Below are 144179 nucleotides of genomic sequence, written 5' to 3' on the forward strand. Positions count from 1 at the left end.
ATTCACCATTATTTCCAGAATCCCCCCACCCCCCTACATTCTCCTCTACTACAAAAACCTTTCCCTACATGCAATTCTCAAGTTGATATAATTTACTATATTTTTCATTAACCCATATTTGTTTTATCTAATTATTGGAGAGAACCACTCATTTGTCGACACGTTGTAAAAATAATTCTTTTCCTTGAATCCTGCAATTCGGGACAAAAGAGCCATAATGTGAAGCAGATCCTCGCCGATTTCTCCACACGCGGAACACGAGTAACAGAAACTGCTTAATCAGACGGTTGCCTATGTCGTTATGGTAAAATAACACATATAGTCCAAACACATTAGATGAAAGTATAAAATGTTCATTTCCTGTTCTGGGGTTTAAGTCCTTTTAAAAGGACTTGAAGAATTTGACCTCAGTACCGAAACGAACCACTCGTTGCAAAAAAAGCCTTTCCTTAAATCCTGCAATTCGGGATAAAGGGCCACAAAGTGAAGCAGATACTGCCCAGATTCTCTACACACGGGACATGAGCAAGACCCAACATCATTCTCACCCTCCCTAATTATTTCCTCCTTCTTCCAAGTGCTACAAAATCACCCCTCCATACGCCACTTAATTTCTTCAGTGTTTAGATGCGCTCTAAAACAAATAAGATATTCAAAGACCTCCTTCCATTACCGTTAAACTCCAAGAAACGTCGAAGATCCGACTTCACGTTATCATTTGTGAATGCAATATTTATAGAATCAATCGTAGAAATGTGTAATTAAACGCTTTGTTTTTAGATGGGTAACAAAGATAGGCTGGGAAATTCAAATTTACATAATATCTTCTAATAAAACGACCAATTCTGTCTAAATAAACTAACCAGAGTGCTTCTTGTTTATTCTTATTTATTGTTTATTCTTATTTATTGCTCTTTCACTGAGCCTGGCAACGCAAAATTGTTCTTTAATCCATCGAAAAACGAATCTAAAATCTCTGGAGGATATTTAGGCATTTTTATGTTCACTTTGAAGGATAAAGTAGGTTTCACATCGGATAAAAAAAATAATAATAACGTTTTTATAAAAATGTAATATTTCAAAGATGCAGCTAGATCAGAAGAAATGATCACCGAAAGAATAGTTTCTTTTAAGTTATCACTCATTCCTGGACACTAACGGATAGTATGGAATCCCCCTCACCCCTAAGCAAGTCAAACGGTCTCCAATGGCATTATTAAAGAATTCGTTGTAATTCTTAAGATTGAAATCACCAATATTTTGACGAAAAAAACACCATTCAATGTTGTAAACAAGGTGCATAGACACTTTTTTTTTAAATTCTATTGCCTTTGTGTAGTTGTTACTGTGAATGTCGAAATTCTCCTGTGAATTACCGAAATACCTTTTTTTCTCCTTGGATTTAGTCAGCATTGCCAGTCAGCTTTTTCAGTTTAATAAAAGGTTTGATGATGAAAGGTTAGGTTTTAGGTTAGCTTAGGTTTTTAACCCATTTCTGATATTTATAACCAAATTTAACCTAACATAATCTAACCTAACCATAGCTTTTGCTATCATAGCTTAAATAAGACGAAAACAGCTGACCCGCAAAGCTAATCGAACCAAGCAGAGAAAAAGGAATTTCGGACGTTCACCAATGAATGTTGACATTAACCAGATCTCGGACATTCACGGTAACATAGTGAATCAAGCCACTCAAATTGTCCTTAAATCCTTGGAAATAGAACTGATATTCCTGACTCTATGTAATATTTCAGCAGATTTCTCTGATCCGTTTAACCCTTTCAGACAAGCTTTTTGGCAATCTAGACTGAGCCCAAGCAAAAAGCAGGTTGTCCTGAGACAGGATGGGAAGATGTCAAAGATCTACAGAGAGTGGGGGGAGCTTGATGATAGGGAGGACGGAGTAAACCTCTGAATAGAGCAGGGCAAAGGAGGGACCTGCGTGACTATGTTGGTCTCAGGTGGCTTGGTGCTGGGTTGAGCTATCAAATACATTCCCAAAAAGTATTGAATTAATCTCTGATATTGTCTAAAACTTGTTTATTTCGAAAAGTAGCCTAAACGGGCTAAAAATGCTTTTCCTAATCACATAACCAATAGACAATGACGATAGGAAACTACATTATACTCGCCTATTTAAGAATGGTTGTTATTTATGGTCAATACGTTTAGTTACCTATTGTCTTTAAATCACAGGTTGGTCGAAAATAAAGTTGTTATGCATTATTATCTTTGTGTCAACTGGAACCAATCATTTCAATACAAATTAAATAAAAAAAACAGTTGTTTTTAACTGAAAGTAAGGAGCGACATTAACAATTAGAACGTACAGAACTTATTCCGTATATGAAAGGGGCTGCACCCTCCTCAATGTCCCGCTCTTTACGCTAAAGTTTTTTATTGCTTTAAATAATGACGAAGACCACACTGCCTTTCCATAATACAAATACAGAAGAGAGAATATTGAGAGAAAATAATAAACAATAACACACTTACAATCAAATTCTCTGTTAAAAATCCATTTTTTTCGTTAGCTGAACTCAGAAACTTTCTTTTCAGAAAATTTTTTTTCTGAACTGTTCGTTAAGAAGTAATGATGCCAAGTTGCTGAAGACGGCTCTTAGATATAGGACCGAAATATTCAAATATGTTTTGTTGGTTCACTGTCTTGGAAAAAAAGTCCTCATTATTCTCTCTTCTGTATTTGTATTATTGTTTTAAAAAGTAGAGTTGTGAGAAAGAGTCAAACTTTAGCGCAAAGAGCGGGGCATTGAGGAGGGGACAGCCCCTTTCATATACGGAATAATTTCTTTTCGTTCGAAGTGTTAATGTCGCTCCTTACTTTCAGGTAAGAAAAAAAACTTGTAAAAAACTTGAATCCTGTTAGTATATATATATATATATATATATATATATATATATATATATATATATACTTACATGATTCACTGGTAAAAACTTTGACAGTTTTCGCGTGAAACATTTTCTCACTTTGTCTTAAGCTTAGATTCTTCAATAAAAGTGTTCTGTCGTTTTTCAGAAACATTTTGAATATTCTCCAATAATCGTTTAATTCTACACCAACAAGACTGACCAGAATCATTCTCGTTTATTCTTATCTTTACCAACATGCTTTTTACGGAGCCAGGCAAGTCAAGATCATCCTTTGATCCTTAGAAAATACAGCCGAAATCCCTGACTCTAGCCTGCACTCTAATAAATTTCCCTTTCCAATTTTCTAACTTTCAAATCCAATAGGGGCCAAATATAAACCAAGATATCCTCAAATGGGGTAGGGAGATATCAAAGTCTAATTTGAGTCATCAGGGAGTACAAAGAGTTAAGATCTAAATAAAGTGGAGTATAAGAGGAGGATACACCTTGGAGGGTTTGGTATTGCCGCGTGGAGTAATAAGTAACCGTAGTAGTGTGAAACTATTGAAACTAGGTTTAAAGAGTTGTATTTTTTTTTCTGACACAATGCATTTCCACACGACAGACACTACGAAAATGCAGAATTTTTTTTTTTATCAAGTTGGTCAGTTGCACCCAATAAAGGTACCTGTTAAAAGCAAGTTTCTCTCAGAATTCAGAAAATTTCTCCCATTCCAGAAACTTTCTTCAGACGACACAAGCGATAACACAGGAAAAAAAAAGAAAAAAAAATGCCAGAAAGGAAAATTAACTCTAAAAAAATAAAAATATATCATTCAAAAACTTTTATTTTTATTCACCCAATGCTTTTTTTTCAATACTTAGATGGACACGTTTTTAACAGTTCAATTAAAGTTTTGCACTTCAGATGTGGGCTGCAAATGTCGGACTAAATATGAGTGAGTCTAACAAACTTCCGTCTTCCCGAGGAAATGCTACATGTTAACCAGTGGCGAAATTTCTTCAAAATCCTCGGGGGGGGGGGGGCGGGGGCAAATTTGGAGCCATTTTCCTAAATCAAGTGAAAATGACAGTAAAAACTGAAAAATGAGCCATTTGATACCGTCAAAGTACTATATAGTACCATAAAAGTACTATAAAGATACGTTTTAGCACTATAAAAGTAAATATAAATACTCAAGAAAACTGATCCGTTCCTGTTGATCCTTTAATTATGCGGGCTTGTGTTATTTTTCACAAGATGTTTGAAGAAATTAAATTTCAGCTGGGGGCAAATTGGGGAGGGGGGTCTGGGATGGGGCCAACTGAGGCCTGGGAGGGGCAGTTGACACCCCCCACCTGCCCCAAAGCAAAGTACGCCCCCAGTGTTAATCAAATTTATAGGTTTCAAGACATCAGTGATCTAAAAAACAAATGACTGAATCAAAAAAAGTTTATTCTTCAAAATCGCTTCCACTATCAGCTTTTTCCATCACCTTATCTGTTGGTTTACGAACATTTTCCTCTTCATCATCGCGATTTTCTTCAAAATCGCTTCCGCTATCACCTTGTTCCATTATATCTTCTATTGGTTTATTTACACCATCATCGCGACTTCCTTCAAAATAGTCTTCAAATTCACCCCCCTTCGACCATCGAGCTTCGAGTACGACCCGAAACTCAGCCAGCTTTTGTCCAAGATGTTTCTAAAAAATAATGACAAAAATAAAAAACGGTTTCTTAAAATTCTTATTTTACTTAATCCTATCCATTTTTTTTCTTCCTTAAATCCTGTTGGTTTTTGCACAGATATATTACCAAAATAGATGCCAGACAGTATGCGCAAAAACGTAAACAGCCACATCTAGGAGGAATAATAGAATCAATCAGTTTAGATAATCCGACCTAATAAAAAGGTTCGACCTTTTTAAACAGAGATACAGGTGAATTTGGATTGAACTCAATTTATGATAATTTACTGAGGTCAAATAAAGTAAATATCACCTCACCTAAGAGCTATGACCTCTGTCCACGTAATATGTCAGATAATTCTAATGAACCGGAACCGAAAAGGTCAAAGAGATTTGCCTCCGCTGTTGCATTGAAAAAAAATAAGAGCAATAAAATATATGTAATTAGTTTATTAGGTATAAATGTTGTTTATTTCTATTCATGTCTTTTAGTTTTACTGCTGATGATGAACATTGTATATGTGTTCGAAATATCCAGTTAAATAATTTTATATTTATTCACTGTCAATAAAAAAGGTTTCATCCCTATTTTGAACTGTTTTACTTTCGTCATGGAAAAGCAGTGTGGTCTTCGAAGTTATCTACGTGAAGAAAGTCGGGTCAGACTGCTGCTTTGCTACTGCATTTTCGACTATATATCTGAGAAGTGCAGACTTTTTGATATGACCTTGTAATTAAGGAAAAAATTAAAAATACTTACAGAAGTTTATTTTTTATCGAAAAAATAAGTTTTGTGCAAACTTATTCTAACTGTTCCTTAGTCTAACGATCTCGAGTTAAATTAGGACTGTAGTTCCTAGTTTTAAACTGGGAGGTGGGCTTCAAACTTGGGTACTCTCTCCTCCATCTTTTCACTGTAATCTCTTTTTCCTCTGCTGCTGTTCATAGCTGTCCCGTTACGTCATCTGGTTTTTCAATAAAATTTACCGGGTTTTTCAATTGGTTTTTCAATTCAATAAAATTTATTTTATTTCAATAAAATAAAATAATTCCATATTTGCTAAACACTTTGAGAAATGCTAATAGCCTACCAGAGTTCAAAAGTAAGATTAAAAGCTTCTTATTGGAAAATATTGAATTAGACCCTAATTTCGTGTGCCGATAGTTCTCTACCGGACCGAAAATATGGAATTATTTGCTAAATACATTGAGAAATGCTAATAGCCTACCAGAGTTCACAAGTAAGATTAAAAGCTTCTTATTGGAAAATATTGAATTAGATCCTAATTTCTTGTACCGATAGTTCTCTATGTTCTGTTTTATTAATTTACGTTTGTTTTCTTATCTTTTCCTTCTTCTTCTTTTCTTTTCTTACCTTATATTTCTTTTCTTGATGATTGAATGAATACTGCCACCCGTTACGGGCAGTGCTCTCTTAAGGTGTAGTTAGTTTACAGTGTGTGATTTTTTTTTGTTAATAAACAAATTGAATTGAAAGAAAAGCACAACAATCACAAGATCGAGACTGGTCTGGTCAAATTGATAAATTTGGGCGAAAGTGATAAATTCCATTTGGTCAGATTCTACCTTGCTTGTTTTGGGATCAATAATTTTTTTTTATAATTTAGAAAACCCCTGAACATTTTGTCGCTTGGACAAGCTAAATAAGCCAAGACTAGCCAAAAAGAAGCAGAAAAGACATGCAAGCATGATTTAAGCACAGCTAAACTGCGTGTCTCTATGATGTACTTACTTGTACTTGTGGCGGGAATCAGGCGTTTCCACCTCGCCCGGCATCGATGATCTTAGAGACCTTCTTGGACCATGTTGATCGATCTTGTGCCAGCTGCTCTGCAAAGGCGAGCCACTGTGTTGACCATCTGTGACCAAATTTTCTGAAACCCCCTATTGGTTCAAGGTCTGACTTGGCCAGGTTCCACCAGTTCTTCCTCTGTCCTCCTTGGCGTTTCTTCCAGTAGCTAATAGGCTCAACTAGAAGTATTTGGCGAGGCAGGTACTCTGGCGGTTTCCGCAATACATGGCCCAACCATTTCAAACGGCGTTCTTTAATAGTGAGCACAACATCTCTCTGAATATTGCACATTCGACGTATATTCACGTTGGAGATACGGTCACGTAGCTGTACTCTGAGAATTCTTCGTAGACAAGTATGCTCAAACACCTTAAGTGCATTCTCTTGTTGTAGTCTTGCCGACCATGTTTCGCACCCGTAAAGGAGAACGGTGCGGACTAGTGCCATGTAAATTCGAACTTTCGTTTGGACACTGATTTCACGGCGATTCCATAAGGGTTTCCGAAGAGAGGCAAAGACTGTCTGCGCTTTCTGTATTCTCTGTTGGATATCAGTGTCGGAAGATCCGTCAGTACAAAGCTGGGAGCCTAGGTATGTGAAACGGTTGACTTTTTCCAGCTGAACTTGGTTGATAGTTAGTGGGAATGGTCCTGTGTCGTGGTTAATAGCCATGAATTTCGTTTTAATTTGGCTTAAATTATTTTCACTATAAAGAGTTATATCGATCTTATCTTTGATATGTTCTTTTTTTCTAGAGGGGAGGGGGGCATGATACTAAAAAGGTTGTGAAATAACGACTTGGGCAAATAAGCACAAACAAAAAATAAATTATCTTTTTGCCAGACAAAAATGATGAATATTCTTCGAGATTCTCGCACGGAAGCTTTTTTATTTGAACATTCAGCTTTATTCAAAATGAGAATATATTATAAGCATTTTCAGACACGGAAAGGTAATCAAGAGACAGCCGTTGAAAAATCTCCCTCATTTTTCTCCCGACTATAGTAAATCAATTTGGACACACTGACTATTTATTTCCGATAAGCACGTAAATAATTACCGTCTCTATGGCAAGTTTCAGACACTGTGAGGGAGTAGACCAGATCTATATCACACCTGAACGGCCCTGGGAAGATCGATTAGGGCTTCCATCAGGAAAAAATGAGTGTTTTGTAGATCGAATACTTTAACTGAAGAGGAGCAGAATGGCCCTGGGGCCATTCATGGGTCACGTCTTGTCGGCCCTGGGGGTAAAGTGTGAAGACTATTCATAAAGTAAAGACAGTTGGTTTTGTATACATACTGAAACTAATTTTAACTTCGCAGCGGTATGTGGATAATTACCACAGGGAGTATGTTTTAAACAGGAAGAGGGAACAGAAAGGCTAAGACCTACTTCTTGACATCCGTGTTTGGGAAGTGTGAAGGATTTTCAACTGACAGTTATTCCCAGGCGTGCCACCCCTAGTGATTTTTATATTATCTAAAGAAAAGAAAATCCCTAAATCAGCACATAAATCACTAGATTATTGAAGAAAATCACTAAATCAATCAAAAAATCATTAAAATCTAGTGATTTTTTTTTCACCGGGCGGCAGCTTGGGTTATTCCGCAGTAATACGTGGATAGGTACCCTATCTAAATTATATTTCAGGCAAGGAGAGGGAGTTGCTCCACCTCTTGACGGCCCTGAGTTGAAAGTAGTTTCATAAGTACAGAGAAAGTGTTTTATGCATCAAATACTGATAGTTTCGTCACAGTAGTACATTGTTAAATTTTTCAGACAAGGAAAGGGGGGGGGGGCTCCAACTTTTGACGGCACTGAGTAGAAAGGATCTTCATGAGTAAAGAGGAAGGATTTTATACATCAAATACTAACAGTTTTGACACAGTAGTATATGTTCAAAGTATGTTTCAGATAGGGAGTGGGAATATAATATCGCAGCTCCACCTCTTGAAATGCCTGAGAGGAGAACTTGAAGGGTTTCGACGCAGTAGAAAAGGAGCACTTTGCATGCCAAATAATGACTGGTTATTTCCCAGCCAAGGATATGTACCATGTCTAGGGCATGTTTCAGTGTTAGAAAAGGGACAAGGCTTATTAAGGAATTAATCTTAAGCGAGGGGTATTCTTGCCAAAGAATACCTCTTGTTCTTCCCGAAAACGATGCTAGAAAGCCATGTTTCTTTGTATTTTGAAAATTAAAGAGGTATAAAATTTTTTTTTATACAAACACTAGTAAAAGAAAAAAACATTCAAGCTTTTTTTGCCTGTGTGTGCTGTGTGTGTTTCACACAACAGGAACAAAGAAATAACTAAGTAATTTATAACTAGGTAACAACTAGTTATTTAATAGGGATATTTCGACAACTGGCAACAATAGTCTTCTTTTATCAATTTTTTTAATTTTTATTTCCCATCGAGATACAACAAAAAACCTATCATGTAGTCTAGAGGCTTAAACTGAGCAACCCTTGACATCTTAATACATCTGACAGCTGCTAAATTGACAATAATGATATTAACAATAAGGCTGAGAAAATGAGAAGATTGAGGAAAATAGGAAAGAATAGGTGATGCAATAAAACACAAAAAAATTGAAAGGATTAAAAAATATAGATTGGTGTTTATTTTTATGTCTTTTAATTCTTTGCTTCAATAAGCCTCGAGAGAGACTCTATCAACATCTTGATGTATGTTCTATCAAGGCAGGAATAAAATCTCCAAACATATGATTACCGAACACCAGTGATGAAACAAGGATGGAATATTGAAAAAGAGGGAGAGGGCATAATACATAAAGAAAAAAAAACATAGAAAGAAGACACCATATGAAAAAAGCAATAGTAAAAATATAAACATATGTTACAAATAGGGTAGAAAATAAAGAACTTACCAATATTCTAGCTTGTTCACAATTTATGACCTTTCCTTTTTTACAGACGACAAAATCCTTGATTAAATGTATTACCCCTGTAAAAAAGAGGCTGCATTAGAAAGTATGAAAGCAAGGAACTAAAAGAGAGAAGGGTAAGAGACAATAAGCAAGACACTAAAGAAAATTGAGATGGTATAAGAAAGGGAGGTGTGCAATACCGCCTGCTACTATTTCCTATGTTTTCTATTTTCATTTAAAAAAGCAAAAAAAAGGTCTTATTTCTGTTTTCGATGTTTTTCTTTGCTGAATTTTTTCTCTAGGGTAATTATTTTGCTCCGTCTTACTTTTTTTTCTTTTGTATTAGTTTTCAACAAATTGACATTTTTTTAAGGTTTATTTTGCCAATAATCGTTATTATTATGTTCTGATTGAAGCTGGAGTTGAATCTAGTCGAATCTGCAGTCAGGTTTCATGTTGCCTGAAGAAGAAATATATCTTTATATGGGCAATTATTCGGTTCGCTTCTTTTCCTCATCAGATTTGATACATTCGCTTCTCCAGCCGGCAAAACGATTTCTTAGATCAAAAACATAAAATAGTTTAAAACAAAAAAATATTCATTTAATTTTGGTAAGGAACACATTGACACATATAACAGAATAAATAATAATTCATTGAATTATTGAAAAAAATTATTGTTTAAAATGATGCACCAAAAAGAAGAAAGAAATCTTTAATCGCAACAGGTCAAAAAGATTAAAAACAAGCAAAACTTGTAGAATTTACAAAAAAAACTAAAAACGCCAATTAAAACACGATGAGATAAAGATGGGAATTACCATAGATAAGAAAGAAGAGAGAAACTATTAGAATGGTTTACTAATTTTTCCACTGTTGTAGGGGACTGTAGTTTTTTTCACATTTTGAAGGCAGCCTTGGAGGGAGGAGGGGGACAAGAAAAGTGCACATCGAGAGATAGCATAGGTTGGGCAGGATCTGGATGCGGGGTGTCTTTTGCGAAAAAAGTTTTTCCTTGCAAAGGTTAAGCAGTACACCTTTTTATGGCACTTGGTATTAACCAAGTGACATATAGCAATCGCCAATTCTGTCGGTCTGTCTGTCGGTCTGTCTGTCTGTCGGTCCCGGTTTTGCTACTTTAGGCACTTCCAGGTAAGCTAGGACGATGAAATTTGGCAAGCGTATCAGGGACCGGACCAGATTAAATTAGAAATAGTCGTTTTTCCGATTTGACCATCTGGGGGGGTGGGGGGGGGGGGGCCGGTTAATTCGCAAAAAATAGAAAAAAATGAAGTATTTTTAACTTATGAGCGGGTGATAGGATCTTAATGAAATTTAATGTTTGGAATGATTTTGTGTCTCAGAGCTCTTATTTAAAATCCCGACCGGATCTGATGACATTGGGGGGAGTTGGAGGGGGGATACCTAAAGTCCCGGTTTTGCTACTTAAGGCACTTCCAGGTAAGCTAGGACGATGAAATTTGGCAAGCGTATCAGGGACGGGACCAGCTTAAATTAGAAATAGTCATTTTCCCAATTTGACCATCTGGGGGGGGGGGAGTGGGGGCCGGTTAATTCGGAAAAATGGAAAAAATGAGGTATTTTTAACTTATGAATGGGTGATGGGATCTTAATGAAATTTGCTGTTTGGAATGATATTGTGTCTCAGAGCTCTTATTTTAAATCCCGACCGGATCTGATGACATTGGGGGGAGTTGGAGGGGGATACCTAAAGTCCCGGTTTTGCTACTTAAGGCACTTCCAGGTAAGCTAGGACGATGAAATTTGGCAAGCGTATCAGGGACGGGACCAGCTTAAATTAGAAATAGTCATTTTCCCAATTTGACCATCTGGGGGGGGGAGTGGGGGCCGGTTAATTCGGAAAAATGGAAAAAATGAGGTATTTTTAACTTATGAATGGGTGATGGGATCTTAATGAAATTTGCTGTTTGGAATGATATTGTGTCTCAGAGCTCTTATTTTAAATCCCGACCGGATCTGATGACATTGGGGGGAGTTGGAGGGGGATACCTAAAGTCCCGGTTTTGCTACTTAAGGCACTTCCAGGTAAGCTAGGACGATGAAATTTGGCAAGCGTATCAGGGACGGGACCAGCTTAAATTAGAAATAGTCATTTTCCCAATTTGACCATCTGGGGGGGGGGGGGAGTGGGGGCCGGTTAATTCGGAAAAATGGAAAAAATGAGGTATTTTTAACTTATGAATGGGTGATGGGATCTTAATGAAATTTGCTGTTTGGAATGATATTGTGTCTCAAAGCTCTTATTTTAAATCCCGACTAGTAATTCTTAAAAAATAGAAAAATGAGGTATTTTCAACTTACGAACGGGTGATCGGATCTCAATGAAATTTGACGTTTAGGAGGATATCGTGTCTTAGAGCTCTTATTTTAAATCCCAACCGGATCTGGTGACGGGGGCAGGGAGTTGGGAGGGGGAAACCTAAAACTTGGAAAACACTTAGAGTGGAGGGATCGGGATGAAACTTGGTGGGAAAAATAAGCACAAGTCCTAGATACATAATTGACATAACCGGAACGGATCTTCTCTGTTTTGGGGAGTTTGGGGGGGGACTAGGGTTAATTCTGAAAAAATAGAAAAAATGAGGTATTTGTAACTTACGAAGGAGTGATCGGATCTTAATGAAATTTGAAGTTTGGAACTATATAGTGTCTCAGAGCTCTTATTTTTAATCCTGACTGGATCCAGTGACATTGGGGGGAATTGGGGGGGGGGACCTAAAATTTTGGAAACACTTAGAGTGGAGGGATCGGGATGAAAGTTGGTGGGGAAAATAAGAACAAGTCCTAGATACGTGATCGACATAACCGGGACGGATCCGTTCTCTTTGGGGGAGTTGGGGAGGGTTAATTCTGCACAAATTAGAAAAGTGAGGTATTTTTAACTTACGAAGGAGTGATCGGATCTTAATGAAATTTGAAGTTTGGAAGTATATCGTGTCTCAGAGCTCTTATTTTTAATCCTGACTGGATCCGGTGACATTGGGGGGAATCGGGGGGGGGACCTAAAATTTTGAAAACGCTTAGAGTGGAGGGATCGGGATGAAAGTTGGTAGGGAAAATAAGCACAAGTCCTAGATACGTGATTGACATAACCGGGACGGATCCGCTCTCTTTGGGGGAGTGGGGGCGAGGGTTAATTCTGAAAGATTAGAAAAATGATGTATTTTTAACTTACGAGTTAAGAAGGAAACATGTTTGAGAAGGAAGCATGATAAGAAAACAATTTACAATATGCATAACAATTGTAGCAAACAGATTTTGCATGAAACCCCCTATATTTACCCCCCCCTTAATGTGTAAATATACAGTCGAAATTATATATTTCCCCTCTATTCCCCCAATGCGTCTCTCTTGTTTCATACCTTGTACTTATTAATTGAATTAACTGTTTAAAAGAAGAACCGGAAAACAAGTGATGGGTGACAGAATGCATTGGTTTTATATAATTTGGACTAAATATTTGCTTTTTAGGGGAAGGGGGGTTGGCGGTAAAGTATAGGGGGGATCCATGCAAAAGGTGTTAGCTACAGCTATTGTGCGTATTATGAAATGTTTTCTTAACATGTTTCCTTCTCTAGGCTTATACCCCTAAGCTGTAACTATTGCTGACGAAATTGGAATTCCCTAATCCAGCGGATGTAACTGTTCCAGTCATCTATGCAGTCAGCACAGTAAAGGGAAAATATTTTTACACTGTGACAGTCATCAATGATGATTTCACATTCATGAACTTAGCTATTGACTTTTAATTAGTTCCCATGTCCTTTGGGCACAGACAACGCGGACCCCAGTTATTGCTTACATGTTCAAAGGCCGCCTTTTCAAATGCGCAATTTAAATACGTATTTAAAACGTTTTCCATGAATTTGATGAGCAGAAATGGAAGTCATTCAAGAATCTATGTCAAAAGATAAGGATAAAATTGTAACTGAAGTGTATGAAAAAATTCCTACCTATAAAGAACGGTGTCGATAATTCAAAAGGGTAAGGTAATCATTTTTGATATTATTCTAAAGTCTGGTGTTGAATATTTCGATAGCCTTGCAGACTCAAAGGACTGCAGGTACATACACAGGCTCTTGGTTCGTTTTTTAGGGGGGGGGGGTGATTAACATGTTCGAAATGATAAATCGTAGACTAAAACAAATCATGGGGACTCAACAAGACTTTGGAGGAGTATCAATTCTCTTCTTTGGAGACCTGTACCAGTTGCGACCTGTACCAGACCGTTATGTATTCCAACCTCCTACTAGCCCATACGAAGCTCTCCTCCCTAATTTCTGGCAAGATAACGTAATTATGTTTGAACTTGACGAAATAATGAGACAAAAAGAGGACAAAAAATTCGCCGAAGCTTTGAATTCAAACTAGTAAAGTCGTTAAAGCACCATTGACAGTTCAACATCTTTTCATGTCCAATACTTCGGTAGACAAGTTTAATGCAGTAGTGCATCAAAACTTGACAACAGAGAAGAAACACTATACCGCGAAAGATTCCGTAAAAGGTGATGTCGTCCAATCCGTTAAACAATATCTTCTCGAAAAGGTCAAACATCTACCAATTAGTGAGACACAAGGCTTACCATTTGATTTAAGACTCGCTATTAAGGAACGCGTAGAATTGACCGTCAACATAGAAGCTATTGATCATCTTGCTAATGGATCAGGAGGAACTGTACAAGCTCTCAGCGACAATATTATCTGGATCCTGTTTAACGATAAAAATGCTGGTAAAATTACTAGAAACAACTTCAAAAGTAGATTCCCAAATGAAGTACTCAGAGACTGGACTCCAATGTTCCGCACAGTAAGGATGTTCAGAATAATGAAAAAAGAAGGGACTGAAATTGAAAGATTCCAATTCCCTTTATGACCATCATCTGCCAAAACCGTACACAAAGCACAGGGAGACACCTCAGAAGAAGTAGCAATAGACCTAGCAGGTTCTAGAGCATTTCCTCACATTCATTATGTCTCCTTAACCAGAGCCAAATCGCTCCAAGGTTTGAAGATAGTTCAACTTAATGAAACAAAGATATCAGTATCTCCAGATGTACAAGAAGAGATGAAAAGACTACGACAGGTACCATTCACTGACCAAACACACAAATTCGACCATAGAAACTTTAAAGTCATTTATCAAAATGTTCGATCGCTTCGAAGGTACATCAAAGACTTAAAAGTACACCCCAGACTTGTTGAAGCAGACGTACTATTCTTGTCGGAAACACGACTTGTACCTTCAATAAACAGCGAAACGCTTATAATGCCCGGTTTCAAACTATTTAGAAACGATAACCCAGGCAACAACCTGTATGGCTCGGCTGCGTACGTATCTGAAACCCTTAGCTCAGAGCTTTATAAAGTCGAAAACTACAGGTGTAACAGCATTGAGTTAATAAAAGTTACAATAGAGCATCCACAACAGACAAATTTCATATTCTGTATTTACAAGCCAAACCACGTGCGCATTAATACACTCATTAACTGCATTAGCGACTTACTAACCCCATGTATTGACAACGGTCATACAATATTGTTAGGTGACTTTAATATAAACAGTAAAGAAACAACAAATACTGAATACAATACTTTACAACATGCCCTTAGTAATCTTCGACTTCTACAGCTCATACAAGAGCCCGCTACAATTAACGCCTCAACAATAGATCTGATTTTTACAAACATACTTTCTGATCAACAACATTCCGGAGTCCTAGAACAATATTACAGCGACCATTATCCCATTTTCATCACTTTTCCAAAATGTGCTAAAAAAGATAAAACACCAAAAAGAAAAATTCGACAAGAATAAAACAATGAAACAATAAAAACAAGAAGAATACAATAGAATTCACGAAGAAGAAAAAAAAAAAAAACGCCGAATGTAACTAATTTATCTTCTTTACAGGTAGAATACCGAACAAGAAGAGACTACAGAAACATTGTATTTTCAAATTTATCTTTATAATAATTGCCAATAAACAAAGTAAAGCAAATTCGATAACTCGAGTACCGAGTCTAATTTTAGGTTCTGACCTTCTCACAAGTGCCAAATGAGCTCTTGGCTCTTCCGACCTCGTCACAAGTGCCATATATGCTCTTAGCTCTTGTTTGAAAAATAGAGGCACACTAAATTCTCCTGCACTGAAGTTTTTTTTTTTTTAACAAGACCTTCTTCTGAAGCACACATCATGGGACTTCACTCTCTACAAAGTAACCGTTACCGTTACGGTTAACATGTAACCGTTGTAACAAAGTAACAGTAAACATGAAATCTGATCGATTAGATTCGTTTAGTTGGACGAGGAAACTTACACAACTATATCTATCCTTAAAAAACTAGAAGAAACTGGGAATTCTAAACCTATATGAACAAGACTTTCACATGTAATTACGCAGGTGTTGGTATACGTAACAGCCAAATTATAAAAAAAGAAACTGGTGGAAAAAAAGAGGAAAAAATCAGCTATAAACATAGGGCACCATAGGTTTCCCTTTGAAGGTGAAGTTGCCTTTGGGAATTAGCAGATTGTTAATGTTTGGATTTTTACGGACATAAAAGCGTTGCCAAATTTAACAAAAATAATTGTACCTACTTGTTTTCACGAATTTATGTGGCAACACTGACGAAAATGTAGTAGTGTCCTAAAACTTCTAAAGTTTGAAACAACCAAAAGAAAATCTTGGAAAATCACAGTTCTCAGGCACGAATAGACCTAAGATGGATCCTGGGGGAAAAGGATATTTTTATTCTGATGTCCTTGGTATTTCAAAAATTGCACGAAGGGATTTTTTTTTGGATGGATACAATTTTCTCTAACTCCTCCTGTGAAATGCCAGAAAACTTCTACTGCTCCAATCTAGATTTACATAACCACAACGAAAACTGGCGTTTTATAGCCACCTTATTCAAGTTCTTCATCTGAGTGAAGTTAGGTTAATTCCAATGAAATATACCCAAGTATGATGAAAATAAAACTCTTTAGTAACAAAATTATGGAAACTACAAAAGAAAATTATGGAATTCAACCCCCAAACGCCTTATATTAAATAGTTTCTAATCTAACCTAGCCAAAATACCAACTAAAATATTTAATTAAAATACAGCTTCATTGTAGTGTAGTGTATATACAATCTCTCACGCTAAAGTTGATTATTACCAAGTACATACAGAAATACAGAAAGAAACTGGTTCTATCAAATCAAGAAATTGAGTGGGGTGGCTATAAGACATAACCCAAAACTTATAAACCAAATCGTAAGTTTTCCTCTGTTCGAAGCACCCATGTTTCAGATCCATACTTGACCTCTGTAGCTTCAATATTCTTATCTTGGTTCGCAGACTTATCTTCCTTTCCTTCCAATTTTTTGCAACAATGCAAAAAAAACCCAGGACCTTGGCTATTCTACTTTTAACATCTTCACTGCAACCACCGTCTATACTAACAATGCTACCAAATTAAATGAGACTGTTCACCTGACCGTAAATCCAGCAAAATCTCCGCTCCTTTTTCGTTATATCGAACCATTTACTCATTGAAGAAAGCACAAACCAATAAAAAGTGGGTATAAAAAATAAGAAGATTGAAGAGAAGAAGCGATTTTGAAGTATTCTACACCCATTCCAAAAATAGATAGAATATATCATGCAATTTTCCTGTTTTGAGGGGTTGAGTTATCATAGCAGGGTAAGATAAAGATTAAAGAAAATAATGTGGAAATAAATGAAAGTAGTAGCAACTGTGGAAGGGTCACCCTGCGATGGGAGTACACGGAAAAACAGAATGGGACTAGGATGTACCAGTAATTACTTTATGTGGATTTGGTCTGGCAGCAATATCTATAGCACACGATAGCAGTTCACCCCCTGCGATTGGGAAGCGTCCACTAGGCGTATATTAGAGGATTTTCCCGTCTAAAATTCCTTGGGTGTTTTTTTAACTTAATTTAAATAACACTGAGTCAAACTCCAAGTCGGAACCAAGCAAATCTAAAATCAACAGCAATCTTTTTTGAAAACAAAAACAAAAAAATAAATAATTTCCTTTCACCTTTAATTCACTTTGCCAATATTACCCTTTCCATGTAGGGGAGTTCCCCAAGGATAAATGCATAGGTGGGGGGGGGGGAGAATTGCCTGCAGGCGGAAACTTTCTGATGGCAATGGAATCTGCCGGATATCAAAGATTTTATTCAATACGAAACACGCATACGAGGATGGTTCAAATTTCAACTAGCCTTGATTTCTTATTCTCAGAAAAGGATGTTAAGGCAAGTGAAGGGATCAATAATGCTTAGTATATATTTTTGGTCGCACCTCATAGCCTCCTGATCCGCTCTTCACCCACATTTTATAAGAAACGAATATGAGAGAGCAGCGTTGTGACATAACGAATATTTACCAACTTTGCCCAATTGCTTTACGCCTGTGGACATATAGTATAAATAAGTTCCAAATACGGAAATTCTTAAATATAAACAAATCTAAAATATATGCTGAAGCAAAATTCTCGCCCTCTTCTAGCAAAATTATGCGGATTCTAGCAAATTCTAAAAGAATTCTGCGAAGCGTTAAGCTAGTTGTGACACTCAAACGCTCAGCAAAACTCGAGAAATCATTATAGTTATTAAAGAGAAACTGTGGCATATATATATATATATATATATATATATATATATATATATATATATATATATATATATATATATATATGTGTGTGTTTTTGTGCGTGTACAGTATATATGTGAAGAAATAAATTTTTTTTTTGTTACTTTCACCCGAATTTCCTACTTCGAATGCCATAAATATATAATCTCTAAAGAAACAAAATTAAAACAGAAAATTTAGTTTTCACCTCAATTTTATAGTGTATATTGCTTGTGTAATGGGATCTCAAAAAAGTTTGCTTCGTCGTTGAAATAACGGAACCATTTGGGATTCAACTAAGTTAAGATATCTAATCTAAACGTTTTAGAATTTATCCAATATAAATCGAAAATGAGAATGAAATGAACGAAAATCCTCTTGGAAATAAATTTTATCGGAATTCATTCTTTCAGTTAAAGAGTTTTTACAATGGAATTTAATTTAAAAGTTTAAAATTTCTGAAAGTCATAATATATATATATATATATATATATATATATATATATATCTATTTAACCCAATTATACATAAAAACAAATAGTGGAGTTAAACACAAACGAAAATCAAACATTACACAAACGAAAATTACACAAAAAAAAAACAATAAATCACCAAAAACAATCAAACAACAATAACACTAAATAAATAAAATTAATGAAGCAACGGAACTAAACAATGATGATGCGACAAGCGCCGATACGCTGTTTCCGAAATCCTTTTGTGTAAACCAGTCAGTTTTTCAGTAATAATAAGTTGTTTGCTATAAATTCTCGCTCTATAAAATTTTTTTTTTGGAGTTTCACCCCATTTTGCACTGTATATTGTTTGTGTGATCGGATTTTAAAAAGCTTGATTTGTTTAAGAAATTGTGGCACCATTTGGGATTCCATTGAATTCCCTTTGGCATTCATTTATCCATTTCCGCAAAATTTGAATTTTCGCAGAATTTGGGATATCTAAACATCCGAGTGTTTATCCAATATATACAGTAACTGAAATGAATAAATTCTGTTGGAAACAAAATTTGGTCATGATTCTTTCTTTTCAGTTAAAAATTTATTTTAATGAAATTCGAATATTCATTAGGTGCCTCTTAGTATTCTACGAAAGGTTCGATCAGTAAGTTACCCGAAATATTAGATGTAACCGTTCCAGAGATCAATACAAATAGCGGCACCATTTGGGATTCCAACGAATTCCTGTTCGCATTCATTTATCCATTTCCGCAAAATTTGAATTTTCGCAGAATTTAGGATATCTAAACATCCGTATGTTTATCCAATAAATACAGAAACTGAAATGAACAAATTCTGCTGGAAACAAAATTTGGTCCTGATTCTTTCTTTTCAGTTAGAAAATTATTTTAATGAAATTCAAATATCAAAATGCTGAGAGTCAAAGTGAGTTTTACTAGGTAGATTGATAGTGCTCTGATTCTTTTTTCATTACTTGTTACATTTTGTATTGTGCGTTTTTTGTATGATGGATTTTTAAAATCTTAGTTGTTTTTAAGATAGAGGCACCATCTGGGGGTTCTGAATCGATTTTGGCGTTGATTTTCCTTTCAGACAAAATTTGAGTTTTTAGAACGCATTCTGAAAATTCATTTGATAATTTGGTAGTGATGTAAAACTATCAATTAGAAAAACAAAGTAGAATGTGATTGTAGGACTTCCAATAAAATCGTATTTCAAAAATATTCCAAAAAATTGAGACTCAGCAATGAGCTGAATTCCCATTGTAAGACACAGATTCAATTAAAAAACAAATTTATTCAACTGAAAGCAAGGAAAAACATTAAAACTTAAAGGCAAGTACATATGTATATGATATGCACTTGCATATGCTCATGCAAATACTGTGTTCTCTGCCTCTTAGGGAGGCGAGGGTTGCAGTTTCAGGATGAAGGAATTTCGCAAGTTTCGTGTTGTCTTAAATTATCCGTTCTGTTCTGTTATTAGCTACTAATTAATCCCTCGTTATATTACTAAGTCAAATTAAAATGAGCATTACGAAATTATGTGTTGCACGGATTTAAAGAAGCTGTTAATGAGCAATGAGATATTTTTTTTTTAATTTGCTTGATTAAGCATTTATTAAAGTAATATAAGGATTAAAGTAATAGCTATAATTTATATCAACTACACTAGATACACTAGGCGGTTGTTTTAACAAACCGCCTAATGTCCCTTGAATATAGATCTAATGACAGCAACCTAATTGTGTGGAATGTTCCGTGTGAAAGCCAAAATGAAGCTAAAGTTATTTTTGAAAAAATTTGTGAGGACGGTCTGCAGATGTCTGAAGTACCGAAGTTCTCTATTGTGATGGTAAAGAAGGAGAAAAATTTTTTTAAAGTGAATGTTCGGTCATCTGATGTTAAGGTAGATATATTAAAAAGAGGTAAACGGCTGAAAGGCAAGTCAGTAGCTAATCACATTAACATTCATTTGAGCACCTATTTCTATTCGTGTTGCTAGGAAAAAGTTATTTGCAATGAAGGATAAATTGACTGCACTGGGTATATCGTCTTGGGTTTCAAATTCCGTTCCGCCAGTTATTCGTGTCGAAAGAGCAAATGGAGTGAAAGCTGTTTATCAATGTGACCAATTAATTCCCGAAATAAGCCAACCAATGTGTTTAGGAGGTGTTCCACAGTGAAATTATAATTATGTTGTATGTCCATGTAAATGTTTTTTTTTGTTTTTGTTTTGTGTTTTTTTTTTCTTTTTCCCTTTGCTTATATTTTTTTCTTTTAAATGTATGTTTGTAGATGTTGTTTTTGTTGTCAAGATTAATTTATGTCAAAGAGAAAAGTAAATAATTTCCCTTTTTTCCCCCCTTTTAGTGTGAGTGTGTGGTGCATTTGTGTGTGTATATTGTGTAGGTATCCGGTAAATAAATATTGAGAATTATGTTAGTTTGCAACTCATTCCTTCCTTGGCCGATATTGGAAAGGAAAAGTATTGCTTGTATCTTTTTTCTGTTTGTATATTTTCTTAATCTATTTTCTTTTAATTCACTTATTGCTTGTGTTAAGGATAGTTATTTCAGTCATATTATTGTTGGTTATATTTATTTCCGTTTTTTAAAGGAAGTTATTAAGGGCTCTTTTAACTTTCATTCGTCCCGGGATTTACTGAGAAGAATAATATTGGATAGTTATGATGATTTTTTCTCACTTGACCAGTACCGTTTAAATGATTTTGAAAATGGTTGTAGATTTTGATAGATTGCGTCCACTTGAGAATAGTCCACTTAATTTGGCCCATTTGGAGATAATAGATGAAAGTAGAGGGATTGATGATTTTGTTGTAGAGGAAAGTAAAATAGCAGTACGCTATATTAGCCCGGTTGATATTTCTGAATCGATGCCTAATGATTCTCTTACGGTTTTCCACTTGAATTGTCGGGGACTGCAAAGCAGTGTAACATATTTAAATGAACTATGTATGTTTTCTGGAATTCAAATATTAGCTCTAACTGAAACTTGGTTACAGAATCATAATTCTAGTTTATTAGAAATAGGTAATTATCGATTGTGTCTTAAGAATAGGGAGACTCGTCAGCATGGTGGACTGGGTGCTTACATTAGAAAAGACTTGCTAGCTATAGAAAGAGATGATTTAAGGGTTAATAGAGAAATGGTATTTGAGAGCTTGGTATTAGAGGTTAGCAAGAAATCCAAGGTGTTTTATTTGGTTGTTGTTTATAGACCTCCATCGAGCAACATTAATGAATTTTTTATGTTACTAGAAGAACAGTTGGACATGATTAGGAGTAGAAACTTACCTATATTTGTGTGTGGTGATTTCAATATTGACCTAATGAATCTGTTTATTAATACAGAAGTTAGCCAGTTTTTAAATATTATGCTGAGTTATGGGTTGAAGCCTACGATTACAGTCCCAACTAGGGTTACTATGAATTCAGCATCGTTGATTGATAATATTTTTGCTAATGTCAGTTACTATAATGCAAGTGTGATAATAAATGAAGTATCTGACCATTTTGGGATATTTTTGAGTGTTCAAAATTTTTTTAGTAAAGGTACTAGGCTTAACTCAAATTCACAAAATAGATATAAAAAAGTGATCATTGATAATAATGTGCTCATTCTTTATAAAGTAAAGTTAGAGAAATGTAATTTTGAATTTTTAAATAGTAATGAACTAGATATTAATGCTAAGTTTCAAAACTGGTATTCAATTATAAATAGTTTATTGATTGATTGTAGTATTTGTAAAAATGCAACTCGTCGTAGAGAAACTCCAAAGAAACCCTGGATCACCCAAGCTCTTTTAAAGGCTATTATTAGAAGAAGATATTTGTTCAAAATGTGTGCGGCTAGTAATAGCGTAAGTGATAAAACAGAATACAAGATTTATAGTAACCAGTTAAATGCACTACTTCGTAAAGCCAAAGCTGATTACTATCGTAATAAATTTAAATCTTGTGAAGGTAACCCTAGAAAAACATGGCAAATTATAAAATCCGTCGTAAGTCCTAATAATGATGGTATATTTCCTGACGGTATACATAATGATAGTACAACTGCTGATAGAATGTGCCGTCATTTTGCTAATGTGGGAAAGGATTTGGTCCAAAGTATAGTTATTTCTGAGCATGAAGGTAGTTTTAAGAAATATTTATCGAATGCAAGTGATGTTTCGGCGTATTTGAAGCCAATCAACGCTTCTGAGCTTTCTGAAACATTGAAAAATTTAAAAATTGGAGCTTCAGGCTCTGATTTTGTAACAGTTAAAACTTTAAAGTATATTTACCCTGTTATTTCCGGTCATTTAGTGTATTTATTTAATGAATGTTTAAGGACTGGGGTGTTTCCAAGTTGTTTTAAAATTGCAAAAGTTATTCCTGTCTATAAAGGTGGAGATAAAAATGTACTAGGAAATTATAGGCCCATTTCTTTATTACCAGTAGTATCTAGATTGTTTGAGAAATTGATAGTTAAGAGAATGGTTGAATTTTTGGAGAGTAAATCATTTTTTAATCCAAATCAATTTGGTTTTCGGAAGGGTTTATCTACTGAGCATGCTGTTTTATTTTTGACAACTTTTGTGAATGATGCGTTGGATAATGGTATGAAAGTCGCTTCTGTTTTTCTTGATATTGTAAAAGCTTTTGACTGCGTTGACAATTTTATACTCATTGCCAAATTAGAAAATTACGGTTTTAGAGGACCATTTCTTGAATTTCTGTCCTAGCTTTTAAAAGAAAGAACTCAATATGTACAACTAGGAGATAATGTTTCTTCAGTCAGTAGTGTTAAATTTGGAGTACCTCAAGGATCTGTTCTTGGTCCCCTGTTATTTTTAATTTTTATAAATGATTTATGTAGAGCTTTTAATATGATTTCGTATGATCTTGACATTGGATGTGACGGGGAAAAAGTAATTGTCCCCAGCTTTGCGGATGATACTCATATAACTGTGGCTGCACGAACAGGAATTCAGCTGTTGAGTCGTATTAGTTCTTGTCTGGAGTTTGTACACAATTGGATGAAGCTTAATAAGTTAAATTTGAATTATAGTAAATCTTGCTTTTTATTGTATGGTAGGAGCTCAAATTATTACCCTTGGATAGACAGACTTAATATTGCTGATATGGGTATTCTAAGAATGAATTGTACAAAATATCTAGGAGTTTTAATTGATGAATGTCTCAGCTTTAGAGAACATATAGATTATATTAGTCTTAAACTCGCTAGGAATGTTGGCATTTTAAGAAAGTTGCAGTATATTTTCCCAAGAGATATTTTAAGAACAATGTATTATTCCTTAATTCATCCTTATCTGCTATATTGTTGCAATGTTTGGGGAAGTACATTTCCTTCTCATCTCGATCGTGTTCGAGTTTTGCAGAATAAAGCGCTTCGAGTGTTATGTGGTGTAGGTTTTAAAGACTCGGTACAAAAGAGGTATATAGATTGCAAAATCTTGCCTTTAGCAGGACTTATTATTTTTTATCGAAGCCTGTTTATATATAAATATTTTCAAAATTGTTTACCAATATGTTTTAAAAGTATGTTTGAATTAGGAAGTGATATTCATACACATTCTACGAGACAGTCCGATATAATTCGTCGTCCGCTTACTATTACTCGTAGATCTCAATTCTCTATTCGGCATCTAGGACCCCATGCATGGAATTGTTTACCTACGACTTTGAGAAACTTGAATAGCTTTCTTGAATTTCGGCGGGAATTAAAGCTATTTTGCCTTGATATTTATGGTTTTGATAGTTGAGTGGACCTCAAGTGGAGCCAAGATGTTGGTTTTGATTTTGGCGATACTGGTTAAGTGGTTTTAGTTTCTTTTTGTTTTGTCTCTTTTGAAGTGTAAATCCGTTTCGATTTAAATGCAGGGTAATTGATTTTTTCTTCTTCTTCTTTCTTTCTTTTTTCTTTTTCTTTTCTTTTCTTTTTATTTTTTCTTCTTTTTCGTATTGTTTTATATGTATGTGTATTGGGGTTGTAAGCCCAAACAAGCTTTGCTTCGGGCCATTTGCTTGTTTTGTTGTGTTATTTATATTAATAAACCCATCTTTCTCTCTCTAAAAAAATAAATATAAGTAAGAGCAACATCAAAGACTTATAAAAATTCAGTATGCACTTCTTTTATTGCTTGTTTTTAATTGCTATATTTTGAATGTATTTAACATTTCCTCTTCGGTGTTAATAAGCTATAGGGTTTCTTTTTTTGCCCATTAGCCATATTTGAACTGTAATTTCAATACCAATGTTCAATTACGAAAGAACAGTTTATTTAAAAGACGGCTGAAGGGAATCTTAACACAATAAATGATATTCCGACAAGTACCGTCCAGTGGATAGGGGGATATTCCACCCTTCAGGATTTTTGTAAGCGCCTCCCAAAAAATGAAAAACGACTTCTTCTGGTGTTTCATAGAAAAAATTTGAAATACAGCAAAATTACCCCTTTCCTAAATTCCCATGAATTATCACTGCTGATCCGATTTATCACTTATATTTATATCTCGTATGCTTTTTACAACTCGAAAATGACAGAGCTATTAAACTTGAACAAAATTAGTTCAATTTTAGCTCCACAGGCAGCGCCGTTTCAAAACTATTGAACAGAGTGGCTTTCAGAAGGACAGTGGCGACGTTGAGGCGGGGGCAAGGGGGGCAATTGCCACCCAATAATTTGGAAAAAAAAACAATAGCTTATTAAGTAAATTTAAAAGTCTTGCTCGTTTTAAGAGCCAAAATTGCTCTTTACTTTGAGCAGATATTTTTTTAAATTAATTCATGCTCGTTTTTAACATAAAGAAAACGAGAAAGATAGGGGTCCATTATACTTCATAATATGTTCCACATTAATATTTTCTCATGTATACTGCCTTTGAAACCTTCTCAGTAAGTAAAGATTTGAGCCTGTTTTGCCACATTTGCCCGTATCAATTGTTTCCCCTGATATTTAAGGTTTTTTACTTTCTAAAATCTATCAGTTCAAGATTAGATTTTCTTGTTGTAAAACTTTAAAAAGTGGAAATGTATACAACCTCTACATCTGCAAATAGGATAGAAATGGAATCATCGAAGAATAATAAGGTAGATATACAGTGAATATAATTTCCTGAATGACAATGAAATTATTGAAAAAGAAAACAAAACAAGCGCTGATAACGTCCTATTCCTTACGTTTTGGATTCACATAACAACCCATAAATGTAGAACTACTACTACTACTACTAATAACTCACTGCAGCACCAAGCCGCCTGAGCCCAACACAGCTACGCACGCTCCTCCTCCAACATAACCTTTTCAAGGCCTCCCTCTTTACACCCTCCCACGAAGTTCCTAGTTCCTTTAAATCTTTATTTATGAAATCCTCCAACCCGGACGAGGACGACCTGCTTTCTGTGTAGCCCAAGACGGTTGGCCAAAAAGGACAATTTTCGGCAATCTGTCATCTTTCATCCGCAGAACGTGGCCTAGCCATCTCAACCTTTCAAGCAGTACCTTTCTATTGTTATCAACCTTTCTATTGTTATCAGTTTTATCAAGCAGCACTAGGAGACTGAGCTTTGCTTGTGAAGGGAATTATAGACATAAAAACGATATCAAGTTTAACCCCCGTCCGTAAATGTATACCCCCCTACCCTGATTCACACAAGAAAAACTTCTGTGTAATTTTTATATAATTCGTTTTTAACAAAGATACAAATGGGAAGGTAATTTTCAAACTCTAGGAGTCAATTTTCCCTTCCGGTTGAAATCCCTGGCATTTTAATCAATTTAAGGTTTCTGGCGCAATGATGCCTAGATTTGCTCAGATCTTTCAGATATTAAATATAAAAAAAAAGTTTTTTAACTGCAAGTAAGGAGCGACATTAAAACTTAAAACGAACAGAAATTATTCCGTATATGAAAGGGGTTGTCCCCTACGCAACGCCCCGCTCTTTACGCTAAAGTTTGATTCTGTCACAACTCTACTTTTTAAAACAATAAGAAAAAATTAGCGTAAAGAGCGAAGCGTTGCAGAGGGGACAGCCCCTTTCATATACGGAATAATTTTTGTTCGTTTAATTCTTAATGTCGCTCCATACTTGCAGTCAAAAAACTTGTTTTTTTTTATCTAATTTCTGAACGTTTTTGAATTAATACATGTTTAGATTTTGGCTCACCGCACATGAATAATTAAAACGAAATTTGCATGTAATTTCTTTTTTGCTAAATGACTCATAGTTTTGATCGGACGATTTTGATTAAAAAAGGGGTGGGGAAGGAGGCCTAGTTGACATCCGATTTTTGGTTACTTTAAAATGCAACTAGATTTTTTTTGTGAGCGTTTTTGTTAGTAATAAACATACATACCTTACGAATTAACTTACGTAACGAACTTCTACATTTCTGTAATTTTATTACCTATTTTAGGGGGGCTTGGTACCTCGTCAATACCTCGCTCCCTACACTAAAGCTTGAATTTTATCCTAAATCTTTAAGAATGACCCCTGAATAACAAATGCCGTAGAATAAATAGTTGAAATTAGTAAAAATACTTTAGCGTAAAGAGCAAGGTATTGTGGAGGAGATGAACTCCCTTGTACACATAATATTTTATGTTCGTTTTAAGTTTTAATGCTAATCATCACTTCCAGCAGAAAAAAATTATTTATTTTCTCATTGTTTTGTTTTAAATAATGCTAGAAAATCCTGCGCCATAATTCATAAAAATTATCTTCCCTCATGATAAATTCCTCCATGGAAAGATCCTCCCACGTAACCCCTTCCCCCGACTCCCCCACTCGAACGCGAAAAAGTCCCCCTGAAAACGTCTGTACACTTCATAATAACCATTACTATATGTAAACAATAGTCTAAGTTTGTAACTTGCAAGCCCTCCCCCAGGGACTGTGGGGGGTTAAGTCGTCCCCAAGGACATAGTTATTATTTTTCGACAAATATGAACAGAATGGCTATTTCAAAATTTTGATCTGGTGACTTTGGGGAAAACAGTTCTTGGGAGGGGGCCTAGGTGCCCTCCAATTTTTTTGGTCACTTAAAAAGGGCACTAGAAATTTTAATTTCCATTAGAATGAGCCGTTCCGCGACATTCTAGAACCAATGGGTCGATATTATCACCCCTGGGGGAAAAAGATAAAAAAAAAATATTCTATGACTTTAAGGGGTGTTTCCCTCTATTTTCTATAACAAGGCGAATTTTCTCAGGCTCGTAAGTTTTGATGGACAAGACTAAGCTTTATGAAACTTACATATTTAAAATCAGTATTAAAATTCGATTCTTCTGATGTAACTATTGGCATCAAAATTCCGTTTTTTAGAGTTTCGGTTACTATTGAGCCGGGGCGCTCCTTACTTCAGTTCGTTACCACGAACTGTTTGATTCTTTGTCAAACAATGCCCAATGAATAAGTTAGTAATTTTAACTTCATTTTTCAAATACTTTCAAATTTGAAATAGGGTCACTATTTAAATGTGAAGAAAATGTCACAATATAATGTTACACAATCTGTGGTAATACTTTGACTTATCGTGTAACTTTACACAGGCAGAGCTACTGCACTTCCTATGATTTTTGTGTCAGCTTTATATGACCCCTTGATATTACTGCTATTTATTAATAAATTGAAGAACACACAAGAAAATCAATTAAATAACAAGTTGTAAATAATATTTCAATAGATCACGTATATCAAAAGTTTAGTACAACCAATTAAATATTACCGAGTCAAAATCCATTCAAAATTATGAGCAAATGAATAGCGCGATACTCGGGCTATTAAAATAGAACTTGGTTCAATTATTAGATTGAGCATTCTATACTGGGCGTAACATTCATACAAAATGATATGTGTAAAAGCACGAAACTCATATAAAAAATGTAAATCTCTTAGTTTGGAGAAAATCCTTTACTTACTTACTCTGGCGAAACGTGGATGCTAAAAAAATAACAAAAAAAGAAAAAAAAGAAAAAGCAATACTTCGGTGAAAAGTGATTTTAAAAAAACCAAAATACATTAGAAAATATGTCCCTTTTGTGCGCCCTTTTACGTCCAAAATTTCTAACATGAGTCACCCTTTTATGCCATTGCCTCCCGGCAAATGTAAATGTGTCCTTTTGACATAAAACGTGTCCAGTTGGCAACCCTGTCTAGTAACCGAAGTTTTATAACAATAGCTATCAAAGCAGAAGGAGAGGACCCCGGGGCTTGCTTTGATTGGTTCGATCTTCTTTTGTAAAATCCTTCGTAGCCGCCATGTTTCTAAAGTAACAATCTAAATTTCTAAGCATACATCTTTAGTGCAGTAAATCCTAAAATACTTTTTGTAGAAATGTGAAAAGAAATACAAATTTTTGCTTTGTTTTGCTATGAATACAAAATAAATTTGTAATGTAGTATTACAATAAAAATATATATTAAAATAAAAACAAGATGCAAAAACAAAACAAAAACAAACAAGATGTAAAAAACAAAAACAAAAACAAGATGCAAGAAGCAAAAACAAATCCGATGGACGTAGAGTTGATACAAAAAAAAACTTAAAAAAGATTCAAAACACATAAAAATTGTTAATATGCATTTTTTTTTTACATTTTTACAAGTTGGATAAATATTTAGGAGGAGAGTCAAACCTTCTAAACCCCCAGGATACGGCCTTGAATTTTACATTAATCGAAGATAGTTCAATTATTATGGAAGTTTTATGAAAGAAAGTAAAACTAATGACCAAGTCACGCTGAGGTTACGCATATGTATAAAAACAAGATTATGCACAACTACGGTCCCATTTCACTATAGCCATTTCAACTTTCCATTTCCGTAGCTCATGTAGGATAAAAAAACAAAACAAAAAAAAAACAAACAAACATACTGTTTATAAATCCAAACTTTTAGATCGATAAACGTGATTATGAGCTGGTTCGGGCGTAGTTCCCGCAACGGTAGGATTCAATTCCGTAAATTCTTAATACATTTTTTATTCAGCCTTTTTTTTGGGCTCAGTTGCTGAAAATACTTTTTTTCGGAATGAAGCCAATTTTTCAGATTACCATATATTATACCTTTTGGCCATCCATCTAGGGGCAAACGAAATCAGGTCTTCCCCGAATATTTGGGAGAATCGGGATGGAGGAGGAGAATTCAGAGCTGTGTAGGCCTCAGGTGATTTATTGCTGCTTTGAGTAGTTAGTATTAGTAGTTTGTTGATTCTGTTCAGCAGCAAACTGCTTTCGAACTATGCTTTTGTGTGTGGCTGCTTGATCATTAATATTTATTTATTATAAATCTCTATACTGCCATTAGTAAATCTTGTCATGACTAGACAAGGTCGCATGCAGGATTTTTGTTTAGGGGGAGGGGTTTGGGAGCGGGGAATACAAAAAACTTTAAAACATATAAAAAATTTGTTTATATGCAATTCTTTACCTTTTTACGGTCGGACTAAAATTTTTTTTTTTGGGAGGGGGGGGGGGGGTTCAAACCCATAGCCCCTCCAATGGATACGGCTTTATGACTAGAGTAAGTAGCAATTTTAAGTGGAACAGATCTCCCAAAAATTATTTTCTGTAACTGGAGAAGACGTTGACCTTCAAGAAGCAGCAAAATATGAAGAAACCATTTTAATGCCAAAATTTGATATCGCGGTCCCGGCGTAAATAACTCGTATGTGACAATTTTCAGCGAAATATAATTCAGGGGCTCTTTAAGAGTCGGTTTTTTAAGCTGCGTCAAATGGTACACCCCAAGAATTTTTTCAAAAAAAAAAAAAAAAAAAAAAATTAAATATTAGATAAAGAAAGCCACTAAAATTACTACTAAAAAGAATATCTTAAATATTTTGTTTTATTGTATTTGTAAAGATTCTAAATAAACAAAGTTTGAAAATTGCATGGTAAGTAGAAAGATTCTACGAAGTTAGAAAAAAAAAGAATTCCAGTATGTAGACCTCGAGACGGAGAAGAAAAATCCCATTAGAGTCTGCACAATTTCCAGTTATTTTCCAGAAAAAAGAAATCATTCTTTTTCCAGCCTACAGAAGAAACAGAACAAAAATGTCAAAGCTCCACACCATCCAACAACACCCTCGTGTAGAGCATACCTTACGAGACATTTAGCAGGGGAGGATGTTGAGTTCCGATAATACTTGGCGGATACTAAGAATAAGTGCCCTAGTTGCACTTTTTGTGTTTCCAGACACAGTAAATCCGCTACAGTGGGAAAGAGATTCCTAGGTTCATTTTATCAAGACATGTACCAAATACATGGTCGAAAATAGTCGAAAATATGGTTGGACCTCAACCAAACTTTGTTGGAAGCTAAAGGTACTCTTTATGCATTTTGTGAATCCGCACCCAATGTGACAATTGTGGGGTATGGATCAACGAAAATTCTTGTTATCAATACACATGCGTGTTATTTAATATTTTTTTTTTTTGCTTTTCGCAGGGCCGATCGTATCCGACCAACGGTCCTAGAAGATTGGAAAGGGGCGTTTTCGAACGCCAATCAAAAGCTCTTATGCCCCTTTTAAGTCACCAAAAAGATTGGAGAGCAACTAACCCTCGTCGCCACCTTTTCCCCAAAAACCATCTGATCAAAACTGTTAGATAGCCATTTGATTAAGCATTGTCGAAAGGCTCAAATAACTATGCCTTTGGGGATGACAAGACCTCCATAGTCCCTGAGGAAAGGGCTGTAAGTTACACAATTTGTCTCATTGTTTATATATAGTATTTGTAATTGGGAAATACACGGATTTTTTTGGGAGGGAGGGAGGATTCTCCACAGAAAATTTTACAGGGTGAGAAGATTTCATAGCATGATTTGAAAAACGGTTAGAAATTAAATAAAATAAAACAAGTTTGCTCAGCTGAAAGTAAGGAGCAATACTAAAACTTAAAACGAATATAAATTATTCCGTATGAGGGGAGTTGTCCCTTCCTCAACCCTCACTCTTTACACTAAAGTTCGACCTTTTGTAACAAGTCTTTAAGAATGACTGCTCGTACACAGGGGCCGTTAAATTCGAATAAGTAAAGTACGTAAGTACGTTTGACGGCACTAGACCCAAAAGGTACAAACCGGCGGTGCCGGTCTCCGTTTCGTGGCCCTTCAGCCTGGAAGTGCAATGGGAAGTCGAGGGCCAGCCATCCTATGGTTTTCGCACAACCTTCCTGCTTACCTTGCCCAGATTTCTCCAGGTACCCATTTAGAGCTAGGTCGACTCAAGCTTAGCTCACAGAGTCACGTCACTGACCCCCGTCCCAAACCAAATAGCTGGCTACGCCTGAAATCGAACCCGTGCCCCTCTGACAAAGGATTCCCAACCCAGCGTGCCAACAGAATTTCTGTCCGTGTTAAGTTTTAATGTTGCTCCTACTTTCAGTTATTTTTTTAAAATTTATTTAATAAACAATCTGCAATTAACAATGAATAACGGAATAGAGCTCGTTTGCTTGAACAGAGTCGTTTTAAGGCCGGGGCCATACGTCTCCTCCAAGATCTCGTGAAGATTATTGTTATTTTTATTGCTTACTCCTTTATTTCTTTAATTTGATTTCGAAAAACTGATCTTTACCTACTTAGTGTAACTATCATATTTTGAGGATTAAAGTATCAGATCTTCCACATGCTTGCCACCTTCTTCTTTTCATTTAACATTCATAAATTAACTAGCAGACAAAATATAGAACATATCTATGAAATTAGCAACTGGAATTAGTTCTTTTTTTTTCTCCTGAAAAATCAGTGTTTTTCTTCCTACAACGTGTCTACGTGAGGACTGTAATGGAAGATGGAAAATTATGCTAATGTGAATCCTTACGTAAAGCCAACCTTACACAAAGATAATAAATAGAACTAGTATGCTTGTTTTTTTTTTGGTTTTGTTAAATTTCATTGGAATGGCTGATTCTGAGTTCTAATATTATTCACTTTTTCTGAAAATACCGGAGGGGGTGGACTTAGGCTTTATTCACAAAAATCAAACATTTCCTGGTAACGAACAGTAAGTAAGGAGAGCCTGGGGCCAACAGTAACCAAAACTTAAAAGAAAATGGAATTTTGATCACAATTAATAGCCCCACATCAAAAGAATCGGCTTTTTATGATGATTCCAAATACATAAAATTCATCTCGGGGAAGGGGATGAGGGGAGCAAGATATGCTTAAAGCTGTAAATCTTAGAGGTTTTATACTGTTGGAAAAAGATTCCTTTCTTCCGGAACTACTCAATTCTAAAAGATAGAGCACTGAAAACAACCTTCTCTGAAAATCTTTAGAGAATAGCCCATTGCACCAGTATAGTTCAAGCACAAAGCGGTCACATAGCCTACCTCTATAACCAAAAATTATGCTCAATAAACATGTAAGATTTTACGAGTTAGATCCGCTGAATATGGTTTTCATCCCTGTTGTATCAATTGGTGACGTCTATGGAATCGGGTAAATGAAAGATTTGCCGTTTTGAATATATGAACTAAGTTTGTATTTCTAGGTTCGTACGCGAGCGTTCGTTTCTAAGCATTTCTTTACAATGAAAGACATCCTGCTTTTGAAACATCATTAAATAAGATTTAAGGCATAAATTTAAATGTAATTAATATAATTTTATATGATGTAATTTTAACATATTAAAATATGGTTTTGATATAAAAGTAAAATAGGAATTTAACAATAAATGTTGAACATACTTGAAAAGTAAATAAGAAATTCACCATGTTGAGGCCACAAGCAGATTGTATGTCTTTACTGTTAAAAATATTCCGCATTGAAAATGTTATTCCACTTTATTGATTTGTTTGTCGGTGAAATCACTAAATTTCTCCGCTTTATTATATCTTTGTTCAAAATAGCTGTTACTATCCTTTCCCTGCAATCTAGTAAATTGAAGTCTAATTGCTTAAAACTTGTTCTTTACAGGGAATGTCTTTTGATCATGAAAAAGCGACAAATCTAGTGATTGTAACAGTTTCAGTTGCAAATGCCACAACAACAATTACTATTAACAATTCATTGCAGCACCAAACCGCCTGAGACCAACCCAGCTTCGCACACTCCTCTTCAACTCAAGCATGTTCAAAGCTTTGCTCTTTCCCATGCAGTCCCAATTTCCTTTAAACCCTTCCTTATCACCTCTTCGTAATCCATTGGGATGGCCCTGATTCAGGAGTGACCTGATTTTCGCCTGGTCCAGGATGGATGGCCAAAATGAACAGGCTATTTTGACCTTTCTTTCACTGTCGCCCCCAAACATTGAGATTTGAACCTAATTTCAGGTAGGACTGTTTTTTCACATATATAGTGGGACTAAGCTTTGGAATAAGCTTAGCCCTAGTGTTAAGGAATTCCACGTTAACCAATTTAAATCCCAATTCGGTCGAAACAGATTGAAACTGACTAGGAATAAAATCTATAACAATATACTGAAAAAAATTTATTAAGTTGCTTGTTTTTATTATTGATTTGTTCTTATTATTTTTTGGGGAGGGGTTATTGTTGCTTCAGGATAATGATACTATGTAGCTTAACACATCTGTCTTATTCATGTTTTCATTTCTTGGTATATGGTTTCACCCCCAAACCCTTTGTACCTTATATTGGTTGTTGTTATAATTTTCTTACAAGCAAAGCTTTGTGTGCTACTGATTGATTTTGTTTGTTAGTGTTTTTTTTTTTTTAATCATAACCACTAACCACATTTTTTGTATAGCTTATTGTTGGGATTATTTATTATTTTTATAGTATAGGATCATTATTAGTATAGGGTCTATTATGATCATTATTGGTCTAGGATCTATTATTATACACGATACTATTATAGTATAGGATAGTACATGATTATAGCATAGTATCGGATCCATATCTGGATCGTGTGGGATCCCATACGATCAGTGAAAATATTGCCTAAAACTATCCCCAGTCAATTCATCAAGAAAAAATTTAGCATACGAATACTACAACACCATCTATTTAATAAAGTTCACAGACTTTTTATGTCTACAGACCTGATAAGATCCCGCCCCTCCTTTAGCATAAATTAAAAAAAAAAAAACAAACAAGTTTTTTTAAATGAAAGTAAGGAGCGACGTTAAAACTTAAAACGAACAGAAATTACTCCGTATATGAAATGGGCTTTCCCCTCCGCTATCCCTCGCTCTTTACGCTAAAGTTTGACTCTTGGCCACAATTCTAATTTTTAAAACAATTAAAAACTTTAGCGTAAAGAGCGAGGGATTGCGGAGGGGAAAGCCCATTTCATATACGGAGTAATTTCTGTTCGTTTTAAGTTTTAACGTCGCTCCTTACTTTCATTTCAAAAAACTTGTTTTTTTTGTTTAATTTCTGGACGTTTTTGAATTAATGCATTTTTTGATCTTGGCTCTCCGCACATAAATAATTAAAGGCAACTATAACTTTTACGAACGTTTTCATAAGTAAAAAATATACGTAACTTACAAATTAACTTACGTAGCGAACTTCTATATTCGTATGTTTTTATTGCGTATATGAGGAGGCTCACCCCTCGTCGATACCTCGTTCTTTGCACTAAAGCTTAAATTTTGTCCCAATTCCTTAAGGACCCCTGAATCACAAAGGCCGTAGAATAAATAGTTGAAATTACTAAAAATACTTTAGCGTAAAGAGGGAGGAGCTAAACCCCTCATATGCGTAATAATTTCTGTTCGTTTTAAGTTTTAATGCTGCTCCTCACTTTCAGTAGAAAAAACTTTTCATATTTATTTTTTTATTGTTTTTTAAATAATGCTAAAAAATCCTGCACCCCCTCCATTGAAAGTCTCTTACCCCATGAGAAGTTCCTCAATGGAAAGATCCTCCCACGTATACCCCCACTAAATTCTCCTCCAAACCAAAAAATCCCCTTGAAAACGTCAGTACACTTCCCAGTAACCATTACTAGATGTAAACACAGGTCAAAGTTTGTAACTTGCAGCCGCTCCCACGGGGACTGCGGGGGAGTAAGTCGTCCTTAAAGACATAGTTATTAGGTTTTTCGACTATGATGAATAAAATAGCTATCTCAGAATTTTGATCCGGTGACTTTGGGGAAAAATGAGCGTGGGAGGGGGCCTAGGTGCCCTCCAATTTTTTTATCACTTAAAAAGGGCACTAGAACTTTTAATTTCCGTTAGAATGAGCCCTTTCGCGACATTCTAGGACCACTGAGTCGATACGATCACCAATAAAAAAAAAAAAAAAAACAAAAAAAAAACAAATAAACACGCATCCGTAATTTGTCTTCTGGCAAAAAAATGCGAAATTCCACATTTTTGTAGATAGGGGCTTGAAACTTCTACAAAAAGGTTCTCTGATACACTGAATCTGATGGTGTGATTTTTGTTATCACTTAATTTTTTTTTATCACTTAAAAAGGGCATTAGAACTTTTAATTTCCGTTAGAATGAGCCCTTTCGCGACATTCTAGGACCACTGAGTCGATACGATCACCAATAAAAAACAAACAAATAAACACGCATCCGTAATTTGTCTTCTGGCAAAAAATGCAAAATTCCACATTTTTGTAGATAGGGGCTTGAAACTTCTACAAAAAGGTTCTCTGATACACTGAATCTGATGGTGTGATTTTTGTTATCACTTAATTTTTTTTTATCACTTAAAAAGGGCACTAGAACTTTTAATTTCCGTTAGAATGAGCCCTTTCGCGACATTCTAGGACCACTTAGTCGATACGATCACCAAAAAAAAAAAAAAACAAAAAAAAAACAAATAAACACGCATCCGTAATTTGTCTTCTGGCAAAAAATGCGAAATTCCACATTTTTGTAGATAGGGGCTTGAAACTTCTACAAAAAGGTTCTCTGATACACTGAATCTGATGGTGTGATTTTTGTTAAGATCGTATGACCTTTAGGGGGTATTTCCCCATATTTTCTAAAATGAGGCAGATTTTCTCAGGCTCGTAACTTTTGACGGGTAAGACTAATCTTGATGAAACTTATATATTTAAAATCGGCATTAAAATGCGATTCTTTTGATGCAACTATTGGCATTAAATTTCCATTATTTAGAGTTTTGGTTAATATTGAGCCGGGTCGCTCCTTACTACAGTTCGTTACCACGAACTGTTTGACTACAAGATTTGCTAAAATACTACTGTATGTACCAAAGAATGCAATTTTTTGGAACTCGTCTTGCATTCCAAAAAGCTCTAAGTCCAATCTTCGTTTGGAGAGGCCTTTTAATATATATATATATATATATATATATATATATATATATATATATATATATATATATATATATATATATATATATATATATATATATATATATATATATATATATATATATATATATATATATATATATATATAGATATAAAATCGAATGTATGTCCTGTATAAACTACTAAATTATTCATCCGATAGCCAAGAAGTTTTAAGAAGTTTTTGAGTACATTTTTGCGAAGGTTTAAAGTATAAAATTCCCCACCCCTCGAGGACCTCTCAATCTTAATACATCTCGTGTTGACTGAAATTATAAACTCCTGAATACAAATACTTGACAGGTGCTTTCGTCCGCCCTATTTGCATTTTCTGGATATTAATTATCCACCAACGCCCAACGGGTAAGTTAATTATCATTATCTACGATCGTTCTTTATAGTGGGAAAAAATCCAAGAAGAAATTTTTCGCGGGGGGGGGGATTCTCCACGGGGAGGGATTTATTTCAGGGAGACTTTCTTTTCTTTTAAAATTACAGCAAAGCGTGACGAGTGAGCTAGATATATATATAAAAAAAAGTGTGTTGATACACAACACTTAATTGGTATATAATTTATTTTAAGTAAGAGACACTGAATAAAATCAAGGCCAAATAAGCGTTATCTCTTATATTGCTTAGTGCGTCCACACTGTTGTATTTAGTCTTCTCAGCATTTGCAAGATGATGTCAGTGACGAGGAGGGAGCATCAGAACTTTTCCTTTGAAGGGGGGGGGGATAAAACATACAAAAGAGTATTTTTACAGCACAATTTCTCAATTTTTTTCGGGGGTTTCCCCCCCTGGAGGGGTGGGTGAAGGGCTTTGAACCAACCTCAGGAAGGTAATCCATCTGCGTCCAGATATGAATCTGTTTTAACTTGCATGGATTTTGTGCGTTTTCTTTTTCGAACAACAAGATAATAACTAACCCAAATAATAACATCAATACCTGTGTTTAATGAAGCTGGAAGTCCAAATTGTCGCAAAAAGAACAATGTTTGCAATTTTTGTGGGAAGTGTTCTTTCCACACATTATTAGGATTGGTTATCCTAGTGGGGTGGTATTTTCCTAAACGCATTCTGAAGACTGAAGCGAGTTTTGAGTCCTATCAGTTATCACAGCTCTTAAGATTCAGACCTGAATCTGGAGTATCACTAGCCCCGAGGGACCGAATCCAATTTTGGAGTAAAGAAAAAATAAGAAATGGAAAACTGGCAAGGAATACCAAACTGACAACGAGAAAACAGAAATCATAATGAATAATCATTCATCAGTCAATAAGTTAACTGGAATTTAACTCTTATATGGCCTTGAGTCTGCGTTGGGAGAAGAAAAGTGGGACCTCAAATTTTCTGCTTGGAGGGAGACGGGCTATATATCTTCTGTCTCCAATCAACCAAATAACTTTTGTGCAATAAGCCCCCATGCAACTTGGAATCTATTCATGGTCAATTCAAAGTTACTAAATGTTACCAACCTATCAAAATACTGTTACTGGTATATTTCTGGAATAGTTAGAGGGATCGTGTCGAAATTTCCACGGATTGTTGTTCGAGCAAGGGCAAATTTCAAAGAGGATTCCGCTTGATCAAAGAGAAAAAAGTGGGGAGTGGAAAGGTATAGAAAACTTTTATCATGTTAAAAACTATCAAATTTAAATAGTAATAGAGCTACCTCTCTTTAATGAGGTTGGAAGTCCTAACTGTCGCAGTTGTGGTTCCAAATTAAATGGAAACTGTTCTAAAGGGCCTTCTGATAACTGTACTGTGATTGGTGCTACAGTGCCAGAACGGGCATAGTCTGACTCCACGTAATCTTCAAAGAATCTGAAAAAAGACGAAAAAAATAAAACTCCCCTATTATATATTCCTCTTCTATCCAGAACTATACATGGTAAATTCAATTTGGTAGCATAAAGTGAATTGCATAACGTCTATTACCAATAGCAGCGTATAATAGATTTTATTATGAGTCACGAGTTGACTTCATTACTCCAAGATTGTTGTAGTCAGAACTATACATGGTAAATTCAATTTGATCGCATAACGTGAAGGAATCTATTACCAATAGCTGCGCATAATAGATTTTATTATGACTCCGAGTTGACTTCATTACTCCAAGATCGTGGTAGTCATAGCTAGTAGCCAACAAATTAAAAATATAACAAAAACAAGACATTCCTTGAGTTGCTAAATACATAGCAAACAAGAATCAATAACTTTGGCTGAAAAGAATCAGTAAAAAGAAAAGAGTAAAAAGAATCAGTAAAAAGAAAAGAGTAAAAAGAATCGGTATAAAGAAAAGAACATAGCAAACAAGAATCAAAAACTTTGGCTGAAACATGTTTCAGGTTCATGAGGAACAGAATTCAATAATGTTATTTACTGTTACCCCCCCCCCCAAAAAAAAAGAAATTTGAACACAAGTAAACAATATTGTCACTAAAACCCTTATTTTAGCTAACATTGTTGCGGATACTCCATCTTTCAATATGAACAAAAACCGTCTTTGAACAAAAAAAAAGTTTATCCCATATAATGTCCTATTACAGCTATTCCAACTGACTGCTACAACAAAGACGAATGCGCATCACAAGAACGATCTGTCAATAATGACGCATCTGGAGGTCTGGGCAAGCTTTAAATATTTTTAAGGATACGCATAATACAGTTGGCAGTTATGTAATGAATTAGTTTACTTGGAAAGTAATATAATTAATGATGGAAAACGTAAAAAGTAGAATAGCAAAAGCAAAAAGGAACATGCTTAACTTCAAAGCATCTGAGAGATCAAGAGAAAAGCATGCAAGGCCGACATGTAATCTTTTTGAATATTAGTTAGTAAAAACAGGGAAATTTCAAGAGACAAAATTAGTACAGCCAAAATATCATCATAATAAAAGGTTTAGATTGTTATTTCATGCACAAAACCAACATTTTTTGTGAGGGGAGGTAAAAAAAAAATGTAAAGAATATGGCATTAGACTTTACAGTCCCTACCGGCGGTGCTGATCTCCGTTTCTTGGCCCTTCAGCCAGGAAGTGCAATGGGGGGTTGGGGGCCAACCATCCTGTGCTTTCGCACACCCTTCCTGTTTACCTTCCCCAGATTTCTCCAGGTACCCATTTAGAGCTGGGTCGACTCTGGCTAAGCTCACAGAGTCACGCCACTGACCCCCGTCCCAAACTAAAGAATTGGGTACACAACAAAAGAAAATATTTTCCAGTATAATTGTCAGCTAAATTGTAAAAGAAATAGAAGATAATTGTGCAACAAAGCGGCCAAGTGACGTTGTCATTGAAAGCAAAATTCTCTTGAGGTCTCCCAAGAAAATTTCGCAAAAAGACTTATTTAGATGCCCATTAGATTATTAAATAGCAAAGAAAAGAAGTAGTTTTAAACTGAAATTTACTGGGCGGAAAACTAACCTATCTGAGTCTGATTCAACACGGAAGAAAACAGAATGTTCACCCATATGAACATTTTTGCAAACCGGGAAAGATGAAGTCTATTTAACGAAGCAAAATTCGACTTCGAGAGAACCTAGCTCCCGACATTCTTTTTTTTTTTCATTCACTATAAACGCCAAAACTACTTAAAAAAAGCTTCACGATTATTCTCAAAAAAACTTTTCTAAAGATTAAGACTTTATTTTACGAAAAAGAAACTTCACTTGTTATGCTCAAGGCTTCCAAATTTACTGAAAAAAAAGCTTTGCTGATTACTGTCAAATTGATTTTCAACTGATTAACCTTAAGCTCATATTAAGAAAACTACAACTTTCAATTCTAAAGAAAGTAAGTATCAACAATTGCCTTCAAACTGATTTTCTACTCATTTTTATCCGATTTTCTCAACATTAAAATCTACAGTTTTACTAAAAAGAAGCTTCACTAATTGCTCTCACACTGATTTTCTATTAATTATCACCTGACTGATTTTCCGAACATCGAAATTTTCAAATTTACACAAAATAAACTTCCCCTATTACCCTCAAACTGACTAATTTTTTGAAGATTGATAATTACATTTTACTGAAACAAGTCTTAATTGTTACCTGCTAATTTATCTTTAACTGATTATGCTAAAAACTAATTTTCAAAGGTAAGATTCAAAATTTAGTGAAATGAACCTGTTAGATCAATTAGGAAGTAATAAGTGAGGTTTATTTCAGTAAAATGAAAATTCTGAATCTTCACAAAATTAATCCATTTGAGGGCAAATGAACCAGTAAGGGATGATTGCCTTAACTGATCCTCTGACAATCAGAATTTTCAGTTTTAGCAAATAGAATCTTTGCTGATTATCTTAAACTGATTTTTGTATATTTTCAATTCACTTTGAATTGACTACAAACTTCCCAATCAAGAAGAACTAACATACTTTGATACTTCTTCTTTACTTCTATTTGTGAACAGCAATCCACACTGTCCTTTTAATAACTTGGAAACTTTGTGTAGATTTTCTTGCACTTCATCCTCAGAATGTCTGCCTAAGGCTAAAGCCATTACTCTGTTTTTTCCAAGGAAGAACCTAGAAAAAAAGAAAGAAATTAAGAAAGATAGAGCTTATGTTTTTCTACCACCCTCTGAAAATTTGAATATGCCACCTTGAACATAAAATAGAGAGAGAAAGAAAGAGGGAGAGAGAGAGGAGAGAGGGAGAGAGAGAGAGGGAGAGAGAGAGAGAGAGAGAGAGAGAGAGAGAGAGAGAGAGAGAGAATTTTCAAACGAAAACATAATGGGAAGGTCATTTCTTGCTTGCTTCTGATTGGCTTTAGTAGTGAACAGAACTCACTGTTCCAATGCAAGTAGTATCTGCGTTTTTGCACACATACAACCAAAAAGTATTTCTGTGGAGCAGAATTTCTTGGATTTGTTCGGCATTGTATATCATTCAATTAAATGACTGGTAGGAAATACCTGTGACACATACTACTTCTTATGTATTTACTGTTTCTTGATTAAAATGTGCAAATATTATTCCAAGGAAGTGACAAGAACTTTTTGACTGATGGCAGGCCTGTTTCACGTTTACCAGTTATTTCCAAGATATTGGAGAAGCATATAAATATTAGAATTGTCCAAGTTTCTGGAAGATGGAATTTTTTAGTTCATCTCAGAGGGTTGTTCAAGCGGGTAGGCTGCTTTACTACTTACTTCATTTGTTTAAAAAGGTCTCGATAAGAGGATATGGGTTCCTCCTAGGTTTCCGGACATAAATAAAGCGTCTGGTTGATTCAAATTTCACATTTCAATTAAAAATCTTTTAAATTTGGAAATCAAGTTTTTTTCAAGATTTGATTAAATTAAATCAATTTTCAACTAACTATACACACTGTGTGATATTGAATGGCATCCCCTCGCATTTTTTGCATGCACAGAAAGGTGCCACCAAAGAGGCAGTTAGGTTCTGTTGTTGTTTCTGGTATATATACACAATCTTAGTAGTACAGGTAGTATTTTATCATTGAACTTATTAATTTTAGTAGTAGTTTAAAAACAACTTTGCCATGTTTTGTGGATAGCTTTCACTACCAGCACTAGCGCCAAAATATTAAGAGCATTGAAAATGGGTTGCAGTTTAACTAATTGAATCTGAAGCATAATAATCGACCTTATCTTGCTTATCTCGCTCAGTCCATCTTATCTCACTGTAAATGCGATTTAAGGCAAGAAACAAAAATTATAAGTCAAGGATAAATATAGACAATACTATTAAAATAAGTAAAAAATCACTGCATGTGAAATACATATTAAAACATATAGAAATAAATATACATGTTGGGAGCCACATAATTAAACATAGTGTTAATACTTATTATCTGAGAGTGATTATAGTTGATTAACTGAGTTTTTAAAATCATATCTTATATGTAAACAGTAAATTAGTTAACAATGTTGGCATTTGTCTTGGCCAAAAAATTTTGCGAGTCACCTCACCCCTCCTTAGACAATATAGAATATTACTGCAAAAGTTAACAGATAATAGTTGGAATGGTTCAGAAAAGCATTTTTGCAATTAACTTTGTATATTACCTTTTGCAAGAATTTGTAAATTCTATAATGCTAAGTCTAGATATAATCCTCAGAGCAAATTATTGCCTCTGTTTTTATTTCCTTTTCACATGTGCATTATCTCCATAGTCATGAAATTCGAATTTGATGCTTAGATACATAGACCTAAAATAAGTATCAATATAGTTTGTGGTTGCAGTGGTAGCTGTAACCTAGTAAAGGACAAACCTCAGCCAATAGTAGCCGAAAATTATGTATCTTAAAATCAAATTGAATTCAAATCAAAACTAAAAAGAAATACGAGAAAATAAAAATGAAGGGATACTATATTATTTCCCACTATCCACTTGTACTGTAACTCTCAATAAATATAGGTACAAAAGATTTCCAATATCTGTTATGGGTAACCTTAAGCCCAAACTTAGTCAAAGCATCACTATTCCAAGCCAATGTGTTTTAGTTTACCTTACCTGCATATTATTCTTAAAGCCCTTTTTTTGTATTAACTCCATTTTTTTGGTTGTACTTCGATGAGTGTAGCACCAGACTAGGCAAACTTATTCTAAACTAGACCTACGTTGCCTGGGCAACGTGAAGTGTTGCGGCAACCTTTGTCCGGCTTCACCGATTAAAATGTTGCGAGAGCAACACTGCTTTGTTTCTTTGCTATCGGTTAAATGCTGAAGTTGTCAAAACTATCAAAGCATTCAAAACGGCATATTCAAAGCAGAACACAATCAGTAATCACATGATCAAATTCTTCAGCGTTGAAAAAACAACAGCAAAAGAATATCGGAAGAAGGGACTAAATTGAGTTTGCAACCAGTTGAACTTTATCCTTTTCAATCGTAGACATCGTGACCGATGGAAACTTGGAACATTATCTTATATAATCTTGGTATTATAAAGCTATCTGTAATTTTTCAGGATCAAAAGACCATAGATGTGTACCAATTTGCACAAATTTTTAGCCCTTCATGAGCCTCCTCTAGCAACCGATTCTTACTTACAAGTCCCTCTCCCGTGATATACATCAAGTTTACCGGAAACAAATAATGGGTACACCAACTAGCAAAAGTTGCAAACCCTCGTCACTGAAGATCATTGTAGCGTAACAGCTGATTATTACTTACAACTCCCCTACATGTCTTACAATCGGGAACCAAGTTGTTCTTACCATCAATTACACCAGAAACAGATAATAGGTACACCAATCAGCAAAAGTTGCAAACCCCTCATTGCCAAAGATGATTATAAGCTAACTAGCTGTTGGGGTGGCGCTTCGCACCCTCCCAAGCCCCCCCACGCGCGTAAGTCGTTACGCGCCATATTAGTTACGCGCCACTGTAGTTGTGTCCCTGTGTCCCACCTGTGAATAGAGATTGATATATATATATATATATATATATATATATATATATATATATATATATATATATATATATATATATATATATATGTTTTTAACTTCGTAAAATATGCGAATATACAACATTCTTCGCTGTCCCATTGTCTACGCATATAAGTAGATTGTCAGGTTTACTGACTCTTGAACATGCAACATATAATTGTCCATGGGAAAAACAATCCGTATTCAGATCTATACCTCACTATTCTAATGATGTGTCCCTGTGTCCCGTATTCCCTGTGTCCTGGTCGTCATTTGTGTCCCGGTGTCCCAGTTTGTAATTTCTCTTTGAGTGTCCCGGTCGTCATTTGTGTCCTGGTGTCCCGGTCTGTAATTTCTATTCGAACAATCCCTTTGCCCCGGTTGTCATTTATATATCCCGCCTGTGCCCCCGGCGTCCCCGTTGTAGTTGTGTCCCTGTGTCCCGGTCGTCATTTATATTCCCTGTGTCCCGGTCGTGATTTGTGTCCGGGTGTCCCAGTCTGTAATTTCTCTTTGAGGTTCCCGTCGTCATTTATATTCCCTGTGTCCCGGTTGTCATTTGTGTCCCGGGGTCCCGGTATGTAATTTCATCAGTTGACAAACATGACGTCAGTCGACAAACAACTTCATGACGCATACAGCTCAATCCTTAAAATGACGTCAGTCAACAAACATGACGTCAGTCGACACACAAACATGACGTCACTCGACACACACACACAGACAACTTATTTATATATATATATATATATATATATATATATATATAGATAGTCGACTGTTGCTTGAAAGTCCCCTACATATCTCACAATTGGTATCGGCCTATTTTTGGTTTTAGTGTGAACCTTACCACTGAAGTTGTCAACCCCTTGAAACTTTCAAACTGATGTATCTCATGAAGGAATTTTTGTACCCAAGAATGGATGACATATACTTTGATCAGCTCATTAAGGTCTATCGATTGCCGTTGAAAAAAAATTCTATCTGTCTTAGTTCAAAAGTTGACTTTTTGCCTGAGGCCAACTTTCTAACACCACCACTTAAAAAGGAGCAAAGGATAAGCTCTAATTTCATTAGCAATGAGAGAGCTTTTAAATTTTAAGAGGCATATCTGATACCATTTCTCTATTGCAATCCCAAGTAGAAAAAAAAGAATGGTAAAGTCAGCTGAAACCACGAACAGAACTGGGTAGAAACAATAGATGGCAGCACTTTCGGACCCATGGGAAAATCGTACTTTTTTGTTTCTGTAAATTTTTCTATTTATCACTCAAAGAATATATATTGGCTGTGGGGCCGGGGAACTGCCACACATATTTAACACTTATAGTCCATCTTCTATTGAAATTCCATCATGAAATAATATCCATCATCTTTAACACTTATTATCCATCTTCAATTTGAAATTGGTGCCTGCCTGCTTGCCTGCTAGAACGGAGCTTTCCACTCGAAAGCAGAAACATGATTTGATGAAACAAAAACTTGGCTGCACAACTTCAGATACTCCTTTCTGACATAGGCTATACAACTCCACTTCACTTCGCACACCATAGGCTCTGGCTCGAGGACAAGCTGAGCTTTCCAAAATGTAATGTCATATTCATCAATCCGGCCTGAGGTCCACACTTTCCGTAAAAACCGCACAGGTTAGACCCTTACCAGTTTCAAGGAATAAGCTGAGATAGACGGCATAGAAAAAAAAAAAAAAAAAAAAAAAAAAAACGGGACAAAACCAAAGTGTTGCTCTTGCAACCCAATAAGGTTGAACAACATGAGAAGTCTTAGAAGATGTTTTTGTGTGTCTGTGTTGGGTTAAAATATACCCATCTCAAAAGAATTATATTATCCTAACATTTTTTTCTAACAAGAACTTTTTTGCAGTTCTTTGGTGGTAAGAAGTGCAGTTCTTTGCAACCCATTCTGAAGTGTTTGTTGTGCAGCAGTGGTAGTAATGCATCTATTGTCCCCAGGGTGATGCTTGATTAGCACCCCTCCCCCTTTCTATCACAAAATTGTCAGGCCAAATTAAAAAAAAATCATTTATGATGAAATTATTTTCAATCTATTAATTAGTTAATTACTTTAAATTATTTTAACTAAATTATTATTATTTAATAGATAAATTATTATTTTTACTTTATTAATTAATAATTTATTAATCATTTTTATTTGTTAACTACATCCTCTACTTATCAAAATTATAACCATTAGATTATTCATTCGAAATTTTGTACCCCCTAAAATTCCATGTCCAGGACAAGTGCCCCCTTTGACCCCCTACAGCTACCTCTGTTGCAAAGGAAGCAAACTGCCTCTCCTTGCTCCTCATATACTTAAAGTTACTTAAAGCTGTTCAGCACCATCTGGCAGTTGCCCTGCCTGTTCAATGCCCTCTGTCTGCTTGTTGGGTTTGTAGTCGGTCGATCTTAAGTTATGTTGACCACTCAGCAAATGTGTTGAATTTGTTGCTATGTTTCTCCCAGGACATGTCAAATTTGTTTTTGAAGCTATTGATTTTTGGTGCTTGGATAGCATGTTCAGACAGGTTGTTCCATGTGTCGACTGATTGCACTGAGAAAAAGTTTGCAAGGGCATGCTTTCTGGCTTGTACACCTTTTCTGAGTGGCCTCTGGTTTGGTTTATGGCTGTTTTCCTGAAGAGCTTTTTGAAGGGCAGATTTTCTATTTTGGCTTGCATCTTGAACATGTGGGTGGTGTCTCCTCGCTTACGTTTGAACAACGGACTTGGCAGCTCGAGAGGTTTTAGGTGGTCTTTGTATGGCTTCCCTTTTAGGCCTGGCATCATTCTGGTTGCTCATGTTGAACCTTTTCCACGGCTGTGCAGTCCCTGATGTAAGATGGCCCCTAGGCTATGTTTCTGTACTCGATGATCGGCTGGACTAGAATTTTGTATAGCTGAGTGAGCATCTTCCTGCTTAAGTACTTGAAGGATCAGTGGATCAAGGACAGTACCCCATTAGCTTTGGTGGCTGCTGTGTTGGTTTGGAGGTGAGATTTGAGCTCATCGGCCAAGGTCTTTTCCCTTATCTTTTACTGGCATAATGTGTGTTTTGCCCAGCTTGTCTCGAATCGTTAGATGAGGGGGGCAGCTGTCTTTTGGTCTTTCAATCCACATTACTTTGCTCTTCATGATGTTGAGTTTGAGGCCAAGATTTGAAAGGTTTGAAGTGAAAATGTTGATGTCTCTTTGCAGGACGTCTACATTGTCTTGGCTGTTGTACATATGGTAGATCTTTGTGTCGTCTGCATAGATTTTGTGGGGGCTGCTTAGTCCTGTGGTGGCAGAGTTTATGTGGAGTAGGAACAGTGTGGGCCCAAGGGTGCTGCCCTGGATTACACTGCTTTCTACATGACTTCACTTAGAGAAAATTCCATTGATTCTTGTTTGCTGGGATCGGCTTTGGAGGAAATCCTCTATCCAGGTGGTAATGGAAGGTGCCAGGTTGAAGATTTTGAGCTAGTTTAGTAATTCAGAGTGGGGGATTGAGTCAAAGGCCTTTTCAACATCAAAGAATACTGCAAGAATAGACTTTCCACTGGCAATGGCTTCTGTCCTGTCATTCAAGGCTTCAAGAAGTGCAGTTGTGGTGCCCTTTCTTGGTAGAAAGCCAAATTGGTTTGGGTTGATCAGCTTATTTTCCAGCAAATGTTCAATGACGCCATCTCTAAGGATTCCCTCCATGAGTTTAAAGACATCCATCAAAATTACAGCCAATACTATTTATGGCAAAAAAAATCTCTATTAAAATCAGAAAATAAGATCAACCCACCTGCTATCCTTCCATTTGTTTCTAAGCTGTTTTAGCTGAGAATTTCTTGTATTCCTGAGAGAAAAAATGAAAATATTCTTATAAGACTCAACAGAGGATCTAATATTGTCAACCATTTCTTGTTTCCATTCTAAGTTCTTCTTCTTTGTTTGAGTGAGGGAAACTAAAAAAAATAGAACTTGAAAAATGAGGAAAAGAGTAGGGAGGTTCTTCTTCTCTCAGAAGAACCCCCTCCCTACAAGAGTAGGGAGGGGGTGAAACTAAGTTCAGCATGTGACACAACTAAATTATAAGAAAAGAGAAAGCAATGGTTATTCTAAGTTATTGTAAAACTATTTCATGTTTATAACTTTAACACCTTAAGAGAAAAAGATTAATTTCATGTAAATCATAATATAAGATAAAATGGCGTGTTCATTTAATGTGGCAAGCTAATGATGTGATTAGCTTGCCAGGGGGGATAAAACAACAGTTTCAACTTAAATAGCAAATGAACTTAACAAATCTTTAACTTACTTTTGTAAGGAAGACACCAATGGGAAACTTCCAAACCTACTGCCTGAGCATATCATTACTCCTATGTCTGAGATTTCATTTGCTACTGCAGAGTTCCTCATGGGCACACATAAGAGGGAGGGGGGCAGCCCCACCCTGGCTGAATGATGCTGCCTTATATACTTGTTTTGAGATTTCTATTATACAGAATTGTAAGGGCCAATTAGACCAGGTAAGCTCCCTCCCTAAAATTTAGCTTATGGGCACCCATGGAGGACCACAAACAGTTATATAGAGTCTAGGACATTTAGGGTTTGGCTTAGGGTTAGGACAGTCATGTAGAGCAGCTTAGTTTCAGTAAAAATAGTACAGCTACCTTGAATCTCAGCTCTCCATGACATGAAAATTTTCCACTTTTGATACAGCAACAGGAATCCCAAGAGCTTATCATTCATGAACACCCATTATTGAATTAAAATGGAATAGTTGTGGGTATCAAGTTAAGGCTAATTGTAGAAAAGCCAAGACAGAGAGTCCAACTGAGAGAGAAGAAAAACCTGGCATTAATTCCCCCTTATTAGGATTGTATAAAAAGGAGGTTAGTTCATTTGTTAATAAATATGTCTTTCTCTTATCCATCCATGCATCATTGCTAGGGCAGTAGAACCAAGGTATATAGTCATAGAGCTAATATAGTGATAGAACCTATAGTTTTCCAAGTGTTTGATTAATTTGGCTTGGGTAGATGGCAGAAGTATTCAGGCACCTCTCTTATTGGACCAATGAACAGATTGGTATTCACAAGGCAAACATAACTCTTTAAATGAATTCTGAACCATTGAAATGGCATACCATCTCAAAAACCGTCTCTAAAATCAAGCTGAAAAACTAGATGTTGCTGTTGCTTAATCTTGACAAAAAGCAACTAATAACCATGAATTTGGGCACCCAGAAAAAACAATGAATTAAACTTGACTTAGTACACACAGAATAGTTGGCAATACACAAAATTATGCTTAACTTGACTGGGGACTATTGGATCCACTAGATGTCATTCAATCAGGAACTATACAGTAACTATTCTATCTTGCTTCTCTTACTGAATGTCAAATTAGAACAGGATCACGTTGACAAACCCAAGCACTTGTTGATAATGGCAAGGAATATGGAATAATGTAATTTGGGTATCTTTCAATATTTTTTTCTTGAGTTTTTTTGCCTTTTCCAGACCTATGGGGTAGCCAAACCTCTATAGATCTCCTGTATTTGTTACCGAACTTTGTTTTATATGTCAATTTTATAATCAGCAGATAGAAAAACCACAGAAAACACATTTCCACATGGTTTCTGCCCATGCCCTGTATATTTCCCTTTTCCCCTCCCTCCCTCCCCGATTTCCCTGTTTTATTATAATCGATTTTTTAATATCATTTCAATTCTCAATTTTGTAATCACCAGATAGGAATACCCCAGAGAAGATCTTTTAAACTGCTTTCTACCCCTACCCTGTATTCTTCTCTTTTCTCCCCTCTTTCCCCTGTTTTTTGTAGTACTCTTTTTCTATATTGAATTTTAGATGTCAATTTTGTGATCAGCTTATGTGAAAACCCCAGAAAACTCACTTTAAACTATTTTGTGGGCATGTTTGGCATTTTTCCCATTTTCCCCTGCATTTCCCCCTGATTTTCGGGTACTTGCCACAGTCGGATTTATGGGGAATTTTAGTATGTTGTACATAATTTTTTTCTGATCATGTTGGTACCATTTTCATTTATATTGTGATTTCTTCTGGGTTTGACCCTTTTTTGAGCTATAAGTCCTGGACTAATAAGATTGATATAGCTTAAGGAACAGGTCTGGATGGAATCCATCTGAGCTTTCTGAAAGAAATGGCAAACACAACAGTCATGCTATTAGCTAACATCTTTCAGACATCTTTAAATATGACTAGAGTTCCCAAACATTCAAGAACTGCTAATATGCACCTGTATTCAAAAAAGGGAAGTATGTAGATGACAAAAACAACAGTTCTATCAGTTTCACCTGCCCTCCCTAAAATTATTGAAGGCATGGTTAATTATACCACCATACAATATCTGATGGCCAACAACCTCTTGCACAACTGCCAACACAGTCTTGTGACATACAGGCCAGCAACCCCCCCCCCTCCTATAAAACTCAGAACCAAATCCCTCATTTATTCCCTTTAGAAAGTTTCAAAATAAGAATCTTTTAAACATCTAAAGGTTTTAAGTTAAAATTCATCATTCCATAGGATTTGTGGTTTTTGGCACAAGTTTTACAGCAAGCAAAAAATTATACTTTTTGAACTATCAAATTAGATTCAGAAAATGTAACTTCTGAATAAGCCAATTAGAACCCAAACTTTTACAACTGGTTTGGTCAATGAACTAGAGGTGAAAATCCTCATTATAAAAATAACTCTTTAGAGAGGAGGCTAGGCCAGATGTTGGGTTTTGAAAAGAACAGTTGTATTGTGACATTTTTTTAGGTCAATCTACCCAGTTCTCAATTTAGAAATATGGATTTATTCTGGATATAAGGTAGCCCTGGAAGCCAGGAGAGTACAGTTCAGTTCTGGCATTGATGTATGCCACTCAGCTAGCAATTATTGAAGTTGTATGTGAGTACAAAAATAAAATTATTGTCAAATAATTGTCTTTTGTCTATGAGCCAAGGTATCAGGTACAGTTCCTCTTGTCTATTCAAGCATTCCCAAGGGAATCTATACAACTCAGGTGACCTGGACATCACTGAGATGATTCTGTCTCCAAGATCATAGGGGATTATTTACAGAGCCTTCTTATTCTATTAGCTACTTAGCTCCCATGTTTAGATTCGAATATCCCATATCTCATATCAATATTAAGCTACCTAGACCAAGGAAAGTCCCAGTTACCTCATAGTAATAAACCCCCAACAATCTTCCTTTGAATAAACAATCCTTAACTTGATTTAATCCACCAACCCCCCCCCCATAACAGTCTTAGGAAACACAGGTCAATAGACACAAATCTGAACAATGCCTATAATGACATTACTCAGCTTATAGATAAAGGGAACTTAGTCAATCTTTTTCTGCTTGACCAAACTAAGGCATTTGAGAAGGTTTACCTTGTAATAAGCTGAGTAAGGTAAAAGATCTCTTTTTGGGAAATACCTCTTTTCTTTTTGGCATTCCTTATTTTACTATGGCAAGACACATTGCAATTGTAGATCCAATCACCTCTCACTAGGCCAAACCCAGTGCAAGTAATTTGTAATCATAAATTCAAAATATTTTCTCTGTTTTGATAAGCTATTGAAAAGAAAGAATTATATTTAATATTTGTGGTTTATAGAATAAATACCAATCAATAGAAGTTTTATTTTTAGAATCAGAAGACAATAAGCTTTCTGTTAATATGTGAATAAAACTGAAACACTGTAAGGATATATACTACTTCAAAATAGGATAATTGGTATTTCCAAAAAGAGGTCCTTCTAGATAAGTCAATAAAATAATAATTTCAAGTATTTGATCTTTGATAACTTTAATAATAACCATGTAGATACACAGCTTAGATCTTTAACCATTCATTGACATATACAACTCTTCTTAATTCCTATTTGGTAACAAGATGTGAGGGTTTGACTTTTAATAAATTTTGATCAATCAGATACTGTCTTTTTTTACCCTGATGCAATACACTTTAAACTTAGGCTAGGCCTATTGACTCATGTTTTCTGCAATGTAAATAGTTATTTTCTATCAGAGAAGAGAGGAGGAGTAAAGTTAAACAATACACTTTTAGGAATGAGACAAATAAGCATTTATGATTCTTTTAAAGTTCTTTTTTGAGGGGTCAAAATGCAATATCCAAAGGGGGCAATTAGTATATTTGACATAAAAAGAAGCATCAGTGGTGCATTCACTTTCTGCCTAGCAAAGTGCTGTAAAAAAAGAACAGCCTATATTAGCTTTTCTTAAAAGAAGAAGGTCATTTCAACCTGCTTCATAGAGATACATGTTAAAATTCTGGTTTAGCTACTTTTTGCTATCTTAGAAAGGGGTTAGATTAAGAAAATGAAACATTCAGGCATGGGTCTGACTCACTAAAGTATATCCCAGAAAGGTATTTAGAAGTATATACCTCCACTTCTTCTCACTCTAAAGGGCAATTACCTTTGATGACCTTTACAAATCTTTGTGTCATGAAGTAGGCTAAAACCTTGCAAAATAGATCTCCTGATATCTACTGGAAAAAAATTTTGAAGTACCTCTACTCATTCTCCCTCTAGAGGGCAGTGCTCTTTAAAATCTTTGTGTTATGAAAGTGGAACCTTGTAAAGTCCTGTGGTGGCACAGTGGATTTGACCTTAGCTTGGTAATACAGGACCCAGAGATCAAATCATGCTGCAGGAATGCACTACAGGGCCAATGCAGGGACCACAGTAGTCAAGAAGCATTGTTAATTCTTAAATAAATAAAATAATAAAGGAACCTTGTAAAACAGATGTTCAGCTTAAATAAAGTAGCCTACAACAAAATTGTTCCCAGCTTAATAACTTTACTAAATCCCAAATTATGAGGCCTCAAAGATCTGTAGATACATTTCCTGAATTTAGAAAAAAAACCATTGACATCATTTAAGATTCTATTCAAATAACAGGAAATGCATTTTCAGAACTAAAGTCAGAGGATAAGAAGCTAATAACTGAAAATTGAGGTAAAATGTTGTTTTATTGAATCATGCTGCAGGAATGCACTGCAGGGCTAACACAGGGACCATAGTAGTCAAGAAGCATTGTTAATTCTTAAATAAATAAAATAATAAAGAAACCTTGTAAAACAGATGTTCAGCTTAAATAAAGTAGCCTACAACAAAATTGTTCCCAGCTTAATAACTTTACTAAATCCCAATTTATGAGGCTTCAAAGACCTGTAGATACATTTCCTGAATTTAGAAAAAAAAACCATTGATATCATTTAAGATCCTATTCAAATAACAGGAAATGCATTTTCAGAACTAAAGTCAGAGGATAAGAAACTAATAACTGAAAACTGAGGTAAAATGTTGTTTTGTCAAAATTTCATATTTAATATGTATTTGTGTCAGAAATAAACTTTACCCCCACCTCTATGTATATATACAAATGCAGAGTAGGCCTATATATTTGTACACTAGGGATGCGGTGAGGGTTAAGTTCAGACTTGCATCTATTATCAGAATTGTATCCTGAATTTAAATTTAATATTCATTTGCATTAGATATAAACTTTATCCTTACCTCCCTAATGTGTAAATATATACCTTGAATTAGAATAGCCCCTTTCCAAGATAAGAAAAAGTAGCTAGACTAGAATTTTACCAGTATATACTCTCTCCCTTGCCCCTCATTGTTTTCATGCACATCAGTTGAAATATCCATACATAGTTTTCAGACAGGGTCAGCATCCTAGGCCCACATCTGGGCATCAGCACATGTGGTTGATGATTGGCAGCTCTTTTTGGATCCCTCTGACAGCATGTGGAGAAAAAATTTCATGATAAAATGTTAACATTCCACTTACTTTTCTTATAACGCTTAGATTTAGGCATAGCGATTCTTTGGAGTACCTTCCTTGTTTCTTTTACTGCAACACGTGAAAAAGTAAGTTCTGTTTCTTCAACGAACAACAAACGGATCTGCTGGCGATTAAAATGCCATCTTGACAAGCATTACGATCCAGTTGCAAAAAAAACATCAAAAGAAATGTTATTGGAAATAATCGGTTAGCCAAATCGTTGTATATAACACAATAAAGTTACGTCGATTTAAAATACATATGAACTGTAGAAGCCAAACAGCACCATTAAGGCTATATTCACGTCAACACGTATTTTCTTGTAGGCAAAATATACCTTGTAGTTTTATGTTCTCCCTCCTATAAGAAACTTATTGGTAACATCTTCAACAACGGATGTGTTTATAAAAGCTAACACAAACTTCATTACAAAAGTCTCTAAGTAGTCGAAAACCTGCGATAAAATTATTATTAAATTGAAAAACTGGATTCTGAGCAGGTAATCAAAAATAAATGTCGATCGAAAAATAAACTTGCTAGTAGGCAATCCCCGAAAAGTAGGTATGGGAGGAAGAGGTTGTTATGGTTGTTACGGTATGGGACACACCAAAAATCGAATTTTTTCCAAAATCTGTGGAGGGGGCGTAATTATCTTTTAAAGAGATCGTTACTTTAAACAGGACAATAGATTTCATCAACAAGGGATAATTTCTCAAATACAAGAATTCAACTAAGAGTGTCTTATTTGTTCTTCCTGGTTGGTTAATCAGATAATAAAACTTCACAGGGGCAATTTATTTTTATATAAGCACCAGGGGTGTAATTTTGTCAAAATCCTGGAGGGAAATTGAGTCTAGAGTCAGCCTAGATATGCTATTAAGAGAGCAAAAGGCTATTATTACATCGAGAGATTTGAGAGAATCAACAAGGGTTTTTCTTTTAGTAGAGTTCTGCTTTTGGTCCAGCCGCTGACAATCTCAAGAGCTTATACAATTATGGGGAGGTCTACAACGAACTGTATTAAAGAGACCTACTTTTTTATCCAGCAAGTTTGATACATACCAGTTTACTGAATTTTCAATACTCAGATTAATACCTAGTTACGCTTTGTAGGAGCCCCCCCCCCCCAAAAAAAAAATATTACCCCAGTAAAATTCTAGTTAATTGACTTCTTGCTATCTCGGAAAGGGTTTAGGTTAGGAAAATGAAACTTTCATGGATGGGTCTACAGGCTAAAGTATGTCCCAGGAAGGTATTTTAAAGTACCCACCTCCACTCCTTCTAGGGCCCTGAAATTTGCCTACATGACAGGTCTATCTATACCTATTGAAATTTTGACAAAACAACATTTTACCTTCATTTTCAGTTACTAGTTGCTTTTTCTCTTCCTTTAGTTCTGAAAAACGCAATTCCTGTTATTTGAGTAAAATTTTGAGCCATTTCAATGTTTTCTTTCAAAATTTAGGAAATGTATTTGTATATCTTTAAAACCTTATAAAATGGAATTGAGCAAAGTTATGAAGCTGAAAACAATTTTGTTGTACTTCAATTAAGCAGAAGATCTATTTTGCATGGTTTCACTTTTATAACACACATATTTTTAAAGGTCATCAAAGGTCAGGGCCCTGTAGAGGTAGAAGGAGTGGAGGTAGTTGCTTCAAAATACCGTCCCGGGACATACTTTGGTCTGTAGATCCATCCCTGAAAGTTTTATTTTCCTAACCTAAACCCTTTCTGAGATAGCAAGAAGTCAATTAACTAGAATTTTACCTATTACCCCGATTGAATTTCAGATGCACTGGATAGAAGACATTGATGACATTGAAAGATTTAGAGCATGGTTAAAAGATAGACTCTGCAGGACAATCTTTGCTACCTTTTAAATTTTTTACAGTCTCTTAGCGCTCTGAAACCGTCATAGCACATCCGCCGGTGCCTATGCCTATGCCTAAACAATTGAGTATGTTTATTCCGAGAAATCGAAGAAAGCCCAAAAAAACTTTACCCAGTGTTTCCCCTATCCGTTCCAAGCTTCCAATACTCTCTGATGAATATGCCTAATTTAGGTTTAAAAATCAGCAATATTCTCACGTAATTCTACCAAAGGATAATACTTAAGTTTGAGCTCTCTGACAAGTTCTTAGTTTCATCAACAGCTACTCTCTAGCCCATTTACTACGTCCGTCGTTTTATCAACAGCTACACTCTGGATCTTGGCAGAATAAAACCTGTGCAAGAATTGTTTCAAAATCTCTTGAGCATAATATTCCAATAATTTATTCTCAGCTGTTTGTACCTTAAAAGTTGTCTTCGTTTTTAAATAAATTGCGATGGAGAAGCAGCGGGTTTAGCTGTGCTGGCCTCTGTACGTTGTTTGTCCCGCGGGTCATTTTCTTTCAATAATTCTACATCGTTCATTTTTACAGGAAGAGCAACGCTCTACCAACCGAAGAAAATAATTGCTCCATTTGGCTTCAATCTCTTTCTGTTCTCATGCACTTGTTGATTACTTCGTTCGTTTACAAGGCTCAAAATGTTCGTATCAGGGTTACTATATTTTAGAAGGAAATTTTTTTGGTATCAACAGAATCATGGTGATTGTGGTTATTTCACGAGACACAAAGTCTCTGCCTTTTCCACTTAGCCTATAAAAACTTACTGGGGGCTTCTTTACAAACTTCGACAAATAATAAAGAGAATACTGCGGTGATTACGAAGTTTTTGATAAATCTTCAGCAGATTATTCACCTTAGATAATTTCTTAAACCACATTGGCCTACCATAACACAAAGAAATAAAACGATCATTAATGGGGTTTTTAAAGACCAAATGAAAATACTGACGAAAACACAGAAAGCGTTAGTATCCGTCGATGGCAGTTTCATATTTTTAATTGGTTTTGCTGTACTTCCTGCGTTTGTTTTTTGGTTTTTGCTTTTTCCTTGATCACATTATTTTGTTCGCGTTGAAGAAACGAGGTGTTTATTCTCTCGAAACATTCGCTTTTTGTGTTTTCTTCAGTATTTTCATTTGTCTTTTAAAAACCAGATTTTTGATTGTTTTCTTTCTTTATTCTTCACCTTTTTAAATCTTACGTTAGGTCGAGACAAAGGTCCTTTCGAGGTAGATATATTTGATAAGGACGGGCATACCTTGTCAGTTCTAGGAAATATGAGAAAGTGTGATTTAGCGATATTTAAAGCAAGTCGGTTAGTATCAAACCAGTGGTAAGACCGCTCCATAAGCATCTGAAGTTTAACCTCCAAAGCTTGTTCCGTGTCTTCATAAATAATCATCAGATGATAGGAGCGCTGTGGTGACTACCTATATTGTTCATCAATCATCATAAGACAATAATTTTATTAAGAAACAAAGGAGATCATGCCACAGCAAAGTGGTATTTTTGCCACTTCAGGCCATAAAACATACTGTTTTTGTACAAAGAGGGTCAAAATACCAGGGAATATGAATTCTGAGATAAACAATCGATTCATCATTGTCTAAAATCCTTAACTAAAGGTTTTGAGCCCCCCTATCATTTTAGGAAAAGAGGGTACTTACTTTATTGCATGGTTAGCATGAATTTCATTATTTGTTTTTAATATTTTTTTTCCACCAGGATAGCAGGTTACCGCAAGATTGTGGAGAGACGTTTAATGGCTTTTTAAAGCTGCTGCCGCTTATTAATTCGCTTAGAAAATTTGTTGCATTTGTGGTTTGCAACTAGTTCTAAGAACATCTCACTTGTTTTTATGAAACTGGATGTTTTAATAGCAGTTTATATAGTAGGTTTTTATGAGTGATAATGAATTATATCCGTAGTTATAGTCAGCTTGTTCAAAGATGACAAGAAAAACGGATGTGTGATTTTTTTGTTCATCGATAACATAGCGATAAAAAACAGAATAGGCAACAAATTCTAAAAAAGTTTGTGGTCAGCTTTCGCTGTCAACAAGGTTCTACAGTGTTTGCTTAAAATATAATTTTAGCAATGGAAGAATAGAAATTATGACACCAGCTAGCGAGGTCTGGTCTTTTTTCGTTTTTCTGCCTGTAGAATCGTCAATCTAATTATTTATTTGTGAAAACTCACAAATTATTTGGGATAGAATAGCATTTGAGAGTTTTCAAAGAATTTTCAAGAACTTCACAAGCGTACCTTCAAATAATATACAGATAGACACTTTGGTTCAGAGCTTTTATTCTCAAAATAAATAAATACAAATAAATAGCAATATTATACTAGTACACTGGTAACAGGCATGAGCTGTTAATGAAAAAATAAAGCAACTCTTGATTTTCCTACAATTAATTAAAACAAGTCAATTTAAAGCCACTAATAAAGTTTAAAGCCACTTTCTATAAACATTAGGATTTAGACATATTGGTGAAACCATTTTTCAGTCTGTGAAAACAGTTTCTGAGCCTTGAGAAACGACCCAACTCACAGGTTGTTTCTAGAAGAAAAAATGAACAAAGACTAAATCAATAAAGAAAAAAAAAAGACTCTTTACATATATTTAGATCCGTGGTTCCCAATGTGGGGCGCAAGCTCTATCGGTTAAGCATAGTAGCATTTTCGTGAGTCATGGGCAGGACATGCACCCTTTGGGTGACTATACTTTACATCTTTAATTTTGAAGAAAAACAAATTCCATGTGAGTGATGTTACATTCATACGCATTTAAAGAGCAAAAAAGATACATGATAGTTTTGCAATGACGTGATACATTGTATGAAGAAAAAAATATATATCAAGATGATGGTCTTTTGAGTTTCCTCCAGGTTAACACACGTAAATTTTTTAATGACAAAAATCAAAATATTACGAGGGGGGTATCGAGATTTTAGAAATGCCAAGGTGAGGCATCGCCGAAAATCGGCTGGGAAACACTTTTTTAGACTGTTTCTTTTTTGAAGAAATAGTTTCGCCAAATTGACAAAGCAAATTCCAATTTGAACTACACGTACCTAGGAGTTTACTTTAGTGGTGTCAAATGTATTTCGACTTTAAGATGCAATCCACACTGCCGGTTTTTTTTAAACCAAAACTCATGTGTATCATTTAAAATCTGTTTTTTGGAGGGAGGGATGGGGGGCGGTGAAAATACTAACACTGGTGTCAGCCCATGAAAATGTAGTGAGAGCGCCAACACGTCTTTTCGAAATCTAGGGGGGGATTTTTTTTATTTACTTTAATGAAAATACGAAGGAAAAGCCATTTATCAATAAAAATACGCTAAATATGTATTTTTTGAAATAATAGAAATTCTCAAAAAAAAACTGTCGCTGGGTTTCTAACTTGAGTCTACTACATACTAGGTATACTAGACGTCTACGGTCCAAGCTTCTTGGCTCTAAGATACACACTGAAGGTTATTTCTTCGCCAGGACACCTGTGTTTTATATTCAATCTTCTTTGGAGTTCAAATTTAAATGTATTGTTATAATGGAAATATGGAAAAAAAATCTGCTGCCAGTGGAGCTTGTGCCCTATGTATCCTTGATTCAAGGCAGATGCTCTTCCGCTGAGCTACGATCTGGATACAATAAATGTCCTAAGATAACTTGTTACATAGCGTGCTTCAAAGCCTAACCAACAGACTCCCAATAATTGTTTTTCAACTCTCTAAGGCTACTATACAATTAACATTATCCTGTTTTTGCATTGAATTATGTTTCATGGAGAATAGTTTTATGGACAATGAATGGAGAATGGAGAATAGTTTTACCATAACATCTTTTTCAGCACTAAAAAAAATGTTAAAAAGAATTAATCGTCCTTCAATGCTTCTACAATATCATTTGACAAATGATGAATAAATTCCATAAATAAAGGGAAGAATCCATCCGATTTCCTGGAAGAACCATCCACCTGTGTTATACCTTGGGTGCTATAATATCTGTATGGAAATGTCACAAATGCTGCAATCTGAGCAAACCCACGGGCAACTAAACGCAATGGAGCAGTTGCTACGCGACGTATTGTTGTGCCAACATTGGAAATCGCTGCTGTTACTCGACGTCTCTCTGGAAATACAGAAGATAAATGAAGGAGAAGCTTTGTATCGCCAATTAGAACTACAAACAACTCTCTTCTACCTCTCACTCTCTCTTATTCTAGTCCATTCTTTTACCGTTTTTTTACTGTTTAAAAAAAAGTTATTTCTTAGAAATAGTTTCTTTTAATTATTTTAAGAATATTTTTATAATTTATCTAATAATTTTACTAATGGCGTAACTAATAAATGATTTTGACTAATAAATAAATAATTTAACTAATAATTGTAGTGCATACTTTTACTGTTTTTTTAATTAAAATAAAATATATAAATAAATAAATAATTTTATTGACCATTATAAATAGACATGAAATGTCACACAATGGAGTATAAAAAGATAATAAAAAGGAAAAAGCCTATACGAATGTCACACAAAGTTAACAGAAAACAATTAAAACAGAAAATAAATAAACAATACATTCAAAGGCGCTGGCTAATAGCTTGAAAAAAACTATGCTTATTATCGAATGATGAAGCAAACCGGTGCTGTCGTCTCATTACAATCAATATTTCTTGAAAATAGTTTCTTTTAATTATTTTAAGAATCTTTTTTCTTTATTTAATAGTATTTTTGTAATTTAACTAATAATTTTCTAAAGGAGATTATGTCATTACTGTTTTTTTTAATTTGATGCTCTCCGAACAAAGGAATTACTTCTAAAAGATCTTGCGACTCAAAAATGTTCTTTCTTTTTACTGGCTGAAATTTTCATACAGAAAACCAATTTTTTTTAGTAGTAGTAGTATTAATTTATTAACCAAAGGAAATAACACAGACAAAATCAATCGGTAGCACACCAAAAGCGTTGCTTGCGAGGGTGTGTTACTAACAAAAAAGAACAAAAAATAGAAGAGAAAAAAACAACAAAAAAACAATGAGTTAATCTAAAATGAGCAGAAAGGTGAAACCGTGTACCGAGAAAAATTCATACACAATCAAACAACATAATATCATGATCCCGAAGCAAAAAAAGAAAACAATAAAAAAAGAAAAAAAAAACAAAAAACAATAAACAATTATTTCCAATATTAAATCAATCAATCTCAATCTATTTCAAAGGTATACCTACCAAGAAACCCCATACGCAGCACGGCTTTAAATTGATTAATGGGCAATTCTTTGATACTTGGAACAAGCTTATTCCATAGCTTAATTAGTGAATTAAGCTATGGTAATTAGTGAATTAATTTTTTTATTCTGTTGCTCATAAACGATATCTTAAAAACAACCTGGAACATAAAACGCGAAGTTATTTGTCTCTCAAATAAACAAGGAATTATGCGGTTAGCTCACCAATATGCGTCATTGACGGAAACCAATGAAATTTTAATATGATTTTTACCATAGAACTATAGAAACGTAATTTCTATTTTTCTGTTAATTATGGCCTTATATGGTGTCATTTAATAAGCATTATTGGCAACAGTTTAGGAAATCAGGTAACAAAATCAATTATTCTAATATCACATCCCTGTCGAAAGACGCGAATGTTACATCATTTTTAATACGAAGATGTGGTTTTCTTTTGTAAGAACTGAATATTATTACAGTTGTTAACTACAAAAGGCACAAGATATTGTAACTCCCTTCCAAATGAGCCCTTGAAAAGCTCTTGATTAGTTTCCAGTTCTCTGCTAGTAATGAAGAAAAAAAAAAGAAAGAAAGAAAAAAAGAATAACAAAATCAAACAACTGATGTCTATCAGTACTATCCATGAAAAAATAATCCTCATTGTTAAAGTTGGGAGGCTGTAATTTTCCTGTGTGAAGTTTTCAATAATGGCAACTCCAATGGTGCGGTTTGCATTTCGAGCCAACACTATTTTTGAGGATTTTTCAGGCTATCCTTCAAAATTCCCATAAATTCGTTTTCGCAATATACTTTTACCATTACCATCGATCGAAACCATAGTTGCCATTCCTAGATCAGCTTCAAATAGCATTTTCTTTTCTCACTTTATGTGTTTTTGAAAAAAATAAAATTTTTGGTTACTATAGACTGTGGTTTCTTCTTCAATTGGTTTGATATGTTGCTGCAACCATGATGAGAAGAACTTGATTACTTCTAATCAATTCTAACGATAACCATAGTAGCAATAACAACTAATGATTACACCATCAAGTTACACCATTACACCGTTTACACCGCTTGACACCATCAAGCAGTGGAGGCATGAAAGTATGGATAACTTTGCTCGTAAGTGGGTCTTGTTTCTGTGAAAAATATGGGAAACACGGGACAAACACCAAAAAAGGAGAATTACATGAAAATACAGAACAGTTGGAAAAAAAAGTGTTGGGATTTGGAAGGAGACAGCCAAAAAGACCCTCAACCCAATTTGAGCACATGCATGAGTGAATATTTTTCTCGTCTGAGATTTGCCATTCTGGGAATCTTCCTTTTTTTGTGGGGTTCCTAAAGCATCGACAATAGGACAGTAAGATTCTAGAAACAAGGAAATATGGCAATTTTATAAGCCAAATAAAAACATGACAAATACAATAGTCATCACGAAAAAGGTAAAACTATCAATCTTATAATGATTGCAGCATTGACTAATCAGAATATTCCGTTTCAAAATTTATATCTCCGTTCTCCTTTTACTTTTTATATTTTCTTAATTCAATTGCTTCTAACTGAAGAGTATAGACCCAATAGATGAATATACATTTAGCTGTTTATTTGAGACTAACAAAAGATACTTAAACTTTAATTGTTCGAATGTTTTTTTTTAATTGTCTTTTTTTTAGCGAACCCCTATACTAAATCTTTAGGATTTTTCCATATTCCACCATGTCCGAGGACAATTAAAAAAAAAAAAAAAAAAAAAAAAAAAAAAAAAAAAAAAAAAAAAAAAAAAAAAAAAAAAAATATGTACATTCACTATTCTTTGCAATGATTTGTGCATTTCAGACGCTCACACTAAAAAAAAAAAGCCTGATGAAAAAAAAAGAAGAAAAACAGAAACTAACAGTGACAATTTGAATTTGTGACAGAGGGCACGAAAATTGTGCTTTTCCAAGAACAAGGATTTGAAATTTATAGTACCATGAACAGTGAAATGAAATATAATTATTTAAAATTGTTAATTGTAATCTTGTGCAACTGCATACGTCTTAACAAAAATTAATAAAAATTGGGTTTTCAGTTTTAAGCGAAACAGACATTCGTACAGCCATGCAGTTTATGGTAGTAGCAGGCACGATATTTTAAGAAAAGAAACATGGGTGGAGAATCAGAAGAGAACAAAATATACGCTACCAAATAGTTGAAGAAAGTGTCGCTTTCTTTTGGATGTATTGTTGTATTTGGGGATCAACGAATTTTTAATTATTGAGTTTTTACGGGCAAAGTGTATTGATAAATTTAACTAATTAGTTTTGTTAATTTATTCACATTGTTCAATGTGGTACTAACAATAAAATTACAACCCCGCCCTAAAATCCTCATACTTTTGAAACAGAAAAAAAATATTAGAAAATTATGTTTTTGAGGTATGGGTGGATCTAAGAAGGGCCAGAGGGCAAACAATGTATTTATTTTAATGTACTTGGTACTTAAAGTAGTTTAAGAACTCGCCATAACTAGTCAGCACTGATAGATCTCATGAATCATAGACTCATGAGTCATAGTTATAATGAGTCAAAATTTAGAAAAAGGCTAGAGTTAATTTTTAAAACAGCAATTTAATTGTCTTTAAGTAAAACATTTTTCAAACTTAGGAGGGCATTTCCTCGCAAACTACGCATACCAAGGATTTTTTCTGGGGGTCATAAATGATCACTTGGAATTTTTACATGTTTCACGAGGCACAGAATTTCAATTTATTTTTAATATCTATTATGATAACTTTTTTCATGGAAGGGGTCTAAAAAACCGAAAAATTGCAAGAGTAAACTTTTCAGTTCTTTTAGTCTTTGGGGGATTTAGAGAGTAAAACCTACCCCTGGCAAAATCTTGTCAGAACAGTCACAAAATAACTAATTATCTGGAAATTATAGAATTTTTTTCAGTAAAATCGTAATACTTTGTGAAATTGGGATATGAGAGCTATCCCTCAAAACAAAGAAAGGAAAAGATCAAATTTGAAAAGAAAAGACTCCTTACTTGTACAGGTTCCATCTGTGAAAACATATCCAGAGGAGCACTTGCAAGAATATCCATCTCCATCAACGGAGCACTGACTTCCTGAATCCCCTCCAGACTGACAAGGGTTCAGGGAGCAAATATCTGACCCTGGAAAATGAATATGGTAGTTATAGTTTAGGGTAGAGCACATAATGTTAAGAATAAACAACAAAGGTTGTGTGCATCGGCGAAAGATCTTGGTATTAAAGTCTTGCATTTACGAGATTTAGATTTCACTCATAGAATTTTTTTTTTCTATTGGTCAAGGTACTATATATTTCAATATGGTAATTATAGTTTACATAATGTTAAGATAAAGAACAAAGGTTGTGTGCATCGGCGAAAGATCTTGGTATTAAAGTCTTGCATTTACGAGATTTAGATTTCACTCATAGAATTTTTTTTTCTATTGGTCAAGGTACTATATATTTCTTTATTATATTTCTTTTATATATTTCTATAGTCAAGGTACTATATATTTCAATATGGTAATTATAGTTTACATAATGTTAAGATTAAACAACAAAGGTTGTGTGCATCGGCGAAAGATCTTGGTATTAAAGTCTTGCATTTACGAGATTTAGATTTCACTCATAGATTTTTTTTTTCTATTGGTCAAGGTACTACATATTCCTTTATTATATTTCTTTTATATATTTCTATAGTCAAGGTACTATATATTTCAATATGGTAATTATAGTTTACATAATGTTAAGATTAAACAACAAAGGTTGTGTGCATCGGCGAAAGATCTTGGTATTAAAGTCTTGCATTTACGAGATTTAGATTTCACTCATAGAATTTTTTCTTCTATTGGTCAAGATACTATATATTTCTTTATTATATTTCTTTTATATATTTCTATAGTCAAGGTACTATATATTTCAATATGGTAATTATAGTTTACATAATGTTAAGATTAAATAACAAAGGTTGTGTGCATCGGCGAAAGATCTTGGTAATAGAGTCTTGCATTTCCGAGATTTAGACTTCACTCATAGAATTTTTTTTCTATTGGTCAAGGTACTATATATTTCTTTATTATATTTCTTTTATATATTTCTATAGTCAAGGTACTATATATTTCAATATGGTAATTATAGTTTAAGTTAGAGTACATAATTCTGCCTGGCGTTGATTGTTATGTGGATGTTGCGCAGTGTTTCCATTTTGCAAGATATTTCCTAATATTTAGGGTTTGGGACATTGGCAGGATTTTTTTTTTCAAATTTTTGAGATTCCACAAATTTATTGGATTTTTGGACGTATATAGTATTTTTCCTAATTTATAAATGACTTCAGTAGGAATTCAGGATTTAGGAACTAATGAGCAGAGTATAAATCGATATGCTAGTTATACTTTTTTTTGTGGCCAATCGGAACTTCTTTGTCGTGAAATTTTGTGACCATTATAATTACCAAACAAATTTAAGGTACAGAATCAGACTATTTGCATTTTGCCTACTGCGAACCGTTGAAAATGTGAAGAACAATGAAGCTAAAATTACACAAAGATACGGCAATATTTATCCAAATTCTATATTGCGCTAGAGACCTTGATGTGAACTGAACTATTATGCATATGATTTCGCAGAATCTAAGGTCTAAGCTCTTTTTTATATTAAATAAAAAAGTTTTTTTTTTACTGAAAATAAGAAACAACATTAAAACTGAACAAAAACAGAAATTATTACGTATACGAGGGGATTTGCTCCTCCTCAACACCTCGCTCTCTACGCCCAAGTTTGTTAGTACTTTAAAAAAAGCTTTTTTGTTCTAATTAAACGAACCTTGTGTTTGAGGAGTCGTTATTAAAGAACGGGAGACAAAATTCAAACTTTAGCATAAAGGGCGAGATGCTGAGAAGGAGCACCTCCCCCCTTATACAAGTAATAAATTCTGTTCGTTTTAAGTTTTAATGTTGCTCCTTACTTTCAGTTGGAAAAAAATTGTTTTTTAAATTTAATTTCTGATCGTTTTTTTAAGTAATGACAGGAAATCTGGCTCCATATTTACGAAAAAATACCTCCTTCTCACAGATTTATTATCTAGACAATTTAATCCAGGTGAATTTTTACCCCGGGCAATTACCCTTAACAACTCCACGCGTAAAATTGATTCGGCAAAGAGAAAGAAGAACATAAGAAAAGTTTTGCATTTCGCAAATTCCCCCAATGTAAAATTTCCACTGAGAAATTCACTCCCTGGAAACTTCCTCCCCATGGAAGATTCTCCCCTTGGAAAATTCTTCCCGGCAGGAAGTTTGTCCCCCACTCAAAAAATGTATACGTACTTTCCAATAACAAATACTATACGTAAATAACAGGCAAATTTTATAGCCTGGAGACCTTTCCCAGGGGCTATAGGGGTTCATGATACCTCTAAAGGCATAATTATTCGGTCTTTCCACTATGCCAAACAAAATGGCTATATAAAAATTTCGATCAGACGACTTTGAGAAAAAAAGGGCGTGAGAAGGGGCTTACTTGCCCTCCAGTGTTTTTGGTTACTTAAAAGGACACTAGAACTTCTAATTTCTTTTCAAATGAGCCCTCTTCTGATATTGTGGGACCACTGGGTCGATACAATCACCCCCTTTTTTTTTAACTGAAAGTTATGAGTGACATGAAGACTTAAAATAACCAGAAATCGTTTTGTACATGAAAGGGGCTGTCTCCTCTTTAATACCCTGCTCTTTACGCTAAAGTTTTTTATTGTTTTAAAAAGTAGCGTTGTGAGAAAGAGTCAAACTTTAGCGTTGAGAGCAGGGCATTGAGGAGGGGACAGCCCCTTTCATATACGGAATAATTTCTGTTCGTTTCAAATTTTAATGTCACTCCTTACTTTCGACTAAAAAAACTTGTTTTTATTCATTTAATTTCTGAACATTTTTGGACTAATGTAGATCTTGATTTTGGTTCACCGTAAGTGAATAATTGAAACGAAATTACCATATTAATTTTATTTTTTTTTGGCTAAATGGCTTTCTATAAGAACTGAGAAAACGACTCTGAAGAAATCAGAAATGGAGGAGGGCCCTGGTTTCCCTAAAAATTTTTGGTTACTCAAATAGGCCACTAGAACTTTTAATTTGTTTAAATTACGAATTAACTTACGTACTGAACTTCCATATTCGTATATTTTTATTGCGTATATGAGGGGGGGGGGAGTTCAACCGATTGTCGACATCTAAGCCAGGGCTCAAGTGTACCCCTTGATTCTAGCTACCCCACTACCCACCTTAAACGAAATCTTGCGCAGGTGCTTGATTTCAACCAAACGATTCAAAGTATATTGGCATCCTAGGATAATTAAGAAAGGTAAGGTAAAGAATACGGCATTGAACTTTACAGCCCCTATCGGCGGTGCTGATATCCGTTTCTTAGCCCTTCAGCCAGGAAATGCAACGGGGGATTGGGGGCCAACCATCCTATGCTTTCGCACACCCTTCCTATTTACCTTCCCCACTTTTCTCCAGATACCCATTTAGAGCTGGGTCGACTCTGGCTGATCTTATAGAGTCACGCCACTAACCCCCTTCTCAAATCAAATAATTGGGTACACTAGGATAATAAAGTACACTAAATTAGACAAGATATCTATATGAAATGCAGACTCATTTATTCAATTCTAACCGTTTTTGTTTTCAGTACACTTTACCTTTTTTGGTAATTTATTTGTAACCAATAACCGCTTTTGTAACCGTTTTTGTAGCTGCAGTGATAGCTGCAACCTAATAAAGACCGAAGCACGGTCATAGTAACCAAATATTTAAAAACACTCTTGAAGAAAAAACTAATTGAAACAAGAGCTAAGAGCAAATATGGCACTTGTGATGAGGCTGGAAGAGCCAAAAGCCAAGAGCTCATATGGTATGAGCTCTAGCAAAATTTTAAGAATCAATAGGCTGATTTAAAGGAAAATCAGAGGCTTAATACCGATCTGGATTTAAAATAAGAGCTCTGAGTCACGATGTCCTTCTAAATATCAAAATTCATTTAGATCAGATCACCCACTCGTTAATTATAAATACCTCTTTTCTTCTAATTTTTCCTCTCGCTTCAGCCCCCCAGATGGTCTAATCAGGGAAAACGACTTAATAAAGTCAGCTTGTGCAGCTCCCTGACACGCCTACCAATTTTCATCGTCCTAGCACATCTAGAAGCACCAAACTCACCAAAGCACTGAACCACACCCCCTAACTCCCCCAAAGAGAGTGGATCTGGCATGATTACGTCAATCACGTATCTACCTTATTTGCTTATTCTACCCACCAAGTTTCATCCTGATTTCTCCACTCTAAGCGTTTTCCAAGATTTCTGTTTCTCCCTCCAGCCCCCAATGTCCCCGGATGCGATTCAAGTTGAAAATATAGGATCTGAGACATAAGATCCTTCTATATACCAAGCTTCATTAGGATCCGATCACCTATTCGTAAGATAAAGATACCTCAATTTTCATGTTTTCCAAGAATTCTGGTTTTCCCCTCCAATTCCCCCCAATGTAACTGGATCTGGTAAAATAAGAGCTCTAAAGCACAAGATCCTCCTAAATATCAAATTTCATTAAGATCTGATCGCTCATTTGTAAGTTACAAATACCTCATTCTTTCTAATTTTTCAAAATTAATTCTCCCCCAACTCCCCCAAATAAAGTGGATCCGTTCCGGTTATGTCAATCACGTATCTAGTACTTCGGCTTATTTTACCACCAAGTTTCATCCCGATCTCTCCACTCTAAGCGTTTTCCCAGATTTTAGGTTCCCCCCAACTCTCCCAATGTCACCGGATTCGGAGCGGGTTCGGTCCGGTTGTGTAAGTCACGTATCTTGGACTTGTTTTCATTTTTCTCACCAGGTTTCATCATGATCTCCCCACTTTAAGTGTTTTCCAAGATTTCCGGTCCCCCCAGCTCCCCCCAATAACTCCGGATCCGGTCGGGAGATCTTAGCTACGAAGTCCTTCTAAATATGAAGTTTCATTAAGATTCGATTGTCCACTCCCGCCCAGATGGTCGAATCGGGAAAACGACAATTTCTAATTTAATCTGGTCTGGTTCCCGATACGCCTGCCGAATTTCATCGTCCTAACTTACCTGGAAGTGCCTAAACTAGTAAAACTGGGACCGACAGACAAACAGAATTTACGATCGCTATATGTCACTTCGTAGATACCAAGTGCCATAAAAACTACAATTTGAAGCAGATTTTAGTTTTCACTTACTAAGGGGTCTGGGCGAGGAAGTATAAAAACAGGGGAGTCGTGAATGTAAGCCCCAGTTCTTAACCATAGAGACTGTAATATTAACCTTTTAATGCTTCCCAGCCTTTCACATTCAGAAGTGATACTGAAGAACAACATTTTTGGGCCACATGGCAGTTTACGATGGCGTCATCACGATGAATGAATCTTCAGAATAATGTAGATAGGATCAAAAGCTTGGTAATGAGCTATTTGATATTTCTCTATATCTCTTTTGCAGTAGCCTGCTAGTACTGCTTGTCAGCGCAAGATTTATGAAACTTGGTAAGGGAACTTAGAGAGGGAGTATAGATGAGGGAAAATATTAAATCTCAGATTTAGGGCTTTTGACAATGAAGATCTTACGATAATTTTTCATGCTTCATAAATTCCGTGCGTTCTGTTTTTTAATCCTCACGCAATAGTTGCATAGACTTTTCTTCAAGGAGAGAGGGACGCAAGAACTGTTGTTGTCCCAGGTTACTTACCTACGTGTCTGAGGGTGGGCGCAAAATTTAGGGGGAGACCGCAACATTAAAAAATATGTATGGATTATATGTACAGTATTTACTACCCACTACAGAGAAAGGTACAACAAAGGAAAGAAAAACAAAATATTACCTAACACATTGAAAAAACCAGCACAAAAGTAGCACGGAAGAGTAAAAATTACAGGACACTGAACCAAACATTGTAAGACGTGAAAAGTTGTCGGGAGAATCTTCAGATTCTGGGGAGTGTGGCCTGAACTTTCTCCCCCTCAGTATTAATGGCCAGTTGACACCCGGATGTTGTAAGTTATACAAGAGATAGAAAAAATAGATTTCTTAAAACAAAACAAAAGCTCCTACAAACAATTATTTCTGTACAAGAAACAAACATTCGAAAGCTTCTGAATCTCACCGTATCCTTTTTTAAATACTCACTCGATCAAAATTTATAAATGTAGTTTTCTAAGAATCGCGTATTTTTATACCAAAACAGTCATTCTATTCACGAAACAGACGTATTATCTGAAAGATGACACATTTTAAAGGTCCATAATGACACATTCAGGGCCAGAGAGTGTGACACCTTATTCAGCGAGTACTGACCCGGGAATAATATTTGTTCTCCCTCGATTTTATCCTCACGTTTGTTTTTAAGAAGTGGAAAATTAGAATGGCAAAATATTAATTTGAAAACCTAATATCAACAACATATTTTTCGCAGGCTTGGTCTATTAATACTACACATTTGTATCTTCTGCTAGATTTATCGTAATGATATAAAACATTCTATTCAAATCTCTATATATTCTAATTTCAAAGAATCATGCCATAAATCTTTACACTGATTGGTAATTGCAAAGACTACGCTCAAAAACTAATTTAAGTATCTCCCCCCCACAAAAAATCCATTTGGTTTTCACCTAATGAATTATGTGTAATTGTATTATGGTATATAAGGGACGAAATTGTTGTTTTTTGACACAAGATGGAAGAATTCCGCTATTTTATGGCGTGGAATTTCTTTTGTTACTTAGAGAGGGCTTTAGAGCAGAGATTTCCTTTTCAGTTAGCATATACCCAATCCACTACAGCTACTGATTTGATATGATTGCCCCTGACAAATAAAGAAAAGAAAGCAAACAATCAAACACGCATCCAAGACCTAATAATTTTCTAGGGAAATATACAAAATTTTGTATTGTGTAGATTGAAGCACGAAATTTATGCACCAAGATTCCCAGAGATGTTGGCACATCTTTTAATAATATCAAACCCTTACCGATGATGCCCTCCTGCTTTATGCATTTACTCGCTTTTTCCTGAGCTAACAACGTTTGATGGTCTGACACATTTTTCAGAAAAATTATATATGTGAAATCAGCATGAAAAAAAAACTACATCTCTTTTTTCAGTCATAAGCCTGTTTTTAAAGTTATTGGTTCGAATAACAATCTTAGCTCTTGACTTAATTGTTGATTATCCACAAGGGTTTTCAACGGTTTTAAGTCGGACAGATACTTAAAAGTGTTTTTCAAATAAAATTAATAAGCAGTGTTAAAAAATAAAATTAACATGAATTATTCTGTATATGAGGGGACTGACCCCCCCACCCATCAAAAACTATGTGCTGAAGTTTCAACCTGTGAATAATATTGACCATAGCCTCACTATTCCTAAACACTTCATTGTCATTTTCGTTAGGTTAATTAAGAATATACACAGCCGTTAATTAAGAATATTCACCTTTTTAGACTTTCTTCTTAGATTGTCAAGAGGAACTATCTCCTGCAGAATCTCTTAAGCTCCTTCCCCCACCACAAGGGTCAGATCTGTGAACTTCTTACCCGTCGAAAATAATTACTTATTCTCTGGAACGGTAAAATAAGGCATACGAGCGGGAATGTGCTTGGGCCCTGGTCGCAGAGCGCACTTTGGTTTTATACTACCGGTCTATGCAAATCCCCTCCGTCCTCCTAACAAAAACATTTGAGCATTATTGAGTGTCCGGAAAAGGAATTAGTAAATAACGTTACGATCTACATTTTGGAACCAGTTAATCTTGTAGAATTATTCTGATTACCCTGTATATTCAACTACCTTGTCAACGAGGAGCGCCCAGATTCCACCACCCAGTGTTCATCTCGGAACACCACGCGTGACGCATAGTTCCGCCACGCTCGACAGAGTTTACGCCACGCTTGGCACACTTCCAAAACATTTGGCACAGTTCCACCACGCTTGGCATGCGCTACATGGTTTGCAGAGTATATAGATACATCATTTATATACAGTGCTGGTTTGCGTGAATTCTAAAAGTGGATACCCCTCGCTCGTCAAGGACTCCTGTATTATTATCCACAATCGTCTTAGTTTGTAGCATTAATTCAATAAAAACTGATCCGCTAGAACATACAATTTTAGCCAAAACTATCAGGCACTCCTCTGGTCACTGGCCTCATCCCCAGAAATACAGAGGGACAGTGATTGTTTTTTACAAAAAAAAAAAAAAAATATTCAAAACACCTATTTTTCAAAAAACAGGGATAGGGGCCCCCATTTGGTACTCTTGGCTGGCCTCAATCAGCTCTATAGGGGGTTTGCAATCCTTTATTTGCTGCTTAAAGGTGGTTGATGCTAAAAGACTTTAGTTCCAGACCCGTCTGAGGTTTGTCACGACCCTTCGTGATAATAAGTAAAATACCACAGGCCTTTCTTGTCATTCTCCCTCTGGAGGATCCTTGTCAGTGTATGTGCCAACTACCCGTAGACATGGTAATTACATAACTGCCAAGACAAAACACCATATCGTCAGGTAAACAAATATCACAAAACTTACTAAAGAAAAACCTCCTCAACCCAGAAAAACTCACCCTGAAAATTTAATTTCTGCGACTATTTGCATAAACCACACCATATCCAGGATGTTTGCTAGGTGGGAGGTGGGGGTGTTTTTGCTCTGGGACGAGAAAAAACTTTGCAAACCACATATTGTTTATATACATTTTCGTTGTTATTCTACGAGTTGGACAAAAATTTCGAGGGTGGGGGGTCCAAACCCGCGACCTACACCTCTAGATATAGCTTTGTACATAACACATACCAGGAAGGGCTATTTGTTGTAAGAAAGGAGATAACTATAACTAAATTATCAGAGACAAGTTATTGTTCTAATCTATTAGAGAGAAGGTGTGAGGACTCTCCCTTTTCTAGAAAAGTGAGCATTAAGCAAAAAAGTACGATTTTCTCATTTTAGCAACTTTCACATGGTGATAACGACTTTCACAATATAGTATTAGTTTGTTTTGCAATTTGTCAAAACAGCTAAGTCATTCTACTTCATTAGTTGAGATTCCAAACTTCGCTTGGTTTTGTTGGTCAAATAGAACCCTGTATACCTTACAACCATTCTTAAAACCTTAGCAATAAGCCCATAATTACAGGCGTCTTCAACTTTCACGAAATACCACACTTTGGGAGGGGCAAAAAAGTAGTACAGGTAAAAGTTCGGGTCAAATTGTTTCTATAAGGATACAGCTAAACAGGCTTGCGTTTCATTCATTCGTTGGGTTAATTCACGCAATTTGATTGATTCGGATGCATTCTGTGGTTTTTGGCTTAGGCTACTAACCACAAATGGAAAGTGACATTTCTGTATTTGATACAAGGGCTTAGTTGCCAGAACACTTAAAAATCTTACGGGTTTAAGTTTATTTATTCTGCCTTACAGCCTAGAGATTATCTAGAACTAGCAAAGTAATGCTTGATTAACTTCTTGGAATTTTATCATTTCTTGGGATTTCATTTCTGTTCTTGGGATCTCAGAAAAAGTACATATTCAACAGTTACGCTCAAAAAGTATATTATAATGTATTATTATTATTCGGATCACCCCCAAATGAGGAGGGGAGACTTCGTAAAGGAAGATTTAAGATAAATGGGAACTTCTTGGGAGGGTGTAAAGATGGAGGTTTTGAACAAACTGCATGATAGATTGATAAGCAGAAAGGGTGTGTGAAAGCACAGGATGGCTACCCCTCATTGCACTTCCTGTCTGAAGGGCCATGAAACGGAGATCAGCACCGCCGGTAGGGACCTTAAGGGTCTAGTGCCGTCTTACTTACTTGCTTACTTTTACTTACATGATAGATTTGAAAGGAGAAGGAACATGCGTAGCTGTGTGTGCTAAGGCGGCTTGGTGCTGCAGTGAGTTGTTAATAGTAGAAGTATTATTATTACTATTTAGAATTTTCCGATTTTTTTTTTCAAATTAGGGATTTTTTACAAGTGGATTGTGCAGTATTGCTAAAGTACAACGGGTGTCAAAATAAAAACAATTCTGCCCCTCTGGGCCCATCTTACTTCTATTAATAGCTAAAATCGTGATTGTCTAAGATTTTTCTGTTGGTTGTTTCTAAATTATGAAATCTTTAGGACAGTACCACATTTTCGTCAGTGTTAGCACGTTAAACCATGAGAATCAATGAGAAAAACTCATTAGTTAAATTTCAAAACGGTTTTGTCAGTAAAAATTCAACAGTTGACATTCTGTTGATTCACATTAAACAAATACACCTGTGTTACCACTTCATATTTTTTGAAATCCCTATAAGGCTGGCGGGAAATCCCAGGAAATCCCCAATTTCAATATCAAAATCAGTATACGCTTCCCCATGCTCTGAATTCTTTCCAAATCGCTAGTAAAAAGCCTTGTTATGGTGACTTTTAATAGCACTTGTTCAAGATGACTTATTTTGCGGCTACATTTACTCATACTAAAGTATCCTCTTTTGATGCTTAAAACAGTGCTTTGTATTTATCGACTAGTCAAATTCGGTTTTGATTTTTAAATTCCGGTGCCGGATTTCAGACTCTGGACCAGGGTTACCAACTTGCACACTTTTCGTAGGAAATTCACTCCTTTTACCTCAGAGGGGATTCGGAAGAGTGAAAATTACTCTTTTTGGACGTCAGTTTTCATTCGCTTTAAACGTTAGTAGTTGGCATATTTGTCAAAAGTGCATTTAACCCAAGGAACAAGGTTGCCAACTTCTATACTTTTCGTCTTAAATGCACTCTGAATGAATGAATGAACTTTATTACCCGTAAAGTATAAAAAACACAAAGTACGGAGTATTTTAAATAAATATTTCCCATTCCCTGAAAGTAATATACACTCAAATATCACATATTCAGCGTTTTTCTCACAGTTACTTCGTTATGCAAGGATTTGTAGTAATTATATTGATTTTAAAAATAGATGTAAAATCTTAAGCCAAAAATTGATATCAAGAGGTTTTTCTGCAAATAAATTAACTTGGCAATTTAAAAAATTTAGTTTTCATTATAACGAACTTTTAAATAAATATCAAAAGAATTATCTAGAAATACTTAAAGAAATTTTTAACTAATTTCGGAGGTTCGAGAAATGTTGTCACAGCGCCATTTATTTTGAATTGTGTTTCTAATTGAGCGGATTTTCTAAAAAATTAGCCACATGGTAAAGATGAATTACATAATTGTTTAGTTCATTCAGGTTTTTTGCAATGTGTTAATATTTGTGATTTGGTAGAATTTATAATATTTAGTTTACCTATTGTTGCTAAAAGGAGTTTTTGGTTTTACTTGGTTGTTTTACATTTGCTGTTTTTTTTTTCATAGGCATGTATTTTGGGGGTGATACCTGACGCGGGGATGCCCTGGATATTCTGTGGTAGCCACAACACTGTGCTGGGTAGAGAATTTAGAGTGGCGAAACCCTATATAGGCCAGTGTATTCTCCTGATGAGCCCTTATGTTGGGTGTTGCCTCTGAATTATTTGTCTATATTGTTTTTTCTATTGTTTGGTAAATGACGACTTATACTTATTGACGACATGACTGCCTGTCCATGGATTATTCTTTATGGTTGATTGTGTGTGGCTATGCTGTTTGACCTATGTGATTGTATGGATGAGTAGGGTTAAGGCCTCATTCAAGTGCTGGTCTATATTAATCACTAATTTAGGAAAACAGTCTTCCTTTTCTCCTTCTGTCTCCTTTTTTTTTTTTTTTTTTTTTTTTGTGTGTGTTTGTGCTGTAGCATTGGTGATTTCTCTTTTCATTATAAATAAATAAACAAAAAACAAATACGATAAACAGCGAAGAAAAACAAAATTCAAACTAACAAAAGACAATATGGACTAATCAACCAGTATCAATATGGAAAAAAGGCTGCAGAGGGTCATAAACGTGAACAAAGTTGACAGTCTTTTTACATAATTCATCACTGGAAGACCGAATCCAAGAAGGCACATCTACTAAACCAAATCGAGCAATTATTTTTTTTGTTTCGGTGCCATCCAGGAAGCCGGAGGAGGAATTTGCAATATCTGAAATAAGCCGTACGTAGAGTATGTCGATCTTTCTTACGAAACAGATGAGCCATGCCTGATAAAAACAAAAGCACAGGGGCGCAATAAGCGTTATAAATCATGCACAAACCGTTGCGGTTGTAACGGCTTTTGTTTGGGGATATTTTTCCGTAAGCGACGCGTAGGTTTTTCACGGCTTGATTCACTAGGGATGAACAGGTAGCGGAAAGTGTTGGGCCGAAATACAGACCAAGCCAACTAACTAAAGAAGAACATGGTAGAACTGCAGTCCCAGTAACGAATGGAGCGACCGCATAAGGGCTATTAAAACAAATAAAGTCGCATTTAGACGCATTAACTGATAGTCCAATCTTAAATAGTTCATTGGTTAATATAGTAAAATTAGAAAGCAATCCACGGCGAGTCCGGGCAACAAGAAGAACGTCATCTGCATATGCAATAGAAGACAAACCAGTATTTCCGTATAAAACAGAACTTCTAAGGGGACGCAGGCACGATGCAAGCACGCATTTAAATATACTAGGAGACAATACGGCACCTTGCCGAACTCCCTTATTAATTTTTACCGGGTCAGATATTTGGCCATTCCAGGTAACTTGAATTTTAGACTTTGAATACCAAGAAGACAATAAACTTAGTACGGAAGGATTAACACCTGAAGACGCAAGGGAAAATAGAGCCTGAGAGTGCACAATATTGTCGAAAGCTCCAGAAATATCAACAGTAAGACAGTATAAAGACATTTTAGCTTTTACAGCATCTTTCATGAGTCGACTTAAAACATGATGTGCATTGGAGCAATCGAAACTTTTCCGAAAACCAAATTGAAAAGGCGTAAAATCACAATTCGACTCAATTTCTGGTAGTAACAAATGTTCAAGCAACTTACTTAAGAAAAACGATACTGTAATGGGACGATAATTCACATGACGTGGGGTCCTTGCCTCGCTTTTGAATAGACGTTACACGGCCACAAAGGAAACTATCAGGAACAAGCGACTGTGCTAAGCAAGACTGGAAAAATATTTGTAGATGGTTAAGTAGACCAGGACAATCATAAGCAAAAAATCGGTAAGAAAGGCCGTCACCATCAAGGCTATTTGAACGCTTAACTTTTCTTAAAGCCCGGCGAATTTCAGATATTGCTACAGGCTGGACATGAGCCTGCAGGAGTCGGTATGGTAAAAGCGGTTTAAGCAACTTATAATAAAAAGACTGAAGAAAACTATTAAATACACTGAACACACGCTTATAATGATCAACAAAGTTAACTAGCTGGAGACAAGATAGGGTAGATGGGGAACATTTCTCACTATTAATAGCCTTATTCCAGGAGGCCTTATCGGTGGGGCCTGGCCATGCATTCAAGCGTGCCCTCTTCAAACTGGCCTTATATTCAAGTTTACACTTTTGTTTCACAGAGAAAACAGCTCCGGAAGATGGTCGGTCACATGATATCCACATACGTAGCCAGAATATGGCTTTTTGCTTAGCACGTTTTACTTCAGGATCAACGTTCCAATTAGGCTTTCTTGTACCAATCCTAACTTTATCCACAGGCACTGCAGCCTTGGAAGCTGATTTAAGGCAATGGACGATTTGACAATAATAGAAATTTAGGTCAACTGTACTTGTAGGCGAGGAAACTGACGTTTGCAGCAGGTGATATGGCACTATTATGGTCGAGAGTAAAGCAGTTAGCGTAGCAAGGTATAGTGGGACATTAGCACGATCCCAATTCAACTTTGTATGCCACTTCGGCTGAGCCGAAAGTATTTTGCCAGATAGCTCACAGGACAAATTACAGCTAAGAATAAGGTGATCGTCGTCAATCTTCTCTTCGTCCACCCTGACAATCGATGATATTAAGCTGGAACTGGAAGAGATCACGTGATCCAGGTTCGATTTTGAACAGCCTCTGTTAAGAATATACGTGAATGGGAGGCTCTTAACTGCGACGTGATATATGCTAGGAAGGGATTCTAGCAAGAGGATTGATCTATCGGAGGTACCAAGAATGTCACAGTTAAGGTCACCAGCTAAAACCCAATTTAGATCTTTCAAACGTAGACTTTCGAGTAGAGACTTTAAACTGGAGCAACATTTAGCGGAAGATGTGAACGATGCTATAGAACGTCGATCGCAAGGTAAGTAAACGTTTATAAAGGCGGTACTGTCACATTGAATCGCTAAGATGTTATCATCACAATGAATCACAGAGGGCTTTGATGGGGAACGGAAAAAAATTGCTAGGCCACCGGAAGGGCGGCCTCTAGTTTTCTTGGCCTCTTGCGAAAAGAGATGGTGGACAGAAGATCGCTTCAGGCTAGAAACGTTTGATTTGGTCAAAAGATGTTCTTGCAAGAACACTATGTCATGGACTAATAATTCATTAATTAACAAGTTTCACCTCAGAGCGGATTCAGCCAAAATCGCTCTTTTCTGGCCTTGATTTTCACTCTTTTTAGAAGTTGCCAGTTGGCAATCCCAATATGGGCCATATGGAAGATATTTTTTTTTCTTTGCCAATATTTTTTTCCATCTCTATTACTGTTTTGTAACACTCAGTTTTTATCTGAATTGGCACGATGAAATGGCAAAAAGTTGCTTAAGATGTACCTTGAGTAATACAGACAAGATAAAAAATAAGACATTGTTCATATTCGTGAAGCAAGGTGCAAAAAGGCGTATTGGATGTTGGAAGACGATTAAGAGACATAGATTTCGATTTTGCTTTCTGTTACGCATGGCCAATCAGAATGCTTAATTGGTTGTGTCAGAATATCAGTGGATATGGTGGTCAAAATAAATAAATATGGTTATCTATATATTTATTTTATACGATAATAAGGGTTATATGGCCAGATTGCTTATCATACTAATGTGAACAATCCACTAGTCGCCTCGGTATCCGGTTATATTGAAAAAAAAAAACTATTTTTAGCCAGAATCAGATTTAGCACCTTCATGCTTATTTTCTGAAGCCTTGACTCTTCATGTGCAGCAGTAGCTGCTCGTCTCCACGAATGCAAGGGAAACTTTCTTGGGCCTGCTTCATACCATATTTTGTTTTCAGAATTTCAAGTAAAGTTTCCGTTTTAAACTAGTTCCGTCTGTCCGCTTTTATGATGAAGAGAAAGCACAAATATTACTGCCAATTTTAGATTTGCGTATACCTCGTTTCCGCAAGTTTTTCTTCGAAAAAACCAACACCAGTAGGTACCGCATCCACATTTTCAACATTGATGAGACTTAGCTTCCTACACCCCTCTTCACATTTGTTTCCATCCCATGATGATTTTCAAGAACATACTAAGTCTATCCTTATGAAACAAAATTGCTGGTTATGTCCATTGGTATGTCAACATAACTTTAATATCCACAGGTACGTTCAGATACAGATATTGTATTTATATATACTCGATTTTATATATTCAAAAACAAAGCCCCACACCCCTTTTCTACCACGATTCGGCTTTACTGATATTGCGAGAAAACATAATGTTTAAATTGTTCTTGACAACAAAGCCTCGTTATTTTTTTAACGACTATACGCGCTTTATTGATTCATGTGGGTGGTGTATTTGTATCCATAGAATACAAGGAAGCTTTCACTAAGTATTTTGATTGATAATAGCTTCCCTATAATAAATGTTTGAAAAACTGGCTTTTTCAAACCCGTAGTACCGGAAATATGGTCGTGATGTGAGCTCCGAAGTTGAGATGCATAGCACAGTGACGAAATCCTTAAAGGATTTTGTCCTTATTTTTGAGGTATATCCGATAAAACCTCCAAGATCTTCCAAACAACCTGAAAACTTCCACCCTAACATCCTCAAAATGTTTTATTAAGAACTTAGGCTTTTATGCACTGGTCGTGCTTACACCCACATAGGGTAACCAACAATAATCTCAGTTTTCTTGCATTGGAATCTCTTAAAGGTAGTTAAATGAGTCTTTAAAGTGAATTTTACATATGAAAGTTCTTAAGCCAAATTGGCCAGACATGACAATAAACAACAAAGAGAGATAAAACTCCACAAAAATAAAACAACCTCAAACGAGACTGCGGCCAGTAGAGAGGAAAGACTAAAATAATCAGGAAATAATGCGGTGAGAACATCAAAGCAACATAGGAGTTGCTTTGATGTTCTCATTGAAGTAGTTCTAATAGCTTCTTTTCCCTACGTCGATCAGTAGCGACAATTACTGTATTTATTATTATTGGTGGTGGTTTTATTTGTTTTCAGTTTAGTGTTTTTTCTTTTTATCTTGCGCTGAGGACGCCTAGTTTGGATACAGGCGAAATATCCGCATTATTTTAGTCTTTCCTCTCTACTGGCCGCAGTCTCGTTTGAGGTTGTTTTATTTTTGTGGAGTTTTATCTCTCTTTGTTGTGTTTACATCCCTGAAACTATTACTGAAGCTATTTTTTGAGCATTTCTAAACATTGCACGCAATAGAATATTTTATTCGGCTAGACCATGGCTTTGGTGCACTGATTCCATTTGCACCCACATAGAGTCGCCAATGATAATCGTAGTTATCTGGCATAGGAATTTTTTAAATATAATCTTTAGTTTTCTAGCGTCGGGATTTTTCAAAGATGATCTTAGTTTTCTAGCGTTGGGATTTTTTAAGATAATTTTAGTATCTAGCTTCGGGAGTATTTAAGATAATTTTGGTTTTCTAGCGCCATGATTTTTTAAAGATAATCTTAGCTTTCTAGCGTCACGATTTTTTAAGGATAGTCTTAGTTTTCTAGCGTTGAAATTTTTAAAAAAAAAGGCAATCTTAGTTTTCTAGCGTCTTGATTTTTAAAGATAGCTAATACAATCCTTAAAGATCTTTGAATGTTTAAATCCTTTAAAGCCACACAAAAAAGAATCCTTAGCTAATAGAGCACAACATTTCTCTTTCAGATCTTAATTTTTCGAATCAAAAACCATCTTTAAAACAGACTTTTACTGGAGATTTTTTTGAGGATATTCTTGTTACATGAATACAACAACTCAATCATAGAAAGAAGAATTTTTTTTTTAATTTTTTTTTTTACGGAATAATCTTGTTGTTACATGCAAATAACAACTGAATTACAGATAGTCGAAACTTATTATTTATGGAACATTCTTACTACACGAATATAACAGCTGAATTATAGAAAGAAGAAACTTTTTTTACGGAATATTCGTATTGTTACATGGATAAAACAACTAAATTACAGAAAGTAGAAACTTCTTTACTAGTATATAACAACTCAATTATACAAAGAAGAAAATTTCTTTTCTTTTTCTATTTTTTCTTTTTTACGGAATATTCTTGTTGCTAGATGAATATAACAACTGAATCACAGATAGTCGAAACAATTTTTTATTTCTTTTTTAACATTCTTATTACATGAATATAATATAAAAAATGAACTATAGAAAGAAAAAAACTTTTTTTTATGGATGCATATAACAGCTGAATTACAGAAAGTAGAAATTTTTTTCTTTTCTTTTTTTAATGGAATATTCTTGATACATGGATATAACAACTGAATTACAGAAAGAAGAAACTTTCTTTTCTTCTTTTTTCTTATGGAAAATTCTTGCTGTTACATGAATATAAAAACTGAATTACAGAAAATAGAAACTTTTTATTTTATGGAATATTCTTGTAGTTACATGAAGTTTAAAGTCAATCAAACGTGTTGACTCGAAAACTTCGAAAAACACAGTCAGGTTGGCTTCAAACATGTCTGTTCATTTACTTTTGAAGTACTTAGGTTTTCCTTGACAACTGATTTCATGGAATCACGTAGTCTTTTTAATCCCCCATTCCGTAATTTTAGTCAGGGTTGAGGCGGAGTAGTTATAAATGCGTTTTTATTTCCTGTCTCTTGAGAAAGTAAGTTTCATTGAAAATTGTTTTATAAATTTCATAGAAAAAAAAATTGTAGAGCTTCCGCTAATAATTAACAGATATGCATAAAAAATTCCCCTTTCCCGAAATCCTAAACTTTTATTTTAAACTAAAAAAAACCTCTTACAGCTTCCGCTAATAGTTAACAGATATGCATTAAAATTCCCCTAACCAGAAATCCTAAGCTTTTTTGAGTTTTTGGGAACTTCTTACTCATATTATCGAATAAAATGTGTTTTTATTTTGTTAATGGTACCCAAGATATTATTTCTTTAAACTTTAATGGTTTTATTAGAGTGTTAGTAAAATTTAATGGTTCACATTTAGGAATAACACAAGTAAGTATTTTAGAATGTTTTGAAGTAGATTTAAGAATTTATAGTGTTTCCTTATGGAGAGTGGTTACCAGAAAAAGTAAAAAGGGAGCATGTGCCGCTCCACTGAATCTTTTGCTCCCCTCCCAATGTTTTGATAAATACTTTTTGGAGAAGGGGATTGCGATCGCAAAATGTATTTTTCATTTTGATTGTATTCCCCTGGTCAAGTTTTCCTTTTTCAAATTTTTTAAACTCCGCTAGTCTAATCTTAAGGATGAAAGCGAAAAAGAGAATTTCGTCAAACTAAAACGGAACATATAAAGTGCGCGAATTCTAAAACTAATCATCGACGATAAAACAGCGCTCGAAATTCCAAAGACGTTTCTGAGAAGATGTGAGCGAAAGAGAAAGTTTACTTCCTTTTCAGTTTATTCTAGTATTTTCCTCTGTGAAATAGGAGCTGACGTAGTTTGCAATATTTGTACCACAAGGAATCGTGGTGCAATTTTGGTCATAAAATTGGTTCAATTTATTTCAAAGCGTTGGTAACGATGGTGCTGCTAATAGGTTAAAGGTTGCGGAAATTATGTGTCATGGTTCAACAAAACACAACAATGTCTATAATTCCGACTAGTCCTGTGATGTGTCTTTACATCCCAGACTTTCTCAACTGTATGATGTTAAGCGTTATACTACAGAAATAAACTGATATGATTTCTGTTTGTAATAAGGAGGATATGTATCAAAGGTTCTCTTTAAATTGAAACTTTCTCTTCTTGATGATGTGAGAACAATCTAAGTTCTTTTCAAACACATCATAGTTACAGGGATAGCTGCAAACTATTATAAAACAAACCACGAGCCATAGCAACTAAAAGTTTAAAAAGCGTTTCAAAAACTGTCTGGTGAAAAATTGCTATTTGACACTGATTCAGGAACGGCACATTTTTTTGATTAGTCTTAATTGTAAAGTTTATTGCAAAGACAAAATTAGGGGAATTTCTAAAAAAAGCCGGAGGCCCAACCTCCCGAAGCTGTTTGCTCGACCCGTAAAAACTTAACAAAAATGTATGTAAACAAATGTTTGATGCGTATTTAGTTTCTTTTGTTACGTCTTCTCCCGATAAAAATGACCCCCGAAAAAAAATTCCTAAATAGGCTCTTGCTGAAACCCCTAAAAAAATAATGAGGGACCTAAATAGAAAGTGCGACATTGGAGTCAGCATGGTCTATTACACATTACAGGAGAATTGAAGATAACTACCGTGTTTTTTGCAAGGAAGCACTTTACGTGTATGTGTGCCCCAAAGAAAATCTTTGTGCCCCAAAAATCACTATGTGCCCCAAAGAAAATCTTTCTTTTTAAAATAATTTTCAACATGAAAAAAACATTGGTGAATATTCATAGAGTTAAGTCCCGCTCGCATAGGTAACCAAAAATTATATCCCATGGTTCAAAATGTTTAATTATTAAAAATTGAACGGGTAGCCAGTATTCAAAGTTCGTGTATTAGATACCAGGTATGAACTGAGGTGGAAGGGTATTAGTTGCTCCGCGATTAGGGTGGTTACTAGCCAAAATGTTAAGGGGGAGGGCCAAGGGGTTTATAGACTGGCTGGTTATTTTTACCGACTCTTATTTGTCAATAATTAGCGTAATGCCCGTTTCGAATACAGTACATAAAATACCTACACGAGTCGGTATAACCGCTGCATTTACCGACCAAGATTCAGATTTCGGTACCGAGATTCAGATTTCGGTACATATAACGTCACTTTTTAATGATCATTATTTAGCCAAATGGAAAATTGCGCCACCATCTGTAAATTCACGGCAGAACTCTGTAAAATTGTTGTGTTTACCGACCAAATTCTACTTTCTGCAGATGACATGTCAGTATTTTCGTAGTGTTTATTTAACCGAACAAAGAATTTAGTCAGAAAATCATGGCGCTTCGCTTCACGGTTTTACCAGTTTTTTTTTACCGATCGACCAAAACATTGGGGAGGGGTCCCCCTTCCTCCCATTCGTGACGGTCCTGTCTGCTACAAGAATGTGCCAAACGTGGCAGAAAAACTACCACTCCAAGATTTACACCTGCCACTGGAGAGTGAGCCAGCCATAATTAAAAATAGAGCAGTTTTTATAATTCTGTTTTTGTGATTTTTCTCTAAGTTCTAGGCATACCCAACTGTTGTGTCATAAATGAAGACATCAGAAAAATTGGGAGGAGGCTATGACAAATTTCTATGCTTTATAAGCGAATAATTATTTGAGTTGCTGCCTACATCTTAGATGTACAATTCATCTATTTGTACGTTTCGGTTTTCTGGTTATTTTTAGGTACATTTTCTGTTTGCCCCCCTTTTTGGTGTTCACTTTTCTGTTATTATTGTTTCAATTTTGGCATCGTTTTAAGTTTTTATTATTTCCTTGCTTTTAATCTCCATTTATTTGTCAATTTATTTTTAAGATTTTTTTTACTAGATTTGTAGACATATTTTGCTTAGTAATTTAATTTTTTGTTCTTGATATTGAAGATAGCTCCGAATCAAAATATTTGCCCTCATTTTCTTTTTTCTTTTAGTGCTTACCAGATTTTGGTAGGTTTTTCGAAAGCTTTTAGTATCAACCAGTTTGGTTGCAGATATTTTAAATAGGTGTTTTTCTATAAAAATGTATGCAAAGCGGTTCTGTCTGAAGTCAGTTTTCCCTAGTTCTTTTCAGTCGAAAAAAAAAAAAAAACAGAACAAAGTTTGGACTATTCTTTCCTCTTGGGCTGCGCGAAAAATAAGCAGAAGCACATGACATTATTCAACCCTCTCTCATAAAGAAGGGGAGAGAGATTCACGTTATTTTTCCCCCGAGTGTATTTAGGCAGAATAAAAGTAACAAAAAACAAAAGCAGTCAAACAGAGCCTTAAGACCTGGCTATTCTTAAGAGCTGGATAGGGTAGCTGGAGCGCCAGACAAAAGCTGGACAGGAAGAGAGAGAGAAAGAGAGAGAGAGAGAGAGAGAGAGAGAGAGAGAGAGAGAGAGAGAGATTTCTGTTTTAATTTATTTTGTGAAAATATAAAAGTAGAAAACAATTATAACAATGAAAGATTGAATAACAACGGAAGTGAAAGGAAAACACCACGAACTAACCTGAAGAGGTATCAGCAGCTGTATTTTCACTTGAACTTGATGAAGATGATGACGACGATGCTGCAGATGTGTCTTTGACTGAAAAGAAATTAGCAAATCATCACTTCTAGCATATGTAGTTTTGATGATTTATCATATTTTTTTGAAGCATTCGACGGTATTACCCAGAATTTCTTTTTCTTCATCTAATTCAGAAAGAGAAAGATTTCACGAATTAAGGACATCATAATTGCATAAATTTTTATTATTTTGTCTCACTGGATGTGAGTAGCATTTTTTTGTCAGTGAGCCTATAAAGCTCAAGATATTTGAAGATACATCTATTTTAGAAAGAGAAAGATTTCAGGAATTAAGGTCATCATATTTGCAAAAATTTTTATTATTTTGTCTCACTGGATGAGTAGCCTTTTTTTTGTCATTGAGCCTTTAAAACTCAAGATATTTGAAGATCGGCTAAAAATACTTGAAGTCGCTAAATTCTATTTTCATAGAGTATAAATATATGAACTTCCAGTACAAATACCCAGTGAAGTTTAAGTGTTTTGAGGGCTGTAGCGGCAGAGCAGCGTCTGTATTGCACAGGGAAAACATGTAAGTTCTGATCAAGCCCAGAAAATTTTTTGCGTGCACAAAGCAACATTAAAACGTAATTACTGGCTACTGTTCATAATGAATCTCTGAACCAAAAAAAGTTTTCTGTTTTGATACCCTGTGTGACGGTCTTGGACGATTTTTGTGGCTTTGTACTGTTCAAAAGACCACCAGTACGGGTATGATAGCTAGCTTTAATCAAAATAAAATGAGGTCACAAAGGTCAAATAGAACTTGTTTGATGCAGCAAATGACGGATAAACAATCAGATCAAACTCTAGTTCCCTAAATGCATAGCTGAAGCCTTAGCCATTGACACTTACCAAATTTGATTGAGATTCGAAAAAGTGGATGACCAAAATATAGCCCTTGCTTCAGAAAGGTCTGATCAAACGCGAGTCTGATGTTGACAAGGTTTGATCGCGTTGCTTCTGCCAGCCCACATAAGTTCCGAAAATTCTCCCTGGAATTTTTAATATTTTGTAGTATCTAGTTTGGTGCCAGGGAATTTTTACTCTTCCGTGCTCCTTTTGTACTGGTTTTCTCAAGGTGTTGGGTGGTATTTGTTTTCAGTATTTGTTTTTCTTTCCATTTGCAGACTTTGCCATTTGAGTGGGTCTGAAGTGGGTTTGCCATTTGAGGGTCTGAAGCGTGTTTTAAGCTGGTTTGACAGAAATCGTTTGGAGGTTGTCCGTGTTTAATTCAGCCAAACTTTATAGCGTTCTCATCTTATAAGTTCCAAGCGTGTTGGGCACGAGTTCTTCAAAATTGTAACGCAAAAGCATAGTTGAACACAGGTTCAGGAAAGACCCAAACCTATGTTGAACATAACATTCAAAATGATAATCTAAACAACCCGTGTTGAACTCCGTGTTGGATGTGGGTAGCCTGGAAATGGGGTTCTAGTAATTGGGCTGGTGACAAGAAGATTAGAGAATTAGGACAAGAGAATATTCTTTGTCAACATTGAAGAGATAATTGTTGAGAGCAGTCTTTAACGGAAAAGATAATCATAACTATAAAATTAATTATGAAAGAAAGAAAAATGACATACGAATGCTATGAGCAACTGACAGTATTTTCTGAGAACGTTTGGTTTTAACAGCATAGGAGTAGGTGTCTGGGACAACGGGGCTACCAAAGAAAAACCAGTCAGTGCAATTGGGATCACTTAAAAAAACAAAAACATAGAAACGCCACATTTTCCCGTTCATTTTCTTTTTATTGCTATTCTATATTTCATTTTACCAATAGTGTTTTTATAAATGTGTCAAAAGATAAAACGTAGTATGAATAGTACAATAATTCTTGCTAAATGTTTACGAACTTCACTTCTGCTCTCTTTTAAAATGTGAAACGCACTTTGATCTTGGCAAAACAACATTATGTAACAAGTTCAGTATCAGGGCCGTCAATTGGGGGCGGAGGATAAGGGGATATTTTCGCTCCTGTTTTTAGGTATTTTTTATTGAAAATACCTATTTTTGGTATTTTATTTGAAAAAACATAAAAAAACAAAATTGCCCCATTAGATTTTCGTAAACACCCCATAGTGTCTTCCTTCTTATACAACCCGATGTGTTTTCGCGAATTGACACCCCTATTCAGTCTCCATTTACTCATTTGCTTTTGGTTCAATTTTCTTTCTGCTAAAATTACGAGACATAGTTTCGAATACAATAAGAAGAAAAAGTGTTACCTCCACAAGTATCACCGATTTGGGTGATGCCTAAGGAACATTCACAAGTAAATGATAGAACATCATCACTTGGGATACATTTTCCAAATGGATCGTTTCCGTTATTACAGGGGTTGGCATCTTCAGGGTCTGCTACATAACAAGGTATTGCTAAAAGAAAAATAAACTTAAAATAAAAACTATTATGTTAACAATATAATAAAATAACTATAGTTAAAACAATATACCGTATAAACTATAATACAAACAATATACCCTATTATCGTAAATATATACGGAAAGACAAGTGAATATCGTGAACATCAATTGAGAATTAACCTTGCTTCCATTGTAGAAACAACAAAATAAAGTAAAACTATAAAGTAAAATAAGCAAAATAAAAAAGATAATGTTCACAAAACCTAAGAACTAGAATTTAAATAAAATTTTGTTAAAAGAATGTTTTCAGTTCTTACAAAAGGCACTTGGTATAACAATTTCCTTTCAAATGAACCCTTAAGTAACTCTCTATGATGACTCACTACCAGTGAAAAAAAAGAAAAAAAAAGATAGAGAGGACACCATTGGTGCAGCCCATGCAAAAAAGAGTGGTTTCCTCTGTTGTTGAAGGGGAGAGGAGGGGTGGTAACTGTCCTGTATAAGATTTTCGACAATTACGACTCCAGTAGTGCAGTTTTTCGAAAAGAGTTTCTAAATTTTCAGTTGTATGGGCCGAACTTTGTACTTTACTAGGTTGCAGCGAGTGTTGCCATGGCTAATTAAGTGGCTTTCACACATAGTACGGCATTTTCGATGCTAGGTTATGTTATTTTAAATACAACATTTTACAATTTAAACAGGACCTTTCATGCTAGCGTATCGTAAAAATCCACAAGACCTTCATAATTTTTCTAGCCTCACAATCGTCAACCGTCACAGATTATCTAACACCATCACAATCAGCATAAGCAAACTATTAAAAAATTTAAAAATGTGGAATGGAGACAGATATTCAAGCTCTAAATTAACCAAAAAAATCCCGATTATCGCAACTATGTTGACTTCCATAACATACCAAAAGGTTACATAACGTAAAGCTCTGTGTAAAGCTCAAGTCTACTTGGCACTTCCTGTGTTACGGACTGAATCTGCTCCATAAGATTACAGGCATTTTCTCGCGACGGTGAAAAATTTTGTCTTAGCGGTGAAAAATTGCCAGTCATGAAAAAAACAATGGGAAGCGAAGCGAGCTCATTAGACAGACTTAAAGAGAATAGGTAACTTATAAAAGTGGGATCTGGGGCTAGTATCAACAAAAGAAGAATATCAACACCATCTAGTGTTTGGCGACACTTGGCATTTCGTCAAGCTTTGTAATCGTTTTATGTCAGGAACTGTGATCAGACTCTTATTACTAGCCTAATTTTACTATTTACATAAATTAGATTAATTATTCTTTTTATTACACTGAAAAAAAGCCAAGTGTTGCCAAACGCTAAATAGTGATAATAGTTTTTTCTTATCGACACTAGCGCAAGTTCCCACTGTTAGAAGTTACCCATACTCTTTGGACAGGCTAGTGAAATTTATCCCGGCTAGTCGCGAGAAACGATTGAAATAGCGAGCGGTTTGAAAATTGACCACGCTTACATTGTCAAGACCAATTTTTAATTGATAAACCAGCGTTAATAATCAGTTTCAGTCATTATCTTGAAAGGTTTTCAGAAATACAATTCCTTTCGTGAAGTAATTCATAATAACATGAAGATTAAAATCAAAATTAGAAGTTTTGTCAAAGTAATGAGCATAATCTCAGTGTCAATTCAGAGTTCAAAGTGTCAACATCTAAATTGGATATTGCATGGACATTATTAATTCAGTAAGTCTTATGTGAAGAAACTAAAAATTTCGCAATAGGGATTATAGTGACGCATAATCCCTACATATACTTATTGACCTACATATTAAAGATATTACACAAACATTTTTAATTCAGTAGGTTTTTTATGTTAAGATTTATACCATGTTGCAATAAGAGTTATAGTGACTTGGACTCTGATTTTTGATTGTGAAGATAAAGCTGGCTGTGTGGTAATTAAGCAATGACAGGCTCTATTTTTGTGTGTCCGGTGTTGAACTTCTTGCAGCGACATATAGCGAAAGACAAGGACTCAATCATTCCAATTACAGCGAAGTTTTTTTTGGAAAAGATGCAATTAAACATGCGATCCAGACGTGCAAAAACGCTTTTCAATTTTTGAAAAGCAAAGAGGTACGCACCCTGCTATGTCTTTCCTATCATATATTTTCGAATTAGTTGGTGGCTTAGTGCAACGCGATGAACCTCCACCGCTTTTTGTCATCGTAGACCCCTCAGATGTGCCATCGTTTTCAAATGATGCGCCTATGATTGTGGCTTCACTCTTAAACGAGTGTGTCCGTATACTAAATTTCTTAGTGGAAAAGCAAGAAATTGACTCATAGGTTCCAGTTTCAACTGTCTGTCCATCAGCGTCACCACATCAGCCACCCACCGTTCCTGTCGTTCTAGCGAATACTCCTGTAAATATTCGTGCATAACCCGAAGAACCAGTGTGGATTTGTGCAGAAGATTGGCTGCACAGATAAAGTAAAGCACATAGTCAAAAAATGGACTGGTCGTTCATTTAATCGATGAAGAGGCGGCCACGGCAGCAGTTGCAGCCCCCCCCCCCAACTTAAAAATTCGCGCCAGAGTTATTAAATTGAACATGCCGGTATTATCAAGATGGGTCCCGATTATGATGTCTCCCAGATTCCAGGGCTTGATAGCAGCGTTGCGAGGGTATGCGCGAAAAGGTATGGAAGCTCTAGAATAGTACAAATCAACTTTAAAACTAAAAAAGAGCTTGATATCGCACTTAAGTTTGGCACCAAGATTGAATATTGCCTATTCCTAGTGACTCTGCCAATTGAAAAGCCTAAGCAGTGCCTAAATTGCCAAGGATTTGGGCATTTCGTAAGGGACTGTAAGAGCCCTGTTAAATGTAATAAATGTAAAGGTGATCACACTAACAAGGACCAACTATGTTCATCTCAGATTGTTAAGTGCGCTAATTGTGGTGGGAATCATGGTAGCAATAGCTTGATGTGTCTGGAGCCGAAAAAACACCTTCCCGTTCAAGGAGCCTCAGGAAGTGATGATGATTTTTAACTTAGCCGTGTCTTTATTTTATCAAAACGTTAAAGGTGCTCGTGACAAGCTTCTAAGTCTCGAAAGGCTTTTCAGTAATTACAAAATTATGTGCATCACTGAACACCTTCTCAGCGCTTATAACGTCTCACAGCTAGAGCTCTCGCGTAACCATATGTTCTATTCTCGGCCCACCAAATTGAAATCTGGTCGTCCTTTCGGCGGCCTAGCAATTCCAGTGAACAAAAAGTTTTCTTGCTCCCCTTTTGAATCTTCCGATGTATATATTTCATTTGATTTTGGTTCTTTTGTTTTAATGTGTTTGCATATCCCAAAAAAAATACCGAAGTGAGTCTTCTTATCGTAAATTTGCCACAAATTGTGCTTTGCCTTCAAAATCCATTCATAGGGTTTGGTCAGCCAATAAGTCAATATTTATTTGCGCTGATTTTAACACGGATCTAAAAAATGAAAATGCACCGCTTACTCAAATATTGCTTTCTTTCCTTCCTAGTGGCGTTTTCCTGCAACCGAAATCAAAGCTGTTTTCTTATGTTCACAACTCAGGGTTCACTTCTGATTTGGATTTCGTTCTAACAGATGCCCAGCAGATGCAGGGTACCATAGTTGACGTTTCAAGCGACATCCTAACAAGCGATCACTTAAGTTTGCAGTTACGACTTACCTATTCTCTGCCTCTTCATGTGCAAAAGCCTAGGGTTTTTTTTAAACCTTGCTGGAATCGTCTTGATTCCTCTCCATATCAGAGAACATTATATTCTATGTTGTCAAAAATCTGGATTCCATTACAACTTTTATGTGGGAACACTTGCGATTTGGATTTTTACTTGGCGGAAATAGTTCATTCAATCAAGGTCGCTGCTTCAGTCTCTCTTCCTTTAACCAAAGTTCGAGTTGGGACACGTAAAAAAGGGTGGAGTGAAGACGTTGAAATTCAGAGTGCTAAACATTGACACAAGTTCTGGTTTCGTATTTGGGCCGATTACGGTTATCCAACGTCAGGGAGTTTATTTCGAATCATCAAATATACGAAGCGTGTACATAGAAATGTTCTGCGGCAATGGAAACGGGGTCAAATCTGCAATCTTTCGCGAGCTATTAAAAATAACCCCCAGCTATTGTGGGGTCACGTGTCAAAACTTACCTCGACTTCTTCATCTGTGGACAATCTGATTGACTTAGGCTCTTGGAAAAGTCAATTTTCCTCATTATTTTCTGACGATCCACCTTTTCTTGACACAACATTTGGATTTATGCTTTTGGGTCATTTTGGAAAGTTAGACCTTTCTAAAAACTATATCATTATCACGCCAGCACCTATTCAGGCACATATTCGTCGTCTTAAACCAGGTAAAGCATCGGTTTCAGGCGGCCTACAACCCGAACATCTGATACACAGGACAGTAAAATTGTTTGAACATCTTGCTATTTTATTTCAGGCTATATCCCAGCAGCATATTCTTGATGTGCTATGTGAAGATCTAGTAAAGTGCATTTTTAAGAAAAATAAAGACCCGAAATCCTGTGACGCATATAGACCGATTACTGTATGTTCAACGATTGGCAAGCTTCTTGAGAAGCTTATAAATAATAAATTAGCACGAAATGTGATCATGGCGACAAGCAATTTGGTTTTTGGGAAGGTCTTGACGTGCAGAACGCCCATTCAACTCGTCAAGCTATTCTTGAAAGGCAAAAAAGGCAAAAGTAACCTCCATTTTTGTGCCATTGACATTTCAAAGGCTTTTGACTCCATTCTTCACTCCCAAGCAATTCTGTCTATCTTTAGAAGTGGAGTTAATCCATTTTTTTGCACCTGCCTCTGGCAGGTGCAAAAAAAAAAGGTGCAGTAGTGTTAAGCAAGGTTCTGTTCTTAGTCCAGCAATATTTAATAACTCTACTAGAGGATTCACTCGACATATTCCACCATACTTAATTGAGCCATATATCAACGCAAATCACTTGTTTTATGCCGATGACATTTTTCTCTTGGCCGACAATCTTGGGGGCACTCCCGAACGTCTTTCAGTTGCTCCTTCCAACGCAGAGTTTCTTGTCTTTGGACTAGAGATAACCTCAGATGATATAAACCAAGCAGCTTATAATTGTTTCTTTGAAAGAGAAACTAAAAAAAATCTTATGGTCTTCTCACCAGGCTAAAAGTCCAGCTTGATAAGAAAACCCTTGGTCGGCTATATAATGCGTTTTTTGCACCAGATGTGTTGTTTTTGACACCTATTTGGAAGTTTTTCTCTCCAACAACCACTACCCTGAAGCACTTTCCTCTAGCAGGCTGTATTTGCTTTCCAAGTCAAGCCAATTCTTGTCTTCTAGGGAATAACCGTCTGGCAGCTTTGCGCCAGTCTTGAATAATTGAAAAAACAATGGAAAGCTAAGCTGGCTTTTCCAGCTCAGGAAAGAAGGTCTTACAAGACTTAAAGTCTTAAGTTATGCTAGTGTGAAAGGTTGTATGGCGTCGTATGAAAGCGCCATTAAACTCTACTAAATCCAACAAGTATGGTCCATGGCAAAGTAAAAGCACTGAAGATTTTGAAAGTCTATAATTTCTACATAAAAGTATTGCTGTCTGGTTTTTAGTTGCACCTAAGTATGTGTCATCGCAGAGTAAATACCTACCTACACCATAAAAAAAGAACTGGCGATAATTCATCAACAACTAACGATAAATACCAATTAGATACTATTGGTAAAAGGGTAGCCATCCGGTAAAAAGTACATTATATTGATGCAACTAATAAAAACAAAAACTATTCCATTTGAGTTTCTTTTCAATTACATAGGTCTAGTTGGTTACGCCCTCTACCTTTCTGCTTTTGTGGCAATAGAGGCTTGGCTTTTAAGTATCCAAGGGTTATATGAACCTCAGAAAGAGGCATCAACTGAGCTAAAATAGGAGGGAATATGCCCCCTAGATTTTCTTGCCCCCCTAGATTTTGAAAAGTGCCTTTTTTGGTATTTTCATTGAAAAATGCCCGTTTTCTTGCATTTTCAATGACAAAATTGAAAAAAAACGATAGAATTACCCCTCCCCCCAAAATTCTTCCCTGATTTTCACGAGTTGACGTCATAGACCACATAAACTTTAATCATAAGTCCTTTTCATCTAGGACACTCGAATTTTTTTTTATTGTTGACTTTGTAAAAGTGTATAACAGCCAAATGTAACTAGTTCGGAAAATTGTTGTGGTAGGTGAATGAAAATTCAAGAACGGGTCTTCTGGATCAGGGCTAGATAACCTGTTTTAAGCTTCCATGCTACTTGCAAAGCTAAAAAAAAAAAATCAGTGAAAACTGGTTTATTATAGTACACTGACATACAAACGTGGACTAAGGAGCGTGTATATTCAAGGGTGTCTATTATAGGATGCGGGTCAGGATGTCTTCAGCCATATAGAAAACAAAAAATACACAGAGTTGCAATTCATTCACTGTAAAGAATTGTTTGAAATTCAAAAGAAAAAATTGAAACGTTTATCAAAGAAAAAGAGAAAAAAAGAATTTCAATAGCGGAATTCACACCTACTTTGGCTGAAACAGTTTCTTGGAGACAGGAGATGTATAGGTGAAAGCAGAGTAACATGGAATGTAACCCTCTATTTAACCCCTTCACAGAAGTGGACTATATCACTTCGTAGCATAGTCTTTTAACTTTGGCTATCTGTTTTACACTAACTTGGGAGTTGTATATCATTTGATGAAAACTTATCACAAGATCAGCATTTTTGAAAGTTCGTATGTTCTCTTCCGTTAAAAGCTCCTTTGAAAAAGTGAGCAAAAATCGTCATAATTTCCTCTTTTCCCATCTAGAGCTTCTGTTTTTATTACCAAAAAAGTTCTATATTTACTAAAAGATTTTGGAATTTAAAAAATCTAACTTCAGCTTAGTTTTTAGCTACCTTGGGATTTTGGACCTGGGCGCCCCCACCTACAACCGAACAGCCTATACTCCAATCTTTCCAGCTCCCTATAAAACTTGATATACAGAATCCAAGGGTATATATAAAGTCTGAAAAACTTCGCTAACTTTGTCAAAAGAACTTGCAATTGAAATATGCGTGGTGTTTAAGCTGGGCATTGAACATCAAATCAAACGATATCCTCGTTTCTTTGCTATCTCATAATGGAACTGTTTATAAGAACATAATGAGTAGAATTTCACCAGATTTCAGAGGAATAATCCCTGCCTCCTGCCTAATATACGCTACTGTATAAGAATCACGAGAGTTTTTTCCATTGATGGCAGTACTGGCTACATATGAGATGACTTTATAAATTAGTAAGCCTGACTACATTCATTCTATATTTATCAATAGATATGGCTATAGCATTAGCTGATTATTAAGACGAAAGAAGCATTCTTTAAGCATCTTAAACCGAGGAACAATTGACTTAACTTTTTCGGACTTTGCTAGTTTCGCGGACCTAAAAAATCAATTATAAATGAACAGGTTTTTCCAGGCTTTAGCTGACTTTCGCTAATGAAATTGGATCCTGTTTCTTGAAGAAACTATGAAACCCTGGACCAAAGAGTATTGGTAACTCATAAGAGTGGAAACTGGCGCTAGTGTAAAAAAAAATCAACGCCTCGCTCCTTACTTGCAGTTAAAAAACTTTTTTTTATTTAATAATATTAAAGAATCGTAGTGTGAAAGAATGTCGATACTCATGTCTGTATAATTAAACCAGGAACAGCGGAAAATTTTTACCAGAAAATAAAAGATTACTCAGAAAATGCGCAACTTATTCGTTATCCATAAGCGTAACATAAATTCAAAAATGTTGCAATATACAATAACAATAATGTTACATCTATAGTACTATAACGTAAAAAGTAACGAATTAGTTAAAACGTACCAAGAATGTTACGGACGTATCCTTGGTGGCAACCCTGGTCCTTCTCCCGCTCAAAGAAAAACAGGAATATTTTCGAATTTACTCTTAAAAAATGCCCTATCTTGTGTTTATTAAATTATAAAAAAACAAGCTTTTTAACTGCAAGTAAGGAGCGACACTAAAACTTAAAACGAACAGAAATTATTCCTTATATGAAAGGGGTTGTCCCCTCCTCAACGCCTCGCTCTGTACGCTAAAGTTTGACTCTTTCTCACAACTCTACTTTTTAAACCAATAAAACACTTTAGCGCAAAGAGTGAGGCGTTGAGGAGGGGACAACCCCTTTCATATACGGAATAATTTCTGTTCCTTTTAAGTTTTAATGTCGCTCCTTACTTGCATTTAAAAAAGTTTTTTTTTTAAATTTATTTTCTGAACGTTTTTTAATTAATGCATGCTTTGATTTTGGCTCACTGCACATGAATAATTAACACAAAATTTGCATATTAATTTTTTTTAGCTAAATTGCTTTGTCATAGTTTTGATCTAACGATTTTGATAAAGAAAGGGGTGGGGGAGGAGGCCTAGTTTCACTCCAAGTTTTGGTTACTTCAAAAGGCAACTAGAACTTTTTATTTTTTTACTAACGTTTTTATTAGTAATAAATATACGTAAGTTACGAATTAACTTACGTAGCGAAATTTTATATTTGTATATTTTCATTACTTATATGAGGGGGTTCTCCCCCTCGTCAATACCTCGCTCTTTACATTATAGTTTCAATTTGGTCCCAATTCTTCCAGAATGACCCCTGAATCACAAAGGCCGTAGAATAAACAGTTGAAATTTAAAAGAAAATACTTTAGCGTAAAGAGTGAGGTATTGCGAACCCCCTTATATACGTAATAAATTCTGTTCGTTTTAGGTTCTAATGCTACTCCTTAATTCCACTTGAAAAACTTTTCTTTAGTTATTTTCCCATTGTTTTTTTTTTTTAAATAATGCTAGAAAATCCTGCGGCCCCTTCATGGAAATTTCCTTCCCTCATGATAAATTCCTCCATTGAAAGATCCCACGTAACCCCCTCCCCCGACCTCCCCTTTAACGTGAAAAAGTCCCCCTGAAAACGCCTATACACGTCCCAATAACCATTACTATATGTAAACAATGGTCAAAGTTTTTAAGTTGCAGCCCCTCCCCTGGGGACTGTGGGGGATTAAGCTGTCCTTAAAGACATAATTATTAGGTTTTCCGACTATGCTGAACAAAATGACTATCTCAAAATTTTGATCCAGTGACTTTGGGAAACAAATGAGCGTGGGAGGGGGCCTAGGTACCCTCCAATCTTTTGTCACTTAAAAAGGGCACTACAACTTTTAATTTCTGTTAAAATGAGCCCTCTCGCGACATTCTAGGAGTACTCGGTCGATACAATCACCCCTGGAAAAACAAAAAACAAAAAAAAACAATTGAACACGCACCCATGATCTGTCTTCTGGGAAAAAATACAAAATTCCACATTTTGTAGATAGGAGTGAAACTTCTACAACAGGGTTGTATGATACGGTGAATCTGATGTTGTGATTTTGGTTAAGATTCTTTGACTTTTAGAGGGTGTTTCCCCTATTTTCTAAAATAAGGCAAATTTTCTCAGGCTCGTAACTTTTGATGGGTAAAACTAAAGTTGATAAAATCTATATATTAAGAATTGGTGTAAAAAAGCGAATCTTTTGATGTAATTATTTGTATCAAAATTCCAATTTTGAGCTTCGGTTACTATTGAGCCGGGTCGCTCCTTACTACAGTTCGTTACCACGAACTGTTTGATATAGAAGCGGCCAGAGAAGATTGTTTCTCTTTTATTTGTACACTGTAACTATTCCATAAATAATACGATATTAAAAAAATCCTATGATATTTTTCTATTTTAAAAAAATATTAATTATTCGCTAAAAATGATCACAGTTCAATTTATTGGTGTATATAAAAATGTTTATACATAAATTTACTTTAAATGGCACCAAAGTCAAATTTAACATGATATTCTAGAAATTTCCATCTACAATGGGAATCTAAACCATTTTGATCAATAAAACCTATATAAGTTGAGAATTATATTTTATAACTATAATTTCAACAAAAAATTGGACTTTTTTTTAACTGTTTAAATCAGTGGCGTAAATTCGTCAAAATCCTAGAGGGGGGAGGGCGAAATTGGAGCCAATTTTCTCAAATCAAGTAAATGAAAGCAAAACTAAAAAATAAGTCATTTGGTACCGTAAACGTACTATTTAGTATTATAAAGATAAATATGTATTAAGAAGAAACTGATCTGTTTTGGTGATGCTTGAATTACGCAGATTTATCTTAGTTTTGACAAGATTTTAGAAGAAACTAAATTTCAGCTGGGCGACAAACTGGAGTCTAGTGGGAGGGGGGGCAAATCAAGGTATGGGAGGGGAAGTTGCATCCCCCTCTGCCCTACAGTAAATCACGCCCCTGGCTTAAATTCCAGCTAAAGTCTTTATTGGAAATCTTTTTTTTTTCAGAGTATGAGTGTTGATTCCCCGCGCCATCCAATCGTAGTTCTGTTAGTACATTAAAACTATTATTAATTTTCTTTTGCACACACTGCAACTGATCAAAAGTTTTGACTGAAATAATTTCAATCGTAATCAAATATTTTAACTCTTAAGCATAAAAAAATGAATTAAAAGTTTATGAATATTCTTAATTTTAATCATAAGCAAAATGCGTCAATAAAAAACAAGCAGAAATTAACTTAAAAATATATTTTCCAAAAACGAAGTTTTAAACTTTAGAGTAAGAGTTAGGTATTGTGGAGGAGCCAACCCCTTCATATATGGAATAATTTCTGTTGGTTTTGAGTTTAAATACTGCACCTTAATTTCAGTTAAAAAACTTGTTTTTTATTCTTTAATCTCTGATTGTCTTTCAAACAATACCGGTAAATCTGACTCTCCCTCCAAGAAAAATCCCCATCTCTCACGAGCAAACTCTTCCGTGGAAATTTATACCGCGTGAAATACATCCCCTCCGTAAAATTCCCTCCGGACAGTTCCATTCTCGCTGAAAATACCCCACCCCACAATTGAACTTCTTGCAGACGATTCAGCCTCAAAACAATTTCCTTAGCATACTTTAATTTGAAAACAAGTTGAATTCCCTACCGTGTTCTCGATCACTCTGGAAATCCCCACTTATTTGGAATTTTTCCCGTAGAAGTACCCGAATAATTCCCTGGAACATCTTCTCATGGAAGACGAAGAGAGTTGGCGAAGAAAAATAAGAATTGTGTCAAATCTTCCAGTGAAAAATTTCCCCTGGAAAGTTAACTCCCCAAGAAAAATTCTCCTTATGGAAACCCACACCAAGCACAAAATCAGCCTCTCCCAAATTATGTCGTATACTCCCCAATAACAAATACTATAGGCTATGTAAACAATGGGCAAATTTCATAACTTACAGGCCTTTCCCCACGGCCTGTTGGGAGTCATGTTACCCTTAAAGACATAGTTATTGGATCTTTAAACAATTCTTAACAAAATTACCGTCTTAAAGTTTTGATATGATAATTTTGGGGAAAAGGGGTGTGGGAGGGGGCTGAGTTGCCGTTCAATCTCTTTGGTCACTTAAAAAGGGGACTAGAACTTTTAATTTTCGTTCGGATTCACCCTCTCCCGATCTTCTAGGACTCTCAGTTTGATACAATCACCATGAAAAAAATGACACACATCCGTGATCTTTCTTAAAAAAAAGCAAAATTTCACCTGGAAGTGCCTAAACTAGCAAAACCGGGACCGACAGAAAGACAGACCGACAGAATTTGCGAACGCTTTATGTCACTTGGCAAATACCAAGTGCCATAAAAATAGTTTTGGTATATTTCCAATGCTTTAAAACCCACAATGAAAGAGAATAATTTCATCCAAAGCTATTTATGCAAACTAATTATAAAGAGAAATTTTTGACAGAAGCATGCTATTATTATGAAATTTAACGATCCTTTTAATAGCCCACAAAATTAATATTAACCACTCTTGATTGCCCACCAAAGTGATAACAAAATTTAATTGGATGAATATGGCAGGTTCCAATGTTCGCATGGATTTATACACAAGGAGATGGGCCACAGTTGTCTTAACTATCTCTCTTCCTTGATTTCGTTGACTTAGTCTCTTGTTTCTTGATTGCCCACCAAAGTGACAAAAATAAAAACTTTGTGGGATATCTAAGTTTTGTATAGACCTAAATATAAGGAATTGGATGGAGTTGTCAGCATTATCTCCATCTCTTGATATCATTGACTTAGTTTTATTGCCCACCAAAATGAAAAAAATCAAATTTTACGAGAAGAATATAGCTGATATCCAAGTTCTTTATAGACCTAAATATAAGGAACTAGGCTATAATTGATATTATTAAAACTCAATTTTATTTCTTGATTACCCACCAAAATGACATAAAATGGCTTTCTCATAGTTTTGATCGAATGATTTTGAGAAAAATAGGAGTGGAGGAGGAGGTCTAGTTGCCTTCCGATTTTTTGGTGACTTAGAAAGGCGACTTGAACTTTTAATTTTTTACGAATGTTTTTATTAGTAAAAGATATACGTAACAATACGTAACTTACAAATTAGCTTAAGTAACGAACTTCTGTATTCTCATGTTTTTATTACGTATATGAGGATGTTCACCCCCTCGTCAGTACCTCGCTCTTTACACTAAAGCTTAAATTTTGTCCCAATTTCTTGAGAATGACCCCTGTATCACAAAAGCCGTAGAATTAATAGTTGAAATTACTAAAAATACTTTAGCGTAAAGAGCGGGAAATTAGAAGGAGGTAAGCCCATCATACGCGTAATAATTTATGTTCGTTTTAAGTTTTAATGCTTCTCCTTACTTTCAGTTAAAAAAATTTTCATATTTAATTTTTCATTCCGTTTTTATGGCACTTGGTATTAACCAAGTGACATATAGCAATCGCAAATTCTGTCGGTTTGTCGGTCTGTCGGTCCCGGTTTTCCTACTTTAGGCACTTCCAGGTCAGCTAAGACGATGAAATTTGGCAGGCATATCAGGGACCACACCAGATTAAATTAGAAATAGTCGTTTTCCCGATTTGACCATCTGGGGGGAAGTGGGGGGGGGGGCGTTAATTCTGAAAAATTAGAAAAAATGAGGTATTTTTAACTTACGAACGGGTGATCGGATCTCAATGAAATTTGGTATTTAGAAGGATATCGTGTCTCAGAGCTCTTACTTTAAATCCCAAACAGATCTAATGACATTGGAGGGGAAGGGGGAAGTTGGGAGGTGGGAACCTAAAACTTGGAAAACACTTAGAGTGGAGGGATCGGGATGAAACTTGGTGGGAAAAATAAGCATAAGTCCTAGATACATGATTGACATAACCGGAACGGATCCGCTCTCTTTGGGGTAGTTGGAGGGGGTTAATTCTGAAAAATTAGAAAAAAATGAGGTATTTTTAACTTACGAACAGGTTATCGGATCTCAATGAAATTTGATATTTAGAAGGATATCGTGTCTCAGAGCTCTTATTTTAAATCCCAACCGGATCTGGTGACATGGGGGGGGGGAGTTGGGAGGGGGAAACCTAAAACTTGGAAAACACTTAGAGTGGAGGGATCGGGATGAAACTTGGTGGGAAAAATAAGCACAAGTCCTAGATAAATGATTGACATAGCCAGAACAGATCCGCTCTCTTTGGGGTAGTTGGGGGGGGGGATAATTCTGAAAAATAAAAAAAAGGAGGTATTTTTAACTTACGAACGGGTTATCGGATCTCAATAAAATTTGATATTTAGAAGGATATCGTGTCTCAGAGCTCTTATTTTAAATTCCGACCGGATCTGGTGACATGGGGGGGGGATTTGGGAGGGGGAAACCTAAAACTCGGAAAACACTTAGAGTGGAGGGATTGGGATGAAACTTGGTGGGAAAAATAAGCACAAGTCCTAGATACATGATTGACATAGCCAGAACAGATCCGCTCTCTTTGGGGTAGTTGGGGGGGGGGGTTAATTCTGAAAAATTAGAAAAAATGAGGTATTTTTAACTTACGAACGGGTTATCGGATCTCAATGAAATTTGACATTTAGAAGGATATCGTGTCTCAGAGCTCTTATTTTAAATTCCGACCGGATCTGGTGAGATGGGGGGAGTTGGGAGGGGGAATCCTAAAACTTGGAAACACTTAGAGTGGAGGGATCGGGATGAAACTTGGTGGGAAAAATAAGCGTAAGTTCTAGATACATGACTGACATAACCGGAACGGATCCGCTCTCTTTGGGGTAGTTGGGGGTGGGGGTTAATTCTGAAAAATTAGAAAAAAGAGGTATTTTTAACTTACGAACGGGTGATCGGATCTCAATGAAATTTGATATTTAGAAGGATATCGTGTCTCAAAACTCTTATTTTAAATTCCGACCGGATCTGGTGAGATGGGGCGAGTTGGGAGGGGGAATCCTAAAACTTGGAAATACTTAGAGTGGAGGGATCGGGATGAAACTTGGTGGGAAAAATAAGCATAAGTTCTAGATACATGACTGACATAACCGGAACGGATCCGCTCTCTTTTGGGTAGTTGGGGGTGGGGGTTAATTCTGAGAAATTAGAAAAAAGAGGTATTTTTAACTTACGAACGGGTGATCGGATCTCAATGAAATTTGATATTTAGAAGGATATCGTGTCTCAAAACTCTTATTTTAAGTCCCTACCGGATCTGGCGACATTGGGGGGAGTTTGGGTGGGGGAACCTAAAATCATGGAAAACGCTTAGATTGGAGGGATCGGGATGAAACTTGGTGGGAAAAATAAGCAGAAGTCTTAGATACGTGATTTATATAATAGGAACGGATCCGCTCTATTGGGGGGGGGGGGGGTAATTCTGAAAAATTAGAAAAAATGACGTATTTTTAATTTATGAAGGAGTGATCGGATCTTCATGAAACTTCATATTTAGAAGGACCTCGTGACTCAGATCTCTTATTTTAAATCTCAACCGGATCCAGCGTAATTGGGGGGGGGGGCAGTTGAGGGGAACCGGAAATCTTAGAAAATGCTTAAAGCGGTGAGATCAGGATCAAACTGGATGGGATGAATAAAAACCTGTCTAAGACACGTGACTGACATAATCAGACCGGATCTACTCTCTTTGGTGGAGTTGGGGGGGGGTAATTTTGAAAATTGAGGTATTTGTAACTTAGGAAAGGGTGACCAGATCTTAATGAAATTTGATATTTAGAAATGTCTTGCGCTTTAAAGCACTAATTTTGAATTCCGACCAGATCTTGTGACATTGGGGGGAGTTGGAGGGGGAAACCGGAATTCTTGGAAAACGTGAGACTCGGGGTATTTTTATTTTACGAAGAAGTGATCGGATCTTAACGACATTTGATATTTAGAAGGAATTCATGTCTCAGAGCTCTTATTTCAAATCCCGACCAGATCTTTTGACATTGGGTGGAGTTGGAGGGGGAATCTTAGAAAACACTTGGAGTGGAGGAATCGGGATGAAGTTTGGTGGATAGAATAAGCAAATGTCCTTGATACGTCATTGACGGAGCCGTACGGGATTCGCTCTTTTTGGGGGAGTTGGGGGGATGGGTTCAGTGATTTGGCGAGTTTGGTGCTTCTGGACGTGCTAGGACGATGAAAATTGGTAGGCATGTCAGGGAGCTGCACAAATTGACTTGATAAAGTCGTTTTCCCAGATTCAACCATCTGAGGGGCTAAAGGGAGAGGAAGAATTAAATTAAAAATTAGGTATTTATAACATACGAGTGGGTGATAAATTTTGATATTCAGAAGGACATCGTGACTCAGACCTCTTATTTTAAATCCTTGCCTTGTCACAAGTGCCATATGAGCTCCTAGCTCTTGTTTTTAAATAATGCTTGAAAATCCTGCGCTCCCTTCATGAAAATTTTCTTCCCCCATGACAAATCCCTCCAAGGAAAGTTCCCCCAACATAACCCCTCTTCTCAACCCCCCTCAACCAAAAATCCCCCTGAAAACGTCTGTACACTTCCAAATAACCATTACTATATGTAAGCACTGGTCAAAGTTTGTAACTTGTAGCCCCTCCCACGGGGACTGTGGGGGAGTAAGCCGTCCCCAAAGACATAGTTATAAGGTTTTTCGACTACGCTGAATAAAATGGCTATCTCAGAATTTTGATCTGGTGACTTTGGAAAAATAATTAGCTCGGGAGGGGGCCTAGGTGCCCTCCAATTTTTTCGGTCACTTAAAAAGGGAACTAAAACTTTTCATTTTTGTTACAATGAGCCCTCTTGCAAGATCCTAGGACCACTTGGGCGATACAATCACCCCTGGAAAAAAATAAAAAAAAATAAACACGCATCCGTGATCTGCATTCTGGCAAAAAGTACAAAATTCCACATTTTTGTAGATAGGTGCTTGAAACTTTTACAACATGGTTCTCTGATACGCTGAATCTGATGGTGTGATTTTTGTTAAGATTCTCTAGCTTTTAGAGGTTGTTTCCCCCCGTTTTTTAAAGTAAGGCAAATTTTCCCAGGCTCGTAACTTTTGATGGGTAAGACTAAACTTGATAAAACTTATATTAAAAATCAGCATTAAAATGCAATTCTTTTGATGTAGCTATTAGTATAAAAATTTAATTTTTTTGAGTTTTGGTTACTATTGAGCCGGGTCGCTGCTTACTACAGTTCGTTACCACAAACTGTTTGACATTTTGATCTCACCAGCTATAACACAAATAGTGAGTAATAAACAATCTTAAATTGTAAGATATACGCTTTAAGTTATCTCTATACAACAGAGAATTTTAGGTTATGATAAAATTTTAAAGCTAGTCTATAGTCACATGATTTCACATCGATCTTGTCTACAAACTAATCATGACACGTCCTTTTCAGAACCAAAACAAGAGCCAATCATTGGACTGAACCATTGAGCAGAAATGTTACAAAATTAAACGAAAAGAAAAATTAAGCAACAATTCTAAAATGCTTTATTTTTATACTATCAAAAGTGTCCTTAATCGGTTGGATTTTGCTGTACTAAAACTACTATATCGTTTTGTGTTTTCAGTAAAGCGCTAGTTTTCTATAATCCTACAAACATAGGGAAATATAATTAGTTGGTTTATTTGTACTACTTTTATTGACATATGTTAGATGGACTGTGAAGCAATAATTTTTGTTCGTTTTAAGTTTCATCTCCGCTCTTTACTTCCCTAAAAAAACTTTGTTTTTTGAAATTAATCTTTGTCCATTTTTAATTTAAATTTGATGTGGAAGTAACACTACAAGTATTTTTTTCTGGAGGGAGGAACCCCTTCATATACGGAATAATTTCTGTTCATTTTAAGTTTCAATGTCGCTCCTTACTTTCAGTTGAAAAAATGTTGGTACTTCTTTGTTATATAGAACACATGCGAAAAATTGTATCGCGAATATGAGATAATAACTGGTTTTCATGGCCTTTATACCAGACAATTAGCTTCGGCTCGGTGGGAAAATACATTGTAGCTATATTTCAATTAAATATCTAGTTGGTATTTTCATTAGGTTAGGTTAGAATAGGTTTGTTTAGGTTACGTATATTTAATATATACTATGCTATAGCCTCCCCCCCCCTAATGTGGAAATACATAGCCCAAATTCGTTTCTAAACTATTATATTTTTATCTTACTTAGGTATATCTCATTATGATTAACCTAACTTCAATTCTCACGTGTGTTCTACATAACAAGGAAGTACCAAAACTGTTTTTATTTTGTTTTTATTCTCCTCAACACCCCGCTCTTTACGCTAAAGTTTGACTCTTTCTCACAACTCTACTTTTTGAAACAATAAAAAACTTTAGCGTAAAGAGCGGGGGGTTGAGGAGGGGACAGCCCCTTTCATATACGAAAAATTTCTGTTCGTTTTAAGTTTTAATGTCACTCTGTACTTTCAGTTAAAAAAACTAGTTCTTTTTTAATTTAATTTTTTGAACGTTTCTGAAATAATCCAGGTTTTGATTTTGGCTCACCGTACATGAATAATTAAAACGAAAGTTGGATATTAACTTTACTTTCTTTGGATAAATGGCTTTCTCAAAGTTTTGATCGGACGGTCTTGAGAAAAAAGGGTGGGGGAGAGAGCGTAGTTGCGCTCCAATTTTTTTGTTACTTAAAAAGGCCACTAGGACTCTTACTTTTATTTACGGACGTTTTTATTAGTAATAGATATACGTAACTTACAAATTAACCTACGTAACGAACTTCTATATTCGTATATTAAATTAAATATATGAGGGGGTTCACCCCCTCGTTTCACTAAAGTTCGAATTCTGTTCCAATTCTTTAAGAATGACCCCTGAATCACAAAGGCCGCTTAATTAGATTAAATAGCTCTTTTGAAACTACTAAAAATACTTTAGCGTAAAGAGCGAGGTATTGAGGAGGGGACGAACCCCCTTATATACGTATTAATTTTTGTTCGTTTGAAGTTTTGAGGTTACACCGTATTTTCAGATGAAAAAAACTTTTTTTTTATTATTATTTGATATCGTACAAGTACCTTCCTCTGTTTTGGATCAGAGTTGAAAAATGTGTCTGTCCAGACGACAAAATATTTTTTTGAAGTACAACTTCTTATTTATGCAATTGGCAACAAAAATATACAAGGTTATTTGTATCATTTTCAGGATTGGCAATCAGAGGGTTATTTTCCCCAGAATTTTCTAGAAAAACTTCTGAGATTTTCGCTTTCAATTATGCATAGCAACTAGAATGTGCATAGTGACTTGGCTTGGTTATTTTCGTTTCATGGTGTGAACTGTCTTCTGCTAGAATTTAAAATTTCAATAGAGGAGCACTAAACTAGTTCATTTAAAAAAAAAACAACTTACCAGCGCAGGAAGATCCAACTACAACATAATTGTCTTTACATGCATCGCGAGAAGCAGGTATATCTAAAAAAGAATAAATAATTTTCAAAGAAAGGTCAAATTCAAGTAAGTTCACAGGAACCGTTTTTGGAGGGAGAGTCCTAATAAAAAAAAGAAGAAATTAGCAACTTGAATAAGAAATGCCCAGAAATTTGGAAAAACTTAGAATTTCGGGATGACTAGGTTTCGAACCCCCTCCCCCTGCCGCAAACGCCCCTAGTCACATTGTTATACATTTTAAAGATCTTCCCTGGATTTAGATCGAGGGAGTATTCACCCTTAGATATATTTGCTTAGTTTGCCTATGGTTCATGCGATTTAGCGACAAACCTACAGTAGTACTTGCACCGAAAGAACAAGATATTTGTTTGATTCAATAATTAACAAGAATCAAGTATATCTAAAAAGGATTAAAACATTGTCAAAGAGTGGTCAAATTCAAGTAAGTTCACAGGAAATTTTTTTGAAGGGAGAGTCGTATAAAAAACAAGAAATTAGTAATTTGAATAAGAAATACCCAGCAACTTGGGAAAACTTGGAATTTCGGGATGACTAGGTTTCGAACCCCCTACCGTAAACGTCTCCAATCACATTGTTATACATTTTCAAGATCCTTCCTGGATTTAGATTGAGGGAGTATTCACCCTTAGATATATTTGCTTAGTTTGCCTATGGTTCATGCGATTTAGCGACAAGCCTAGTAGTACTTGCACCGAAAGAACAAGATATTTGTTTGATTCAATAAATAACGAGAAGCAAGTATATCTAGAAAGGATTAAATAATTTTCACCAAGAGCGGTCAAATTCAAGTAAGTTCACAGGAACTTTTTAGGAGGGATAGTCCTAATAAAAAGAAGAAATTAGTAATTTGAATAAGAAATACCCAGAAATTTGGGAAAACTTGAAATCTCGGGATGAGTAGGTTTTGAACCCCCTCCCACAAACGTCCCTAGTCACATTGTCATACATTTTAAAGATCCTCTCTGGGTTTAGATTGAGGGAGTATTCATCCTCAGATATATTTGCTTATTTTGCCTCTGCTTCATGCGATTTAGCGACAAGCCTATACTAGTACTTGCACCGATAGAACAAGATATTTGTTTGATTCAATAATTAACTATCACTGAGCAACTATTGCTCATAAGCTATTAGAAACGAAGTTGCCGTTCACTGAGCCGGAATAATGATGTCAATCAAATTATTTCTCAGAGAAAATTAAACTATATCTTGCTTAGAAAATATAGGCTTAAAATCCTACATCTATTGATAGGTATTGATGTAAAAACTGCTTCAATACTTGTTGAAGATGTAAAAACTGTGAACCACATAAAAAAAAATCTTGCCATTCTTCAGATGAAAGATCCCATCCACGCGGAGGTGGTTTTAGGGGAGGGACAGAGGCATTTCTTCTGATAGAAGAACTTTTAGTGGCGCAAAATTTCAAATAAGTAATCTAACGGTTATAATCATTTTGTAATTTTTGAAATTTTATTTTTATCAAATAAAGTAGAGGACACTGATAAGAAAAAAAATATATTAATCAATTAACAAAAAAAAAATAAATGAAAAATCCAGGCAATTACATAAAAATAACACAATAATTTAAACAAAGATTATCAATTAACTAATAAGTTGGAAATAGTTCTGTCAATAAAGAAAATTTTGTTAAAATCTGGCCTAAAAATTTTGTGGGAGACAGGGGGGAGGGCTAGTCAAAATTTTTCCCGGAGCGCAAGAGAGGCCAGAACCACCACTGCATCCACGAAATATACAAGTTAAACAGATCAATGCAATGGCTGGTAGTGGCTTCTATCGTGTTGTTTGATTTTAAAACTTGGGACTCAAAAGTAAAATTAAAAGTAGTGAAATGGCGTGTTGCTCGTCGTTCAATGAACGACGGTTGGATGGCATTTAAAAAAAACGCTTATAAGCACAAAGTAAAACTGAGGTTTTACAAACAGACGCCTTATTAGTAAAACCGAGGATTGGATGGCGATCAAACGCGAAAATGAACTCAGTTATTATATGATAACACCAATGCTACACAAATAAGCACAATTTCAAATATTAAAAGTTCCAACTGATAAAATGTTTTACTAAAAACTTAATAAACAATCTTAAATAATTATTTTAAGGTCTTTCTACTTCCCAGTAATTCCTCTACTAAATTCGGTTCACGTAAATACACAGATACCTTATCTCACATGCGTGAGCTACTAGGGTTGCCTACTCGACACATTTTATGTCAAAATCACAATTTCCATGTGCCGAGGTACAATAATATAAACGGGCAACTCCCCAATCACTTTATAGAAATCTTTTTTATATTTATCTGAATTATCTGAATTCATAATAAAAATATATTAAATCTTACGGAAAAATTATCAGTAATCAGATATTATTAAGCATAGCTTTACTGGACAATTTGTAATATAGATATCTCATCAACAATTACTGATTGAAGTAAAGCAACATGCGTGCGCGCAAAACACATTTTTTGAAAGATAAAACTCCTATGTTAGAAATCAACCTACTACCTCATTGTTTTGGACTTTTGTTCAGGGTTTTCATTTTCACATATTATATGTCACAAACTAAGGTTTCAATTATACAGTGACATTAAAAAGCGACGTATTTTTTTAATTTATGACGAAAAAGAAACATTCCCCAACTGAATATATGTTTTGTTAAAGAAAATGTCACTTTTCACCATACTGATGCTTTTTCACGTTTTTTATTTGAGAAACCAGGTTTTGCCGGTGTTGTCTTAAGTAAAGGATTTTCTCCAAAGTAAAGAATTAACGTATTTATACGAGTTTTGTGATTTCACAGTAAGCCATTTTGTATGGATCTGTTTTGTTTTCACTGTATTTGATGTCAATTAGGCACTTGGGAGAAGTTTACAAAGCGTCTTTTGGTGAATAAAAAACTGACCCATTTTTGGATGCCCAGGCAACACATTCAGGGACCAAAAAGTTGGCAGTCCTTTCAGCTACTAGAGATTCTCGCGGAAATAAAAGAGTTGCAAGTAATTCTACAAAAATGACTGAGAATTAAGCTTAAACAAGAATAAACCACTAGTGATTCCACAGAAAATGTTTTCGAAGGAATTTCTGAAGAATCGCTGAGCAGAACCTTCAACTTCATTGAGCAGAACCTTCAACTTCACTGAGCAGAACCTTCAACAATAAAAAAACTCTTTCTTATCATAGGTGGCAACTACATAGAGACCTACGCATGCCTTAAGTGAGACTTTTAAGGCTATCACGCAAACATATAAGACGCATTTAGACATGATTTTTAGGAAGAGCCTGATTCCTAAAATGATTGTGATCCGTAAGCCCTCCCCCTCACGCCTCAACAATGTAAAACGAGAAAAAATTACAAATAATAGCGACAGTATGTTTTGAGCAAGGACACAAAAAAAGTATATAGCGATTTTGCAGATGAATCAATAGATTAGGAGGAACTACTATTTATCATCCTTTTCACTCAAAACTAGATATTTTATTTCTCACAGGAAATGCACTTTAATATTGGTCAACCCATTGGGGCCAGAATGAAGTATCAACTAAAACAAACTGTACAGTGTACGGTTGTTCCGACCAATCAAAATTTTTTTTGTCAAATCATTCATTGATCACTAAATTGATAACTAAATTCTACCTTTCTTTTCGGAATCGAATATGACTTTGTTAAATCTTTACCCTGAACTTTAAAAACGTGGTAGTTCCTTTGCAAACTGCCATAACCCCTCCAATAGCATAACACAAACTGAAAAACAATCCTGCTGACAGTTCGAACCCAGGGGGTTCGAACTATTTGACCCCCGAACCCAGGGGGTCATTTACTTATTTTCTACCAAATATTGCCAAAGTTCTGCATGATACTTGAATAGAAAAGTCAAGCACTGTTTGTGAACCCTCCCATAATTGTTTTTTGTAACAACCATTTCCAAATAAGTATGTTTACGTAAAAACCTCATAATAAGAAAAGATCGTGGTGACATAAATATAAAAAACTTAGGTAATTTTTTTTAAATGTGTAAAAAAGGGACACAAAAAAAATCCTACAAAAAAGCACTTACATAAAACAGAAGAAAATACAGAATTAATTTTTATGGGGGGAGAGCAATAAAATTTTTACTCCCCCATGGGTTTTCCCCTTCACAGCCTGTGAGTTGTGAAATTTTTAACTCATGGGTTGTTTAAAAAAGTTTGATATTTTATCTCAATTCTTTAAGAACGACTCTTAAAACACAACAGCCGTTTAATTGGAATAAGAAGCTGTTTTAAAACACTAAAAAACCAGCGTAACGAGTGGAAGATTGAGGATGGGACAAATCCACTTATAGACGGAATAATTACTTTTCGTTTTAGGTTTTAATGTTGCTCCTTACTTTCAGTTGAAAAGCTTGTTTTTTTACTAGCACTAAGATTAATCAAAATAATAGTTTCCATTCCTAATGTATATTTTCTCTCTAGAAAGTTATTTTCAAAAAGCGTCTCAGAACTGTCGGCTACTATTGGCCGTGATTCACTCTTTACTAGGTTAGAGCTATCTCTGCAACCATGATCATTTTTTCTTATTTGTGTGTCTACAGAAAACAGAGTTTCCACTCCCAGAATTTTCCCCAAATTACTAAGGATAAATACTCACAAACAACAGCATGATATATTAAGAAAATGTGGCAAAATTTATACTTAGGCCTTTTTGGTCTGAAATGGCTTGATTATTGTCTCAGTTATACACACAGAGTAGTGGCAGTAATTCACAGAAATGAAAAGGGGGTTTGCAGTGGGAGGAGGCAGTTGCCCCCTCCCACTGCAAGCCTTACGCACAGGTCTACGTTGAAGTGGGTGTCGTAAAATGTCCCTCTCATTGGAACAAAAACATGAAAAGCACATTTTGGGCCTAAATTGTTAATTTATATCTGATATAAGTCGGGGGGGGGGAGTCTAATCCACATTAGGATAGAATTTGCTCAATACTCTCTACTCGTGGGAACATATTCAATATTCTCTCAGCTAGCATGCACACACATGTAAGAGTTTATAATTTAATTTTTGCATTCGATACAAAACAGCCATAAGATTCATATTTTGGCATTTCTTTTATTATAAGTAACAACAATATAAAAACAAAACAAGTCCTCCTTGACCCTACTTGCTTTCTGGGCATACATACACGTGAAACATAAACAGTCGAAAAGATGAATTTCGGAGGCATGATTTTCCTTTCGAGCATGCATGTACACTATTCACAGCTAATCTCCTGAAGAATAAGATACAGCCTAGAACATAATGAAACTAACAGGTTCCTCTACCTGGATTTGAAGCTGATAAAAAGTTTTGTTACCGTGTTATGAGCTCAGCGTGACCCAAATTGTAAATTCAGTTACTTTCACAAATAGAATTTGTCATATATCTTTTTGAAGCATAGCTCCCACACTGAAAATTTTCTAGATGCTGCCCATAGATGTCACAAGAGAAGTGGCAGGGGCAGTTCTCCCACCCCCTTAGGCTAATGGGAAAAAGGAAGAAAAAAGTTTCTATTTCTAAACAAAGGCCTCTGCATATCCCCCCTCCTTGTCTGTCCATCTTAAAAAACCAAGTGATTTTTATTTTAATGAAGCTATTGAAATTTAAAACACATTAATTTATCACCATCAAAATTATTGATTGGTAACTTACCCCCTTTTGCTGTATAATTACACACATAGACAAAGAAACACCGTCAGTGAAATCAAGAAATAGTAAAACGGATGGATAATATATAATTTGTGCTATATATTTGTGCATTAGGGTGGGGGTATATATTTGTATATTAGGGGAGGGGTAATATAAAATAAAGGGTTTTTAGGAATTATTTGAGCAAGTATTTTTGATTTTCTTTTACAGTTGTTTTCAGAATTTTGTAGAATTTCCTTTTTAGGAGGAGTGACTAGCATCCTAATTGCTTCAGAAACTTGCTGCCGGCTTCGGGGGTGGACCCAATATTCCCAAGATACGAGCTCAGCCTACTTCAGCCTATATTATTTCTTTACTGTTATAAAGCATACCCTGTATTTAGCTGCTTTTCCAAGTTGTGTGATTTGTATTGAACGGTAAAGTCTAGAATAGGAAGCTATGAAAAAGCGCAATATATACCTGTTAGACCAGGTTTTGTTTATATCTGCACGAGGTGGTTTTTACGAGAGTGCCCATGGTTTGACTGTAGAATCGTCAAGTCACGAAAAAGCATGGGGAGGGTGGGTCGGTATTGAAATTATCTTCAAGGCCTAGGGAGCGGGCCAATTTTTCTAATTTTTTCAACGAAATAATAAAAGCATTTTTACCATTTATATGTAAAAAATACTTTTTCAAATTCTAGGGGAATCCCCCCAATTAACACCCCTTTTCTGTCTGAACTTAAAGTTCCACTGAATGCAATTTAGCTAATATGACAACAATTGGCTACTTGATGTTGAAGATGTTGTATTAATGCAATGAATCTTTTAAACTTTTAAGAAATCAAAGTATTGCTTCTGGGCGAAAACTTTTTATACGTGGACAGCTCTATTTTAAACGTTAACACATTCATCAGAGTAATATCAAGGAAGCAAAGATGTTCATGATAATACGATATTATAAACCCGACAAACAAGCTTAAATTACAAACGTAAGTCTTCAATTTGAACTAACCCAACCCCCTTCCAGTGCCTGTAGATACGTAAATGTAGTAGGCTACATAATAAAAGATACCATACTGTACATTAATGAGCCACTAACAACCCCACAAGAATATTCTAGTGGGAATTTCTGAGGAATCATTGAGTAAGACTCCGTAGAAACCAACTTTCTTCATTTGTAGTTTCGGTATATACGGAGATTCAAAATGTATTCAGCGAGGCTTGTGAGGGGTCTTATCACACAATTCTCACAAGGAAAGAAAAGAAAAAAAAATACATTTTATGGTCTACTGAAGGGAAAATTGTAATAGCAAAAGAGTAGTACAATCTTTTCCCTAACCGACAAATAATATAATTATAAATAATAATTAAATAATAGCCACAACTGTGACAATATGCACCATCATCCCTTTAATATGGCAAGATATAACCATTGGATAGGTACAAAAACTCCAAAAATCATTATAATAATAACTTTCTTCTTTTAAATTATGCATAAAATTTCTATTACACTGGTTTTTATGGTTTTTTTTTTCATGATTTTAAACCTGTTTCATCTATCCAACTGTTCTCAGTTCTGTTGTAGTGACATGACGCTGTTCCCAGCTTTGGACGCAAAAACTTACGGCTTTGGCTGAAACACGAAGAAATCAAGCGATGAAAAAAATATAAACTTAGGGCTTGGTCTGTTATTGCTATGGGGGTGGGGTATAATTGTCATGTAAAACTTTACTTCTTACCCTACCCCCCCCCCTAATGAAAAAATTTTGAACCCGAAAAATACACTCTATGAATTTTGATAGCATTACTCTTTTCTTCCCGCAACTTGTTTACCGTTTGCTGTTAAATTTATTGAAAGAAAAGAGTCATGCTGTCGAAAATTCACTGATTATTTATAAACTCTAATATATTTTTTTCAATTACGGGGGTAGGGTGGTGGGAACTTTAGGTAGTAACCATTTAAGAATGATACAGATACGTATTTTAAAATGTTTTAAAGGAGTTTTTGGAACTTACAGGGTTTCCTTTTGAGAGTCGGAATGTTAAACTGATATCTCGAATAGTACCGTTCTTTTTTTTATGGAGTTTCGTTAAAAGTTTTTTGCTATTTTCCGCCACGCTTGGCACAGTATCGCAATGCTTGCGCAGTTTTCACAACCTCTTCAAAATGCTTGGTATAAGTTCACCATACTTGGCACGTGCCTCTTGGTGTATATGATTTCTGAGAAACAGCGACCCCTCGCCTCTTAAACCATTACTTTCCGAACACAGCAGAAACTATGAATATATAAAAATGAATAAAATAGAACCTGTTGTATTTGCAGCAATGTCAGTAGTCTCCTCGCAATTAACAAATCCCAAAAGGAATAACAAAGCCAAATGGTAGATCATTTTCAATTTATGCTCTTCTCGCCAAATTACTCTTCCAGTCTCACACCTTATGTGACTCAAAGTCAACTGTCTCATGAGAATAATTTTTGGTATCATGTTGATGTTAGCTTCTTCGGTAAACCTTGACGCCTAAAGCAGTGCCGGAAAGTGGCATGATTAATTAAAAGAAATTTAGTGAAAATACAGTGAAGCTCTTTAAAGAAGTGTTTTTCGGTTAATTCATTTTTTTAGATTTTCCTCAGAAAATTAATTTCAAAGAAGTCAAGGTTTTCTTCAGTATTTTAATTAATTGCGGTCTCTTGACACCACGGCTCATTGCACTGTAGGAAAAAAGAGAAAACCAAGAGTTAAGAGCTCATATGGCACTTGTGACGAGGCCAGAAGAGCCAAGAGCTCACATGGCACGAGCTCCAGCAAAATTTCAAGAATCAGTAGATTGACTTAAAAGGAAAATCAGAGGCTTAATACCGGTCATGATTTAAAACAAGAGCTCCGAGACACGAGGTCCTTCTATATATCAAAATTCGTTAAGATCCGATCACACTTTTGCACAAAATACCCCATTTTTTCTAATTTTTCCTCTCCCTTCACCCCCCCCAGATGGTCGAATCTGGGAAAATGACTTTATCAAGTCAATTTGTGCAGGTCCCTGACAAGCCTACCAATTTTTATCGCCCTAGCACGTCCAGAAGCAGCGAACTCGCTAAAGCACTGGACCCCCCTAACTCTCCCAAAGAGAGATGATCCAGTCCGGATACATCAATCATGTATCTGCAGCATTTGCTTATTCTACCCACCAAGTTTCATCCCGATCTCTCCACTCTAAGTGTTTTCAAAGATTTCCCCTCCAACTCACCCCAATGTGACCAGTTTGATCGGGATTTAAAATGACAGCTGTGAGACATGAATTCCTCCAAAATATCAGATTTCATTAAGATCCGGTCACCCGTTCGTGAGTTAAAAACAACTTCAATTTTTCTAATTTTTCCAAATCACCCCCCCCACTCCCCCAAACATAGTGGATTCATTCTGATTTTATTATTCACATATATAGGACTTGTAATTATTTTTACCACTAAGTTTCATCCCGATCTCTACACTTTAAGTGTTTTCCAAGATTTCCCATTCCCCCTCCAACTCTCCCCAATATCACCAAATACGGCCGGGATCTAAAGCAAAAGCTCTGAGACATGAGGTCCTACTAATATTAAATTTCATGAAGATCAAATCACTCATTCGTAAGTTAAAAATACCTCATTTTTAAAATTTTTCCTCTCCCTCCAGCCCCCCAGATGGTCAAATCGGGGAACGACTGCTATCAAGTCAGTTTCTGCAGGTCCCTGACACGCCTACTAGTTTTCATCGCCCTAGCACGTCCAGAAGCACCGAACTCGACAAAGCACTGGAAATACCTTCCCCCAACTCCCCCAAAAAGAGCGGATCCGGTCCAGTTATGTCAATAACGTATCTAGAACTTCTGCTTATTCTTCGAATCAAGTTTCATCCCGATCTCTCCATTCTAAGTGTTTTCCAAGATATCTAGTTTCCAAGATTTATGTTTCCACCTTCGACCCCCCCCCCCCCTATGTCCTCGGATCCAACTCGAATTGAAAGTGGGGCATCTAAGACACAAGACCTTTCTATATATTAAGTTTCATTAAGATCTGATCACCCATTCTTAAGATAAAGATACCTCAGTTTTCACGTTTTCCAAGATTTCCGGTTTCCTCCTCCAACTCCCCCCAATGTCACCGGATCTGGCCGGGATTTTAAATAAGAGTTCTGAAGCAAAAGACCCTTCTAGATATCAAATTGCATATAAATCTAATCACTCGTTCGCAAGTTAAAACTACCTCATTGTTTCTATTTTTCCGAATGACCCCCCCCCCAACTCCCTCAAAGAGAGCCAATCCAGTCTGGTTATTTCAATCACGTATCTGGGACTTGTGCTTATTCTTCCCACCAAGCATCATCACGACCTCTACACTTTAAGCGTTTTCCAAGATTTCCGGTTTCTTTCTCCAACTCCCCCAATGTCACCGGATCAGGTTAGGATTCGAAATTAGAGCTCTGAGACACGAGGTTCTTCCAAAAATCAAATTTCATTAGGATCCAATCGTCCGTTCGTAAGCTAAAAATACCTCATTTTTTCTAATTTTTCTGAATTACCAAATTAGATCCCCCCTAACTCCCCCAAAGAGACGCATCCAATCCTGCTATGCCAGTTACATATCTAGGACTTTTAATTACTCCTCCCACCAAGTTTCATTTCGATCTCTCCACTCTAAGTGTTTTCCAAGATGTCCAGTTCCCCCCAACTCCCCCCAATGACATTGGATCCGGTCAGGATTTAAAATAAGAAGTATGAATTATGAGGTCCTTCTAAATATTAAATTTCATTAAAATTCAATAACTTATTCGTAAGTTCAAAATATCCCATTTTTTATATTTTTTCCGAGTTAACCCCCCCCCCCTCAACTCTCCCAAAGAGAGTGGATTCGTTCTGCTTATGTCAATCACGTATATAAAACTTGTGCTTATTTTTCCCACCAAGTTTCATCCCGATCCTCCACTCTAAGCGTTTGACGAAATTTCAAGTCCCCCCCAACTCCCACCAACGTCACCGGATCCGGTCGGAATTTAAATGAGAGCTCTGAGACACGATATCCTTCTAAATGTCAGATTTCATTAAGATCCGATCACCCGCTCGCAAGTTAAAAATACCTATTTTTTTCTAAATTTTCCGAATTAACCTCCTTCTATCCCCCTCCAGATGACCGAATCGGGGAAACGACTATTTCCAATTTAATTTGGTCTGGTCCTTAATACGACTGCCAAGTTCCGTCATCCTAGCTTATCTGAAAGTGCCCAAACTAGCAAAACCGGGACAGACAGATAGACCGATAGACTGACAGTTACGATTGCTATATGTCGCTTGGTAAATACTAAATGCCATAAAAAAAGTTGTTGAAAATTCAACAAAATCATGTGTTACATTTACCAGTAGATTAACCGAAATTTAACCTTAAAAAAATCTTTAGAATACTAAACCAAATGAAAGTTTACTATTGGAATTCCTTCGTCGTTTTTTAAATTTTCTTTTATTTTGAGAAAAACCTTTATTGTGACTCATTATACATCACTGGTTCTCCCTATAGCACAAGATTGGGCCAGGGGTCCTTGAAAAAGTCTCCCACTTTGCCTCCCCAGCATTTGGACCTACTCCCTTTGCAAATGTGCCTTTGCTTTGCTTTGTTAGGGTTTAGACCCTTGGTCTGATTTGCTGACACTTGGGTCTTCGACCCTTCGTGAAAGATACCTCGTAAGACTGATTTTGCCTCCCTCTCATCGCTTGACTGGCTTCAGTTGGTGGCTCGGTCCTTCAACGCCTTCAATCCATCAATTCGGCCTCGCTCACATATAAAGAGTACAGTTGACCACACATAAAGTACAGTTGACGAACAACAGAAACAATCTAAGACTAAATTCTCAAACTTGGAAATGCAAATTGTGGTAAACGGGCTTTAGGCTTCTTCGGTGGATTTCTATTTCCCTATACATACTATCGCCAAATTTTAGGGTTTTGAAATAGTTTACATTACATTTTAACTGCACTATATTTGTGAAACCTCTTCATTAAGTAATGTCAAAGTTATATTGGGTTTGATTTTAGAGATAAAGAAAAAAATTTAGAGGGTTTCTGAAAAGGCAAATATTAGTGGAGAAAAAAAAAAAAAAAAAAAAAAAAATTCAAAATTAGACTGTTGCTTTCGCGCACATGAAATACAAATTCAGTGAAAGGGTATCTTTTCTTTTTCTTATTAAACAAAAAAACAAGTTTTTTCAACTGAAAGTAAGGAGCGACATTAAAACTTCAAACGAACAGAAATTACTTCGTATATGAAAGGGGCTGCTTCCTCATCAACGCCCCGTTCTTTACACTAAAGTTTGACTCTTTCTCTCAACTTTTCTTTTTAAAACAGTAAAAAACTTTAGCGTAAAGAGCGGGGCGTTGATGAGGAAGCAGCCCCTTTCATATACGAAGTAATTTCTGTTCGTTTTAAGTTTTAATGTCGCTCCTTACTTTCAGTTGAAAAAACTTGTTTTTTTTTATTTAATTTCTGAACGTTTTTGAATCAATGCATGTTTTGATTTTGGCTCTCCGCAGAGGAATAATTAAAACGAAATTTGAATATTTTTTTTATTATTTTTTTTTGGCTAAATGGCTTTCTCATAATTGTGATTGAATGATTTTGATAAAAAAAAACAGCGGGGGAGGAACCTTAGTTGCCCTCCAATTTTTTGGTTAATTAAAAAGGCAACTAGAACTTTTAATTTTTTACGAATCTTTTTATTAGTAAAAGATATAATTTTGTCCCAATTCATTAAGAATGACCCCTGAATCACAAAAGCCGTAGAATAAATAGTTGACATTAGTAAAAATACTTTAGCGTAAAGAGCGAGGTATTAGGAGCAGGTGAGCCCCTCATATGGGTTATAGTTTTTGTTCGTTTTAAGTTTTAATGCTGCTCCCTACTTCCAGCTGAAAAAAACTTTTTAATAATTATTTTTTAATTGTTTTTTTTAAGTAATGCTAGTAAATCCTGCGCTCCCTTCATGGACATTTTCTTCCCCCATGACCAATTCCTCGATGGAAAGCTCCCCCAGAATATCCCCCTCTTCTCGTCTCAATTCATTAAGAATGACCCCTGAATCACAAAAGCCGTAGAATAAATAGTTGACATTAGTAAAAATACTTTAGCGTAAAGAGCGAGGTATTAGGAGGAGGTGAGCCCCTCATATGGGTTATAATTTTTGTTCGTTTTGAGTTTTACTGCTGCTCCCTACTTCCAGCTGAAAAAAAACTTTTTAATAATTATTTTTTAATTGTTTTTTTTAAGTAATGCTAGTAAATCCTGCGCTCCCTTCATGGACATTTTCTTCCCCCATGACCAATTCCTCGATGGAAAGCTCCCCCAGAATATCCCCCTCTTCTCAACCCCTCCCCCAACCAAAAAATCCTCCTGAAAACGCCTGTACACTTCCCAATGCAATAACCATTACTATATGTAAGCACTGGTCAAAGTTTGTAACTTGTAGCCCCTCCCACGGGGACTCTGGGGGAGTAAGTCGTCTCCAAAGACATAGTTATAAGGTTTTTCGACTACGCTGAATAAAATGGATATCTCAGAATTTTGATCCGTTGACTTTGGGAAAATAATTAGCGTGGGAGGGGGCCTAGTTGCCCTCCAATTTTTTTGGTCACTTAAAAAGGGCACTAGAACTTTTCATTTCCGGCAGAATGAGCCCTATCGCAACATTCTAGGACAACTGGGTCGATACGATCACCCCTGGGGAAAAAAAAAACAAAACAAAAAAACAAACAAACAAATAAACACGCATCCGTGATCTCCTTCTGGCAAAAAATACAAAATTCCACATTTCTGTAGATAGGAGTTTGAAACTTCTACAGTAGGGTACTCTGATACGCTGAATCTGACGGTGTAATTTTCGTTAAGATTCTATGAATTTAAGGGGGTGTTTCCCCCTATTTTCTAAAATAAGGCAAATTTTCTCAGGGTCGTAACTATTGATGGGTAGCTACTATATCATACAGCTACTGATATCAAAATTCCATTTTTTAGAGTTTTGGTTACTCTAGGGAATGGGAAGCAAATAGTCTAGTAAAAAGGTTAATGCTGGGCTGCAGATGCTCAAGCTTATGTCGAAACATGGAGCCCCTCCAGATCACCTCCTCCGAATATTTACATCTTTTATTCGCCCAATTTTGGAATATTCAGCTCCTGTATGGCATTTTGGACTGACGGCTGAGCAAAGCGCCAGGCTTGAAAGAGTTCAGAAAAGAGCTCTAATGAGAGTTTCAAAGCATGCAGAAATGTTGTATGAAGAGCTGCTGAAAAAGTTTAAAATACAAACTCTGGAAAAGTGAAGAGAGAAACTCTGCATTGATTTCGGAAGCAAATCTCTGATCTACCCAATCCACAAAACCCTTTTCCCCCCACAATCCATTAGCGAAACGACTCCCGCGCAGGATTGCAGTGCCTGTTTACAAACTTCAACCGGTATGCTGCGCCCGCCAGCGGTTAGCGAAGAGTTTTATGCCTAGTTTTGTAAAAATTTATAACGAAAGTCAGGAGGATTGATAAGTGTTTTGTTTTCTTTGTTTTGTTTTTTTATTTTTTATTTTGGGACGCTTTTTAGTGTGACTGTACCAAAGAAATTTGGCAGTGCCATGGAAATTTTGAAATAAAATCTTATCTATCTATCCGTTAACAAAACTCACAGATGTGCGTAAGCTAGCCCGCGCTTGATCGCAAAGTCTTTTTCCTTCATTTGCAAAATAATCACACAGAAATTCCGTTATGTGTTGAGAATCAGTAAGACGACCTTCCGTCGTCTCCATGGCTCTCACCTCCTCCCTACTGTGAAAATTACCCAAAAGTTTATTTATTGTTTTTCATGTATTTTTCATATTACCTTGATTTTCATTAAATTCATTTTGGAAATGAAGTTTCTGAGCTTTCCGTTTTACTGAATTTAAAATATTCCGAAACTTTTTGAATTTTATAAAATTATCATCTGAATGATCTTTTAAATAATTCACATAAAGTTGGTTTTTCTGCTTTATTGAAACTAGAATGGCTTTTGTTATCCATGGTTTCTTAGGAAAATTTCTATTAGGGTTTATTCTTCGTAAGGGACATGTTTCATTCATTACATTAGTCACTATCTCACTGAAGAGGTCATATGCTGCATTTGGACACTTTTCCTCTATTACACGCGAAAAATTTGTTTCATCCATCTTATTTGCAAAACTGTTTAGGTTTTTACTTTTCATTTCACGGTAAAACGATGCCCTTGCACACCGTTTATTTTCCTTTGACTGATTCAGCTTTATTTTACTTATTATAACAAGGTGATCCGACCCGTCGGACACAATCACATCTGCTTGGGATCTTTCAAGTAATCCACCATTAACGAAGAAATTATCAATTAAGGTGGCCGAAAGATGCGAAATCCGAGTTGGAATAGTTACAAGAGGAAAACTATCATGTGACACCATCATATTAACAAAATCTGAGCTATTCACTTTTTTTAGTAAATCAATATTAAAATCTCCCATCATAAATTTATTTTTATTTTCATTGTTAATTTTATCTAATAACAATTCAAATTCATCAATAAAAAAACTAATATCACATGACAGATTTTTGTAAATTAACCCCAAAATCAAATTTTTTTCCCTTCATTTTTTATTTCTATGAAAAGGGTTTCGATCCTACCTTCAAGCCAGAGGGAGAGGTCATCCCTAGCCCAATATTGGGTACCATCATTTATCAAAATACATAGACCGCCCCGCTCCATGGTTGTCCGTTCTCTTCGCTCGCAAACATATCCCGGAAAAGAATAATCCCAGGGCAGTGACTTGCTAGAAACAAATGTCTCACATAGGCCTACAATTTCTTATCTAGTAAACTTAAAATCTCACATAGAGGAGAATATGCCGTTCTTAGACCTTGACAATTCCAGAACACGATCGCTCTTTCATCTGCACTCACAGGTTTTGAATACTCATAAAGATTATTCGGATTCACATATTTACTTGGCCGATAATTCAGCGAAAAATTATTGATGCAATCATCATCCCCCGCAAGTGTGTCACGAGCTTGGCTTCCAAGAATAAACCGGTTTTGCTCAAATTCATTCAAAGCGTCATCATATCTGTTCACGCTCATTTAAGGTGACTATTTAATAATAATAAAAAAAAAAGAAAAAAAGAAAAAAAAGTCTGAGGCAGAAAGAAGAAGGAAAAAGAAAGAGATAAACATGAAAGAAACTGACATTTTGGCTATAAAATGCAAAGAAGAAAACAAACATAAAAGTAGTGCAACAACATAATTTCATAACTCAAAATTATGCGGTCGGATTCGGCAAACGGACCACTTCAGCCATAGTTCTAATTTTACGGATCACTCCTACTGAATCTTTTCCAAAAATTGTCCCGTTGTTCGACCAAACATTTCTGTTTCCGAACTTACTTTTAGCCAAGTCAAGAATCTGTTTCTTTTTTGATGTTAGGTACTCGGTAACAAATATTTCCGATCGAGCAAGTTTTGACTTACATGAAAATACTTTTCTTGCAGTTTCAGCAGACTTGAACACAACCAACACAGGCGCAGGACGCTTTTTTGCATTTACAATGGTGTCCGAATCAGTAAAATGTGCTCGAAATTTAAATACAGAAACTATTGCGGTCGAAGAAAAATCAGAAATTTGCATTTTATCCGTAATCACATTCAATATACACTCAGAGATGGGAAGACCCCCACTTTGTTCAACACCATGAAATACAAGCTGATTTTGTCGCTTTTCCTGCTCCATATCATCAAGACGGGTTTCAAGCTGTTCAATCCTGTTTTCTAGGGCTAGGTTTGCGTTTTGGAGAGCCCGTAGTTTGTTTTCAATCTCATCAAACTTGGTCGAATACTGGACTAGTATAGAGTCGTGAATCTGAGAAACAATAGAGTCAATTATATCCGCACTATTTGATAATCCAACTTTTTCACGTACTTCTTTTTCTATATCCTTTCGGATATTGGATTTTAGCGTGTCCAAATCCGATAAGGCAGATTTTATTGAATTTGCCGATGTATATGGTAAACTAGAACCACTAATTTCGAGATGCTTATCAGGAAAATCAGCTAATTCGGCAAAAGCGTTTGCAACGCCTAATTCATTTCTTTTCTTGGCCTCCTTTGAAATGTTAACAAAGGCCGAAAGCTGTGAGGCTGTTGTTGTCACAATTTCATGGCTTCCATAACAAAATACAACATAGGATATTTTTTTTCTGTTCTTGGCCTGAATTATATCCAACACTCGACATGGCCATGGTGGATAGTTTTTGAATTTTGCTAGAACAACAGTATCTTTTGTGAACTGAACCATTGAAATGTATTATCAAAAATAAAAATAATAAAAAATAAATAAAATATCTTTGGGTAAACTGAAGAAGTTGAAATGCAATTAAAAATTTTTGCTAGTGGCTTAGTCAATTTGTCAGGAAATGCTTTTATAAGTTCAATCGGAATATCAATGGGAGTTATACTAGTTCATTTAAGTTTCTTTATTTTAATAAAAACTTGATCCTCAGAAATAGTAGGTAAAGATATGTCATCATGTGGTATTTCCTGATACTCTTGGGTCGTTTTATTTACATCAAGAGGCGGCAAAGATTGGATTATTCTGGCCAAATGCCCATTTAACTGGTTAGCAACTTTTTCATCATTAGAATCAGAACAAAATCAACACCACTAGGGGATTTTCCACAAATTTGTTTTATTTCCCTATATCGCATGCTAGGCTTTGATTCACAAAGGTTATCATTTTTTTGTGGTAATGCTCAGCTGCAGTTTTCTTGTCATTTTACGTATTTTGTTACGCAGCATTTCTTATTTTCCCTTCTTTTCTTAGTTGAATTTTATACCGAATCAAATCCTTAATTTCTTGGGTTATGTAAGGACGATCTGTGTTGCACCGCTTGGAAGTTTTCTCAGGAAAGTGTTCTTTATATTTGTTTCTTAATTTATCTTTCAGAAAGTTCATATATAGCCATTCGCCGGAATGGTCCTTTAGCCCGATTTATTATTGCCTTTGTGGAACCAGCGATCGCATCCTGACACACATTGGACAGAATCTGTGGTTACCAGCAGGTGGCACTGCGATCTACTGGAACCACTACTGGCACTGCGATCTACTGGATTACTGGAACCAGCGATCGCATCCTGACACACATTGGACAGAATCTGTGGTTACCAGCAGGTGGCACTCGGGACAATAGTTTGTTTGGTTTCGACATATCGCAATAGTTGCTTTGGGACTCGAGGCAAGGAGCAGCAACACTGGACAGGGAGAGTCAAGCAGCGGCAACACTGAAGGAATGAAACAATTACTCAGTTTCAGTTTGAGTAAGGCACATGCGCAATCTTGAATGCAATTAACTTACTACTCAGTCACACACTCAGTACCTGGGAATTTTCAACAGATAGCACACCCACCACCAAAGCTCGTGGCAGCAGTAATCATACGACTCGGGTTGTATTGTAACACACAACATTGATCTACCGAGCTACCGCAAGACTAAAAAAAAATAGCTGAGGGTGATGTGTCACAAAAATAAACCAATAAAAGCGAAGTTCACTTACAGACTCGGAATTGCTGCATAAAACAAAACAACTCTTTTTCATTTGCTTAAAACAACAGCAAAAGTGAATAAGAAGGATCATTTATAATAATTCTAAAAAGCCTGACTCAATTCCTTCATTCTTTTAACTATTGTTATTATCTTATAATTGAAGTTTCAACTAATTACAAATCTCTTTCTCTTAACTCTACATTTTAAAACAGTAAAAAACTTTAGCGTAAAGAGCGGGGCGTTGAGAAGGAAAGGCCCCTTTCATATACGGAATAATTTCTGTTCGTTTTAAGTTTTAATGTCGCTCCTTACTTTCATTTAAAAAAACTTGTTCTTTTTATTTAATTTCTAAACGTTTTTGAATCAATGCATGTTATGATTTTGGCTCTCCGCAGAGGAATAATTAAAACAAAATTTGTATATTTATTTTTTTTGGCTAAATGGCTTTCTCATAGCTTTGATCGAATGATTTTGAGAAAAAAAGAGCGGGGGAGGAAGCCTAGTTGCTCTCCGATTTTCGGTTAATTAAAAAGGCAACTAGAACTTTTAATTTTTTACGATTCTTTTTATAAGTAAAAGAAATATGTAACTTATAAATTAGCTTACGTAAAGAACTTTTGTATTCTCATCTTTTTATTACATATATGAGGGGGTTCGCCCCCTTGTCAGTACCTCGCTCTTTACACTAAAGCTTGAATTTTGTCCCAATTCATTAAGAATGACCACAAAAATCACACTGAATCACAAAAGCCGCAGAATAAATAGTTGCAATTACTAAAAATACTTTAGCGTAAAGAGCGAGGTATTAGGAGGAGGTGAGCCCCTCATATGGGTAATAATTTCTGTTCGTTTCAAGTTTTAATGCTGCTGCTTACTTCCAGCTGAAAAAAAAAACTTTTTCATATTTATTTTTCATTGTTTTTTTTTTTAAGTAATGCTAGTAAATCCTGCGCTCCCTTCATGGAAATTTTCTTCCCCCATGAAAAATTCCTCGATAGAAAGTTCCCCCAGCATATCCCCCTCTTCTCAACCCCTGCCTCCAACCAAAAAATCCTCCTGAAAACGCCTGTACACTTCCCAATAACCATTACTATATGCAAGCATTGGTCAAAGTTTTGAACTTGTAACCACTCCCACGGGGACTGTGGGGGAGTAAGTCGTCCCCAAAGACATAGTTATAAGGTTTTTCGACTACGCTGAATAAAATGGCTATCTCAGAATTTTGATCCGTTGACTTTGGGAAAAAAATTAGCGTGGGAGGGGGCCTAGGTGCCCTCCAATTTTTTTGGTCACTTAAAAAGAGCACTAGAACTTTTCATTTCCGTTAGAATGAGCCCTCTCGCAACATTCTAGGACAACTGGGTCGATACGATCACCCCTGGAAAAAAAAACAAAAACAAACTAACAAATAAACACGCATCCGTGATCTGCCTTCTGGCAAAAAATATAAATTCCACAATTTTGTAGATAGGAACTTGAAACTTCTACAGAAGGGTTCTCTGATACCCTTGGTTCTATGGTAGGGTTCTATGACTTTTAGGGAGTGTTTCTCCCTATTTTCTAAAATAACTCAAATTTTCTCAGGCTCGTAACTTTTGATGGGTAAGACTAAACTTGATGAAACTTATATATTTAAAATCAGCATTAAAATGCGATTCTTTTGATGTAGCTATTGGTACCAAAATTCCATTTTTTTTAGATTTGGTTACTATTGAGTCGGGTCGCTCCTTACTACAGTTCGTTACCACGAACTGTTTGATGGCTGGGTGATCGAGTTGAACCTTCCAGGGACATTTTTTGGGAAATGAGGGGGAAAGCATTTTGAGAACCATAATTGGGGGCTTCAAAACATATTGATGTTTGAAGAGGTTGAAAAAGCAACAAAACCGGTTTTAGACGGATTGAATCCACTATTATTGTTTGATATGCTGGCAGTTAACCTGCTCACGTATAACGTTGAAGCAATAGCTGTAGCCTTTAAAGGACGAACCACACCTCAAACTTTGAAATAAGAGGTTTGTTCAAATTTCCTGGAGTGCCCATACGGTTTTAAAATGCTGTTTAATGTCTTAGGAAAATAATTTCTATTCGTATGCCGTTAAAATTAAAACATTTTTTTCTATACTAGAATCACAGGAAATTAAGATCCCTTGTTCTCTTGGACATGACCGAGCGTAAAAGAATCTTAAAAAGGCCATTGAAAGAAAGGCTATATGAAGGGATACCATGCTTAAACCAAAAATAAAAGCAAAAAGGCAAACTGTCATCCCCAAAGGCATGGTTACTGGACTATTCGACTATGGTAAGACTATGGTAAACAAAATGGCTATTTCAAAATTTTTACCCTTGGGAAAGAAAATAAAGAAATAAACGCGCACCTACGATCTTTCTTCTAGTATAATGTGCAATCCAAATTTTTCAGAAGGGAGTTTGAAACCTTTACCTTTTTAGATTGTTCTAGTGGCCAGAAACGTGAATATGCGGGTTGAGAAAAAAGAACTATGTAGCCGATTTCAAAGCTGGGCCTCGTTACTCGGCAGGTTGTAGGCTTGTATATATTGATTCTCGTTGTAAGTAGCAACCTCAAAATGAGTCAGCTTTGGTTGGGTACACGGGAAAATGGAGGGCTCCCCAGGGAACACATGGGACTTTGAAGGTTTATGTCCTTCTTATGTTTAAATATAGCATGTTTAAATTCAAGAGAATAGCAAAGAAAAGTGTATATGGATGTTCTGAAGTAAATAATACTTACCGAAATTAATCTATTCGATTGTTTAAGTTTCAAGTGTAAGTTTCACGTTTTTTTTTATATCATTGTTACTTATAAAAAAAATACAAACATATGAATCTTTGGCTTTTTTGAATCAAATGTAAAAATTAAATTACAAACTCTTGAAATGATCATGTCAAAGTCCGATATTCAAACAGTACAATCACACTAAAAATATCTATTACCGAGAGTCTCGTCGTGTGTAAGAACTCCTATTATTTCCTTCGTTTAAGCGATTCCTTGTATATTTCTTGGTTGCTCGATCAACTTTGAAAAATGATGGGAATCGTTATTATTTGTGATTGGGAAAGCAGAAAGAAAGTAAATAACGACGAAGACCACACTGCCTTTCCATCACAAACACCAAAAACAAGAAGAACAATAGGGATTTTTTTAACACAGTGGGAAACAAATTAGAATGAATATTTCGGCCCTATGTCCAAGGGCCGTCCTCAGCAATACAAATAAGAAAAAAACAACTTACGAGAGGATAAAATCTATAAAACTAAAATAAACAATTTTTCAAAACAGTCCCAGTATCCTTACCTCAGCGAAGTTCAACCAGGACTGAAAAATAAATTGCTATGAAACGACACAATTCAATGAAATGAAAGAAAATGATTTAAAAACAGGTTTTTAATGCCAGCCTAGCTTTTTTCGCTGCTGATCTTCAGCAGCGAAATAAATAATAAATAGACCTATAAGGTCTATTTCTATTGTAAGGAAACAAATAGACATATCGGAGTCGGTTCTCCGATTCGAACATCTGGGGGGGGGGCTGGAGTAAGGGAGAATCGTGAAAATTGGGGTATGTTTATCTTATGAATGGATGACTGAATCTTAATGAAACTTGATATATAGAAAGATCTCATGTCTCTGATACTCAATTTTTATGTAGGTTGGATCTGGGAACATTGGGGGATAGAAAGGGGAAACGGAAATCTTGGAAACTGGAAATCTTGGAAAACGCTTATAGTGGGGAGATCAGGATGAAACTTGATGAAAAGAATAAGTACAAGTTCTAGATACGTGATTGACATAACCAGACCGGATCCGATTTCTTTTGGGGAGTTGGAAGGATTCCTACTGCTTTGGGGAGTTCGGTACTTCTTGACGTGCTAGAACGATGAAAATTGGTAGATGTGTCAGGGACCTACACAAATTGATTTCAGAAGAGCTGTTTGCCCGATTTGACCATCTGGGGGGCTGGAAGGAGAGGAAATCGTGAAAATTGAGGCATATTTATCTTACGAATGGGTAATTGGATCTTAATGAAACTTGATATATAGAAAGATATCGTGTCTTAGATGCCCTGTTTTCAATTCGGATCGGACAGCTATCACATTAGCTGTTTGAAAATGTTTTGTTTTCTCATTAATTTAAAGCCCCTCCTCCACCTCTAAATGTAGGCAACAAAACCCATTTACGAACTTGACCTTACTCTTGACTCAAAAAATCCTTGCACCGAGGTTCATCAAAATATCACATTTCCTTCGAGAGTTATAATGCGTACAGATAGACAAATTTTGCGATATCATAGGTATCCCTTCACTTAAGTTTTGTGATCCAAAAACATACGTACCAGTCTAGACCCCAAGCAGCCTAATTTCATGCGCAGAAATTATAGTGTGTAGGGTAGAACACATCCAATGTGGTGGTTAGACCAGTCGACAACCGATATGTCACATTGGGTGTCTGATGCCACGGTAACTGGATATGCAAGTAGTCTTAGAATACCGAAGTAGTCGTAACTTACAGGTAGAATACCGAACAAGAAGAGATTACAGGAACACTGTATTTGCAAGTTTATTTTTGTAATAATTGCCAATAAAGAAAGAACAGCAAACGAAATAACTCTAGTGCCAAATTTAGCTTTAGGTTCGGACCTCGTCACAAGTGCCATATGAGCTCTTGGCTCTTGTTCATTGACAGAAAATATTTTTTTTGTGACTTATTAAGTTAACTCTCATAATTCTTTTCATTATCTTTCCAGTTTCGGGTAACGTGCAATTTTGGTTTAAAACTTGAAATGTTTCACAATTGTGTTTAGATTATTTGAAATTATTTAATCATTTTAGTTATCAACTTTTTTGTGAGTTGCTAATGAAACTATTTACCATCCAGGTCATGTTTTGAGCCAAAGGGAGGGGATATGACCCCTTACTAGATCCCATGGTGGCCCTGCTTGCATAATTTGCCATTAGCCACATTACTAAGCTTTAATATTACATAACAAAGACTTCTGTAGATGTCATGAAATAATTTTAGTCAAGTACATTTTTAGTATTTTTTTCTTTTTTTGAGAAAGGGAGGGAGTTGAGTTAGGGGGGCTAGCAAGAAATTATTTTAGCTTTAAGAGTTTAAATATTTGTTTATCTCTTATTATCAGCAAAGGAACAAAATTTTTGTTAAACTAATATTTGATTATCTCCGTAAATATGTGAAAAAAGGAAGTGAATAAATATAATTTAGCTGCGAGTCTGCATTCATGCCGACCACACAATTTACTTTTAGAGACAAAATTGATAAAACTATGGAACTGAAATATCATTGCGAAGCACCTAACTTCATTATCAAATGTAATCATGTTATGGAATTGTTTAGATAAAACTTATTTTTACCTTGATTAGCCTTATAAATTCATTTTTTGTTTTCCTTTCCATTCAGAAGAGCTACATAGGATGTTCTCCGGAAGAGATACATCGCGTTCCGCAGAAGCCCTTGTCTAAATAAGGGGACTTATTTTTTTTCAGTTTTCCAAGTAAGGGTAAGGGAGATTGTTCCAATGAGAGAGGCATCTTACGACACCCACTTAAACATAGACCTGTGCATAAGGATTGAAGAGGGAGAGTGAACCCCCCCCCCCACTGAAAGGCCCCCTCTACATCCTTGTGAATTGCTGCCACAACTTCGTGTGCATAACTGAGACAGTAATCAAGCTAGTTCAGACAACAAAGGCTTAAATGCAAATTTTGTCAATTTTGTTAAGTATGCTTTTTCGTAATATACCACACTTGTGCATGCTATTATTAACCTTCGTAATTTTGGGGAAATCCTTGGATTGTGTTCTCTGTTTTCTGTAGACACACATATAAGAAAAAAGATCATGGTTGTAGAGATGTTTCTAACCTGGTAAAGAGCAAACCACGGCCCGTAGTAACGGAAACTTCAGAGACGCTTTCTAAAAAAAACTCTTTAGCCCTGGGGAGAAAGAAAATATACATTAGGAATGGTAGCTGTTCATTTGATTAATCTTAATAGTATTGAAAAACACAAGTTTTTCAACTGAAAGTAAGGAGCTACATTACAACTTATAAGAAACAGTAATTATTCCATATACAAGGGATATTGTCCCATAGTCCCTCCCAAACACATGAAGATAGTTTTTTAGTGTTTTTAAAAAGCTTCAAATTCTAATTATGCGGTTATTGTGTTTTAGGAGTCGTTCTGAAAGAGTTGTATGCTAATGAGTATTCATTAGTTCTGTACTTACTTCTTTTGTTTTGGATAAGTGTATTTTCGCAGACTATTTTTTTTATGTCCATTGTTTCCAAACTTCAAAAAAAATGCTAAAATCTCTTATAGTTACGTCGTCAGGGTTTTTTCAAACAGTTCGTGGCAACTGTTAACGTGGTAACGTGGTAACTGGAACTGTAGTAAGGAACGATCCGGCTCAATAGTAAACGAAACTATAAAAAATGGGGTTTTGATACTAATAGATAAATCAAAAGAATCAAATTTTTATGCTGATGTAAAATATATAAGTTTCATCAAATTTAGTCTTACTTATCAGAAGTTACGAGCCTGAGAAAATTTGCCTTATTTAGGAAAATAGGACAAAACACCCACTAAAAGTTATAGAATCTCAACGAAAAACACACCATCGCATTTAGCGCATCAGAGAACCCTACTATAGATTTTTCAAGCTCCTATCTACAAAATTGTGGAATTTCGTATTTTTTCCAGAAGACCGATCACGGGTGCGTAATTATTTTTTTTCTTTTCCCAGGGGTGATTGTATCGACCCAGTGGTCCTAGAATCTTGCGAGAGGGCTCATTCTAATGGAAATTAAAAGTTCTAGTGCCCTTTTTAAGTGACCAAAAATATTGGAGGGCACCTAGACCACCTCCCACGCTCATTTTTTTCCCAAAGTCAACAGGTCAACATTCTGAGATAGCCATGTTGTTCAGCATAGTCGAAAAACCTAAAAACTATGTCTATGGGGACTACTTACTCCCTCGCAGTCCCCGGGGAAGGGGCTACAAGTTACAAATTTGACCAGTGTTTACATGTAGTAATGGTTATCGGGAAGTGTACAGACGTTTTCAGGTGAATTTTTTCTTGGATAGGAGGGTTGAGGGGAGTGGGTTACATGGGAGGATCTTTCCATAGAGGAATTCGCCATGGGAGGAAAGAATTTCCATGAAAGGGGCGAAGAATTTTCTAATATTTTTTAAAACCAAAAACAATGATAAGATAAATATGAAAAAGTTTTTTCAACTGAAAGTCAGGAGCAGCATTAAAACAAAACGAACGGAAATTATTGCACATATGAGGGATTCATCTCTTCCTAAATACCTGCTATTTACGCTAAAGTATTTTTAGTTATTTCAACTATTTCTTCTACGGCCTTTGTGATTCAGGGGTCATTCTTAAAGAATTGGAAAAAAATTTAAGCTTTAGTGTAAAGAGCAAGGTATTAAAGAGGAGGCAAACCCCCTCAAATACGTAATAAAAATATACGAATATAGAAGTTCGTTACAACAGTTAATTCGCAAGTTACGTATGTTTTTTATCAATATAAACGTTCGTAAGAAATTAAAAGTTCTAGTTGCCTTTTTAAGTAACCAAAAGATTGAAGGGCAACTAAGCCTCCTCCCCCACTACTTTTTTCTCAAAATCACCCCAAACTAAGAAAAAGCCATTTAGCCAATATATATATATATATATATATATATATATATATATATATATATATATATATATATATATATATATATATATATATATATATATATATATACTAGCTGTTGGGGTGGCGCTTCGCGCCACCCCAACACCTAGTTGGTGGGGGCGCTTCGCGCCCCCCCCAAGCCCCCCCGCGCGCGTAAGTCGTTACGCGCCATAATAGTTACGCGCCATTGTAGTTGTGTCCCTATGTCCCACCTGTGAATATAGATAGATATATATATATATATGGTTTTAACTACGTAAAACTTGCGAATATACAACATTCTTTGCTGTCCCATTGTCTTTGCATATAAATAGATTGTCAGGTTTACCGACTCTTGAACATGCAACATATAATGGTCCATGGGAAAACAATCTGTATTCAGATCTATACCTCATGATTCTAATGATTGCCCTTGAGCTTTGTTGATGGTGATTGCTAATCGACCATTCCCTGTCCCGGTGTCCCGGTCGTCATTTACATCCCCCTGTTTCCTCCGGTGTCCCCGTTGTAGTTGTGTCCCTGTGTCCCGGTCGTCATTTATATTCCCTGTGTCCCGGTCGTCATTTGTATCCCGGTGTCCCGGTCTGTATATACATTCGTTTTTTAGTTTTGTTTTTCTCCTTTATTTTTTTCCTTTTTTTTTCTTTTTTAGCTTATTTAGATTTTTAGATTTTTTAGTTTTTTTATTAGTTTTTAGTTTTTTTTTCTTTTTAGTTTTTTTGTCCCGGTCGTCATTTATATCCCCCTGTTTCCCCCGGTGTCCCCGTTGTAGTTGTGTCCCTGTGTCCCGGTCGTCATTTATATTCCCTGTGTCCCGGTCGTCATTTGTATCCCGGTGTACCGGTCTGTATATACATTCGTTTTTTAGTTTTGTTTTTCTCCTTTATTTTTTTCCTTTTTTTTTCTTTTTTAGTTTATTTAGATTTTTAGATTTTTTAGTTTTTTTATTAGTTTTTAGTTTTTTTTTCTTTTTAGTTTTTTTGTAGTTTTTACCTTCTTTTTAGTTTTGTTAATTTTTTTTTTACTTATGTCCTGGTCGTCATTTATACTCCCTATGTCCCGGTGCTTTGTTGATTGCTAATCGAACATTCCTTTTGTCCTGGTCGCTTTCTCTTTGAGTGTCGTCATTTATTTTTTTCTTTTTTAGTTCTTTTAGTTTTTACCTTTTTTAGTTTTTTTTAGTTTTTTAGATGAAAATTTTTTTTAGTTTTTTCCTTTTTTTCTTTTTAGTTTTTATTGGTTTTTACCTTTATGTTAGCTTATTTTTCATTTTTTTCTTTTTTTTAGTTTTTTTTTATTTTTTATTTTTTTTAGTTTTTTACCTTTTTTTAGTTTTTTTAGTTTTTTTAGTTTTTTTATTAGTTTTTAGTTTTTTTGTAGTTTTTGCCTTTTTTTAGTTTTTTCAGTTTTTTTTTTAGTTTTTTATTGGTTTTTACCTTTATTTTAGCTTATTTTTCAGTTTTTTCCTTTTTTTTTAGTTTTTTTTAGTTTTTAGTTTTTTTAGTTTTTTACCTTTTTTTAGTTTTTTTAGTTTTTTTAGTTTTTTAGCTTTTTTATTTTTTTATTAGTTTTTAGTTTTTTTTGTAGTTTTTGCCTTTTTTTTTAGTTTTTTTAGTTTTTTAGCTTTTTTATTAGTTTTTAGTTTTTTTTTGTAGTTTTTGCCTTTTTTTTAGTTTGACAACTTATTTTTATATATATAGATAGTTTTTTTTTTTACTTATGTCCTGGTCGTCATTTATACTCCCTGTGTCCCGGTGCTTTGTTGATTGCTAATCGAACATTCCTTTTGTCCTGGTCGCTTTCTCTTTGAGTGTCGTCATTTATTAGTTTTTTCCTTTTTTTCTTTTTAGTTTTTTATTGGTTTTTACCTTTATTTTAGCTTATTTTTCAGTTTTTTCCTTTTTTTTAGTTTTTTTTTATTTTTTATTTTTTTTAGTTTTTTACCTTTTTTTAGTTTTTTTAGTTTTTTTAGTTTTTTAGCTTTTTTACTTTTTTTATTAGTTTTTAGTTTTTTTTTTGTAGTTTTTGCCTTTTTTTAGTTTTTTCAGTTTTTTTTTTAGTTTTTTATTGGTTTTTACCTTTATAGTTTTTTTAGTTTTTTAGCTTTTTTATTTTTTTTATTAGTTTTTAGTTTTTTTTGTAGTTTTTGCCTTTTTTTAGTTTTTTCAGTTTTGACGTCACCTGATCCAGTTTTTTCAGGTGACGTCACCTGACACATCCATCCATCCATCCACAGACAACTTATTTTTATATATATAGATATATATATATATATATATATATATATATATATATATATATATATATATATATATATATATATATATATATATATATATATATATATATATATATATATATATATATATATATATATATATATGCAAATTTCGTTCTAAGTATTCATGTGCGGAGAGCCAAAATCAAAACACGCATTAATTCAAAAACGTTCAGAATTTTTTTTTTACTGAAAGTAAGGAGTTACATTAAAACTTAAAACGAACAGAAATTGCTCTGTATATGAAAGGGGCTGTTCCCTCCTCAACACCCTGCTCTTTACGCCAAAGTAAACTTGTTAGGTAAAGTTGCAGGTAAAGTAAACCTGCTCTCCACTGTTTTAAAAAGTAGATTTGAGAGAAAAAGTCACATTTTAGCGCAAAGAGCGGGGCTTTGAGGACGGAACAGTCTCTTTCATATACGGAGCAATTTCTGTTCGTTTTAAGTTTTAATGTCGCTCCTTACTTTCAGTTAAAAAAACTATTTTTTTATTTAATCAAACAGTTCGTGGTAACGAACTGTAGTAAGGAGCGACCCGGCTCAATAGTAACCGAAATTCTAAAAAATGGAATTGTGATACCAATAGTTACATCAAAAGAATCATATTTAAATGCTGATATTAAATATATAAGTTTCATCAATATCAGTTATACCCATCAAATGCTACAAACTTAAGAAAATTTGCCTCATTTTAGAAAATAGGGGTAAACATTCCCTAAAAGTCATACAATCTTAACGAAAAGCGCACCGTCAGATTCAGCTTATCAGAGAACCTAGCTGTAGAAGTTTCAAGCTCCTATCTGCGAAAATGTGGAATTTCGCATTTTTTGCCAGAAAACAGATCACGGAAGCGTGTTTATTTGTTTTTATTTGTTTTTTTCCCCAGGGGTAATCGTATTGACTGAGTGGTCCTAGATTGTCGCGAGAGGGTTCATTATAACAGAAATTAAAAGTTCTAGTGCCCTTTTTAAATGACCAAAAATTGGAGGGCACCTAGGCCCCCTCCCACGCTCATTTTTTCCAAAAGTCACCGGATCAAAATTCTGAGATGACCATTTATTCATCAGTCGAAAAACCTAATAACTATGTCTTTAGGGATGACTTACTCCCCCGCAGTCCCCGTGGGAGGGGCTGCAAGTTACAAACTTTGACCTGTGTTTACACATAGTAATGGTTACTGGGAAGTGTACAGACGTTTTCAGGGGGATTTTTTTGGTTTAGGGGGAGAGTTGAGGGGGGAAATTCGAGGGGGAGGTTACATTTGAGGATATTTGCATGGAGAAACTTCTCATGGAGGAAGAAAGTTTCAATGAAGGGGGCGCAGGATTTTCTAGCATTATTTGAAAAAACAATGAAAAAATAAATATGAGAAGTTTTTTCTACTGAAAGTAAGGAGCAGCATTAGAACTTAAAACGAATTATTACGCATATGAAGGGTTTACCTCCTTGTTATACCTCACTCTTTACGCTAGAGTATTTTTAGTAATTTCAACTATTTATTCTACGGCCTTTGTGATCAGCAGGTCATTTTTAAGGAATTGGGACAAAATTTAAGCTTTAGTGTAAAGAGCGAGATATCGACGAGGGTTGAACCCCCCTCATATGCGCAATAAGAACATACGAATATAGAAGTTCGTTACGTAAGTTAATTCGTAAGTTACGTATATTTTTTACCAATGAAAACGTTTGTAAAAAATTGAAAGTTCTAGCTGCTTTTTTAATTAATCAAAAAATTGGAGGGCAACTAAGCCTCCTCCCTCGCTCCTTTTTTCTCAAAATCTTCCCATAAATTGCAATTAATTTATATGCAAATTTCGTTTTAATTATTTATGTGCGGAGAGCCAAGATCAAAACATGCATTAATTCAAAAACGTCCAGAAATTAAATAAAAAAAACAAGTTTTTTAAATGAAAGTAAGGAGCAACATTAAGATTTAAAACGAACAGAAATTACTCCGTATATGAAAGGGGCTTTTCCTCCTCAACGCCCCGCTCTTTACGCTAAAGTTCGACTCTTTCTCTTAACTATATTTTTAAAACAGTAAGAAACTTTAGCGTAAAGAGCGGGGCGTTGAGGAGGGAAAGCCCCTTTCATATACGGAGTAATTTCCGTTCGTTTTAAGTTTTAATGTTGCTCCTTACTTTCATTTAAAAAACTTATTTTTTTATTTAATCTCATAGTAAGATTGAAACTTGTCATCTTCATCCATGATAAGATGGATGCAGATTTGAAGATGCTCGTTAAAAAGACAATTATGGGAGAGTCCACAAATAGTGCTTCACTTTTCTTCTCAAACATAATGTAAAACCTCGGCGATATTTTTTGGAGAATTGGTAGATGGCTCCCAGAGTTCTTTGACCACCATAAAAGCCTCACTTGGGGCATTTGTAGATCTCTTTAATTAAGAACTATGAGCTGAAAAAAGTTATTTTTTTTACTCAGTGTTGAAGGTTCTGCTCAGAAATTTCCACAAGAACATTTTCTATAGAATAATTAATGAATCAATCTTATTTAAGGTTAATTTTTAGTCATTATGTGCAGAATTACTAGCAGCTTATTTGTTCCTGCGATAATCACTACAAACTAGAATCATTATTGACCAAAAGACGCTTTGTAAACCTCTTCAAACTCACCAATTTACATCAAATAAAAACTAAATTGACCCATTCAAAATAACTTGATATGAAACCCCAATACTCATTAAAACATGTTAATTCTTGCTTTGGAGAAAACCATTTACTCAAGACAACTCTGGCAAAATCTGGCTCCTCAAAAAAATATATGTCGTCATATATGTCTCCTCAAAAAATATATGTCTCCTCAAAAAAATATATGTTGTCTCAAAGACAACTCTGGCAAAACTTGGCAGCTAAAAAATATACCGTAAAAAGTAAGACTGTGGTAAAAACTTTTATTTTTTTAAATGTATATTCGATTGGGAAATATCTTTTTCTGTACTAGATTTATAAAATGCATCGCTTTTTTGTCATAGTATGCCATTGTGGCCCGGCCAGCGATGCCAACAGTGGTGCAATTGTACCATTTTGGTACATTTCACCTCTACTGGCACAATTTAGTACAATCACACAAAACTTGGTTCATTTTACAAAACTATGATATAATATGGCAAAATTTAGTATTTTTGTGCTACCTTTGTTAGTGAAGTTATGCGTCTCTTTGGCTCTCGCATTCTTTTGTACACGGCAAAATATTTTAGACCACAAAGGCTTAAGTGCATATTTTGTCAATTTTGCTAAGTATGCTTTTTCGTAGTAGATCACACTCGTGCATGCTATTATTAACTTGAGTAGTTTTGGGGAGATTCTGGGAGTGGAATCTCTGTTTTCTGTAGACGCAAATAAGAAAAAAAAATCATGGTTGCAAGATATTTCTAACCTAGTAAAATGGAGCGAACCACGGCCCGTAGTAACCGAAACTTCAGAGACACTTTCTAAAAAAACTTTTTAGCTGTAGGGAGAAAGAAAATATACATTAGGAATGGTAGCTGTTAATTTGGTTAGTCTTAATAGTATAAAAAAACACAAGTTTTTAAACTGAAAGTAAGGAGCTACATTAAAGCTTATGAGAAACAGTAATTATTCCATATACAAGGGACATTGTCCCATAGTCCCTCCCAAACGCATGTAGCTAGTTTTTTAGTGTTTTTAAAATGCTTCACATTCCAATTAAACGGTTATTGTGTTTTAGGAGTTCATCTGAAAGAGTTGGGGAAAAATAGTCAAACTTTTTCAAACAACCCAGAGGTCGAGATTTTCACTATTTATAGGTTTGGAGGGGAGAATAATACTAATGGGGGAGTCAAAGTTTTATTGGTGTCCCCCGTAAACATTAATCTGTATTTGCTTCTTTTTTTGCATAAGTGTATTTTTGCATACTTTTTTTGTGTCCGTGTTTTACAAACTTTATGGCAAGATTGAAAATTGTCATCTTCATTTATGACAAGATGAATGAAGATAAGATGCTCGTTAAAATGACAATAATGGGAGAGTCCACAAACAGTGCTTCACTTTTCTTCTCAAACATAACGTAAAACTTCGGTGACGTTTTGTGGAGAATCGGTAGATGGCTCCCAGAGTTTTGTGACCACCATAAAGGCCTCACCTAGGGCATTTGTAGATATCTGTAATTAAAACTGTGAGTTGAAGGAGTTACTTTTTTACTCAACTATGAAGATTTTGTTCAGAAATTTCCGCAAGAACATTTTCTATGGAATAACTAATGGCTCCATCTTATTTAAGCTTAATTCTCAGTCATTATCTGCAGAATTACTAGCAGCTCATTTATTCATGGGAGAATCACTAGTAGCTAGAATCATTATTGACCTAAAGACGTTTTGTAAACCTTTTCAAAGTTATCAATTTACAACAAATATACTTAAAACAAAAAAGACCCATTCAAAAGAACTTGGTGTGAAAGGACGAAACTCATAAAAACGTGTTAATTCTTAATTTGGAGAAAATCCTTTACTTAAGACAATTCTGGCAAAACTCCTATAAAAAACTATACCGTAAAAAGTATGAGTGTGGTGAAAACTTATATATATTTATATATATATATATATATATATATATATATATATATATATATATATATATATATATATATATATATATATATATATATATATATATATATATATATATATATATATATATATATATATATATATATATATATATATATATATATATATATATATATATATATATATATATATATATATATATATATATATATATATATATATATATATATATACTAGCTGTTGGGGTGGCGCTTCGCGCCACCCCAACACCTAGTTGGTGGGGCGCTTCGTGCCCCCCCAAGCCCCCCCGCGCGCGTAAGTCGTTACGCGCCATATTAGTTACGCGCCATTGTAGTTGTGTCCCTGTGTCCCACCTGTGAATATAGATAGATTTATATATGTGTTTCAAACTACGCAAAAATTGCGAATAAACAACATTCTTGGCTTTCCCATTGTCTGTGCATATGCAAAGCCGTATGTACTAATAATGACGTCATATACAAACGCTCTTTTTACAAACAAACAAACATGCATCCACATAACTCGTTTTTATATAGATAGATAGATAGATAGATACAATACAAATTAACTGCGTAAAACTTGCGAATAAACAACATTCTTCGCTGTCCAATTGTCGCTGCATATAAATACATTGTCAGGTTTACCGACCCTCGAACATGCAACGTACAATTGTCCATGGGAAAATAATCAGGATTAAGATCTATACCACATTTTTCAAATGATTGACCTTGAGCTTTGTTAATGGTGATTGCAAATACTAATCGAATTGGGAATTGCAATCTTTTAAATTGAAAAAGCAGATCCGTTGGAATCATGGGAATGCGAGGAATAAGAACAGCCTCACCCTCATAAGGCCCTGTCAAGATTGTGGCCTCTATTAGGTTTTCCATTGTTTTTTTTTACGGCAAGTCGCGTGCCATTGCAAAGCTTTGGTGGGTTGATATTTCTTAAAAGTATTATTGGTACGCCTATTTTTAGTTGTAGCAGACAACTAAAAAGCAGACAACCTAGAGAAATCTAGGGAAAAGCACGGGAAAGCGTCGGATGACTTGCCCCCAACCACGCATTGCACCCCGGCCGAGGGCGGAGAATCAGGAGATCGGCACCTGCGCTACGCGAACCCTAATCGGTTTGCATGCGAAAGTTTGCTTTGCTTTGTTACGTGTGGTGGAAACCCTGAAGGATCTATGGAATTTAAAAATTCAGATGGATAATTAACCGCTTCATTTGGTTCCAAAACTGTGTCGACTGACTTGTAAAGGACTGCCTGGTCTCGAATCTTGTTCAAAACAATATTGTTGATTTCGTGGACGTCTATATTTTTGGGTGCGAGAATCGCTCTTTCACTAAGCCAATTATTATTTTTATAATTTTTTAGAATATTCGGAAATACTTTTTCAATCAATTCATTTTTGGACGTCACTAAATTACAGAAATCAGCAGGTAGTTGTATACGTCCTGAAATTGAGTCTACTGTTTGACCAGAGTCATCGTTTTGCAATCGGACACGCATATTTGTAGTTAATTTTAATATTTTTACGTGTGCCTATAAATTAGAATTTTTTAGGCAAGCATTCATTTCGTCTGCAGGAGTTAAACTACGTAAAAATTGCGAATATACAACATTCTTGGCTTTCCCATTGTCTCTGCATAGACAAAGCCGTATGTACTAATAATGACATCATATGCAAACGCTCTTTTTACAAACAAACAAACATGCATAAATACAACTCGTTTTTATATAGATAGATAGATAGATAGATAGATAAAATACAAATTAACTGCATAAAACTTGCGAATATACAACATTCTTCGCTGTCCAATTGTCGCTGCATATAAATAGATTGTCAGGTTTACCGACCCTCGAACATGCAACGTACAATTGTCAATGGGAAAAACAATCAGTATTAAGATCTATACCACATTTTTCTAATGATTGACCTTGAGCTTTGTTAATGGTGATTGCAAATGCTAATCGAATTGGGAATTGCAATCTTTTAAATTGAAAAGGCAGATCCGTTGGAATCTTGGGAATGCGAGGAATAAGAACAGCCTCGCCCTCAAAAGGCCCTGTCAAGATTGTGGCCTCTATTAGGTTTTCCATTGTTTTTTTTTACGGCAAGTCGAGTGCCATAGCAAAGCTTTGGTGGGTTTATATTTCTTAAAAGTATTATTGGTAGGCCTATTTTTAGTTGTCAAATCGATGGCTGTTTTGAACAGACGCACTAAATTATTATTTTCGTGGAAAAGATGTTGTAATTGGGAAACGATTGTCCTTTCAATGTTGGGAGAAATTTCGCAACGTGCATTCAATTCAGAATTTCTATCATTGATGAAGTACAATTGTAAAAATTTATGATTCTCGCCTGAGAATGGTAGAAGAGACCCTGCTCTATGATAAATTTGCCCTTTTACTTTGAAAGTAGACATAAATTGATCTGGATTTTCAATTTGGGCTCCAAACGACGTCATTTGGAAACATGAGTTGTATTTTCTGATTCATTTATATTCCTTATGTCCCCGTGTCCCGGGCGTCATTTATAACCCCCTGTTTTATATCCCGCTTATTTTTCAGTTTTTTCCTTTTTTTAGTTTTTTTTTACTTTTTTAGTTCTTTTAGTTTTTACCTTTTTTAGTTTTTTTTAGTTTTTTAGATGAAATTTTTTTTTTAGTTTTTAACCTTTTTTTCTTTTTAGTTTTTTATTGTTTTTTACCGTTTTTTAGCTTTTTATCTTTTTTATTTTTTTTTATTTTTATTTTTAATTTTATTAGTATTCTTTTTCTCTTCTATTTTCATTTTTCCTTTTTTTTAGTTTTTTTTTTAGTTTTTAGTTTTTTAAGTTTTTTCCTTTTTTTAGTTTCTTTAGTTTTTTAGTTTTTCGGCTTTTTTATTTTTTTATTAGTTTTTAGTTTTTTTTGTAGTTTTTGCCTTTTTTTAGTTTTTTCAGTTTTTTTTCAGTTTTTAGTTTTTTACCTTTTTTAGCCTAACCAGGATTTGAACCTGGGACCTTCATTCTCCGTTCTGACACCCTCTCTCACCGAGTGACTACTCCAGCATGTTCATTTTGGTGTTTCAATGGTATATTATTAACCAAATTAATGTGTTTTACAATATACTAAGCATCGTCATAACAAAAATGACGGAAACTAATTTCATGACGTCAGCCGAAACATGACGTCACCTGATCCACAGATCCACAGACCCACGGACAGACAGACAACTTATTTTTATATATATAGACTAGCTGTTGGGGGCGCCACCCCAACACCTAGTTGGTGGGGGCGCTTCGCCCTCCCCCCCCCAAGCCCCCCCGCGCGCGTAAGTCGTTACGCGCCATAATAGTTACGCGCCATTGTAGTTGTGTCCCTATGTCCCACCTGTGAATATAGATATATATATATATATATATATATATATATATATATATATATATATATATATATATATATATATATATATATATATATATATATATATATATATATATATATATATATATATATATATATATATATATATATATATATATATATATATATATATATATATATATATATATATATATATATATATATATATATATATATATATATATATATATATATATATATGGTTTTAACTACGTAAAACTTGCGAATATACAACATTCTTTGCTGTCCCATTGTCTTTGCATATAAATAGATTGTCAGGTTTACCGACTCTTGAACATGCAACATATAATGGTCCATGGGAAAACAATCTGTATTCAGATCTATACCTCATGATTCTAATGATTGCCCTTGAGCCTTGTTAATGGTGATTGCTAATCGACCATTCCCTGTCCCGGTGTCCCGGTCGTCATTTATATCCCCCTGTTTCCCCCGGTGTCCCCGTTGTAGTTGTGTCCCTGTGTCCCGGTCGTCATTTATATTCCCTGTGTCCCGGTCGTCATTTGTATCCCGGTGTCCCGGTCTGTATATACATTCGTTTTTTAGTTTTGTTTTTCTCCTGTATTTTTTTCCTTTTTTTTCTTTTTTAGTTTATTTAGATTTTTAGATTTTTTAGTTTTTTTATTAGTTTTTAGTTTTTTTTTCTTTTTAGTTTTTTTGTCCCGGTCGTCATTTATATCCCCCTGTTTCCCCCGGTGTCCTCGTTGTAGTTGTGTCCCTGTGTCCCGGTCGTCATTTATATTCCCTGTGTCCCGGTCGTCATTTGTATCCCGGTGTCCCGGTCTGTATATACATTCGTTTTTTAGTTTTGTTTTTCTCCTTTATTTTTTTCCTTTTTTTTTTTTTAGTTTATTTAGATTTTTTAGTGTTTTTATTAGTTTTTAGTTTTTTTTTCTTTTTAGTTTTTTTGTAGTTTTTACCTTCTTTTTAGTTTTGTTAGTTTTTTTTTTTACTTATGTCCTGGTCGTCATTTATA

General features: G+C 35.3%; 2 protein-coding genes across 2 annotated transcripts; both read right to left on the reverse strand.

The window, feature by feature from the left end:
- Positions 1-4316: 4316 nt before the first annotated feature.
- LOC136030991 (mRNA turnover protein 4 homolog) lies at positions 4317-54114 on the reverse strand. The gene is made up of 6 exons (XM_065710152.1): positions 53992-54114; positions 47923-48085; positions 41109-41258; positions 38401-38552; positions 9279-9355; positions 4317-4583 (listed from the first exon to the last, which is right to left on the reverse strand). Exons 1-6 carry the CDS (start codon positions 54017-54019, stop codon positions 4332-4334), a joined length of 822 nt encoding a protein of 273 aa, XP_065566224.1. The 5' UTR covers positions 54020-54114; the 3' UTR covers positions 4317-4331.
- Positions 54115-58169: 4055 nt separating this feature from the next.
- LOC136030993 (uncharacterized) lies at positions 58170-115103 on the reverse strand. The gene is made up of 6 exons (XM_065710153.1): positions 114911-115103; positions 106892-106954; positions 87939-88088; positions 85649-85726; positions 64156-64284; positions 58170-60015 (listed from the first exon to the last, which is right to left on the reverse strand). The coding sequence occupies exons 1-6, from the start codon at positions 115086-115088 to the stop codon at positions 59759-59761; spliced, it is 855 nt and encodes a 284-aa protein (XP_065566225.1). The 5' UTR covers positions 115089-115103; the 3' UTR covers positions 58170-59758.
- Positions 115104-144179: the final 29076 nt, after the last annotated feature.

Source organism: Artemia franciscana, chromosome 9 (genome assembly GCF_032884065.1).
Source record: "Artemia franciscana chromosome 9, ASM3288406v1, whole genome shotgun sequence".
NCBI classification, from domain to species: domain Eukaryota; kingdom Metazoa; phylum Arthropoda; class Branchiopoda; order Anostraca; family Artemiidae; genus Artemia; species Artemia franciscana.

Excerpts from the sequence above, each read along its gene's own strand:
- LOC136030993 (XM_065710153.1), bottom strand. The coding sequence starts at position 115,088 with ATGATACCAAAAATTATTCTCATGAGACAGTTGACTTTGAGTCACATA. Across the intron at positions 106,955-114,910 it reads CATTGCTGCAAATACAACAG|ATATACCTGCTTCTCGCGAT; the intron begins GTTCTATTTTAT and ends ATTCTTTTTTAG. Across the intron at positions 60,016-64,155 it reads CACAGATGGAACCTGTACAA|AGAGACGTCGAGTAACAGCA; the intron begins GTAAGGAGTCTT and ends CTGTATTTCCAG.
- LOC136030991 (XM_065710152.1), bottom strand. The coding sequence starts at position 54,019 with ATGCCTAAATCTAAGCGTTATAAGAAAA. Across the intron at positions 41,259-47,922 it reads AACAAATGGAAGGATAGCAG|GTTCTTCCTTGGAAAAAACA; the intron begins GTGGGTTGATCT and ends CTTTTTTTCTAG. Across the intron at positions 9,356-38,400 it reads TCCAACCTCATTAAAGAGAG|GGGTAATACATTTAATCAAG; the intron begins GTAGCTCTATTA and ends TCTTTTTTACAG.